Source organism: Bombyx mandarina, chromosome 22 (assembly GCF_030267445.1).
Source record: "Bombyx mandarina strain Sakado chromosome 22, ASM3026744v2".
Classification (NCBI taxonomy): Eukaryota; Metazoa; Arthropoda; class Insecta; order Lepidoptera; family Bombycidae; genus Bombyx; species Bombyx mandarina.
In genome coordinates this window covers 6,019,794-6,156,365 of record NC_143228.1, presented here as the reverse complement: position 1 = coordinate 6,156,365, position 136,572 = coordinate 6,019,794, and the positions used below count along the sequence as shown (strand labels likewise).

Sequence of the window (136,572 nt, the reverse complement as noted above, 5' to 3'; positions counted from 1 at the left end):
CGGATAAAAGTTAATATTAGGCTCTTCATATTCAATAATTATCTTTTTCCTGCTAAAGCTAATTTTATTTTGACCATTATTTAATCATTATATAATAGATTTGTCGTGAAACAAAATAAACGGTAATTGACAGCTCAACAAATCATTTAAACGCATGCGGGAAGTGATAGTGAAGTTTTGAAATACTGTTACCAGTCTCAATTCAATCATTTTTTGACATTCTCGCCCTAGTTCTTACAAGTAATTGTTATTAAAAGAGACCATTAATAATTAAGTGTTGCAAACTATTATAATTTAAAATATAAATGTATAAAAATTTTCATTATTATCGTCAAGCGTTAGAGCTGATTTTTTTTAAATTCCTCTGTATGCTGACTAGTATATGGCCAACCTGACGGTAAGTGGTTACCGTTGCCCATTGACTTCAGCAATGCCAGGGCAGAACCAAGCTGCTGCCTACAAATTCGTCCTTCATACGCCTGGGACACTCACATCGAGCAATGCGACACTGGAGCTTAAATCCCGTAGGCATGTTCCAGATTGAATAAATAGAATACGAGCTTAGCTCATGTTCTAGTTACTTATGACACATAACTTTTTCATCGTCAATATGATACCCATGAAGTTTGCCCTCAACTGCGATTTTAAAGAAAAATTTGACTACTTTCAGGTAATTAAAAAAAATATGTATATCATCCACGGCGAGTTATGAAGACATGTATTTTTTTTCTTTTTTTTGTTCCTTTCCTTTCCTGTGTAACTTTGGGAATTGGTAAGCTACAAATACAAAAGAAAAATTGACTAGATCATTTTTTGCAACTTTATTTTAAATTGTTTTGTGTTAATAATTACTAAAGACAGATCTGTTTTGCAAACAGATTGAGTTTATAAAATCGACACAAGCAATGCGATTGGTTAGATGATTCGGTCAAGTAAAATAAACACAAATATTCGATTAATTAGACTAGACAGTTTATTAACTATGATAATAACATAACAAAACCATAAGAGTGTGTGTTTTTGAGAGATATTTTTATTTTATTGCGTAGATGAGTGAACGAGCTCATGGTCCACCTAATTTTAAGTGGTTACCGGATCGTATAAACTTAACAACGCCAACGCCAATGCAATGAGGTCGAATTACCAATTGTATTTTATAACAGCTGCGGGTGTTCCATCCGTCAAACCGGAATGCACGATTGTTTTGCGGCATCCCTTAGGCCCGTAATACCAATCAGCAGCTTAAGCTAAAATCGAAGTTTCAAGCGGTCACTGACGATTAACTCGAAATTTCAATCATAGTTAAACTCCCCTTTGGAGTTTGAACTATCTCAAAGGTTAAGCGGTCATGAGGGAGCGATTAAACCTAAGATTGGGGAATTGTTCTTTTCAAAATGGCCACTCGAAATAAACAGCTGTTTTTTTGTGTCCAATTTAGTAAATAGACAAATCTGTAAACTCATGTCCAAAATTGCATTGTGCTTGGCTTAAGTAAATAAAAACAAACTATTGAATTCTTTGGCTAGCTTGAACCAAATTTTCTTCTTCATCGAATTATTTTCAATATCAGTTTGTTATTTATTATGGATTAAATTGTCATATAGGCTCTCTGAGCTTGCTAGCAATATCGTTTCTAGTTAAAAAAAAAAATATTTTTTTTTTTCATAAACGATTCACCATTTAAATAAAAGAATGGATGGAGCGAAAAATCTTAGTCGTAGTTAGCTCAGCTAAGCTGTGTTTTGTTTTCGTATTGATACTACGATCGAATTTTAATTTTGAATCAAATTGAACTAAGTTTTGTTAATCGTTGTTTTAAGCCACAACAGATATTACGGGCCTTAATCGTCTTTACGACACTCATGGTAAAGGTTAGGGTGGTTGCTATTCTAGGCCACAGCTAAGATAAAAACGTTTTTAATGATGGTAGTACTGTTGAACAGGCTCGGCATGCTTTGTCGGAGCAGTGTGCTTGACGACTGCGTTGAAACTGAAACAAAACAAATTCTATTTGAGAACCAACAGTAGTTGTAGTGTAACAACTTTGTAAATGAATTTACAAAAAAAAAAAAAATTACATGTTTTAAAATCTACAAAGGCTATGTAATAAATTTACAAGGTAGTGTTTGTTTCTTTTTTATGTTTTGTCTATCTCTATCGAAGTTTTTTTATTTATTGCTTAGATGGTTGGACGAGTTCACAGCCCACCTGGTGTTAAGTGGTTACTGGAGCCCATAGACATCTACAACGTAAATGCGCCACCCACCTTGAGATATATGGTTCTAAGGTCACAAATATAGTTACAAAATTGGTACCCGCCTGAGATTCGAACACCGGTGCATCGCTCAACACGAATGCACCGGACGTCTTATCCTTTAGGCCACGACAACGAGTATGGACAATAATAATTGTAAATGCAACAGTATTAATAGTATAACGGCAGAGTATATTGTCACCCTACGAGGGTAGATACCTTATATGTAGATATGTAAATCCGATCTGTAGGAAATGTTGTTAAGACACCGAACTTTATATATCAATGCTGAATGGTAGCAATTATATTGTCATAATATCTATGCATTTTACTGCCTACCGAATTTGATAAAAATACATATAGATTGAGTTTATTTTGTTTAATAAGTAGTTTTTATTAATAAATTAATGTAAAAAACCATTTGGTAACATACGTAGTTATGGTACGCGGAAAATTTAAAAAAATCCGCTAAATTTACTGGGTTGTAAACTTTAGGCATTTTAAACTTTAGTATTCGGATATTTTTTAAGTCCTCTTTTTCATAATTGACCAACGTTTACAGTTTTAACGCATTTTATCTTTTTTTTATTATCACAGACTAATTTAAAATTTAAAAAAAACTTACAAAACCAAAATGAACGTGTTCCGCCTACAAAATTGAATTGCAATGACACTAACAATTCAATAGAGTTTTTAGAAGGATACTCCATTTCTATAAAATAATACCAGATATTGTGTATTAAGATTTTCACTATCGTTTACTTCAAAAAATATAGTTCAGACTTGTATTAAGTTGTGTCTAGCTAGAGACTTCGGTCGCATTTGATGTTCGAATTTTGTTTTGTTAGTATAATAGAATTAATTACCCATTGTGCTTGTCGGCGGAGTATTCCACAACACGGATAGATCCATCAGCTTCATGCAGAGAGTAGTAGCCCTTCACGACATCACCGTCACGAGTCTCGTGCTGGCTCTTCAGGTCCCCAGTGTGAGGGTCTTCGATTTTGTATTCAAATGCATATTTGGGGTGCGCCTTGAAAAGCAGAGCAATAAGTAAATTAAGTTTTTATTTTTATTGCTTAGGTGGGTACGCGCTCACGGCTGTGGTTAATGAAGCACACAGACATCTACAACATAAATGCCGCCACCTACCTTGAGATCTCAGTTCTAAGCTCTCAGTTTTTAAAACGAAACGCATTACTGCTTCACGGCATAAATAGACAGGGTGATGGTACGTACCCGTGCGGTGTCAGTAATTACGCAAATTATAATTTTGCGTGATTGATTTTATTACACGATGTTTCATATTTTATTAAGTACGTACTTCATTAGCAAAATTGATACTTGCCTGCGGGATTCGAACATTGGTGCATCGCAAGATACGAATGCACCGGAAGTCATATCCCTTAGGCCACTACGAGACCTTTTAAAAGGGGGGGTGACGTCACAACGTGCTCGACTAGCAAAACGTACTTACATCATAATCTTCATGGTGAGGCTGGTCTCCATGATGTACTGGCGCGTGTTCATGGTGATGCACGAGCACGGGTGCAGCGTGTATAGTCGGAGCTCCATGATGCGCTGCTACTGGTACAACATGGTAGGATTGACCTTCATTCCCATGACTATGAGTCACATCGTGTCTAATAATAGACTGGGATGAAACAGCGTGATGGTGTTTATGGCCATGATTGTAGCCGTGATGCTCTTGGGTACTCACAACTGTCAGTACAAGTGTTAGCGAGAGAGTTAGGACGATGATCTGTTGGAAAAAAAAAAGATAGAACTTGTGTCTAATTAGTTATGAAACATATTTTTTCTATCTTTTACTACCATCGTAGATGCGCAATAGGGTTCGTGGCCCTTTTGTAAGTAAGCAATTAACCGGGGCGTTGAGAATACAGAGGCTAACTTCAGGCTAGAGCGAATGATGTCTTCGCGGCAAAAATAAGCCACGCTTGCCGTTTTTTATACTTCCGAAGTTAGATATTAGGGGGAGATCTAGGCAGAATAATATATACGATCAGGATACCGTTGCCGCGAAGAATAGAGCTGTAAGATGTGAAAGTAAGTCTTTAGGTGGCTGGCGACATTTACACGGTAATGACTCTATGGTCTTCGATAGCCATTTTACACCACCAGGCATTTAGCTCATTCATCCACAAAGAAAAAAAAATGCAAAGCAGTAAAGAAAATGAAAAATATTTAAAATCGGAACGCAAGACTGCTTTTTCGGTAAAAATAGGTAAAGTTGTGGTTACTTACCCGTGTGGGCTTACAACACACCCTATTACTAATAAACAGAATAATTTAAAAAATAGCTGAACATGCTATTGCCAGGAAGATTAGGTTCGCTCTTGGAAATAATTTACATGAGATGAATGGCATGAGTAATTAGAAATATTCTCATAAAATGCGCAATTAAAAAACAAAGGTACAATTAGAGTTAATGTTTTTTTTTTATAATTGAAAGATTACTGGTGGCCCGGAGGCCTTTCCAGTTTCACCAGGACAGGTGGGTGAGCAAAGGCTCAGCCAGGAGGGGTGGGATTTGCTAACAGCTACCCGAGCGCCTCCGAAGGAGACCTAACAGCTCAAGAGTAGCTGCTTCGCGAATGAATCTACTACCGGATCGGAATCGCGACCCGCTGAGAAGGTCCGGCGAGAAACTCAGCGAGCTGATCATGGGTTAGGTCGCACGGCGAACTCTTTGTCGAGTTCGACGAGTACGGTTACCGAGGTCCCTTAGCCTGATCCTAGTGTTAGAGCTGAAGGCGTCTAATGCAAAGGTTATTGGATTTGATGGATCTGTAAGGACGTGTCTAGGGCGTCGATGGTGACTGGCTCCTGCGTGATCAGGATTCGGGGAGTAGTCAGCGGCGGGGTAGAGTTAATGTATTAGTGAAATAACAGACTGTTTAATATTTTAATTTTAGCACAAGATGTGTTCAGTAGTTCAGTCATTCTGTCTGCCCGATATAATCAGAATCTCAAATCGGATGACTGTAGATGATAACTAAAAGAACCAATCAAAGTTACACTTATCATTGAAAGAGATAATACAGCACATAAGATAGTACCTACGACACCCAAAAAATAAATACGTTTATGAATATTTTTATACATTTTTGCTAACTTACTTTAGGGAACATTTTATTTGTATAAGTTCTTCTGCACGTTGCAATCGAATGATAATAATCCAAACTGTCGCATTCTTTTATACTATTTACATAAAATGAAAATTCTTTCATCGGTCGGTCAATGTTGTGTTACGCATTAAATTGAGCCACATGATTATTCCCTCGAATTTCAGGTTAAGCTTTAACAGGTTTTTTCATTAATTACACAATGTGCAGCGTGCACAAGCTTCTTTTGACCAACACTGTTACTTTAAATATTCTTTAAGTTAAATTAAACCAGAATGTAATTTTTTTTATGTGGTTATTCAAATAACAAAAAAAAAATGTAATAAATAATAATATAAAAATGAGACAGACTTCGTAGTGCCTCAATCGATAAATAAAAGACCTAAACTTTTGTATAAAATAAACATAAAACAAACAAAAGGAATTTTCATATTTGTCTACCTTTTAAACCTTCTCTGGACTTCCACAAATAATTCAAGACCAAAATTAGCCAAATCGGTCGGGCCTTTCTCGAGTTTTAGCGAGACTAACGAACTGCAATTCATTTTTAAGTATAGATTATAAAGCTGAAGAGTTTATTTGTTTGTTTGAACGCCCTAATCTCAGGAACTACTGGTCCGATTTGAAAAATTATTTCAGTGCTAGATAGCCCATTTATTGAGAAAGGCTATAGGTTATATAATATCATGGTAAGACCAATACAAGTTGAGCAACAATAAATAATGTTTCAAAATAGGGATTTAAATAGCTCCGTAGCATTCTATAATTCAAAAATATTTTCACTTTCGACGTAAATGAAGTGAATGGAAAAATTTAGCGTTATGCCAAAGTAACTGTATGCCACGCGGACGGAGACGCGGGCAAAATCTAGTATTCTAATCTATTATCCATTTTCAAATATATGTACACTACGTAATGGCACACCGCTTGCATTATCTGGTTTTTGTTTGTTTCTAAAAAAATAAAAAATATCAAATCGACATTGATGTTCGAACGAACATTTTAAGAAAACATAAAATATTTTTTTATATGAGAATATTATATTTCCTTTCAAACACCTTCCACAAGCCCCGCTGACATTATAATATATACTCGACAAGTCATAATTTTACAGATAACAACCTTAAAATCTACGTACAAAATATAATACAATAGTTATCAAACATTTTATATAAACAAAAGTTTCGGTTAAGTTTTTAATGAATGAAAATCGAATGGTCAGTCCTTTCCAGCGCGTCATGCCTTCCATCGCTTAAGCTAAGTTGCAAATAAATAGTCATCGTAGTATGTTGTAGTCTTGGTCTAGCCGAGGTAGTGTCCGTGAGCTGGGGCAGCCACCACGTGGGCTGCAGGATGACTGGCGTGCCCGTGTCTGCTTACAACCGCATTGAAGCTAGGGATAGGATTTATTTATGTTATTTAATTATTGTGAACATTGAAGTGGAAATACAATCATAATACTGGTGGTAGGACCTCTTGTGAGTCCGCGTGGGTAGGTACCACCACCCTGTCTATTTCTGCCGTGAAGCAGTAATGCGTTTCGGTTTGAAGGATGGGGCAGCCGTTGTAACTATACTTGAGACCTTAGAACTTATATCTCAAGGTGGGTGGCGTATTTACGTTATAGATGTCAATGGGCTCCAGTAACAGCTTACCACCAGGTGGGCTGTGAGGTCGTCCACCCAGAAAAGCATTAAAAAAAAATTGCATCTGTACTTGAACTAGGTGATAAAACCTGTATCTCAAGCAACAGTGCTCCTCGTACAAAGAATACAACAGCTTTACTTCAGATACAAAAAAATACAAAACTACATACTTGACAAAAATTTAACTGATATTTATGAATTGCATAAAAGTGACAATATGTGAGCTTAAAATATTACAATTAACAAAAAATATTGAAATGAGTGTATTAATGTACCCTCTGTGTGTAATGCGTCTGAGCATGAGTGTATTATAAGTTATTTAATGAAATTTCAGTATCCTTGTTATGTTGAATGTTAAGCCACCAATTAAATATAGGAGTGTCCATTTTTTGATTTTTAGGGGATATATATTAAGGTGTTTAAGGATAGTTTATTCAAATTATAATAAATGCATTAATATAATTTCGGCAACGCGTGAACTATTACAGACTATCTAAAATTGCATTACAGGTTTATTTTGTTGTGTGAAAAACAATTAGCTTAATGAAGAAAATGTGGTTGCTACTACATGTAGGCATTTCCAGTAAGATTCATTGAATTATTATGTTTAATTCGGTCACGCGTGCCGCGCTTATTCGGTTCGAGTATGATCGATCGAAAGCGATTGTTACTCTGAAACTCATTAATGTGAACTGTCATGTTTTTTCGCCTAATTTCACCGTCATAAAAAAAACAAATTTCAAATCTAATATTGTGCTATTTAAAATTTGAGATCTATATAATACTAACTGACCCGGAATTGGTAACTAACATTATGACACGAGAATATTATATATAAGATTTAGTATACAACATATACCACATATATATGTGGAAATCGTCTGGTACTTACCCGTTGTGGTCATCAGCAGAATAGTCGACAGTACGGACGGTGCCATCAGGCTCGACCAGAGAGTACTGTCCCTTCACGACGTCGCCATCACGCGCTTCCCACTGGCTCTTCTGATCGCCTGTGTGACCGTCGGTGACTCCATAGTTAAATTGGTAGCGGGGGTGGGACTGAAATGTATTGCAAGTTCATATTATGAATATAGGCCCCTTTGCTTTTGTTATCGACGAAGTCGGGTACACTTGTTTGAGATATGGTGCTGGAGGAAGATTATGCAAATTCTTTGGACGAAACACCGGACCAACGTATCAATCCTGGAAGAACTATGCGTCTCCTAAAGACTTTCCACCACTGAACTCCACCAGATTCCACTACTCATTACCGACAGAATGGAAGGAAAGAGGCCAAGGGAGCGCAAGACCATGCTGGTCCGGTCAAATTAGTGTCACTATCTCCTGCGCAGAGAACAGGAATGAATTGAGGAAGATAATCCGAATAAAAGTGCTCCGTAAAGGTCACAATCCACAGCTGAGGTAGCATTATGCAAGGAGGCTTTTGTTATGCGAGTCAGTTCTTTACAATACCATCTGGCTATTTGCAAAACCATTAAGAGGTTAAATGTTTAATAGAAAGGAATGTTAAATACTTGCTTTCTATTCTTTCTTCCATTTAGCCCACCTAAGTAGGTCAAGTAAAATATTTTAAGGGTGTAGCAGAATATCGTTACTCTTACCGGCGTGACGCATGTAACAATATGAATGTATTATGCTTTAGTATTTTTTGATAAGTTAAATTAATTCCATTTGAGGTAATCACCACAAAGTGAATGTTGTTTATGCTGAAGATGAACTATTTAAACATATTCTTTGAAATATTACAAATAGAATCTTTGTGTAAGAAATTTGGTATTAAGGTCAACATGTACTTTTTTCTTACATGTGTTTTCGATATTCATAACACAAAAAAAAGTATAATTAATTAAATACCGATTACTTTTTTTGTTTTATTTCCCTTATAGACAGACGAGCGTACGGCCCATCTGATGGTGACTGGTTACCGTCGCCTATGGACATCAGCAATGCCAGTGCCAAGCTTACCGTTAAGTAGTCTCCACAATCCTCGTTTGAAGAGGGACATGTCATAGCAAAAAAACAAAATTCTTACATAAATTTCAACAGGGGCGGCTGCGTGCGCCAGCGACGCCAAGGGCGCTCGCAGCACCGGCGCTGCGTGTGCAACGACCGCGCTGTGTCCTGTAAATTATAAATTTTATACACTACTAGCTGACCCGGCAGACTTCGTAGTGCCTCAATCTATAAATAAAATATCTAAGCTTTTGTATAAAATAAACTTCAAACAAACAAAAGGAATCCGTTCGACGGGGGACACATGACAAAGGAAAAACGAAATTGGTATTTTTATTTACTTCCGAGCATTTTCATATTTGCCTACATTTTAAACCTTCTCTGGACTTCCAAAAATAATTCAAGACCAAAATTAGCCAAATCGGTCCAGCCGTTCTCGAGTTTTAGCGAGACTAACGAACAGCAATTCATTTTTATTTATAAGAAGAAGAAGATTAATATTAAATTTATTCTTATAAGATTAGTTTTTTTTTATTGCTTAAATTGGTGGACAAGATCACAGCCCACCTGGTTGTTGAGTGGTTACTGGATCCCACAGACATCTAGAACGTAAATCCGCCACCCACCTTGAGATATAAGTTCTAAGGCCTCACTATAGTTACAACGGCTGCCCCATCCTTCAAACCAAAACGCATTACTGCTTCACGGCAGAAATAAGCATATAAATTCTTAATGATTTAGAGATAATTTCTATTTGTATGTTCCTAGTTGTTTGAAGGGTGGAACAAGTGTACAATAGTAACGAGACTTCGACATTTTTACTCAAGGTAGGCATTGTGGTATATTTGAAAACCACTCAATGTCAGGCGGGTAGGTATAGGGTCCCATCTACTGCTAGTACTATAGTTGTCTGGACTCTGGAGTTGGCAGGACTCAGCTACACCGAAGGTTTGTGATAATGTCCAATTGGTTGCAACTCTAGAACTTTTTAATCCCAGCGTCCGTCTGTTCTCGAGCAATTTCCCTGCCCACTATCGTTCCCACCGCACAATCTTCAGGCTATGTCGGTTATCATGGTTCTCTTACAAAAATCATTCCTAGCTCGATCCTGTAGAGAAACTCGGAGCATAGTCTCCAACGACTTTCAAACCTGATGTCTTATTTCGCATAGCAAACAACGACTAATAACGAACAGTTACCCTTTTCATACCTAAGCCGTAACCGTAAGCCGGGGCGGCAATGGCTGGGGCGGCATATCCGTGCGCAATAGCGGGCGTGCCTAGCACGATACTCTGCGATGACAAAGCCCCGTGTGGAGCTATCAATCCAGCACGAGCAACTGCGACTAGGACGCACAAAACCACCACCTGAAATTAAAATACCGTTTAATTTGTTATAATTTTTTTTTGTTTTTGTCATCCTTTAATAATCATATTAAAAGAAAGAAAGAAAAAAGAAATTTGAGTATCGTTATTATTTTGTTCATTTTCCAATCTAACGATTCGGATAGTCTACGCATACACCTTTTTCTTACAATTTTTAATGTACAGAAGAGATTGTTAAACTATCTTCTGAGGCTCGAAAAAACCAAATTACTATAATAAGAAAATAGTTGATTATATTAAAAATATTAGCCTTCTTGATAATAATTTTATAAATATACATAAACCTTGATAGAGTGAGACAATAAAAAAAAAGTAAAAACTGGGCTATAAACATTAAGTAGCTTTCGGTGATGAAAATAATATTAACATTGTTATTCTTATCATAATAATATGTATTCAACAAATGTGTTTGTCATTTTGTCATTCTTTGATACAAAAAACGAACAAAAGGTTTAATTCGTTTTTCAAAGAGATAGTTTATACACCACATAGTGACTTAGGCTATGAACCTGGAATTGCTGATGTCCATGGGCGATGGTGATCACTTACCATAAATTTATGACGCGTTGAATTGCAAATTTAATAGTAAGCATTCAAGAAAAGAGCATATTCTTATCTGAAGGGTAGGCAACGCACTGGCGCAAACGCTGGTGACCGTGGGCGGCGGTGAATCACTTACCATCAGGTGACCCATCTTGCTCGTTTGCCTCTTAGTTGTTATAAAAAAAAAAAAAAAAAAGAATAAAAGGCACACAACGTTACAAATTAATTTCTTAAACAATTAGTGATTTTTTTTACGCTTTAACTGTCCCATAATTTATAGCACTTTCAATAAATACCACATAATTATAATAAAACTAGCACTTTATACATTGCTGTGTATGAAGATTATTAAGACAGTTCAGCACTCGAAGGGCCCTGGCAATTATCCCATTCAAAAGAACTTTAACCACTGCGTAGAGCATTTTTAACACAAATCTTAGTAAATTACCTTTCCGAACATTTTCTCAGTGTAAAAACACTTAAGATTAAGATACAAAAGTAAAGTTATAGAACAGTACGTCTCTCTTAGAACTAGGGCTTGTTCTGTGCCTAAATGTGAGATACCTGAGCCTTTTATACAGGTTGCTATGTCCTATAGATAGCCAGCTAGTCCCTAGTGTGCCGTATGCGAACTAAAATACTATGTCACATATATCTAGTGGGCGTTACCGCAAGTAACATAGACAGCCGGAATATTGTAGATAATCTTGGTATTTTTTTTTTAACCAAAGAATTATAAATGCTAATTAATATTTACATCATAAACTTTAACTTAACTGTCGTAAGATATTCGTGGTCTTAGATAAATATGGGGTTAATCGTAGACATTTAAATGTTTTTTTAATTACCATCTAAAACCGCAAAGCATGCAAAAGTTTGGACAGAATTCAGTAAAAGTACGATTAAGCCATATGAGTAGTTTTCATTGCGTGTATCGTTAAATCCTAAGAAAATAATTAATCTATAAAATTAATAATTTAGTGTACGCTATAACTTGATATTACCAAATTTTAATATCAATCGTTTTTGCCCTAATGTTTTTAGGATTATACGATGAAAGTTCCGTTTATAATTAGTAAATAATGAATTGAAGTAATACTATGTTTATTAGAAATAACATAAAAAATTAAAGAAAACACAAAAATAAAAATAAAATAAGGATATCCACATTAGTCTGATATTTAGTTCAATCGAGAAACTGCATCAGGTGAACATGTAGATATTAACCGCCATATAATTTTATATGGTCTTGACAACATAAATTATTTACATTCAATTTTATGTTACCGGCTAAAGTTAAAACAACAGCAAATTTTATTACCGTATTGTATTTCGAACTGGCGGTTTGAATTAAAATTGTGTCAAGGACTGTAGGGTTTCTTACCGGTTAATTTAGTGGATAAAGCAACTTTCAATAACTCAGATATGTGTAATTATTACCTTTTTATTGTAATAGCTGTCTTGATTTGGACAAAATATAGATTTGTTGAACTGGGTCTCTTGATTTTTGGAATAATGTGCACTTAACATTAATTTTTCGTAATTAAAACTTGAAATTAACGAATTCCGATCGATCTAGTATCGATTTGTTCTTAATTACACAAAAATGGAAATTTACGAAAATGTAACCATTTATAGAATTCTCTTATTTTAATAAAGTCCCAGGGTCGGGGTCAGTCAACCTGAAGGATCGATCACAGATCCTGGAATAATCTGGAACGTCAATAAACTCAGTAAAATTATTATAATTTGTATGGGCCACTTGAGGACTGAAGCCGTTGCTAAAAATTAGACAGAGATAATAACTATAAAGAAATCTTCAAAATATGAGACTATGACAGCAGTTTGTAAACTACTTTTATATCAGTATCTATGAAATGTGTGTAGACTAATTACAAATTTATATCTACTTTAACAAGCAAGTTATTCAAAAAAGACGATGCGTGGAGTCCACAAAGAGTGGTCCAAAAACAAGATATTCTAACGTCATTAGGAAGCGGTCCATCGAAAGCGGCACATCAATTCGGCATCGTGGACAAGGCTTGCAAATTTGAAGTTAGGCTACTTTCAAAAGATCAGTGTCTCCATGCTTACAAAATTCAATTAACACAACAAATGAAACCTAATGACCATAAACACCGAGTCCGAGGAATGCTGATTTTTGTAGCAAAATCATCATAAGCGATGAAGCACATTTGCACTTTGATGGCGTTGTTAATCGCGAAAACTGCGGTATTTGGAGCTCGGACAAAAACTTTTTTTTTATTGCTTAGATGGGTGGACGAGCTCACAGCCCACCTGGTGTCAAGTGGTTACTGGAGCCCATAGACGTCCACAACGTAAATGCGCCACCCACCAATCACGTATAGTTACAACGGCTGCCCCACCCTTTAAACCGAAACGCGTTACTGCTTCACGGCAGAAATAGGCAGGGTGGTGGTACCCAACCGCGCGGACTCACAAGAGGTCCTACCACCAGTAAATATATTTCGAAAAACAAATGCACTCAGAACGTGTTACTGTTTGGTGCTTGGCTGGAGGCATTATTGGACTAGATGACACTGGTTAAGCAGTAACTGTGGTAGTAAATACCGCTACGTGATAACACAGTTCTTTCTGCCGAAACTCGACACTATTGATGTCACCAATTTGTAACTTCAACAAGACGGTGTCACGTTCCATACAGTTGGTGAAACAATTCAATTGCTTCAAGAGACATTTTTTGGTAATCTCTCATTTTGGTGATCAGAATAGACAGCCTACATCAGATGATTTAATGAATTCAATCCATACGTTACGTTTGGTACACACTTTATTATTGTAAATACTGTCATTTTTGTACGTATCATCATTCAGCCTCCATATTACCAAAAATAATAACAGTAATCTAAATATAGCATTAATAGAATTCAGTTGGCCATGGAATATAATTATATTTGACCGAAACCAGTGTGAATTCACTTAAGGTGCGACTTCACTATGATCTTTGACTATATCGCAAACAAAATAAGCGACATCCAAGCACATTTTCATTCAACGAATCGAATCGCCGCAGCGCAAATGATCACTAATTAAGGCGTGAACGTCTACCACGTTGTCTCAGATCGCAGATGTCAATTGCCTGCGTGACTCATCTCGTGTCATTAACCTCTGAAGTCTCCGAGCATGCCGCAGTCGAACATCGGACCTAGTATTTTGCCATATTATATATGTATATTTTGTGATGTGGCTGAATGGTTTTGTAAATTAGATAATAATATTTTATCGTTACGTAAATTTAATTGCTACTGTACGTTCACGAAATTACTATGAAATAAAAGACAAATCTCTACTTTCGCATTGACATTGAATACAATAATCAAACAGCATAATCATCTAGTTAGTAGACCGCATAGCAATTTTTCTATTACCTCATTTACCGTTAATATGGTAAGTGCTGTTGTTGTTATTGAAAACTAAATAAACTAAATTCTAGTACCGCTCATGCTTCCTTACGAAATGCTATTATTTCATATGTGGGCGCAGGATTCCACCTACGTAATCTTGTAACAAGATTACTCGAAAGGATAACATTGAGTTGTGCTTTGAACTCGTACATCAATAGAGTACCTATTATTTTGTTACTGTTTGTTAAATCCTTGACAAGATAATAATAGTTCGTAAGGGGTATATTCTACGCACCAAAACTTTTTTTGCTCATTAAAAGTTAAACAAACATGGATGTACTTAACATATATTATATGTAATTTATTGAAATTTTGAATGAGCTCCTATAAGGTATTTTTTGATTACTATTACATGTTTCCTCTAACAAGGTTTGTATTATAGTATAAAATTATGCAGAAAACCTTGGCATTGCCTTGCCTAGGGGCGGCATTCAAAAATAAGTAATTAATCTAAATATATAATTAACTTATTAAACGTCAAAACAAAATGATATAGCTACGGCCGCCACTGGCTTTATCCATTTAAACATGACATTCTAATTAGTTCTACTTAATCATTCAACGTGTCTAGTTTTAAATACGAATTTTGAATTTGTTTTATGTAAATTTTGCCTTAAATATTTTTTTCATATTTTTTTTTTTTTTTCAAATTGAATGTATTGGGAAAATTTGTAAACTTTTACAATAAATGATTTAAACATTCAATTCTTGATCAAAAGTTAAAAGTGCGAGCATGGCTTCCTCGAACTATTTGCTCACATAACCCTCTCTGCTGTCCGTAGTAGCAGTATTTCTTCATATTTTACTTTTTTACTATAATTATTAAATCCCTAGAAAGAAGGCTCTCGTAGGCACGAAGTGATCATGCTGTATAGATTTTATTTTCTGTCTAAGTAGGTATTAGTGGTAGTCAAATCTGTTGGCTTCGCTAGCCACCTGACATCAAGTATGACGTGACCTCATCTATCTAAAGTAAGCTTGCTCCCCAAAGAAATGTTTTTATAAAATTTGAATTCGTGAAGTCTGGTTAGGTTTTGCTGTGTTCATTATTAGTCCAAAAACGGAATATTTTTTCTAGAATAGTTCTATTTAGGGAAACAATTGAAATTATGTGAAATAAAAGCCTACGGCTTAAGTTAAAACCTACTCTAATGATTAACACTCTAATGTATTTGATAAATCAAATTACCAATAAAATGTGATTGATACACAGAATTGCTTCAAGCACGTGGTTCTAGTTAAATTTACATAGTGGTAATAATAAAAAATGCCTAATATTTTTTTCTGATTAATTTAAGTGAGGTGCTGAATTGATTTATGACAGCAGTAAAAGCCACTATCTAAAGAACGAAAACGTCATTAATAAAGCTGATTGATAGACATTAACATGAAAATTAACAAGATATAAAAATAAATCAAAATGACGCATTTTCTTTTTTATGGCCTTTAAAGCCAGACGAGTCACACGGCAAATTTTTTTGTGGTACATAAATTAGGTCTACTTTAATTATGTTTGAATGAATCAGTTTGAGAAAGAGGATTTAGAAATTAACTTAAAAGGATTAGGGAAACGTGGGCGCGAACAGGGAACGTAATAATATACAGGAAACGCTTAGATAAAAGTTTATTAACTCCTGACATTCCAAAGTAATTTAATTTAGATTTTATATATCAAGATAGTCAGTGGACCTATGTTTCGGAGCTTCTGAGATCCCAAAACTCCCAAAGCAAATGGTCCTTAGGTTCTTAAGTTCTTCAAATGGTTCTTCGAAGGTTTCTCACGGTTTTTAAGTTATTGAAGAAACATAGAGCCTTACAATTAAGACAGACGTAGAGGAAAATAATTCCTGTAATGAAAAATGACTAACAAAAATGCCCGCTTTAAACAAAATACTTTTTGTAGTAGTATCTTCTTCGATTTCCACGAGTTGTAGACCTATAATAAAAATACTTTTACGGTTTAATCTTTCAATTATTATATTTTCAATTTATTGTTTTCGGCACTTCCGATATCTTAAAGATTTCGTGTTCGCGATCATGGATGTAAGCGTGATTAAGTCGTAAAAGTGATTTTAATACTTTTTATCTTACTTTACGTTTATCTTTCACTGAACTTTTCAGTTTTCAAATGCTACTTTTCTGATAGAGTTAGTTCTTGAGGTAGTTCGAACGGATTTGAATGGGATACATAGCATAACAAAGAACAAAAGGTATGAAATAAATTTAGATTTAATGTTGTATTGCAACTGAAAAACAAAGTTGGTCTAAATTGGTTGATATATTAAGTCATTTCTTTCGGTTAGGCGAAACTCGCAAACTTCCGCTCACTTGTTGGGGGTAGGTCATGCATGTCGGAGGTGAATAAACTAAAACCCTACGTCGCTCAACATGCTGCGTTCGAGCCTCATATGAGACAGCATTCAACTATGGCTTGATGGTTGAATTAAGGTTGGATGTTTGACGATGCGTTTCACACGAAGTACATTTTACCTTAATCCCACGGAAAACCAAATCAATAATCGATCGACTATCCAGAATTCGCCTAAAGGGAGCTATCAATCAACTCAATATCAGCAGTAGTTTGCTTCAAGAAAAGCGGTCATCCGTCAATGGTTGCTTTTTCGCAATGCATTTGGTTAATGCATATTAACTGACCCGGTCCCAGCGGGAATTTTAACATTCATACGTATACTTAAATTAACTTTAGCTGTCATGAATCCAATAACATTAGATATATTCATGGTTAATTAAAATTTTACACTTCTCTCAAAAGAGAACCACACACATCACGACATGGTCACGCAAATTATCAACTATTCGTTTACGAAAGAGAAAAGGCTTAAAGAATGACTTTTGCGATATTGAGCGAGGTTTTTTGCAACATCAAATCTTCACTCATTGACATTAGTAATGCTAAGATCACAGCTAAGCTGCCCAAAACCAGTAGACCCTATACATACATGTAATAAAAGTAGTCGGTAGGCAGTAGATTCCAAGTAGTATAGTTATATATTTAAGTAAAAGTCGATATTTATGATGAAATGATTTTATTATTATTATATTCAAAGGTTTTTCTCGACCCTTAAAATCTAAGCTTGAGTAATTAGAGAATACCCGGGAGTGCTCACACTCCGTACTATTCATAATTAATTATGCGTGACATAATTATGTTCAAAATTACAATTAGATGCCATATCCAGAGCTTTTATTATAAAATTATATACTTTTTTTGTAGGTACTAAGTTCTTGTAACTGTCATACGATTTCGTATCCCACTCGACGTTAAATTCCATGAACTTATACCCAAAAACCCATTAACACCACAGCTTGTCCAGCAGTCCACCCTGAGACATGAGATCGAGTCTGAATTTCAATTGGAACCATCCATCTATCCTTTCGAAATAGAACCGATAACAGATTCGAGGAAGTTCTTTGTCCAGATTTTTTTTCCTTTATTGAACAAGCCTCATCAGTAAACGTTTTCTCTTCTCTTTAACTGTTATCAGATATAATCGCGAGCTTTCGTATAATTTAGAACCTCTTTTAAATGTATTTCCATAATTAAACATTCTGTATTCGATTGTATTGTAGATCTGCATGCGAGACATTGCGACAATGCAGGCGGTGTCATGGCCGCGCCCACCGGTGAATGTTCGTGGAATGCGTGTTCAATTGAACAAAATGTAATGATAACCGATGACTTTATTTTTCTATTCTTCTCGAAAGTTTCTGTGCAGTATCTTGAAGTCTAAATAAATAAATATCTATAAAATAGAAATATAATTAAATTATTAGGCTTATTCTGGTATATATTAAGCACTACATATAAAGGAGATGTGTAAGTATAGTAATACGTGTGATTTTTTTTTTTTTTTTTTATGATTGAAAGTTTACTGGTGGCCCGAAGGCCTTTCCAGTTTCACCAGGACAGGTGGGCGAGCAAAGGCTCAGCCAAGAGGGGTGGGATTTGCTAACAACTGCCCGAGCGCCTCCGAAGGAGACCTAACAACTCAAGAGCAATTGTTTCGCGAGTGAATCTACTACCGGATCGGAATCGCGACCCGCTGAGAAGATCCGGCGAGAAACTCAGCGGGCTGATGCATGGGTTAGGTTGCACGTCGACCTCTTTGTCGAGTTCGACGAGTACGGTTACCGGGGTCCCTAAGCCTGCCCCTAGTATTAGAGCTGAAGGCATCTAATGCAAAGGTTATTGGATCTGATGGATCCGTAAGGACGTGTCTAGGGCGTCGACGGTGACTGGCTCCTGCATGATCAGGATTCGGGGAGTAGTCAGCGGCGGCAACGATAAGGCGATTATTATGACGCATAGCCTTATCGAAGTATCGTTCCGACGCTGACTTCATGTATTTCCGAATTGATTCGAGGCCCAGGTCGTCGTGTAGGTCAACGTTCCTCACGAACCACGGAGCCCCGACAGCTAACCTGCAAAAGCGGGATTGTAGGGATTGGAGGGTGTCTATGTGTGTGCGGGCCGCGTGAGCGAACACCACACTCGCGTAAGTCATGACGGGCCTTATGCAAGTTTTGTAAAGTGTCACCTTGTTCCGAAGGGACATTTTACTCCGCTTACAGATCATGGGGTACCAGTCTACCGAGAATAAACGCGGCACGGTCACGGACTGATTTTATATACGGGCGGAATGTCATCGATGCATCCAGGGTAACGCCCAGGTACTTGACCTTCCTGGCCCAGGGTATGGGTTGTCTAAAGAGAGTAATCGGGGGTGTGAGATTCCTCCTCCTAATCCGGGAGGAAATCCGTGTGGAGCTTCCCCTCTGAAATAGCACCGCAGTACTTTTCGCTGGGTTGATGTCTATGCGCCATTTTCGGAACCACTGTCCTAGGGCTAGGGCTGCGCTCTGAAGCTTCTTCGCGATTAGGGACTTATTTCTACTAGAATAGTAGACAGTCGTGTCGTCGACGTGTGAATGTGAGTTACTTGTGTATAGCAAATCAGCGATGTATGTGATGCTAGCCTCCTCTAACTATTAGGTTCAATTGCTTCATCATGATTCATCTGTAATCAGTTCTATTTTCCAATCTTACTTCCGCTAGTTCTAGTAACTCTTATCTTAATTGCAAGTGGGACGACGAAATTATGAATCCCGTTACAAATTTTCTATTACTAACTGTCTAAGGCTATAATTTAGTGGGAAAGGCATTATTCGAATAAAATGTGCAACCTAATCCATAAACACAACTCATTGAGTTTTTCGCTGGATCTTCTGGGTGGTTCATGATTCCGATCCAGTGGTACATTCGGCGAAGGCGTGCTTTTACAGATGCTAGCAAATTCTTTCAGAATTACTCCGTGAGCTTGTCCACTAGTAAGGGTGTAGCCAGAATAGCTTTTCGAGTCTGCTAACGGTTAAGTAGGTAAAAAAAATATCCAGTAACATCTTACCTTCTAAAGGCCGTCTGGTGTAGTGGTAAGTGACATGGTCACTACATACGGGGGTCGTGGGTTCGAATCCCGCCAAGGGAAGATATTTGTATGATAAATATAAATGTCTTTTCCAGGGTTATGGATGTATATTAAATATATGTATGTGTATAATAAAAAATCTTACATTTATTTCCGTTATCCGATACTTGTAACACAAGTTCTTTACGAACTTATCACGGGACCAGTTAACGTGGCGTGATTGTTAGTAAATATTTATTATTATTATTATTATTACCTTATGTTTCAAAATTGGCACCGAAATTCAAGTTTTGATACTCAAAATGGACTTTTTCGGGGAAACAGATGGCAGGAAGTCGTGGGATTTTTTTTATGTTTTTTTTATTGCCCTTATACACAGACCAGCATACGGCCCACCTGACGGTAAGTGGTCACCTTCACCCATGGATTTCGGCAATGCCAGGGGCAGAGCCAAGCTGCTGTGGAAAAAGGGTGTTGGTGGTTGGTGGACAAGTTGATGGACGTAGCTTTTGGGACCCTTTCCTAAAAGTTCCAGTAAATAACCATCATTTTAGACATAATATATTTCATCCCATCTCATTTCGTTTAATTTAACTTTATCCCGATCAATTAAAGTCTCAAATTAATCAACTTCATCTCATTTTGCTTTATATCATTTTTTATGTCACAAAATGAGAAAAAATTAGACTTGGCTTAAATATCTCGTTGCCAGATCATAAAGCCTTCAACAACAAGAAGCCGCTTAATATCGGCCGGCATCTTAATAAAAAAAGTATCATACAAACTGGAGCGGAAAATAGTATACCAAGAACACGTAGTGGGCTCGCTATTACCATTAATAAGAATTCCAAGTTTGTTACATACTATTATATAATTTTTAATGTTAAAAGCCACTATCTAGTTTTTCCAAATGGATAACTTTTTAAAAAAATTAAAAAAATTATCAAAACGAATATACGGATGCTTGGAGCTGATTTTACGGCAATTAACTTGTCAAGGTAAAAACTGTACCATAAGAAAGTAACATAGTACTTAATAAACATTATATTGAAAACCTTCTTTCGTTAAAAATGAAAAAGTACAACCTTGCCAATGTAACCTTCATCGGGCCCTCAGTAAATTTACCCATGTTTATCTACACATCGATAACCCAATTAATTAATGAACTATCGGTACCGGTTGCGTGTTCACAAATATAACAAAACGTCCTTGCGGCGTAATACACTTGGACACTCCCACTCGCTCCAGTTTCGCTTTAGACTTTCACTATCATTGTGAGATCGTTTTGCGCAACCCGCACTGCATACATAATGACGGCTGTTTAATTTTTAAACGCAAAAATGTAATGGTTAAATATCTGGAGCTATATATTTCGCAAGGGATGTGGCAAAATCATTATTTGCTAACAATCGAAGTGAAGCTAATGACGAATCATTAATAAATAGTACGCCATTTTAAATATCTATTAGCTTGTCTTAAGGAACCTTGGAAACGTTTGCTGTGGTTTTTGCACCTAATGGTAAATCATTTCTGTAGTTCATGTCTCATGACAGAGGCCGCATTTAGCTAAGATAACTTTGCAAGCCTCACGACATACCCGGATACACTAATGAAGGAAGATTGTTCCAGAGACGGATTGTATTTAAGACCTCTTTACCACGCACGGTACAATGACTCTTTGAGGCTAAAAACACTATGAATAACGCAGTGCTTCTAGTACTGTGGGGAAATCCTACTGCGATCTCGGATTTTATAATTAAAAAAATATTAATGGATTACATCAAGCAGTATCAGATCACTTTCCATGGTAGATGAAAATTAATGAATTTATCGTATTTTAAAACTAATAAGTATATGGATAGTTCGTCATAACATAAGATGCATTTGGAATTATAAATTATTTATTCTATTTTCTAAAACATAATATAATAATTGTGTACACGTTAAAAAAAATGAGAATTTAGAATTGGGCTTTGGCGGTCATTAAAAATCATTGTTGAAGGATTACTGGCAAACACTATTTTTTCACTTAGGCAAATAGCTTATTTTTTTCTTCTAATTTAATAATTTGGAAAGTTATTTAAATGTCAAACACATCTAATAAATTAATAACCGGACGTCGTTTCTTCACGATTTTCCGAACTATTTCCGTTTGAGGTCCTCTCGGTGGATGCCGATGTCGATCGTCATGTATATCATCGAAACTGTTTCCACGGTGGGGCCGTTCGTAGTCATCTTCAGGTTCTGGTCTAAAATCGTGTGGCTCTACCAGCCTTGGGGGCTTATACTTCTTTTTTGGAACTAAGACATAGTCATCTAAATCATCACCAAAATGGGATTCTGGTATTTTGTGAGGCCTATGTTTCTTCTTGGGCCGCAACGGAATATCATCAGGATACATTTTTTCACTCGAATACGCTAAATCAGGAATAACAGGGCTCGTATATCTTGTCGAAAAAGAAGGTTTCAATGTTATTTCCTCGTATTTGTGGGGCCTGTAACTACTAAATGGCTTTAATTTTTCAAAGTCATAATTACTTGAAGAGTCAGGATGCTTATCACGAAAATAATCTGGAGAATATAAAGGATATTTCGGATTCGTCTCTAGATCTACCACATTGGAATATGAATTGGTATCATGGCTTCCTTTTTTTGGTTTGGTTTTGCAGTTCGGGTCGAAACTGTAACCGAAATGACTGTGGGCTTCGCTTTCTGAAGCTTCATCGCGAGGATGTTTAATGCTAATACTGTGTGTATATTCACTGGGTTCCAAATCAAAAGGGTACCTAGGTTTTTTGTTTTTAGAACGTTCTCTCTCTAAAGGACGTTTCGTTTTTTTCTTTTCGTAATATTCATCATCGGGGTCTTCAGGAAAATCATAATAGTTGCCATAGTCTCTCATAGTCTTGTCTTCGATAAGGCTTCTCCCGGTTTTCTTACTTTCAATTTCGTTTGTGGGAAGGAAACCATTTTCATTGCTAACTATTGCATTAAAACCAGAATTTGGACCTGCTGAGTATTCGACTGTTCTTGTTGAACCGTCTGCTTCTAAGACGCTGTATTGACCTGTAATAATAGATTAAAATGTTCAATTATAATAACCTCGAGAAAATCAATACGCATTATATATTTCCTATGTAGCTTTTCGAATCGAACCTTTGACAGTGTCACCTTCTTTGGCCTCCCACACTGCTTTCACGTCTCCAGTTCGAGCATCTGCCACGCCGTAGCTGAACGAATAACTCAGTTTTCCCTAGGACAAGAAAACGTTATTACCGATAAACATTAATCCATCAATCCAATTTTTTATTCAACCACTTATTATAGCTTAACGTTTTGTAAAATAATGAGACAACGTGTAATGTATGAAGCGATAGCTTGCGTGCAGTAATTTGGTATTTTATACATTGTGACAGTTCGTTGCATGCTTGTGCATTATATTTTACTATTCTGTATTAGTAACGAAGGTTTTAATAGTTTCCATAACATTGGTATGAAAGTAATTGCGGTCGGTTAAAGTGAGTGTATAAATGTCAGCCTGCCCGTCAAATGTAACGCGTGCTGAATTCACCAATCTCTATCACGACTAGTTGCTCAATGTTGTATCTAATAACTTACTGTCCGTAAACAAGACCATACAAATTAGTGAAACTGAATTGAATACAAACATTTGCTTACTCTGTTATCTTTGTTCAAGCAAACGTCTTATTCGAGCCGAGCTATTTAAAGTAATTTCACTCTAACAATTTAAATGATAAAAACAACTAACTATTATATTATATGCCAATTAGCTGATTATCAAGAGAAGAAGATTGTTAATCCTAAAATAATAAAACGACTCGAAAAATCGTACTCTATTTAGCAGATATTAGTAATGTTAATTACAATCACGACTGCACATAAACAGGAAAAATCAACATATCTACAAGCATTGCTATAACGTAACTTATTCTTTCAAGTTCAAGATGAGTAATAATGCACGAAGGAGCATCGCACTCTGCTTAATGTCAATGACAGATTCACTTTCGTTACGTTTCCGTTGCTGTATGCACATATCAAAATGTATATGACAAAAGTGAATGTGAAATTTTAATTTAAGCAATTCTTTTAAATGAATTTAACTTCAAAATATAATGTAATAAATAATATAACTAGCTTTTTGTACTATTGCTGCAAACCTGGATGATTATTTTCACAAGTGTATAAGAGTATGTTTATCATTTTGACCTTTTGGAACGAAGTTCCTTATGGGACGATTCAGAGGGGTACCCTAACCGGGAAAAAACGTCCGTAACGTAAGATTTTTATTAGTAATGCACACAGTGTACGACTTAACTTTGTAATAACATACAAAAAATAACATATTTTTATTATATATTTTTAATAAATCATTGTGAATAAAATAAAGTTGATAAATTTGTAAAGTAGTTCGTTTTTTATTTTATCAATAAAAAAAATCCTAATAAAAAATGTATACCCGAATAATTAATTTCTTTATACCTTGAATAGAACTTAAAATTAATATTTTTATAATAAGGAACTTCGTTCCTGTCCCACGAGACCACACATCTTTTTTTAAAGAAAAGTCAAAAAATGTCAGCTACGAATTAACATTGTCTAAGTTACTTTAAACTAAAAAAATATCGATTGGATTTTATTTCTTTTTATTATTTACGTTAAAAGATTGTCTGGTTACTATATTAACTTTGAAGCGAGACTAGTTGTTATGGAGCCAGTAATAGTGATCACGAAACAACAAAAAGTCGCAATCCCGAGAGCTTAATAACTGATTCGTATCAGCACCGTACGTTTTAAAATTACTTTAATTCGTATCGATTTCTCTATCTACGCTGTCATCTGGCGCAGTATGACTCGTGTTTTCAGTTGAATAGCAATTTACTTTCTAAACTTGCTTGAAGCTAGAAAATACTAAGCAATATATAAACCCAAAACATTGTTTGGAAGTTCATCTGTTCGTTACATTGTCTTAGGAGTTGCGAGTAAATCAGAGATTTATTTTTTAAAAAACATTTATGGAGTTATACGTCCCTTTGCAAAAGGACTTGTAATTTCCGCTTAGAGTATAAATATTCAATAAGTTGTAATTAGCATTTGAATGTTGAAGTCAAAGCGAGCAGCGGCTATAATGGTGGTATATGGGATTCGGGGACGCTCAGATAAGCCGTGAGCTTATCTGACCGTATATATGTTAATAATGTAAAACTTCAATTATCCTCATATCATTCAACTATTATTATCAAACTACATACTTTAGCTTTCCTTTAGTAATTGAACGTAACACTTACAGTACTTACTGTATTTAAAATTCGAATTAAAAAGATTGAACAAGTCGGTAATGAAGGTTTCAATTATAATTTCAACGCGGACAATTATTGAACGCGTCATTTCGCGTGCAATGCCACCGTTGATAGTGAAACTCGCGTGTTGTAGATTTATGTAAATACAAACTGGTTTCAATCCGACGTATATGGATGGATACATAAAATTAAATTTAACTAACCAAAAAAAAAAATGAAAATGACATGTTTTACAAAACAACATATGAAACCGTTTTTCTGCAATATTCGCAAAAAAATACAAACATACATACACATGGTGACAAGTTACAAATGATAAAAATATATTGTTTACAGTTTCATCGATAATTAGTACTGTAGGCATTTATTTAATTATGTTTTTCATTTGAACAAGTTTTTTAAATTAATGTATTACTCACGTCATCTTTTTGTTGATCTTCTGTTGATCCTTGAGCGGTTTCTTCTTGACAAAATATCGTTAAGAGGTTTGCAAACAGGATCTGAAAATTAAACAGTCCAAATACTTTTGTATAGTTTGTTATATAATTATTTTTTTAAGAATTAATCAAATTATTGATCTTTTTACGTTTAAAGGTTAAAAATAAATGTTTACTGCAAAATAAACTTTAATTGTGATCTGTGCACATTTAATTATCTATAAAGAACATACCAGCAAGATCAAATCCCGGGCCATGATCAAACAAACCCAGAGTCGGCACCATGCAATTGTACGGCCACTAATTAAAATCAAAACTCGAAAATCTTCATACAATTCTTAAATAGAAGTAAACTTGTACATATCCAAGGTCGGGATTGCGTAAAGACGGGAATATATAGCTGACAGTTGTCTATATATAAACAGTTGTACCCCCAGTTGCTATGTGAGGGGCGCTCACCTGTACATCATTCACGACGATCGCTTCACTAGGATGCGCACGCGTGAACATCACTGGATAATCTCACAATTATATTACGTAAGCTCTTCCTAAACAATTCATAGCTTAATTAAAACAAAAGACTACTTCCGTTTCAAAAAATATCATGAAGGATTCAAAATATTGGAATATGAAAAGATTTTCATTCAACGGTACAAAGATAAAATTATCTCTTGTGTTCCCAAAAAATTACATCCAGACTCGTAATAAAAGGCATCGTTGTAGATCGATTACTGTAAGCAATCGACAACCTAAGCTTATGTATTCTTCTTCCTATTCGTACACTCTTGACAGAGTGGTCGTGGTCATGCATCTGTCGGATCCTGCGATACCGATGCTCTCGCGATGCGACGCCATGTGGCACGATGTTTCGCAGAGTGAGAGCATACATTTATGTTGGAGTGAGTCACAGATTTTATGAGGTCGGCCCATCGTGTTAGAGATCGTCCGCGAGATCTTTTGCCCTCGACTTTCCCTTGCACCACCAATCGCTCAATGGAGTCATCATTACGAGTGATGTGCCCGAAGAACTTGAGGATTGGTATTTGGACTGTTGACGATAGTCTCTCCTTGATGTTGAGCTCTTTCAGGATCGAAATGTTGAAAGATTATCTATACTACGAAACAACAGCCTACAGTGTGTGGATTCTATAGTTACCATCAATATCATTCATACAATTTTTAGGTTTATTTTTAAAATACGTTTTTTTGTGACTGAAGGTTTACTCTTTTTTGGCTCAGAGGCCTTTTGAGTTTGATCAGGACAGGTGGGCGAGCAAAGCCTCAGCCGGGAGAGGTGGGATTTGGTAACACCTGCCCGAGCGTCTCCGAAGGAGGCCTAACAACTCAAGAGCAGCTGCTTCACGGATGAATCTACCGCCGGATCAGAATCGCGACCCGCTCAGAAGATCCGGCGAGAAACTCAGCGAGCTGATGCATGGGTTAGACTGCACCACAGACGGTGTCGTGACGTCGTCGGGATCGACTTATTAGATGGCATTGACCTCGAGTACACTTGGTGCTATCGCACTCAAGACATCAACTCCTCAAGTTTCATTACAATTTATCTCTCTTCTTTTCAACTCTAATTCTTATGAGGTTAAAGAGACTTAGAAATTTTTAGTACGTATTATTTTAATCTAATAGTCGTAACGAAAATGAGCAACGTATTAAAAATGCACGAACTACCATTATTGTTCCAGGTAATGGACTCTTGACAGGTATAAATATTCATAAAATCAATCGCGGAAGTTTGCCATCGAATAATGGACACAATAATAATATATCATAAAGATATTTAGACAGTCTCGTACGGATACCATTTCCTAGCGTTTCTGATCGACTATTTTTTATAATTCTGGTGTATCGTTTAGCAGTTTTACCATTCAAATTGGTCACTGTAAACCACAAAGGTGTTATGAAAATTAAACAATTTATTGATAAAAACCTTATCTTTGTCACAGAGCACAAGGAAGCAGCTTTATGAGGTCATTGAAGTTTAAATAATGAATGATCAGTACAGTATTTTTATGCGATGCTAGTATACCAGTCTAACCTATTACTTATTATAAAGGAAAAAGTAGTCTAAAAAAATTCGGTATAATTTATTGCCCAATGCTTGTCCCCACGTCTGCCTATTTCTTCGTCAAAGTAGCATAAAGTTTTACGTTTGAGGGAGGGATATACTTTATAGAATTAAATAGTCTTCATCCTCACGTCTCAAAGAAGGCTGCGACATGCACATTATAATGAGCTCCAGTCGCTAATAAATCCCTCACTTTGATTCAAACCCGATGCAATTGTAAGCCACTTTAATTGTACCGAATTATGAATTTAAATCAGTCAAAGCCTCTTCTTGTTAACTCCTGTTCTTAACTAACCAGTTAAACTCATAGTTTGTAAAATAAATCCGTTTTAGCTCTTCACATCGTCAATTTTGTTTTTCAATTAGTTTTCAAATAAACAATTATATATAAACAATAAATTTATCACCAATAAGAAATATAATAATATGTATGTACAAACATTGGCAAGATTACTTTCACGTCCTTACGGATCCATCAGATCCAATAACTTTTGCATTAGACGCCTTCAGCTCTAACACTAGGAGCAGGCTTAGGGACCTCGGTAACCGTACTCGTCGAACTCGACAAAGAGTTCGCCGTGCAACCTAACCCATGAATCAGCTCGCTGAGTTTCTCGCCGGATCTTCTCAGCGGGTCGCGATTCCGATCCGCTATTAGATTCATTCGCGAAGCAGCTACTCTTGAGCTGTTAGGTCTCCTTCGGAGGCGCTCGGGTAGCTGTTAGCAAATCCCACCCCTCCTGGCTGAGCCTTTGCTCGCCCACCTGTCCTGGTGAAACTGGAAAGGCCTCGGGGCCACCAGTAATCCTTCAATCATAAAAAAAAAAAAGCTATTACTTAACTTTTTTTTTATTGTTATTTCCAGGTATAATTAACTAAGGTTTTCCTGGAAATGAAGACCACTACAAAAAAAAAGTGAAATGAACGAATGTTTATTATCCGTATCCATCGTTGCAACACAATGTACAATGACACATACAAAGTAATTTACAACAATCAGATTATTTATATCCTCTATAACGTGATCAAAAAAATACGAGACTAATTCGTCTGAAGCATTCAATCTGATTTATTTACTTAAATAGAGCTACGGTGTAATTGAATTCTCGATTATGTAAATTTAAATACGCGGTCTTCATAGTTATTCGAAGAATATCCGTTTATTCATTTCTTTATTTATTAATGACCGATCAACAGTGCTTCATGCATGAAATCCTTTCATAACGATGATGTATTTCACTAGGAAAAGTGAGGAATTCCCATTTAACACTTTCCCAGTTTTAGAAATTAAAATCACTCGTCCAGTATAAAGCTTTATTTCTGTGTTTTTTTTTGTATCAAAACAACAATAACTAATTACGATTAGTTAAATAAGGGTCAAGATACAACACACATAAATTACATTTTAACATTCTATTATCGAAATATAAATATCACAGTTTGACACCGTCCTTTCAAATTAATAATTACTGGATGCAGTGTCATCTATCGTTCAGAGCTGTAACTATTTTATGATTTTTATTACAGCGCCATCTAGTGATAACCGTAGTAACCAGCTCCGTCGTAGTGTCCTCCGTAGACCTGGGGATGGTGAGCTTGACCAATGCGTTTTACGACTGCATTGAAGCCATTGTGTTTATCAGCAGTATATTCAACAATGCGAGTAGTGCCATCAGGCTCAGCAAGAGAATAAGCACCTGAGAAAATAAATAATTTTGTTTGTACGTATTAATAAACAAGTATTACGTGTGATATAAATTAGGATCATTGATCTGTACTGTTGAAAGTGAACTCCGTTTCAATTTTAAATATAATTTTATGCTATGTATTATCTAATCGACTGTTTGACTCGATCTAGACCTCCAGACAACTTTGTTTATTAATACATTGTTCAACTCTTTGATACATTAGAATTAACACAATTACAAATTTAAAACATAAAACTTTAACGTCCGATAACCTCATACAGTAATCGTTTGGACTACAGCAAAATGCTAGTTCATAGTACAATCATTTTACAATAGATGGCGCTGTTACAATGACGCTAGCTTTTATCATTTAACAGTTATTTAAAATCCACTTATTAACATAAAGCGAATTGCTAATTATCTCTAAGTCATTATTGATATCATGAGGCAACTATTGTGTTAAAGCCCTTTATTTAGTCTTATATACTACATACTGGTGGTAGGACCTCTTGTGAGTCCGCGCGGATAGGTACCACCGCCTTGCCTATTTCTGCCGTGAAGCTGTAATGCGTTTCGGTTTGAAGGGTGGGGCAGCCGTTGTAACTATAGTGGGATCTTAGAACTTATATCTCAAGGTGGGTGGCGCATTTACGTTGTAGATGCCCATGGGCTCCAGTAACCACTTAATACTAGGTGGGCTGTGAGCTCGTCCACCCATATAAAGCAATTAAAAAAAAACATAGTTGACCTATTAAGTACAGTAAAATAAAAATAACCTCTACCTTTTACAACGTCACCATCCCGGCTCTCCCATTGTGTTTTGTGATCGCCAGTATGAGGGTCATTCACTGAGTAATCAAAGGCATACTTGGGGTAGGCCTGTAAGAGCAAAAATACATCAAATATCGGCAAGCTAGAATCGATAACAGCGCGTTGATGTCTTTTATAGAGGTTTAATTCTAAAAGTCACGTGACAATGTTGTATGTTTCATTTTTATTATTTAATTTAACTATTTATTTTACTCTTAACGATATTCTAGTTTCAACGTTAGAATACGCAGTGCAGATGACATAGTTGTGAATATTTTTTTTTCGTTTATAATGATCTTAGGGTTATTAAAATACAGTTGAATACATAAATTTTGTAACAACATGCTTTGAGTAGATAGATGATTATTATGACAGCCTTATACCAGATGCCCTAAATCACGCTTTATACATATAAAATATACAGTAACTGGAATGTTTTTTATGCAACTGTAGTGTTTACTCAAAAACATAAACAGAATACTTACGTAATAGTCTCCGTGTTCTCCGCCATCGTATCCTCCGTAGCCACCGCTGTAGCCAGCGTTATAGCCACCCAGTCCTCCGCTGTACCCGGAGTAGCCACTGTACCCGGGAGCGATATACCCGGCGCTGGCTGCACCACACACCGCGACGAACATCACGACCTGATACACCGAAGTGTCAATGCTAGTTTAATATTTGTTTTACCCGATTTACCAATTTCGACTAGAATAAAGTGGTCTAAAAGGGGCTACAGCATTTTTACTGTATATTTTTTTCTTAGACAAGTGAACGATGTCTCGACCTAGCCGTTGTAAAGTGGCTGCCGGAGCCCATAGACATCAACAAGGTAATGCAGCTTCAAACATGAGTTCTAAATCTCAGTTCTATACTACAACGTCTGCCCCACCCTTCTAACCGAAACGCATTGCGGCAGAAATAGGCGGAGCTTTGATACCTACCCGTATGGACTCACAAGACACTAGTAAGTAATAAAATGAAATCCTTGATATTTACATATTTTCGTTGTGACTAAGTTCTCTAACACGCAGCGCCAGTCTATCTATTACGAGAGTGAAGTTTTGCAAGCAGCCGCTACACAGTAAAATAGGACTTGTAAGTACTTCATGTCTCACTCAAGGTGGGTAGTAACTTTGATGCTACAATATCTATGGAATCCGGAAACCTTTTAACAACAGGCTGTGAGGTCATCTACCAATCTAACACAATCAAAAATAATTATATATTAATAAAATAAAAAACAAAACGGTCTTCAGCCTTCATTATTTAGAATTTATCGAATTTTATTCATTATCCAGCTACACCTCTAATAAAAAAAATTCCTAACTTAACAACTAAGCTGGTAAGTTGGTCATAGATAGCTTGTTCTCTTCAAATTTATCTGGTGCTAGTAATATTGAATCTTACTAGAGATTCACAAAAGACTTAATATTCTTATTATATGTACATCACAACTTGCAAACGAAAGTCTAACTCATTTATCGTATACGTAAGGTCAGCATTATGAGTCATTCATCATAGCTTAGCTCATTTACAACGACAATCTAGAACGATAGCGGAGTCGATTCGTGTACCGTAAAATTAGTTAATTACTGTTTGCAAATTGTTTAGTTTCGGCTTAAGATAACATAGCATTTTCGATCCCTCGTCAAAATGATTCCCGCTCATCCGTATCCTCAATGAAAATCGACTACTTTTTTTACTTTTGATCCTGCAAACGGGTATAGTAACTCACTTCTTAACTGAAATAAAGTTGTTACTGAAGTTCATACTGTAAAAACTGAGACCTTCGAACTCATGTCTCGAGGTGGATGGCGGCATTTACGTTGTAGATCTCTATCGGCTCTGGTAACCATTTAACACCAGGTGGGCCGTGAGCTCGCGCACCCATCTAAGCAATAATTTTTTTTTATACAAAAACGTGAACATCGCCATCCACCTAGAAACACGAGATGGAAGCTTTATTTATGTATTGCTTAGACTGCTGAGCGAACGAACCCATAGATATCAACAACGTTAATGCATACTCGTAAATTTCACCTTGAGACATTTCTCAATTTGTATTGTATTAACGACTATTTTACCCTTCAATACGGAGCACATGATTGCTTCAGACTGGAATAGGCATATTGTTTTTCTACCACTATTTTAATCATATTTCAATATTGTGTGCGAATACAATATTTTCTGCCACGTTTAGTTAAATTTATTGACATTAGAATAAATAAATAAATGGATTTAAGATGTAATCTGAATTCTGAATAATAATTATAAAGTAAGTTCAAAGCGTTTTCAAACTTATCACGAATAAAATAGTATAGTACCCAATTTGAGTTTGCTCATCACCCATCCATGCAATAAGTAAGCAAACTTTTTCTGTACCCAAAAATTAGTAATAGTGGTCCTATAAGCTTAGTTTGTATAATAATATTTGTAACGGTATTTTTTTTATTTTATTGCCCTTGTAGGTAGACGAGCTTACGGCTCACCTGTTGGTGAGTGGTTGATATCGCCCATGGACTTCAGCAATGCCAGAGACAGAGCCAAGCCTCTGCCTACTGAGTTTAATTTTTAAAGAATATTCTTGTAATGCAAACATCTATGAATCTTTGTCATACCACATATTAATTAATAAAACTAAGATTTTTTCTAAGCTAATATAAAATAACATTCCGAAAAGCCCGCTGTATCTTTTACTTTGAACCATACACGTTTTCCCGGCAACGTACACACACGAGCCCAACAAACGTTTTCCGTGATTACGATGCATTTTGTTTTGCGACAATATTGATGGAGCAAGCCGGAAAGTACGCAAAACATTTTTATAATGACTCGTTTTGTAACGCAACGCTTCTTACTGCGACACATAATGACTTCCATTCATGGTAGTTGATTGTCTAATGACTATTATATTTCACGTAATACTATGTGTGTATGTATCAATATTTGTGTAATGTATTTTATTCAACTCGATTCACTCTGTCTTAATTTATATTATTTGTTAACGATTAGTGATAAAATTTTGTTGGGAATAAACTTTATTTGCTTTTATTTGTCGGTTTTTGTTTGTACAGGTATTGTTCGACCTTTCAGTTAGATTCTTGGCAAATAAGATTATTTCAAAATAAATGCGAAAGTTTGCAAGAATATATCGATGTAGGTTATTCGTTACTCTTTCACGTAAAAAATACAGAATGGATTTGGATGAAACTTTACAATAATATAGCTTAGACATCAGAATAACACATAGGCTATAATTTATAAAGATATATTGTTAATTACTCAAAATATAACGATAAGTGTCAAGTAAGTATGAAAAAATATGCCGTCTTATTTTCATAGTCAATTATAAAGTTAAATGTTCCCGAATCCCGTATTATCTACATATTAATACATGAAGCAAAAACTTTGTATCGGCTTTGTTTGTAGACGGAGGAGTATTTTCGAAACTTATAGAGAATATAGAGAAATGCAGAATGCTAATATTTTTTTTAATTATGCATAAAAAATACATTAATTCAATAAAAACATTACACACAATATACATGATATTGACATACACACGAATTTATATACTTTTTTGTTTATCATTTAATTTCTGTGATCATATTGAGAATAGATTAATATTGTTTACCTTTAATATCATTTGTCGTAATTTGTCTTGGCGTAATCTGTGATTATAGAAGTTTAATAGCCTTTGACAATAAAACCATAATAATGTTCAAACTTTTAGTTTCCATTAATTATAGTCGAATTTCGATTACTTTGGGACCACTAGTAGATATTGGCACAGCTACATATGACCGATATTCACTAACACGAAATTTCATAATTATCCAACATAAAGAGCAGATGGTAAATATTTGATTTCTTTTCAATCTGACGAAATTTTAAATTAACGATCGAAATGAATTGTAACTGATGATAGTATTGAAATAAAAAATTAGAATTCTGGTAAAAAATAACTTGTAATTGAAACTATCTTCTAAATAATTTCAATGTTTCAATAAAACAACAATAACACAATATTTTTTTTAAGAAATAAAATAAAAACTATATTCAAACTCGATCAGTTAATATTGTATAAGAATTGCATTTGTACGAAGTTACGTGAAGATCCTAATTATTTTAAGCGTAGACGTAATCACGAAAATTAACACGAACGCTAACAGCACTTACTTGGGAGGCACGCATTTTTCAAGAATTGGTTGGTCACTTTCGTCCTCTTCAGCTAAACCGACAGGAGCAGAACTGACACTGGTACATGGCCGACGTGCACCTCCGTATTTATAACTAGGCTTGCACCACCAGCTGCGAATGCTATTTTAGTTCACTCTCCTATGACATGTGAAGTCATGATAATTTTAATGTAACAAAATTTACAAATTCGATTAGTGATTTTGAGATTGATTCAAAAGTAAATTAGGCTTTTGCTAATTAATCGATAGATGTTCTGTGTGTACATATATTTTTCTGTTTTCTATCACTGACCCGTGATATGAAGATTATATTTCAATTGTGATACGCTAGTTTCTTATTTGATTTGTCCTTTGATTTTGACATAAACCAGGTTTTTGATAACTACATTAAGCATTGCCATTTTAATGTTTAGCTAATGGATGTTTTTCTTCTTTTCTTTTCTTATTATGCAAGAATTTCGTCCAATGACAATATTTCAGCCAAACTATGTATTTTTGATGTGTAACTACCCTTATATTCAAATTAGCGAAATAGGTTTAACAAAATAAATAGCAAGCACAACTAGAAAGACATTCTCCAAGACGATGACAATGGCCTTGAATTCCATTTTTACTGACCAAGCCGACAAGATCATGGCCGAACTTGTGTCACTCTGGATTGTTTATTCTAAATTAAAATAAATACATTTCCTAGTTTCAACCAGGCTCTTGTTATGATTAACATTGTAATTATCGTTTGTTACGTAAATAAGCCGGTTAATCGGAGTTGTTTAGGACTAGGGCATAATGCTACATCACACCTGTTTGTTATGAAATTCTTAGAAATTATGTAAACTGTTTAATGTTAGATTTTAGATCACCCCGACTCAGACAGGCAGGTAGGCAGGTAATGGATAACCGCGAAGTTTCTAGATTCCACACGTCTAACTTCTACAGAAGTAACAAAGCGTAATCGATGGATAGGATCGTTTATGCTTAGTATATTTTATCCATTTAATTTTCAATCTACTTCACTGAGTAGGTAATATAATGAAGGCCTAATTAAAATCTAGGTATAAAAGCGTTTATGTAAGTAATCAAATACCTACGTTAGTTTCTGGTTCCCATAGCATAGGAAATCCTAGTTTGAGACCATATGACCGTGTGTGATTTGTTCCTACGATTCTTAATGTCAACAAACACATAGAGATTAAACTTGCTTCATTATTTGAAACTTCAAAGTAGTTATATAAGAAAACCGCTGTTATGAATTTGTCGTTATGAACATGATGTTCTAAAAGTAGACAAGTACAGAGCTTTGCAAGTTTAAGGTCAAACAACAAAACTTCACACACCTGAGGTAAATTTTCTGCGAATCTCAAACATTAGGTAAATTTAATGGGTCTATTAAATCATTAGAGGGAATTTTAGAGCTTGATTTTCTCACGTTATATTTTATTGGTCTGCGTGTTAGATAATATTTCTAGTACAGTTGGAAGGAACCATAATGTTGCAAAAAAAGTATGAAACGGATAACTGCCCGTTTACAAAGTATACTCTGTATACAAAGACAATCAATAACGTTATAATTTGCAATATACATATTTAAAGGTGTCATATGATTGATATGTTATGAGATTAATATCTATAATACCGGATTATGGAGTACATACGTTCGATGTCATTAAGTAAAACTTTAGCCGACAGGAGCCAATAACATTTTATTGCTTTGTTTTTAAATGTCTACGTAATTAACGGCAATATAAAATCTATTAGGTTTCCTAATATTTCGACGGAAACAGAAAGGTATACAGACTAATTACTTCCAAAGACCACCAAATCAAGGCCCAAGTATGAGTCATTGGGCTTGATTGACTTTGTCTTTTCCTGCCCTTTTTTGTTAATTTAATCTTTATCTACAACGCAATTTGAATAATAACTATAACATAATATAAAAAAAAAACAAGATTTTGATATTGATAATTTCAATCAACAATCATCTTGAAGGATTTTTTAAAGGCTTCGTTTGTCGTAGACAAGAATGCAAGCATTTTGGGTTTCAGCTAATATTTAGTATTATTTATTTTACAAAATCCGGCTCTAATGAATATACAGTATTCTCGAGTATCGGAAAATTCATTAATTAAATATTGTTATTGTTTTATGGGATATTTGAGAAGAGCACGCTGCCGGAAAGCGATATGTCACTGGTGGTAGGACCTCTTGTGAGACCGCACGGGTAGGTTGGTACCTATATACCTATATGCCCTATAGGCAGGGCGATGCTCCGCCCTGCCTATTTCTGTCGTGAAGTAGTAATGCGTTTCGGTTTGAAGGGTGGGGCAGCCGTTGTAACTATACTGAGACCTTAGAACTTATATCTCAAGGTGGGTGGCGCATTTACAATGTAGATGTCTATGGGCTCCAGTAACCACTTAACACCAGGTGGACTGTGAGATCGTCCACCCATCTAAGCAATAAAAAAAAAATAAAAAAAAAATGTCAGTAGCGCAGCCCTTATACGATGCTTCGTTTGCTAGAGTTTGGCATTAACTATTCTTTAATTCGAAATTTAAAAAATCCGTGAATACGAAAGAGAGACCAAGTCAATACACGAACAACTTGACCCGAAAATTACTGATGCGCTACACTGCGTCAACTGACTGTCAATACTGGCCACTACTCATCGAGAAAAAAATCAGTCAGGGTTACGACTACTATTGAAGAGAATCTAGGTACTTAAAACAAAAATAAGAAATGTAGAATATTATTTACTCGTTTAGAGATACTAAAGGTCTATCCTTTCCATTTCTTTATCTTTACACTTTTTTCTATTCTATCCTCTTTTTTTCTTCTTCTTCGTCTTTTCTATCTTGCACATTTTAAAGGTTATAAAGCAATTACGCTATACATATAAATTAGGTATAAATAGTAAATCATCAGAGAATTGTCAAAACTATTAACTTCACACTATGTTTTCGGGAATTAAAACAGACAACTTAGCTTTTTTTTGGTCAGGAGGAAATCGCCGGACTTCCGCCCTCCTCCACTGTGGATGGAGGGTGGGGCATGTCGGAGTCGAACTGACTAAAACCTCCTGTCGCTCAACAACCCACGTCCGAACCTCGCATGAGACAGAACTCATGAAAAGGCAAAGGGGGAAAGCGAAGCGTTTAGTGCGGAGCACATCTCTCCCATCACCCTCCCCCCGGAACGACGGACCGGCGGTCGTCGGCGCCACGACCACCAGCCCTCTCGGTCGGCAGGTCGCCGATTTAGATGGCGCCGGTTATAATGGGTAGTCAGCTTAGCTATCAAAATCTGCATTAGTAGAATAGTAGTAGCTTATAAAATATTTGATTTAAAAACCCGAAAAAAGTTAATAATTTCAATTGGCAGCTTTAATTATTTGAAAAATGTTGATTAATGCTACAAGACAAAAATAAATATAATACTTTTATTCGTATGGTAAGTTTAGAATTGAACAGTAAAACAACAGCTATTCAAATTAAAATAAAATTATAGTTAAAACTTCATAAATGTATATGTACATATATGTAATTATAGTACATAATTCATCCTTTCGTACTAGAGCTTATCGAATATTACAAGGGTATTTATAAATTAAGAAAGACTTAAATATAGAGGAGATTCTTCAACAAAATTTTATTGCAAGGTACATATACGAAAAAATCCATATTGCGGAATTAGTTCAATACACGGTTATGTCCAACGTGCAACAAATAAGTTACGATGTATAACTAAGCCCCTCATTACAACAGCCGACGATTGAAACAAAGCTCTTAGTACTCGTTAATTTCTGGAGTAATGATTTGAATTGATAGATAATTCAGTATCAGGTGAAAATAATTTACGTATATATTTTATTATTATTATTGGATAGAAAAGTTTAGTATCTAAAACTTGGGCTTAAAACTGATTAACATGACTTCACGTTTTGATGTCTACGGACACTGTCAATCGCTAATTAGTTAAGCGTTGATTTCTCTACTCATGTAATGGCTTAAATGTTTATTTTATTTTATTTTATTAGGAAGACAAACAGTGAACTTAAACTATATAAACTCTAACCTTACAACTAAACACCATTTAAATGTCTCCGCATTTAAATAACTACAAACGATTGGGGCGTCGCATCGCCTAGAATTAAATAATTAAAGTAAAACGTAAAACAAAAACAAAAATAAAACAGTTTGAGAAAAAAAAAACAGAAAAACGTAGTAAATAGAAAATAATTAATTAAATATTTGCATTCAACCATCGACTGACTAATGTTCTCCTAATACTCTTAGTAGAAGTGTTGAAAATGTCCAGTTCAGGGAAGTCAGCTAGAGCATTGAAACTGTTAGCAGCTCTTATAAATATACGTATATAAATAAAATCATGGATGATTGTCGGTTTTAATCGTTGCATTGTTGTTATGCTACCGATTGATTTAGATGATCAGCGAATGATTTGGAAAAAAAAACGCTATTTTCGCCTCATTAACTATATTGAAATTACCGAAGTGATTGCGGAGTCAATATTCTTCTGAAAAAACCGTAGCGCGCTACGTGTCAGTTGGTCAAGGTGCTTTGATCTCGAATAGGCACGTATCAAACAAGGCTGCTTGGTAAAATACAGCTGAATCTGTGGTCAAAGTATTTTACGCCATTTTATAAAAAAAAATATACGGCAAGCCGAATCGTTTGTTCAGCACTTATGTTCCGTATGTGAAAAAAATTCCATCAAAAATAAGTTGAAACGAAAATATTTAAGTACTACGCTAACTTTATTTTATTATATATATACTAATATATAAATCTACAGTGGTTTTTGCGGATGTTCCATTATAACTACTGAACCATGCATCCGATTGACTTGAAATTTGGTATCCATGTAGAAAATACATGTACTTAATGGATAGGCTAGTTAGTCTTTTATATGAGTGTTGGAATCTCTACGTTGCGGGGGCGTTAACAATGAGAATCTTTGTGGGGGTGAGAAATAATAATGTTAATTTTAAATGGCCAGCGAAGCGGACGGGTACAGCCAGTCATGGGATAAATCTGGGTAAAGATTTGTAATTAAACTATTATTCTGATCAACCAGTACTTTAAATACTTGAAATTTTACCAGTTTGAAATTAAGGTAAAAAATGTGAATTAAAAAACAAAACAGGTTTCGCACTTTGAATTCCTTTTGAAAACTTAGTAAATTAATGATTTTATTCGCAATTTACTTATTCAAAAAGAAAACTTCAAATATAACAGATTCAATAAGACAGTTAGCCGATAGATATCTTAATTGGCCTCCATTATTATATTTTTAATATATAAGTTATGATGTTATTGATATGATGTTATATTATTCGTTGGAAGTCATTCATTAACATTTGTTAAGTACATATTTCATTACAAATAATTGGTACCTGCCTGCTTGATTAGGACACCGGCACAGTCGCAACGCTAGATAAAAATGCACTGGACGTCTTATCCCGCAGGCCACGACGACCTGAGATGAACCTATTTAGAATACTACTTATTAGCTATTCAAAGGTTCCGAAACATGCCTTCATTGTACTTACTGCATTGTCTTCTTGCTGACTTCCGAATTAAACAGACTTTCAAGATTTTTTACACACAATCAATTATAAATAAAGTCAATGAACGTTGACAGTTCCAGTAAACTTACGTTATACGCATTTTACGTATTACTTTTGGTACAACCAACGTAAGAGAAAAGTCTTAAGCTATGTATAAACAGTAAATTTCCAAAAAGTGAGCGACGGAACTCTAAATGGTTTTCATTGATAAATTAAAACTCGCTTGTAGTGTAACTGAGTGTTACGCTGTGACAAAATTCCTTTGTGCTCTGTTGATAGTAACACAATCAATACTATTATGTTCGTTTCTTATATCATTGTAATCAACGCGTGCGTAAGTCTGGTGTAGTGGTAAGCGACATGGTCACTACACAAGGGGGTCGCGGGTTCGAATCCCGCCAAGAGAAGATATTTGTATGATAAATATAAATGTCTTTTCCAGGGTTATGGATGTATATTAAATATATGTATGTGTATGTAATAAAAATCTTACATTTATTTCCGTTATCTGGTACCTGTAACACAAGTTCTTTACGAACTTATCACGGGATCACTTACCGTGGCGTAATTAGTTAGTAAATATTATAAAAATAAAATAAATAAGTTTTACGTGATATTTTCTTTAGAGGATGTACTTAACACATTTCCAATAACGTTTTCACTTTTCTCAGAGCAGGTTGTTCGTTTACTAAATCGATAGCGAGTACGTATTGGGCTATGATTGTGTGGTTTTTTCGTTGTTTCATTATAGTGACGTGCACAGTTCGGGTATTAAGTGATCACCGAAGCCAATAGACCACATGTAAAATATCGATTGTGTTGTATCAATTACTGTTATCCCACCATCATCGTACAACTCAAGGACTATAATTTTATTATATTTTTTTATTGCTTAGATGGGTAGACGAGCTCACAGCCCACCTGGTGTTAAGTAGTTGCTGGAGCCCATAGACATCCACAACGTAAATGCGCCACCCACCTTGAGATATAGGTAGTTTTCCAACTACAGCACAAGGGCGCATTATGCGGCATAATGCTCAACTAAGCTTCAGCATAATTCGGCATTGTGTGTCACTGGGTCGCATTATGCTCTGTAATTGGAAAACTACCTGTATGTACTTAATGGTATGCCGCATAATGCGCTCTTGTGCTGTAGTTGGAAAACTACCATAAGTTCTAAGGTCTCAAGTATAGTTACAACGGCTGCCCCACCCTTCAAGCCGAAACGCATTACTGCTTCACGGCAGAAATAGGCAGGGTGGTGGTACCCACCCGCGCGGGCTCACAAGAGGACCTACCACCTTATGGATGCTAACTTCCAATACGGCTAAATTAGTTCGAATATTCTTACTCTGTTTATAACTAACTAGATCAATGTTCGGTGATTGTTATAGTTGAATAAAAAAGTTAAAAAGGTAGTCATAGTTCACGCGGTGATCGAAATTCGACTATAATCACTAACACCTCAAGAATCAGATTCATTTTATGTATTATTATTTCCGTTTTTGTATTATCGACAGCTTTTCCTGTATTTTAGGAAAAACAAAGTCGAACTTCGACTATTGAAATAACTCTCAATAGCTCCGACTGGGTCCCCGCCCGGTCCGGGGTAGAGCGCCGGCTGTGAGCGGCAGGAGTTTTTAGTGAGGTTCGACTCCCACATACCCCACCTGCCGTGCGGGTGGGGATCCGGCGATTTTCTCCTGTGGAAAAAAAAAATAAAATAACTTCTTCGCATTTATATTTCTTATCTTTCTATTTGCACGCCGTACATTTACAGTACATGCTTTTCGAATACCCAATTCACAATACCGAGTATATTAAAAGATTTTCCGAACACTTACAAATGTGGTAGCGATAATAAATCATATTAAGAGTATTTCAGAGATTTTATGTTTTTTTATTTATTTCCAATCTTTGTGGAAATAAAATAAAAAAAAAACATAAAATTCACAGCCACGAGGAGAATAATTTTTCCACCAGCTGTCTTCGTTTCACGTAACAGGCTTACGAAAAATAACTCGATTTTGTATTTTCTCTCTAGTTTTCGCGAGTCGGACACGTAATGAGAATTTCTTAAACGACTTAATGTCGCATTTATTATTTTTACGTGACTAAATATAACAAATAGATATTTGTTAAATTTTGAATATTAAGTAACAATTCCGAGATTAAGTGGCATAAAGTTGTTGTAATTACTCATTATGACGACAAGTGTCTGAAATTAGTGGCTAAACAACATCAAATTTAATCACACCCTGTGTAGCGGACGCTTTGATCATAATCGTGAATTGTAAACGTTGAAAAATCCTAGATACCCTTAATCGAATTAAACACAAATTTTAATTAGATTTTTAATAATTAAAACAACAATTTTCCAATAACAATTGTTGTAGTTCACGGAGGACGCGACCGTGTAACAATGTGCAGCAGAGCATAGATCTAGTCTCTGTATAATAGACTACTCTATCGCACGAGAGATTACGGTGATGATAAAAAAAAATACTTTTAGTTTGATTTTTTTATTTATTACTTAAGTGGGTTGACGAGCTCACAGTCCACGTGGTGTTAAGTGGTTACTGGAGCCCATAGACATCTACGACGTAAATGCGCCACCCACCTTGAGATATAAGCTCTAAGGTCTCAAGTATAGCTACAACGGCTGCCCCACCCTTCAAACCGAAACGCATTACTGCTTCACGGTAGAAATAAGCAGGGCGGTGGTACCTACCCGCGCGGACTCACAAGAGATCCTACCACCAGTAAATGGTTAATGTTTCAATATTAGTTTTTTTGAAAAACTGCGGGTTATTACTAAATATAGATGCATTCAATTATCATCTATAAGCCTGTTGTTAATAAATTAGATTAAACTATATTTTACATTTAGATCTATTACGTGGTGCTACAAGAAATTATTGAAAGCATTGGCAGATTGCTAATTTACAAAATAAATATTTACCTTCCCTGATCTCCAAAGCCAGCCATATCATTATGCAGTATTGGACATGATCTGCTTCCAACAAGCATCACTGAGCTCGCCTTTTCGTTTTCAATAACTACCCATCCTATTCCAACTTATAAATCATAACCAATTTACATTTACGTTTCATAAAGAATATCACTATAACATAATCTATTACGAGTATAAGTGTCAGATACTTTTGAAATTGTAGTTTGGAAACTATAAAATTAGAATAATGTACACAAAATCTAATTAAAAGTGTTTGACTTCTTTTTGTGACTCACAAAATACTTAGAAGTATTATAATCTTATACCTTTAAACGAGCAATTCTTGTATATTAATATATATATATAATCTGAAACTCGGAAACGGCTCCAACGATTTTCATAAAATTTAGTATACAGGGGATTTCGGGTCCGATAAATCGATCTAGCTACGATTTATTTTCAGAAAATGTTGTTTTATTCGTATTTTCAATAATCAACTCTTCCCGACATCTATTGGCGAATAATAATACTATTTTTCTTAATTGAGGGCAACTAACCGCTTTAAAGACACAACCAGATGGCGTTATCAAAAAAAAACCGAGCAAAGCTCGGTCATCGTCTAGTAATATATTATTCATGTTTCCCATCACTAAGATTCCTTTGTAATGAAAAGGAAATATGAACGCATAGAAAAAAATAAGCATAAACGTTTCTGTTAGCTTGAGAGAACAAAATTTGCATACAGTAACATTTCCGCTCTTTAGAAATAACAAAAAATATAGTATAGACTGTTTTGTTTTGGCATCTCAAAAGTATGTACATATTATATGTACCTCTGTACCACCATTAGCTAATGAGATAAGCAGCTTATATGTATAAGGTACTAAATAGCTGCTAACTGCGGGTTCGCGTGCGTTGTTAAGGCGTTCAAGTGTCAGTGTAGTTTCCTATGGGAATGAAATGTTTTTTCGAGTTAAACGATATATGGTAGCCTATATCGTTCCCCTGGTCTAATACTAGCACTATAAAAAATCATGTCTATCCGTTGCTTCCTAAAAGAAGAACAAATGAACACACAAACAAACCAGCACACTGTTATATTTATATTATTAGTATGGACTTACATACATGATATCCATAAAGAATCCTTAAAATAAGTTTCTACAAAAATATATTTGAAGGTTTGCTCTGCTATAATCTGTAGGAAGTTAATATTTACTACATAGAACAACAGTCAAGCAGGTATATTATTTCTAATAGGAAAAATTAGTGAAAAAGCAATTTCAAAATATTAGTACTTGATGTTTGGGTAAAATAATAAAAAAAGATGTGTGGTATCGTGAGGCACCGGACAAGAACGAAGTTCATTATTATAAAAATATTAATTTTAAGTTCTATTCGAGATATAAAGAAAATAATTATTCGGGTAAACATTTTAATTACGATAAAAATAAAATAAAACTACTTTACAAAGTTATCAACTTTATTTTATTCATAATAATTTATAAAAAATATATAATAAAAATATGTTATTTTTTGTACGTTATTACAAAGTTAATTCGTACACTGTGTGCATTACTAATTTTTACGTTATTACAAAGTTAAGTCGTATACTGTGTGCATTACTAATAAAAATCTTACGTTACGGACGTTTTATCCCGGTTAGGGTACCCTTCCGCATCGTCCCATAAGGAACTTCGTTCCAAAAATCACAATTGCGCTTCCTGATATAATATGTAAAATTCATTCATTCGGTTGTTTTGTCAGATTTTTCAAATCATACTATTTTCGTATGTTATAAAGTATTTGTTTTGTACATGTTACAATTGCGTTACGTATTCGCAAGAAAATGCATGAGTCACTTACTCCCGTGGTTTTCAAGATCTTATTTGTTGCTCATCACAGTGCGCTAATTGAACTACGAAATTGAGAGTAGGACGAAGCACACTCAGCTCTCAGTTTTCTCACGGCCCGTTAACTGAAACGTAACCTTGTTACTATAATGATAATTGTAAGAAACTTACTTATTTGGTTTAGTAAGAGCAGCAATTCCCGCTTTTGGTAGATAATAATTTATTGCGACCCGCGCTGAGAGATTCACGGATCATTGAACCCTTTCCCCATGTATTAACCCTGAAAATATATGCTTAATTAATCAGTTTTCAATAGGCGACCAGGAGTTCAATGCCAAGTCTTGTAAGTTTATAGTCCGACTCACAGAACCGGTTTACGTAGTTGTATAAATTCTGTTTTTCCTTTAATATATGAACTAATGTACCTACTACATTCTTTTCGTCATAAAATTTTCGTTGAGTGGCATTAAATCATCCAGAGCAATTGTATTAAAATTCTTGAAGTGTAATAAATAATACAGCATAGGACTAACTAAATGCGTCTCGGTGCCTTTACTGACTTCCCATCTATCCGCATTAGAAGCTTATTGTTCTTGTAAATTGACCCTTCTCTGTACTCATTCGCTTCTTCGCTAATAACTCATTTTGTTCAGATTTCAACTTTGTTAATCAACGCCATCTAGTAGACGATTAGTGAACTTCGTCGTCATTGACTACGTTTTGTGAGTAGAATTTGCAGCTCTTTTAGTTAGTACAAATAAATAAATATAGATGACGCTAGCTTAAAATCGTAAAATATCGTTTTTTTTTTTCCTACCTAAGCTGGTAGCCTTGAGAGGCTATTCCAGCGTAACCCTAACGTTTGTAGGTGAGCTCGCGGGGCTCAAACCTGATGACGTTGCTAACACGAACCCTAGCAAGAGCCGTGCTTCGCAGAATCTACCACCGGATCGGAAACGCGACCCACTGAGAAGATTCGGCGAGAAACTCAGTGGGCTGTGTCTGAGAGTTAATTTACTCGTCGAGCCCTTCGTCGCAAGCGACGGGTTCGACGAGAACGGTGACCGGTGCTTGAAGTACCTAAAAGCACCGTTAGTGGATCGGGAGGATCCGAGATGACGTGTTTTGGGCGACGTGGACTGCTTTCCATTCTGTCCGCAGGATCGGGAATGTAGTTACCGGCGGCCACGATGAGAGGGTTCTCGTGTCGTGCCGCTTTATCGAAGTGGATATAGTTGTACTTACCGATATTATTATAACAAGCTTAATAAGATCAATATGATGATAGCTCGTCAACGCAAATAATAATATAATCAGATGTGTCTATAGATTTAAGAATAGTAATAGAAATAAAATGTCTGTTTGTCTGTTGACGCACGCACATCTTCGGAAGTTCTTAAAATTTTCATAGGCAGACAAGTGAATTTGAAAGCTCATACCCGATCCTGTAGACCGAATAGTAAACAGTCGACGTCGCCCAAAACACGTCATTACGGATCCTCCCGATCCATTAACGGTGCTTTTAGGTACCACAAACACCGGTCACCGTCCTCTAAGAACCGTCGCTTGCGACGAAGGACTCGACGAGCGAATCAACCCACAGACACAGCCCAATGAGTTTCTCGCCGGATCTTCTCAGTGGGCTTTTTCCATTAAACATTTTTGGACTTTTCTTTCATGCTATATTTTGTTAGAACTTACATAGCGATTATGAATATTGAATTAACACGAAAGTAACTTGTCTGTCTGTTAACTTTTTACGCCCAAACCACAATCAATTTTGACGAAATTCAATATGGAAATAGTTTTAACCCTCAATAATAATACAGGCATTCTTTCATCCAGTTAATATTGTGTAGTCCACGCAAGACGCAGACGACGCAGACGAAAATCTAGTCTAGTAATAACAGTGGCTTCGTGTAGTTATTATGTTTCATTAAAATCATATAATTAACAGCCTTAATATCATTGTTGTATTATCTGACATGAACCGGCTTGTATATAATTTATTAAAATATGATTTTACTAAGAAATATGAAGACTGTATCGTGTTCAATACCACTTCAGTATTACGTGGCGAAGAGTGATGACCGACCTTCAAATAATACTATCGTATAATAATAGGATATACAAAGTGCAAAAAGATTAACAAGTTTGTACTATGAAACATATTATTATCGCACCTTTAGAATTCTAGACTCAACTCAAAAAATGTGTTTTTTGGAAAACATCGATTATAGTTCTCAAACCGAAAAAACGTAGAGGAAGGGGACGGAGTGAAAGAGACCGATGGATAGCTTTGTCTCTTTATACGACGAAATTCAAAAATTTCGAAAAGGGTCTCTATAATTCTAAAGGTGCGATATACTTAGGACTCATGTTTGAAATTGGGTGGCGGCATTTACGGTGTCGCTGTCTGTGAGCTCCGGTAACCACTTAACACCAGACGGGTCATGAGCTCATTGTACACTAATAATAATAAACTTTATCTTTTTTCACTTAACTGAATGCATATTACTTATTTCATTTTGTTATGAACCTAAAACAAAAGTCAAATTTAAATCATGTTCGTCAGCCAAAATTTAATGCAATATTTGCGTTACATTATGTACTGTAAATAAAATACTATTAAAACATATTTTTCCACACACAAATATAGGTACACAAGATTTCAAGAACATTAGTTCCTAAAACAGGCATATAAGTTCTTCCCAAGGCTTGCTTGACAGTCGACACTAAGTGCCAATTAAGTGTTATCATGACCATATTCGTCTCATGTAGTTAATAAAAATAATTCAAAATATGATCGGTAATAAATCCTTTCGACCTACTAGCTAACACCTTCGTAGACAAACATAAAAATTGTTGTACCTCATTTCATCAATCAAAGTACCGTAATCATTTAGGCATGGCATCTAGATTTACTCCTACATAAGTTGGTTTTTTTTTTGCATACACTATTTGAATTGATAATAAGCAATTATCTGACCAATCGTAAAATTGAAATCGATTCAAAATTAGAATCGAATATGCAATTTCCTTGCTCCCCGAATCAACAATCGAGATAATTTGTAATGTTGAGAATATCCCGACTTTTCCATCGACACATAAGACGCGATGTAAGTAGGAGATGTTGCGATCGTGGTACGATCATTTCGCATGACCGACATAAACATCTCTGTATCGCTCATCTAAGTCGTTAACTTAACTTTGATAGTTCATTATTACCGGGAGCAAGCGAAATGCGAATGTGTAGCGGTTTTTGTTTTGTTTTCACGGACAAAAATCCATAAACAATGCCACCTCTTACTTGAATGTATCAATGTTAGAACTTACTTGTAACAATCAATATTAAAGGATGCAATAAGTGCATTGCATTTTGTACTTTATTGAACTCTATATGAAACTATACAATTAAACAATATAATTATATATACAATACTCGTAGTATACAATTCAAACTTAGACCTCATCTCTGAAGGTGGGTGGTAGCATTTTCGTAGAGATATCTATGAGCTCCGGTAACTGCTTAACACCAGATAGATCTTAAACTCGTTCATTCAACTAAACAATAAAAATAAAATGAATACCTTAGTCTCTATTGTCATTTTCATGGTAAAATTTCGTTTCGCGTAGTTTACAGTGATCTCTTTCAAAAAGATCTTTGATGTCATTTGTTTCACGGTCCTTAGAGATAATCCACTACACGATACAAAATTTAGCGTGAAACACACAACCGGATTAACCGTAAAAGTATTTGCTGACTGTAACATAATCCGTCTGATAATGTTTTGACAGAATATTCCTCTTTAGTAAAAACTGTTAGCTTGATATATTCGTGTACTAAAAAAAAACACTCTTCTAAATATTTGTTTCGTCTCAACTAATAACACTCAAGTGTTCGTATTATGATTTCGTTCTAAGTAATATTTAATAATTTAAATAAACCTGACATGAATCGATTAAGACTGGATTCAAGATAAATACATTTTAATTTAGATATTGGTCTGACATTCGATCGAGATTTGCTCCAATAAATTTTGAATTTAATCTTATTTACGCATGAAGTAGGTTAAATCTTGATGAGTGTTATATCACATTTGCCTTGAATTTAAGAAAACCTTCACAAGAGTTCTGAATTAGTCCATTCGATAGCTGCCTACAGAGACGGCTCGATAATTAACATCAATTTAATACCATAATTTTATTGATATTATTGTTTAAAACATGAAATTAAATTAAAACCGAACGGTAGTTAAAAAACTCGATTGTGCGACATTCATTTGCTTGTGGCTCAGATCAGTACAAAACAATTTTTATGGGTACTATATATTTTATAATAAGCACAAGCAATTTCTTGAATCAAAACTATTTAAACCTACATTATTATACATTACAGCGTCCCGCTGCCCGTTGGACTGATGACTTGTGGCGATATGCTGGGAGAGATTGGATGCGGAAGGCGGAGGATCGTTCATTGTGGCGGACTATGGGAGAGGCCTACATCCAGCAGTGGAGAGATACAGGCTGATGATGATGATGATGATGAAACCTACATGTTTACTGTATAGTAAAGGTAAAAACAAGTGAAATATATTAATAGAAGTGATATGAGGAAAAAAAGCTATTAGTAGAAAAAAGTAAGCGTGTAATGTCGCGGCAGACTATATCAAATTAAACTAGTAATAATTTGGCTGGTACTATTCTTGGAACTGTCAGAGGTCCCACGTAATTAGGTACTGTCCATATAAATAACATCATATGTAGGTACATTGCTAACTTGCTGTGAACCTTAAGTACTCGTGAATATATTTTATAATGCGGTGGCATAGTCGTCGTGGCCTAAAGGATAAGACGTCCAGTGCATTCATGTGTAGCGATGCACCGGTGTTCGAATTCCGCAGGCGGGTACCATTTTTTCTAATGAGATACGTACTTGACGAATGTTCACGATTGACTTCTACGAAGAAGGAATAATATCGTGTAATAAAAATCAAACCCGCAAAATTATAATTTGCGTAATTACTGGTGGTAGGACCTCTTGTGAGTCTGCACGGGTAGGTACCACCACCGTGCCTATCTCTGCCGTGAAGCAGCTTTGGTTTGAATGGTGGGGCTGCCGTTGTTACTGTAAAAACGGAGATCTTATGCCCCGAGGTGGGTGGCGGCACTTACACTGTAGATGTCTATGGGCTCCGGTAACCACTTAACACCTGGTGGCCGTGAGCTCGTCCACCCATTTAAGCAAGAGAAAAAAAAAACTACCCACGTAGGCTTACAATATACCATTTAGCAATTACCAATTAATTACTAACTATAATTATGCAAAAAAAATTTTTTTATTGTTTTTTTACCTACACAATTATTATTTTCCCTTATCCCTTATCGCGAAAGTCGCATGTGTTAAGAACATCTTTATTTAAAACAAATTGAGCACCCTCATAAGAATACGCCGGACTTTATTTTTTAGGCCACGACGACTTACTTATAAATATTTTTCCTTTTTTTATTTATTATACTTAAACGTAAATTAATTATTGAATATTAACAGTAATAAAAATCTCATGTTTCAATGAAATCTGCCGTAAATGGATGCAGGAAATATATGGCAATTTACAAAACATGTTGCATCAGCTGAACACGGCGAAGCTGAACTCCTTGAGTTCCTCGATTAAGACGAAGAGTTTGACGAGCGAAATAGCCCATAGACACAACCCACTGAGTTTCTCGCCTGATCTTCTCGGTGGGTCGCAATTCCAATCCGGTGGTAGATTCTGCAAGCACTGCTCTTGTTAGAGCTAGTGTAAGCAAATACTCTCAAGTTGACCACGTTAGCTCAAACACCCGTATGCACGTATCTTCTTTTTTTTTTATTGCTTAGTTTGGTGGACGAGCTCACAGCCCACCTGGTGTTAAGTGGTTACTGGAGCCCAAAGACATCCATAACGTAAATGCGCCACCCACCTTGAGATATAAGTTCTAAGGTCTCAAGTATAGTTACAACGGCTGCCCCACCCTTCAAACCGAAACGCATTACTGCTTCACGGCAGAAATCGGCAGGGTGGTGGTACCTACCCGCGCGGACTCACAAGAGATCCTACCACCAGTAAATAGTACCTGGAATAGTCCTTTACGCTACCAGCGAATGGGTAGGGGTAAGATTACATTCTCTATATACTCGGTAATTATTGAACCGATATTGAAGAAACTTTCAAGAAGTCCTCAGATTGTCCTATTAGGTGATTCTGTGCAGCTTGTAGCGATCGGATCGAAAATCAGTAGTATATCAAATTAGATTTAAAAATCTACTACTACTACTACTATTAATAAATCAATCGCATGTCAAAGCATAATATCGACGTTTTATACCGAAAATAAGCTCGTAGAAAGCCTTGGTAATAGCTTTTTATCACGGTAATTATCACGGTTAACCTACTGGGAATTAACCTGTGATTTTCATCTAAACACGTAGACTTTTTCGAAGATAACGCAAAGGCTCCTTTGATAGACTAAAAGTCGTTTCACAACGAGTGATAAAGCAAAACTTGATTGCTAAATAAAAGCTGTGTATGCACAATCTATTCCATTATAACTACGTACTAGTGGTCCCCCAGTAGTTGAATTTTGACTATTATCTATACTAATATTACTAATATTATAAAGAGGAAAGATTTATTTGTTTGTTTGTTTCGAATAGGCTCCGAAACTACTGGACCGATTTGAAAAATTCTTTTTCCATTAGAAGCCGACATTGTCCCGGATGAACATAGGCTACTTTTTTTAATTTTTATTTTATTTTATTTTTTTGGTTTCATGTGTGTTTTAATGTTTCCGAAGATAAGCGAGGGCGGGTCGCTAGTTAATTATAAGTTTGAACATTATTATGGTTCTATTGTTAAAGATTATTTACATTTATAACATTATACTATTTTAATCACGGATTTCGCTAAGACTACACTATAGACAAATATTATAAAAAACAAATAAAATTAATCTACTCTCAATTTGACCACAGACTTTAAACAATAACAAAAATTTTAACATAAACAAAGAGTATATATTATGTACATATTTGTTGTGTCAAATACACGATAGTGTGTGTAAAGGTTTTTTTTTAATTGATTTAATCTATTTTTTTCTCTATAAGTGTGGGAAATTTCATACTACTCCGTCCGTGCAATTTTTGTTAAAAGGGGGTACAAAGTTTTAGCTTCACGTATTACGAGTGATAAATAGATAAATAATATTTAAATTATGTATAATGCGGAAGGTGTTTTAAAATGTCTTATTTGAACGCAATCCATAATTCGATATATAATTGAATTTGTTATTAAGTATTTGCTTGGTAGCAAATTGTGGTTTTAAAATTTATTGCGCTAAAGGACTTGAACTCCATCGGACGATATTTCAAAATTACAAAACTGTAATTACGTAAAATTTACGATAGCGAAAGAGCATACAACAAAGTTTAATTTAGAGAATAATAAATGAACGAACGCTGAGGCTGTGAGGAAACTATCCACAATTGATTGTATTTTATGAAGTAAAAGGTATACTACCTTGGATTATGTGTAAGTAATGCTGATCAATATTTAAACAGATTTCACGTGAACGTAGAATTTCTAGAAGAGCAAATTTATCTTTAACGAAAAAATATAAATATTTTTAAATTGATGTAATATTTTATTAAAGGAGTGAAATTACCTCTGCGAATACTGTCGATATGCTTTGTCGTGAAAAAGGCTTTAGCAAAGAATTATGAGACAATGAAAAAGAGAATACGGTAAGGCAGCAGTAACTTGATTGATTGTAAAACTATTAAATAAAATTATTTCATAGTTAAATTATAAATAGCTATATATATTTTATATTTTTTTAGAAAGTATAATTATGCGTCATGTCTGATAGCTGTTTGATATAGTTTGTCAGTTTTACTTAATATTTGGTTGTTCATTTTTTAACAGTACTAATCTAAATAAAGCAGTAGGTAATGCTTGCTTAGTATTCGAATAAAATAATCTTAATTTATGGCACATATTAAAGGCAAATTTGAATAAAGCGTATACTTAATAAATACCAAATAAATATGATCAGAATTCAAAGTACTTTTAAGGCTCAATCTCGCGTTTTTTCTTGAAAGTCGGAAATAATATAAGAACAATATAGAACGTGAGATAAATCGTGAAAATAGATTTAATTATATCGATAAATAGCGAAAACCTGAGAAAATACAACGACTGTCAATATATAAAACTACAATAGAAACAAGTCAAATACAAAATAATACGGCATATCTAGATAATCACGATCGTTGGTATATTTCCATCAAGATGCTCGCTTAGTTTAAGCACTCGCAGGCATGTCGGTACCGTCTTTCAATACTGCATTACAAAATTACTAGCATCACGGCAGATCCAAACTGATAACGTTTTACGTTGCAACTGAGAAATCACCTTTACATACAAATATGCTCACATTCGACAATTACTTTGATTTATCCAACAATACTAACACCATAGAAGCCTTTATGGTCTATTTAAAACAGTGATATAAGTCGTTTTGAATCACATTAATACCCATATGGCTAGTTCTGATATTAAATAGCAATGAAAATTAGTTGAGAACTCGCCAAAATTGGTCCGCGAATATAAATGGGTACATTGATATTTTCAAAATGAATTTGTTGTTCAATATAATCTAGTACCTAGTTGAATTTTGCTTGCCTTGTTGAGAGCGTAACAATATTACGTTGTATATTTTTCTAATTTATACATTATATTACGAAAATAATAATAATAACATATGCGTGGACAAGCTCCCGGCTCACCTAGTATTAAGTGATTACTTGAGCCAACGAATATTACAAGCTGTATGGTGTCAGCAACCTTGAGACTATCCCATCCTTCAAGCCGAAACGCATTATTACTTCACGACAGAAGCAGGCGAGGTGGTGATACTTTTTTTTGTATCGATGGGGAATCCCAGTCTGTACTGATACCCTGCCAACGGGGGTCGAACTGGGTTATGTCGGACTCTGCGCCTCCAGTGGAAAAAGAGGGAGAGTTCACGAACTGATACCTACCCGTGCGGACCCAAAAGACGCCCGAAAACCACTGGATATGGGAAATACAATATAATAGAGATTGATTTCACATCTAAGTAAACAATCACTTAACACCAAGTAGGTAGGTAGTTCATATACACATCTTTAAAGTTACTTCTGGGTGGGTTTTTATCTTCTTCTTTTTCCTACCTAAGCTCATAGCCTTGAGAGGCTATGTCAGTGTAACCGGGCGAGTAGGTGAGCTCATGAGGCTCAAACCGGAAGTGTTGCTATTACTGGCCCTAGCAAGAGCAATGCTTCGCAGAATCTACCACCGGATCGGAAACGCAACCCACTGAGAAGATCCGGCGAGAAACTCAGTGGGCTGTGTGTGTGGGTTAATTTGCACGCCGAGCCCTTCGTCGCAAGCGACCGGTTCGACGAGCACGGTGACCGGTGCTTGTGGTACCTAAAAGCACCGTTAATGGATCGAGAGGATCCGCAATGACGTGTTTTGGGCGACGTCGACTTTTTACCATTCGGTCTACAGGATCGGGTATGAGTTTTTAGCGATAAAGTTGTAGTACTATACGGCTTCAGTACGTCATGACGTCTACTCTACCCTTAAACTAGAAGGCTTGATTGCTACGACGGTGCTTTGCGGCAGAAATTTCCAAAGCTCACAAAACTTTAGCAAGCTCAGAATAGGTAATTATGCTGTCGTAACTAAGTGCTTGATGTTAATTATTTTTAATGGAAGTCATTTCTGAATATGTGATAGGTACAGGTAGGCTAATGTCAGACGTCAGTTTGAGATTTTATTGAAAATACAGAAATACGAATAAAAACGGTTTTTTTTTCCTTTCGGCAAATGAAAATGTAACTTTAAATGTTTAAATGTTTACACTAATAAAATGGAAATCTTAGACCCAAAAAAGAATGAAGTAAAAGAAAGATAAAAAAAGAAACAGAAGAAGTCCCTTCCTGTGGCACGTTTGCAATGGACTACTAGAGATATAATCCAATGAGGGTCGATTAGGCAGGCGGTCGATTGTACAACTCATGCCAAATCCCCATGCAGCATGATAAGAGGATACGCCAACCTCGCGTAATGACAGATAAAGGCATGAAGAGGAAAAAAAAGGTGGCATTACTTCATAGCACAGAAATTTCTATTTTAAAGCAAGTAATAATATATGTGGTTTCTAAGTAATTAGTGGATTACATTTCAGCTGTACACAAAACTTGACCAATGCAAAAATGACGTAAAAAACTTTCTATGCTAACTAAACATCATTAACTTTCAACATTCAGACGCAGAATAATTATGTGCATTATTTCTTTAGAACCAATCAACCGTTGACACACAGAAATACCACTAGCGTTTTGTCTTCGGATTGATTCATTGAAAGAAGTACTTTAGTTCGCAATTCTTGTAATTAAACTTTATCGTATGTAACGGTTGCAAAGTTTTCAATTTTAGCTATAGACTATGACTTCAGTCAAAAATGTATAGTCACAGGATCTTACGTGATCTGGTTGTTGATTTTTATTTGTATAATATACTAGCGACCCGCCCTCGCTTCGCTTCGGAAACATTAAAACACACATGAAACCAAAAAAAATAATAAAAAAAAATTAAAAAAAGTAGCCTATGTTCATCAGGGACAATGTCGGCTTCTAATGGAAAAAGAATTTTTCAAATCGGTCCAGTAGTTTCGGAGCCTATTCGAAACAAACAAACAAACAAATCTTTCCTCTTTATAATATTAGTATAGATTACTAGCGACCCGCCCTCGCTTTGCTTCGGAAACATTAAAACACACATGAAATAAAAAAAAATAAAAAAAAAAAATAAATAAAAACAGTAGCCTATGTTCATCAGGGACAATGTCGGCTTCTAATGGAAAAAGAATTTTTCAAATCGGTCCAGTAGTTTCGGAGCCTATTCGAAACAAACAAACAAACAAATATTTCCTCTTTATAATATTAGTATAGAAGTATAGATCATGCTGTTATTACTTTTTTATTTTAAATGTTACAGTCAGTCACTGTTATGTTTTTATTCTTTTAAATACATTCGGTAGTATCATAGAAAGTGCTACACAAGCCACACGTTTTTCATTTTTAATATCAAGCCATTCAAAACAAAACTTTATCGCCTTAGCGCTGGTAAGGATGACGCATATTTAGATATGCGATTACACCTTCAGATACTTAAACAATTACAGTTTGCAGCTTTTTTTTCTTACATATTCTAATGACCTCGAGGGGTCAGATTCGCCGGGCGAGTAGCTGAGCTCACGGGGCACTAATCTGACGATTTGCAGTAGTATGTCCTATTTAATTTTATACTATTCCACTTAATTTCTAAGTTGAGTAGGTAGGGGTGGTGCGTATTGTGAGTAGAGTGGCTGGTAGACAATCGTATACATTACTGCCGCGAAGTAATGGTGTTCTCCAGTCTGGGATGTAAGAAAATCATATTGAAATATTACTGGAGTTTTTTCTTTCAAGGTATACAGCAACGCATCCATTTTATGATGTTTGTAGGCTCCAATAGCTAATTAACTCTCAATCTACTGTACTCAAAAAGAACTTGAGACCTTAGAACCTTAGACTTTAGAACTCATATCTCAAGTTAGGTCATTTACGTTGTAGATGTCTATGTGCTCCGGTAACCACTTAACATCAGGTGGGCCGTGAGGACTTCCACCCATGTAAGCAAAAAAAAAGAGCTAATTTCCAAGCTCAGCTGATTTTTTTCTCATTTAAATCCATAGATATCCACTACATATCGTTTGGGTAATAAGGCACTATATCCAAATACATTTTTATTTATTTATGAAAAATACATAAATTGTCAACGCAACAACAACATTCTCCGTTTCGATAAGTTTTGCAATTACGTGCCAAAATAAAAGATTATTTTATTCTCGGAGATTTTTAAGTCATAATATTCAATTGTCACGAAACATTATATTATTGTATGAGGTATTTTTTAATGTAATGTCGCCTTGACCATAATACGATGCTTCTTTAATGAGAAGTTGATAGCAAGTAATGGTATGTATTTACACGTTGGTTTGCCCTTGTATTAATTACAGGGATTACAAAATTGCATGCTCAATTAAGAATAGAAATAGACGTCGTTTTAAAATAATTATGAGAATTTAATTTATAATACACGTTGTTATATATAATAACTCGATTGTAAATTATATTTGTGTATATTACAATTTACCAAGAAAATTAACATTTATAATATTATAACTTTACATTTATACATTAAGAATATAATTTATAAAATTAATGAGAAAAAAATCCACCAATTATCTTTTTTTAATGTTTGATTTTTATAAAACCGTTTCACTATAGAGTTCAGGGAATTCGTTTTTCTTTATTCATTCATCGTTTGACTCAGTAGTGAACACGTGTTAAGTATGACCTTCAAAAAAATTGGTACTTACCTCTGAAATTAAAACATAATAATATGCATATTTTTTATATATGCAATAATATGCATATATATAATAATATGCATAATGCCATGATTTTTTCCCCTACCTATTCGTTAGTAGCCTAAGAAGCTATTCCAGCTACGCCCGGACGGGTGGGTGAGCTCACGGGCTCAACCTGAGAATGACTTGAGAAATACGACAATAACTTCAAAAGGTGTATTAAAGGTTATTTGAACCTTTAGACTTTTCAAAGAATTAGTAGTTGCTACAGGGAAGGAGCTAGGTTTAATAGCATCCTGGCCATGATATTCTCGAGATTAAATGGACCTTTTCTCAATAATTGTAGAGAGGTCCACAAAATGTGCTCGTAATGGTAAACTACATTTTTTAATTCTAATTGTATATATGTATGTATGTTGTTCTTTTTTTTTTACTACGTACTTACCAACATATTTTTTAGAAATTACTGTGACTAATATTAAGATGGATCAATATTTTGTCTGAAATAAATAAATTTAATACTAATAACATTGCCTCATACTTTAAGACGTGAAGTCAAATGTAAATATAGCAGAACTTACTATCCTACTCTTCAAATTGGAACGATGACTGCTTCGCAAAGGAAACAGAGTGGTAGTACCTACATACCTGTGCGGACTACCGTAAAGGTAAAACAATCAATGGAAATGAATTCGTACGAGCATTGCCAACGATATTCTTATCAGATTTCATCAAAGTTTAACTCCGACGCTCACATCCGCCAAGTAATCTTACTACATAATATTATACTGACGTAATATATTTGAGCAAACAAATGTAAATATTCCCCTCAGCTGTCATTTGTTTAGCGCGGGGATGTTATTTATAGATATTTGTATTGTAATTACGATAAAAGAAGATTTGTAGGTATGACCTCGCCTCCGACGTCTCGTGAAAGAATCTCGGTGAATGCTCTTTGGCTGCTTGGGAATATTTTTGTGTACCTTTGGAATGTGAAGTCTGACATATAACATATCACGATATTGGAAGTATTAAGTCGAATATCCTTTAGCTATTCAAAAGTTAGCATTTTTTTAAATTAGTTCTAATTTAATATGATTTTGGTCTTGCAATTTTTTTTAGTATTAACAGATTGTCAGTAATCTAAAATTGTGATCGAGACAAAATAAAGACAAAAAAACAAACGTGTGGCACTCGGGAACTGCCGCGGTAAAGCTATTGCATAGCATTTTTTATCAACTTATGCAATTGTAATTAGACAATGATAACTTAATATTACAATTACAATAATAAAACAAGACCACGCTATATTAAACATTAATAAAAGCAAAACATTAACTGTCCCTTTCAAACTCATAAGCTAGACCGCACGAGAGAGAGATGGGCAGACTTTTCATGATGCGCATGCAGTGTGACGTCACGCCACGCGCTTATTCACAAATACTACACAAGCGCAACGTTAGAATGTGTTGAACGCGAGCTACATAGTAGGCGTAGTGGGGGTTTCAGGTTATTTTCGTTACGGAATTTCTTGATTCAGTCGCGGCGCTCAAAGCCCGCGATAAAATATATGCAATAGCTTAAAAATAGGCTGCTTTTTGAAATAATAATGAAAAAATGAGTTCTACTACCGATGTTGAACATGTAAATTAGTTTGTTTTTTTATTGAGTTTAGAATTCTAATTGATAGTTCTGTAGCGATGTTGAAGTATTAATTTATCCGTTGAGATCAAAGGTCTTAAAGATGAGCACAATAAATATTCCGCCTTAGACATTGTTTATGTTCGTAACAATATAATTAAGTGTTCGTTAAATATCGCAAAGTTAACTTAATATAAGTTTTTTTTTTTATAAATTCAAATTTTTTTTAAAATAAAGTTCTACAAATAGAAACAACAACTGCAATAAGCAATTACACAGTTGTAATTATGAATGCCAAATTCATTTAACAAAATGCAATGGTCAATCATACGTAACATACAATATAATGAAAACTCTCTCGGTGCGTGGTGCCTCCTTAGAGACAATAAAAACCTGTGTCCGAAGTGGAGAACTCTCTGCGGCGAGTCTCCGAGTGGGGTTGAAGTTGAACCCGTTGAGGACAGAAGTTTGCGCGTTCACTGAGAGAAAGGACCCTCTGTCTGCCTACAAGGGTAAAAAAAAAACGAAAGTCCTTGAATTATATTTCTAGCTAGAAATCTTCTTTACAATCGAACCCCTTAGCATTTAAAGCAGACATTACCAATTTGTCTTGAACCACCTGCGTCCGAAAAATTTCCTTATTAGTGTTACTTAATTTTTATTTATTTCAGTTTCCCAACTAGTATACTCGATACGAAAATTATAAAAAGTAATAAACGGTTTTGGGTTTGCTCAATCCCTCTTTGTACGTTGAAACTAAAATAAGTTACCCCTACGGTGTTTCCAGGGACTACAACATATTGTTTTTCGGCCGAGGCTAATGGAGATTAATTTATGGCACGCAGCGGCTCGGGCGGCAGTGACCTCATTCCATAAAGCGCATACTCGTCTGCCCACTGAGATAATATAAAAATGAATTTCTTAAGACTTAAAAAACAAATATATTTTCATTTTACAAGCTTTACACGTGCTACGAATAATTTTGTTGTCTAAAATCATAATCCACGCAATATTAAGTAGCCAGATCAACGTTATGCAACTACTGAATACGGAATCAGTTTTAATTCTGTCATTCTGAATTCAGTTCGGTTAGACAATGTTATCATTAGAATCTTGGTCTACCTTTCAAGTATAACCAGAACCTTTTTAGAGGTCACAATTAAGGATTACAAGCAAAAACCTTTTGTAATGATTTCGTTAAATCGTGTTTCGAGGTTTTTTTTTATATTGCTTAGATGGGTGGTTGAGCTCACAGCCCACCTGGTGTTAAGTGGTTACTGGAGCCCATAGACATCTACGACGTAAATGCGCCACCTACCTTGAGATATAAGTTCTAAGGTCTCAGGTATAGTTACAACGGCTGCCCCACCCTTGAAACCGAAACGCATTACTGCTTCACTACAGAAATAAGTAGGGTGGTGGTACCTATCCGCGCGGACTCACAGGAGGTCCTACCACCAGTAAAAGAGAGTAATTAACGGTAGACAGCGGCTGGGCTCTAGTCTTGGCATTATTGAGGTCCATGGGCGATGATAATCACTCAATACGAAGTGAGCAGTATGCGTTTGCCGACAAGAGCAATAAAAATCTACTATAAGTCGATGTATATCTGTTTATTGGACTGTCTATATTGCGAGACTATATTCGACGATAAGCAAATGTATTAAAAATCAAATTGGTCAACCACCTCACCAACCATTCGATGCTCAGGGTTATCGGATCCCATAAGGATAACAGCGTTAATGCTGTCAATCACCTACATGACGTCAAAAACTCAATTGAATTATCTAACTGATACCCCGCTCTTCAAACCAGAACGTATGACTGTTCACGCGCAGAAATTAGCAGGATTGTCCTCATGCGTCGTCCAGGAACGAATTAACCCATCGACACAGCCCACTAGCCCAGCCCACTGAGTTTCTCGCCGGATCTTCTCAGTGGGTCGTGTTTCCGATCCGGTGGTAGATTCTGCGAAGCACTGCTTTTGCTAGGGCCAGTGTTAGCAACACTTCCGGCTTGAGACCCGTGAGCTCACCTACATGTTAGGCTCACCTACATATTTTTTACTGGTGGTAGGACCTCTTGTGAGTTCGCGCGGGTAGGTACCACCATCCTACTTATTTCTGCCCTGAAACAGTAATGCGTTTCGGCTTGAAGATGAGACCTTAGAATGATGAGACCTTAGAATTTATATCTCAAGGTGGGTGGCGCATTTACGTTGTAAATGTCTAAGGGCTCCAGTAACCACTTAACACCAGGTGCGCTGTGAGCCCATCCACCCACCTAAGCAACAAAAAAAAAGCTGAAATAGCTTCTCAAGGCTATCAACATAGGTAGAAAAAAATAATCAGGATAATGTCGAACCGACATTGTGCTCTACCACCAGGAATACATATAAACAAAGAAGGCATCGATGAAACCGGATAGTTGATAACCCTAGAAATACAATATCGCGGCTCGCGGGCCATCAGCTGCCTTTTATGATGTCCTCTCATGCAAGTAACGAACCTTGTACTCTTTTCTATTGTACACGAGACGGCTCGAGCAAAACTCGTTTTTCGTGACGATCAACGATTAAGTGCCCGTGTTAATACCAGGAGCTTATTATGGTTTTAAATGATATCATTGTAATGCATAAATGCCAGATTTTTATTTACATTTATTTGATAGCTATCTTATTGTGCAGTTAAATGTGATAATATGCAGACAAGGAATTGCGGTTCAAGTCTTCTCAAGGGTACTCGTATTACTAAGAATGGTAAGTTACTACCGTTCGTAAGAGTGGTAGTATTTGTGGTAACATTTTTATTTCATAAATGTGCTTCTGGCCTGCACGGTGTTAAGTGGTTACCGAAACCCATGCATGACAACGTAGATGCGACCATACACCTTGAAACATGAGGCTATGCGTGGATAGTGGAAGCTTCTAATAACTGATCATACATTTTAGAATTGCTAAATGTTAGTTAGCGATCGCCGTACGTTAGTATAATACTCACAAAATGCTGTTACTGGTGAATACGTTTGACGATATCCACGGAAAGTAACTCCAGACAGCAAGAGAAAATGATGAGCTGGAAAGTGCTATCCCAGGATGTTTAATTTATACCGACCTTATTATATAATATACCGTGAGCTCTTTCACTCATCTACGCCATAAAAAATAGCCTAAAAATGTGTCGATCCATTACTGCTTTGAACAAACAAAAAATTTGTCGTCCAAAATAGGCTGACGCAATTTATTAACACAAAGCAACAAAGCAAGAAAGTATGTATGTAGGTAACGCGGCTATTCGTTTCGCTTTTGCTTTCATCGCCATCACAGCGACGCATCATGAAAGTGCTCCCGACAGAATCGTCATGAATCGTCATCCTATCGGGCAGGTCAGTGTCACTTGCACTTTCATTGAAAGTGAACTTGCTTTTCAGCGTTCGTAGCGTCGAAGTCGTGTGACATCAATGGTTTGTCACTTGCTAGTACGAGTATTAGCAAAATAAAAAAGACACCGGATAGGAACGAAGTTCCTTATTATAAAAATAATAATTATAAGTTCTATACGAGGTACAAAGAAAATAATTATTCGGGTATACATTTTTTAATATGATTTTTTTATTGATAAAAAAAAACTACTTTACAAAGTTATCAACTTTATTTTATTCACAATGATTTATAAAAAATATATAATAATAATAATATACAAAGAAACAGCTATTTATAAGAATAATAATAATAACCGTCATCATGTAGATTATACTTATACATTAGACACTGTATAGCCACCATACTAAGACTATACATAAATAATAAAAATCTTACGTCACGGACGTTTTTTCCCGGTTACCCGGGTACCCCTTCGCATCGTCCCATAAGGAACTTCATTCCAAAAACAGGAAAATATTCAACATCGATAAAATATAACTTAATTAATAAAATATTTTATATATTTCATTTGCGTTCTTAGCCTTTTTTGGGTCAGGAGAATATCGGCGGACTTCCGCCTGTGCGTTTAGAGTTTTAGGCGGGGCATGTCGGAGTTGAACTAACTAAAATATCTATCGCTCAACAAACCGCGTCCGAGCCTCGGATGAGACAGAATTGCAAGCAGTAGAGGCACCCTACCCCCGTTGAGTCAACGATTACCGACGCCACGACTGCCAGGCCTTTTGGTCAGTGTATTGTCTGGCCTAAATGCTATTACCTTATTATGGCACTGGGTTAGCTGGTTCTTAGCTTAATGAATAAGACCTCGTATATTCATATTGATTGATACAATCGTGCCCTCTTTAGTTCCGAGGATAGCTAACTAAATTTTAAGTAAATACAAACTTATCACATTGGCGAACGCGTCACGCTCAAAATATTGTATTGTGTGATAATAAATCGAAGACCGCATAATTAATAAATTTGCGTCAAAACTGAAGGTATGGCGCATTGTGGGCCTGTACGCTGCGTATTTCCGACAAGAGGCAGTCATGCGATTCGCTTTGAAGGGTAGGTCAGCCGTATTTCAAAATAATTAGAATACGAATAGAATAAAATTTTAAATAATTAATTAAGAAATAAATTTTATTATTTTAAATTTGGATTGGACTGCGATATTTGATCTCCGGCATAGTCCGATTCATTTGAAACAAGTACACCGGATATCAAATTTTTAAGCCACGAGAACCTGAAAACTTCTAGAACTTCTGTTATAAATTTAGTAACGTCAGTATAAGGGTACTTCAACCACATAACAGTTTAATGTACAATGTTTATTTGCTTATTGAACATTTGAATTGCTTTTTTTTCTAATGTTTTAGAAAATTCTTTAGATATTAAAGAACTTTGAATTTTATAATACATATTGTACAACTTTGTTGTGTACAAGATATGAGAGCTCTTAATGGAAAATGTAGGCCAATTAAGAACTCAACCACAAAGATGTATTGAAGTGTAATAAGCTGCATCAAGTGAGCTGTTTCGAATAACAAGAATGCTGCTAATAAGCTTAGAATTCTTGTGGGGCTGTAATATTCGATCGTTATCTTAACGACTTGAGACAAATGGGTGCATAAAAGTTTATTATTAGGAGAACCTACTAAATTTTTTTAAGCTCTAGGTGTTTTGAGAATTTTCTTGGGTCAAACACTTTTAACTATTGAAATAAAATCTGACAAATTATACAGTCTATTCGGGAATTATAACATAAGATATGTAGAATTATGAACACACGTATACGTATGAAGAGTATGAATACGTCCTTAATGTCTTTTACCCGCTCATTTCTGTAAAGAAAATCTGCGTGACTAAATAAATTAATATCATACAATCCATTGACTTTTTAATCCTACATTCAATGTTTTTAAATTGAAAGGGGGAAATATGCAAGAGAAGGGTATTGGTGCAGAGAGGTTTACTGGTGGTAGGACCTCTTGTGAGTCCGCACGAGTAGGTACCACCACCCCGCCTATTTCTGCCGTGAAGCAGTAATGCGTTTCGGTTCGAAGGGTGGGGCAGCCGTTGTAACTATACTGAGACCTTAGAACTTATATCTCAAGGTGGGTGGCGCATTTACATTGTAGATGTCTATGGGCTCCAGTAACCACTTAACACCAGGTGGGCTATGAGCTCCTCCACCCATCTAAGCAATAAAAAAAAAATAAAAAAAATATGAAGTATCACAGGTCGAAATGTAAAAAGAGGACACGTTGCGCCGAGCCTACATAGTGAGGTAAGGGCAAGTACAAGAAGATACATATGTTTAAATTAAATAATTACTTAAATATTGCATAAATACAAATGATTTTAAACGAATAAAGGATCAAAGAAAATCTTCTGAAATGCTATTAACTATTTAATTTACAAATTAATTTTCGATCTATAATAATTTAATACAGACTCATCTCTTCCCGAGTATGTCTTAAAGGGCAACATAAAAATTTATCAGAGACTGTGCAAGAGTGTTCTTTGAGTATAATACTAACCAGTGATCACCATGGGAGAGATACTGATGATATGATACTATAAGCTCGCATGGGTAGGAACTACCATCCTGCTAGAAATACTAGCGTCACTAGAACAGTCATGCGTTCCAGTTTGAATGATGGGACAGACGAAATACAATACAATTGAGAGTTTAACCCCATGTATTCACGCTACAATTAGCTTTGATAACCACGTCATAACACGTAGTTTCACTAATCTAGATATTAAAAAAGAAGAAATCCTTAAACTATGCTTTAATAGACGTAAATAGGCAAGCATTTACACAGCAATCTTTATGTATGTATAAGCACATAGTACATTACCAGTTCGCTTTAAAACGTAAGGAATGATATACAAGGGACTTTCAAACATCTAAACCTGTTATTACTGCGTAATGTATACTTAATTATGAAAATAGCGCTGTCTTAACGATGTTTCTGTTTGACGAATGTTGGCTGGAAGAGTTGACTCGGGAAAATAATCGGTTACCGAACGAAAACTTGTTACTGGAGGTAGGACCTCTTAAGTCCGCACGGGTAGGTACCACCGCCCTGCCTATATCTGCCGTGAAGCAGTAATGCGTTTCGGTTTGAAGGGTGGGGCAGTTGCTGTGACTATACTAAGAACTTAGAACTTATATCTCAAGGTGCATCTAAGCAATAAAAAAAATAAAAAATAAAAAGTGTATAAGTCACGCCGGCGAGTCGTTGTTTATATGATAAATTGAAAAGTAATTATTTCGTGTTTTTTTTAAGTTATACTTCTTGAGGTGTGTTATAAAAATTGATGAGAGTGAAATTTTACAATGAGCACGCACCGTGACACAAAATTAACAGAATGAAGTTGCCCACTAAATCGCTCATTACAATGCGACCGACGTAACTTGGCGAGTCTGAATATAGCCGCAGGTGAACTTTCCGAACCCTACCGAGAATTACCGAATTTATACGATGTCAAGAAAAGGGATGTCCAATATGCGTGTTTGCGGATGTTGATTAATCGATTTTATTTCAAATTGATTAAAATTTAAATAAAAAAAAAAAAAGAAATTTAATAAAAATAAATTATCACTTCTTACGCGCGTACATAAATACACGCACCCTTTTTTTTTTGCTTAGATGGGTGGACGAGCTCACAGCCCGCCTGGTGTTAAGTGGTTACTGGAGCCCATAGACATCTACAACGTAAATGCGCCACCCACCTTGAGATATAAGTTCTAAGGTCTCAAGTATAGTTACAACGGTTGCCCCACCCTTCAAACCGAAACGCATTACTGCTTCACGGCAGAAATAGGCAGGGTGGTGGTACCTACACGTGCGGACTCACGAGAGGTCCTACCACCAGTACACATGTCTTAACTATAAAACTATGGTAACTGTATCAAAAGTGTTAACATTGAGAATGCTTATAATAACAATGCGGTGTCTGGATGACCCAAACTATTTATCAGCCTGTTTTTTCGATCATTCTCATCCAAATTCTGATCAAACTTTGTGTTTGCAGAATTAAAAGGAACATGTATTTTATCTAATAAAGTAGTGACAGGGATTTTCTATGGAGTCTTTTAATCATTTGTCACGGGTAAGCGACTAAAAATCAAGGCCTTATTTACACTAGTGGTCCAGCAATAGTCGAAATTCGACTATAATTAATTGAAATTTTATGTTTAAACATTATTTTGGTTCTATTGTCATATTTATACTTCTTTATTATAATCACAGATTTCGCCAAAACTACATTATAGATAAATAATCTGAAAAACAAATAATATTGATCTATTCTCAGTTTGACCACAAACAATAACAAAAGTTTGACCATTGACATTAAACAAATAGTATATTTATATGTATGTGTTGTATCAAATACATGGCAATGTGTGTTATGTTTCTTTTTATTGAAATAATGTATCTTTTATGCATTATTTAAAAAAATATTAGCATTGTGCACTTTTCTATATTCTCCATAAGCGTGGAAAATTTCATACTCCGCCGTCCGCGCAATTTTCGTAAAAAGGGATGCAAAGTTTTAATTCACGTATTAATTTATAGATTTCATAGTTTAGACAACTAACTAAACTAAGATTGACAATGGAATATTTAACTGGCAAAGTACCATTTGATAATATGTAGAAGCAAGTCGGAGAGGTTAAGCAAGGGTGCCGTTTCAACACGCCTTTCAACATTCATTGTGAAGATGCGGCCAACTTTGATTTTATCTCCATCAAATTGAGAACACTCAAACTTATTTTGTAAACGCTATTGTGAATTTTTCTTTTAAACCTTTTGTCCCCTTTCTACATTCAGTTGCAAACTTTATCTGTTATCAGAAGTGAATAAAGATTGAACATAAATAACAAATTAATGTCAATCGTAATTACTTATAAAAACTTATACTTAAAACTTAACTCATAAAAAACATACTCATAGAAAACGAAATAAATGATTTTGTAGGAAAGGCATAATATACAAAGTGGAGGTTGAATCTTGAATTTAAAAAAAAAGCCTATAAAAAGCGTCATATAAATAAAGTATTGTCTAAAGCTTAATTAAAAGCTTAGATACAAAGTTCTACAACGAGTTAATTTTATGTTTTTTTTCTCGATAATATAAATACGATATATTTGTTGAGTTAAGCTCGCCATTTTTTATATCTTACGCAATTATTGTAATATTAACTGTGTGTACAATAAAGAATACCTATATCGTAGGGATGAAGACTCATTCACCACCGCATGGAGAGCTTATGAATGTAATTGAAAGTTTTTTGTTCACTACGGTATCGTAAAATGAAAAACTATTTTTTTATTTAGAAGAATTTATTTTCACATTTTTTCGTTTACAAAGTAAAATTACTTGTCTTCACCTTATTCTTATTTAATCTCAAAAATTTTTGAGCAACAAATTGACGACGATCTAGAATCAGTATCAATTGGTATCTATCTGTAGACTGCGTCGGAACATTACTCCGAAAAAGCAGCGCGACACCTCTTGTCGTGACCGCTGCAAACTACATACCCGAATAGCTTATAGATGTTAGCAAAATCTCCAAAGCAGGAATCCGTGAGCGTCCTACACATCTTATGAAGCTAGCATAACCCTTTGAGGTTATTAGCAATAGATAGGCAAAAAAGACCAACAAATGGTAAAAGAAAAATCTTTGAAAAATAATATCCATTTATTTTACATATTTACAAGCGTAATTAAAACTACGGGACATACATACAAAAACGTTTGATTCGTCAAAGAATATTATTAAAAATATAAACAAAAACTTAACGACGTGAAAAATCACAAACATAAAATCGTTTCTGTAGGGAATAAAATATATACATACACCTATAACTGAACCAAATATCTGTTTTATTTTTGCTGACGAAAATCTAAAAATAGTTTATACAATGGTGTAATAAAACTTCGTCTCGCCATTGTGAACACAAAACAAATGATATTATTATATGTTCCAGATTTTTTTTTTGTGAAAATAGTCATCATAATTGTCTTTCTCGTTTCTATTTCGCAGTGGTTGAGCGACAAAATGTATCTGTCGTTACATATCATACATGCTTGCGAATGAAACAATATGTATTATATAATGACATCATTAGGTACCGTAATATTTTTGACAATAATGGAACGCCTCTACTAATTTGGATTCACCAAATTTTCCAACCTAATCCATTCCTGGTTCAAATTTTTACCATACTTCCACTTCATAATAAATGTAGTATAGCAAAACATTAAACGTCAGTTTTATAGTTTGAATGCCAAGGAGCTGCCATCAGAAAACTATTAAAACCAACATAAATAACTGAAATCACACAATCGTGAGCTGTAAATCAGAAATTTGAATGTGATTTTCACAGCTTTATATTTAACCTTGAAGACGAATTAATCATATTTTGATATGCATTCGAAAGGGTACCTTCCACGCATTACCATGTATTAAATATAAATCAATTTGCCATGACAATCCGTGAAGGACAGTTTTTGTAATACCAAATGCACATACTTATTCATTGTGCATTTAATTTCATAAGACTTCACATAGTTTTTTTTTATATATTATACACTGTCAGACGCAATTTTTATGCAATTATGTATACGATTATTTTAAATTCTGGCACTTTTATCTTAATCTTACTTAAACACTAACTACTTATGACATCGCAAGTTCATTTTGAAATTACCTGTAATACCTTATTTTCAAAATAAGAAGAAAACGAGTTTCTATTAAATACATTTCTTGATCCATATTGTTTAAAAAAGTTTTTGCACAATATGATCAGTTGCGATGTCTGTTAATTAATAAAATGTTGTTAAAATCTTAACGGTGTCGAGGAATAATATATATTGGCCATTGGTAGATGGGGAATGTTTCAACCTGTAACAAAAGAATTTAAACTTAAAACTTGTACGTATTCAAATATTTGCCACAAAATAAACACATGTAATAAGTAGACTAGTATGCTAACAAACCTTAAAATGGAGTTACAAATACTAGACATGAATTTCAAAATAAATAGTTTGAATGTTGTTTCAGATTTAATGTTCTTATATTAAAGATATTCAATAAAAATCCCTTATAATAATAACGTTGTAATTTTCCAAGAACATGCTCTACATGTCAGTGTTAACCAATTTTATTTTATATTAATGATAAACCTATTTCTTTTATGTTCATCAATTTTGTGATAAGCTAAACTCCAGTTCTGATAAAAATAGTTGATTACCTCTTGCGTGTTTCTTGTAGTTCTCTTTGCGGCTTCCTTCTCATATTTCCACTGAGAATCACTGGCAGAGTATTTACTAGTCTCATCGACTTGATCGGTTTCAATACGATTTAGTTTCGAATCATCCTGTTTACTTTTTTCTATTTTTTGCTCATTGAGATATAAAGGAACAAAATATCTCAGACCAACACCTGGTAAGCTTTGAGAACTTAAGAATTGGGCTGGTGTGAAATAGTTTTGGGTGGGTTCTGCCTGTATTGGCTGAACTGTTCGTCGGTTTGGTATGTAGGAGTTGACGAATTTTTGAGCATTGGTTAGAGATAGAGGAGGAGCAGTTGGAACGTTGTATACGATATGCGTGTATCGAGGTTGAGATTTGAAGGGCTGGGGTCTCCTGTGAACAATATGAATTAGTTATTAACAAACTAATATATCCATATAAAGATGTGTATTCCAATTAATTGTTTTATTTGTTGGACCGTTTAAGTTTTCGTGGCCTAAAGGCTTAGATGCCTGGTGCATTCATATCTAGCGATGAAATGGTGTTCGAATCCCGCAGGCGGGTACCAATTTTTTAAATGAAATGCGTACTTAAAAATGTTCATATTGACTTCCAAGGTGAAGGAATAACATCGTGTAATAAAAATCAAACCTGCAAAATTATAATTTTCGTAATTACTGGTGGTGGGACCTCTTGTCAGTCCGTACGGGTAGGTACCACCACTCTGCCTATTTTCGCCATGAAGAAGTAATGCGTTTCGGTTTGAAGGGTAGGGCAGCCGTTGTAACCATACTGAGACATATATCTCAAGGTAGGTGGCGCATTTACATTGTAGATGTCTATGGGCTCCAGTAACCACTTAACACCAGATGGGCTGTGAGCTCGTCCACCCACCTAAGCAATAAAAATAAGGCATTTTTATTGTCAAATTAATTTGTTAATTATTTGTTTGCGTATTTTTATTTATTGACATTACCATTGAGCGTTGGGGTCTGGTGCGTCATTAGACCTTTCTTCCCAAACCGGTGCGGGAGCTCGATACGGCTGCGGTGGAGGCAGCGACGGCTCAGGGACCGGTGGCTCGATGGGCCCACCCTTCGTGCCGAACTTCACCATGATGCCGTGTACACTGGACGCGTACACCATCAGGCACGTCAGCAACTGTAAATCGGTGACGTTAATAACGATTCATGTAACAGTTTAATTATCAAACATAGCGTATACAGTTTAATGGTCCAACAAGTTAGACCTCAAAACAACAATTCTAAAGAGCCCTCACTGTCGTGTCTCAAGTTGGGTAACCACATTCACGTTGTGATTTCTACTTAATATCAAATATGCCGTGAGTTCATTCACTCATCTAGACAATAAAAAACAATTAATGTTGTTTTTTTTTGTAATAATGTTCACTTGATGCCTCAGTTTCCATTAAAGAATTTAATATGTATTAATAAATCTATAGAATCTAACTCATCAACTAACATTAATTTGTAGTCTCATAATATCGTTTTAAAAAATAATAATTACAAAGTACACTGTTAAAGTTTTACGGCCATAAATTAAATAGATTATGGTTGTAGTTGCAGTAAAAATGTGAGAAAGAAATGTCTTAGTTTTATTACCAATTAAATTTAATTACAATATAGTAGACTAGATCTCAAAAGCCTTGATTCAATTTCCCACACTAACATCTTCCCCCTTCGTTGTGTAAACAAGTACGTACGGGTTTTTGCACAAATTTTTATCTATTAGTCTTTGGATTGCGTATCTCTTTATGTTAGTGGACGCCATTGTTAACGTAGTTAGCACATAAACTTTTGTAACCTTCTGAATTACCAAAGTGGTATTAAAATACGCGTACACGCTTTATCATTGAATCTATACTATTTTATTAACTTGTGTATCTAACCAGCTCGAAATCGTTGCGGTTAAATTAATGATCCGCGGCTTTGTGTAGTAACAAGCAAAAAGTGTCATTCAATATTAAATCTTCATGGACGTAAGATTATGATTATGTTTTCCCACTTCTGATTTTGTCTTAATTATATTAAACAACTTTGCTTTATGCTAACCTCGGATTCAATTGAATAATTCTAATAATGAAACAAGTAGCACTGTTCAGGACAAAAGTAGCATATACTAAAGATACATCTAAATAATATAATACTTTTCGAAACTCAAATTTCCAGAAATACTTACAGTCAAGAATTTATCTAATCCACTGGCATAAATAAAATTATTACATTTCAAAAATAAATTTTTAGCTAATGAAGTGTTTTTTTTTCTTAATTATTAAGACGAGTGAACCAGCTCACAGCCGACCTGGTGTTAAGTCGCTTTTAGAGACCATGGACATCGACAACGTAAATGCCAAACTATCTTGAGATATGAGTTATAAGTCTCAGTTATACCTACAGTGCAATTAGCTTATAAGGTTTATTAACAATCACAGCCCACTGAGTTTCTCGTCGAATCTTCTCAGTGGACCGCGATTCCGATCCGGTGGTAGGTTCAGCGAAGAAATGCCCTTGCTAGTGCTAGAAAAGAGGCCAGGCTGAGCCCGTGAGCTGGTATACACGTCCGATGAAGCTAGGATAACCCCTCGAGGTTACTAGTATAGGTGGGTAAAAAAAATAACAAACCTGTAATCTCGTAGTCGATGTCATGTTTTTTCTAACTGAAGCTCTCTACTTTCGCATACGTTTAAGCCTGCAACAAATATTTAAGCTCTTGAATAATATTGATACCTCGCTTACAGATAAAGTTAGTATTAAGAAAAGTGACATACGGTGGCGGTTTACTTTAAAAATTATTGAGATTTTATCTCCTGACGTAATCAGCACTGACAAAATTATTATTGGTTTTCATAAATGGTTCCGAATAGTCTGTTTTGTTTTCTTACTTTTTCGTTATTTATTTATCCTATTGTATCATTTCATTATTTTTATTTACATCTATGGATACATTACCATTAATTCGTAAGTATAATTTAATCATTTATCATTTTTTGTCTTTTTTTGAACGTTGGTGAACTGATAAACAATGTTCTTGTTGTAGAAATTTATAATGAAGTAGTTTATTTTACTTTAAGGCTTGTGGATCTTAAGAAACTATAGATTTTCAGCCAATCGTAATTTTATGGTCAAATAGATTTACAAAAATTTGTCTATCACAAAATCCTGCCGACTGGACCCGTACTCGTCCACCTGCCCTGATGAACCTGGAAAGACCTTGTCCACCAATAATAATTCCAAGCTAAAAAAAAGTTTAATGCAAAAAAAAAAATCATTCAATTACTGGAGGAGTATAGTATAATTTCTTGATGTGAACTCAACACAAAATTGTAGCCATTAGTGTTAGAAAATTTAAAGTAATTTTTGTAACAACTTCCGTATTGCCTTCATTTCGGGGTGGTTGTTATTTTAACAATAGAGAAGAATTTTGAAGAATCCAGGTCAAATTCGATGAACCGTTTCTATGATATAAAGCGAGTGAGTTACACATTATGAAATGCTTAGAAGAAGATATGTGAACTGGTTCTTGGTATCTTTAACACGCATCACAATACTGGGGAAATAGAGCCTCGCATTTTGTTACGGTTCACGTATGATTAGTTGATAACATAGCTCGTTCTTGTTTTGTAATACAGACACGACAGGGATGCGAAGTAGTGTGAAATTGGAACAATGTCACACATTGTTCTGTGACTTTCTTACATACGTACTTGAAACAATACTAAAAATAAATAAATACTGTTGATTCTAATAAATTCGTTGTCCGTTTCAGCTGATTTTATTATTATAAAATTAATGTCTCGTCGAAAGGAATCTGTCTCATCGGGGAAATCGAAGAACTTATCAATTTCCGTACAAAAAAATAAGATATTTTTTATTTATTGCTTAGATGGGTGGACGAGCTCACAGCCCACCTGGTGTTAAGTGGTTATTGGAGCCCATAGACATCCACAACGTAAATGCGCCACCCACCTTGAGATATAAGTTCTAAGGTCTCACGTATAGTTACAACGGCTGCCCCACCCTTCAAGCCGAAACGCATTACTGCTTCACGGCAGAAATAGGCAGGGTGGTGGTACCCACCCGCGCGGACTCACAAGAGGTCCTACAACCAGTAAATTTCGGAGAATCTAATAAATCTGATAAATTTCGGAGAAAGATTTTTTTCATAGACTATCAACCTTTAACAGAACCAAAACGGATATTCAATAAGATTACTGCCATTTGATATAACAAATATCGATAATCAAAGTCCACTCTTAGAAACAATGCTTCAATGCCAACAATTCTACCAGAATGTTCCATGATTTGCCAATCATCTTATTTACTTTCAATATTGCTTTGATATTAACTTGCTCTTAGTAATTAAAGTTAATGGCCCTACTAAAATGAGGCTCTAAAGCTGTAGCTTTTGAATTGTTCGAAATACAAAACGTCACCTCCTGGAAAAGCATTATAATTTCCTCTACATCAAATATTTGCAAACTTTGCTAAGAGATTCAAGGCTTGTTTTTTTTATAACAAGGTACTAACGTCCTTAGCAGACCTCTTTTAAAATGAGACGTTAATGTAGTACATAACTATATCAAAATGTATTCAGTTATACATTAAAAAGCACAAAACATAAAAAAGCATTATTATGAACTTTGAATGAGAATCTAACACAGTAACTGTACGAAGCTTACGAAACATAATATGCTAATAATATATTAATGTATCGCAACAGAACATTAAAAGAACGAGTGCCAAAGTACGTATTTTGGCACACGGCTTGACACACATACGCGTTAAGAATAAATAAGTCGATTTCTCGATTACATTTGCCGTATTTAAGACTGCCCCCGAAGTAATCTTTGATTAATGTTCACTGTATTTTAATGTTATAAAGATGCCATGTTTTATACATTACCTCGTTATATCAAACTATAAAAGGAGAACCAGGTGACATTAATATCTCAAAGGTTAAAAGGTGTCATGTCAGATGAAAAATTACGATCTCATCGTATTAATTAGTCTGACTCCTTTTGTGAAATGTTGATAACATTATTACCTGCTTTCTTTAATTAAAAATGAAAACGCGATTTATTTAAATTATACAGGCATTTAAACATCGACAATTATTTATTTGACAAGAACGACAAATGTCACGTTCCGTACGCAGTTCAGAAATAACTTAGCGTTTTTCGAAAATTAAGGAGAAATTGAAATCAGGTTCATTGGAAAGGGCAATAACTATTTATACGCTGCAGTACAAACGAACTATATGAAATAAAATTCAAGTAAGACAATCACTGTGTGAACTGTCTATTTTGGTATGATTGTTGAAACTCCTCACAACATGCCCGCGTGCTGGATATGAGGGACTGCGGAAGCCACCCATTATTATAATCCCCTGTGTTCTCACTCGTAAGTCCAATCCCCGCCCTTGAAAGAAGAGGTAGGACGGGTCAACGCAGATAATACTGCAACTAGACATAAGGCTCATCCCAAGGACGCCTGATCGATGGAGTCGTGGGCGAAAACGATTTGACATAGCCGATCACACTGAGCAGCTAATCAGGCCACCCAGATGGTACAGTCGGTGTTCCGAGATACATCGCTGTTCTAGAACCAGCTCGCCAGATAGTTATGAGGTATACCGCTAACAGATCGGTCTTTACGTAAGCTTTGTACGCACGGCCAAACCGTCTTTAGCCGCCCTTAGCTTGGTCTTGGAAACAGCTACCAATATTCCAATTGCTTATGTAAATGACCAGATGAGCATTTTTCCCAGGCTCTCCGAATTGATTCTCATTTAATCAATCTCAAAAATATTCCGACACCAGTTACCTATTCCACCCACAAAACGTGCATAACTGCTTCATGAACGAAATGATAACAGATATATAATAGACAAAGTAACAGTAGTAGATATCAAAACATTTTACTGAAGATTTCGCACTAATTTGCATAATTATGTCATAAAATTGATTGACTTGATAGTGCCGTAATCAGTCCTCTAATTGCTGGACTGAGGGTCGTAGGTTCGATTCCCAAATCGGATAAACGTTCGAGCAGGGTTATATCTACTTAAATGTATATCAGTTTCTGACACCCGCAGGAAATCCTACTTTGGAGCCAGATGACCGTGTTATTCGCCTTTATTAATATTTCAAATTATTTTTATAATAAAATGAATTTTCAATGTTTTAGTTTATGGTAAGTAAGACTTAAACGCAGAAGAAAGTCATCCTACATTATATTTACGCTAAATTATTTTGATTACGGCTTTAATAGTAAGATTGTTGTTGTTCTAATGCCTTTGAGATTTCGACATGATCGTTGACAGTAGTATTCATCTTCAGTACTGGTAACTAAATCTGTTATATTTTACAATTTATATTCCGACGCGACCGTTTGTGCTTTGCTTTATTGCTTGAAAAATGCTTTTACAAAACACAATTCCGTGTTTTTTGAAAGTAATATTTTTGTATTACTTCTATTACATCACAAAATTATAGGTATTTATACATCATATAACATTAGTTTTATCAAATATTTTTGATATTAAATTAATGATAAAATAAACAAACTATTCCTTTTTTAAATATTTTCAATCAAATACTAAATAGAAAGGAAAGTGAATTTAAACAGAAAAAGACACTAGTGCTTAGTAAATACGATTTAAAATTAAGATATTAAATTAAATTTCCATAAAATTTTTAAGTAACAACATTTTTACGACTTTTTTTGTAGCGTTCCCATGAAATTATAAAGTTTATTGGAACTTAAGTTATTTACGGAAATATCTGTCTGGCTTCGCAATCAACTTGTAAGCATCACTTTTTAGGCAATTTTAATACATAATTCATTTAGTTTGATTTAAGAGATTTGAAGAATTAATAGAACGTTGTTGATGAAGCGTATACTGCTAAGCTTAACACATTTCATAGAAGGAAATATGATAATATACAGTCACTAGTCCAAGTATTGAAAAAAACAAGATCGGTATTGAGTATTAGGTCATTTTAATTCAATCAGTATAGATAGGGCAGTTGAAATCAAAGTCCATCTGGTGTTAAGCGGCAAGAGTTGCCTATAAAAAACATTAACACCGCTTGCTGACTCTAGATAAAAGATGTAAGTCGTTTGAAGGATTTGGTTAATCACTTTACTCCTGCTGTAATTGATTGACCCTGAGCTGAAACTTAGTTTACGGGCACTTTTTGCTGGTGGTAGAACGTCTTCTGACTCGGAACGGGTAGGTACCACCACCCTGCCAATGTCTGTCGTGAAGCAGTAATACGTCTGGGCTTGAAGGGTGAGGCACCCGTTTTATTTTCAAAACTGAGACCTTAAAACTCTTATCTCCAGGTGGGTATTTACGTTGTAGATGTCTATGGGCCAGGGTATCTACTTAACACTAAGTGGGCCGTGAACTCTTCCACCCGCCTAAGTAACAAAAAGAAAACAAAATAAAAATCATAGTATGAGGATAATGCTTGTGAATATTTTTGAATGAGCTTGATTTTTGGACACACATATTTTGTAACAAAAAGCGTTTTATTCCTGTGAAGCTTTGCCTTCATTTAAATACTAACAGTCTTTAGGTAATTACTATAATTATCTGTCTAAACAGATAGCGATTTATTGAAATGCCATAAATAAAAAATAAAAAGTAATAAACCTTACAATTAGCCCCCTTATCGCTTAGAGGGGCCTTACTGTCAAATATTTCATTCAAATGTACATAAGAAAAGCGACTATTTAATATAGTGGACGTTTGGTTCATTATAAAAGTAGCTATTCACAAAATTTAATTAATTTTTATTATTATTAAACAATTAATAGCTGTGACTATACTGAGACCTTAGAACTATATCTCAAGGTGTGTGGTGCATTTACGTTGTAGATGTCTATGGGCTCCAGTAACCACTTAACACGAGGTGGGCTGTGAGCTCGTCCACACATCTAAGCAATAAAAAAAAAAGAAATATTATTTATATTTATTTATTTATTATTAAACAAATATATTAAAGCGGCGCAGCTTCGGATACTGTATCACAAAACGAAACGGTTTTTGAAAATTACTCAAACGAATGCCATAATCAAAGTCCAAGAATATCAACAGGTGTGTTTGGTGTAATCGCCCTTACAATCATAATAATTATCCGAAATAATTTCCGTCTTTCAAGTACACTGTGCCTTGTATTGTACAATGCATTCATTTATAGTTTAGAAGCTTGAGTATTTTAACAAAATTATGACGATTACTTCATTTCTGCTTGCCAAATACTTAACAAAGCAATGAATGTATTGCCATGTATTGTATGTACATTTATGATTATTTGTTCTGACAGACTGATTTATTAACGCAGAGCCTAAGCTGCACTAAGACTATAAAGCAAAAGCAAAATACATCATTTATTTAACAATTTATTATTAAGTAATTCACGCCGGCAATCCGTTTTCGTAACGCGGTGTTACTTTAATTTAATTGCGGTGACTGAACTTTAACCTGAATTAAATGCTTACTAAAATTAGCAAATAATTGACAACGACAGATTAAATCAAATATTAAGTTAAAGTGGTAGTAGGACCTCTTGTGAGTCCGCACGGGTAGGTACCACCGCCCCGCCTATTTCTGCCGTGAAGCAGTAATGCGTTTCGGTTTGAAGGGTGGGGCAGCCCTTGTGACTATACTGAGACCTTAGAACTATATCTCAAGGTGTGTGGCGCATTTACGTTGTAGATGTCTATGGGCTCTAGTAACCACTTAACACCAGGTGGGCTGTGAGCTCGTTCACTTTTCTACGCTATAAAAAATCATTTTCGATATTAATTTAATGTGTACATCGTTTATTTACATCACCTTAATGATGCTTAAAAACAAATGTAGTTCTAGTATATAATAAATTTATGATAAACTTAAAAGATTTTTAGTGGCAATACGGCTAAGTGCCCGAAAATATAGTTTCGACAAGATAGTAGTCGGTAAGCGAGCTTGACAAAAATTAGAAAATGGCGCCTTGTTCTAGGAACATCAATTTTGGTATTCAGATGTAGATATCACGAGGGGACATTTTAATTTTAAGACAGCAATTGTATTGATTCGTAATTTATTAACTTTATTTTTGTATTACACACACCATTCTTTAAAGGTTTTTTACCACGACTTTCTCATTTAATGAGTTCCCTACCCTATTTATTGCTTTAGTTTTCACTACATCAGTCACACGTTCTTTATCAATATGTTCTTAACGCGTTATGTCCATTAATAGCTCCCGCAATGAAGGAATAACAACACTTCACTGTCATCACCATCATGACCACTGTCAAACCATATGTGTCATTATAAAATAATAAGAAACAAATGAGTAGGTAGCATTACCCTGCCCATTTAAAGGGCATGTTGGGGAGTTTCTTACACTAGGTGTAATAACATCGAACCGTAGGGCTACTTCAGTTAAGTTATACGGGGGAGAATTTATTTTTTGACAAATTTAATTTGCTGTCTTAAAATTAAAATGTCCCCTCGTGATATCTACATCTGAATACCAAAATTGATGTTCCTAGAACAAGGCGCCATTTTCTAATTTTTGTCAAGCTCGCTTACCAACTACTATCTTGTCGAAACTATATTTTCGGGCACTTAGCCGTATTGCCACTAAAAATCTTTTAAGTTTATCATAAATTTATTATATACAAGAACTACATTTGTTTTTAAGCATCATTAAGGTGATGTAAATAAACGATGTACACATTAAATTAATATCGAAAATGATTTTTTATAGCGTAGAAGAGTGAACGAGCTTACGGGTGGTGTAAAGCAGCTACTGGAACCCAGAAACATTAAGACGTTAACGTCACTTCCTTGCTAGGTGATGTTCCAATCTCAACTGTATTGTATAACAGCCGTCCCACCCTCAAAACCGAAATGAATGACTGCTTCGCGAAAGATAATTGGCGGATGGAGAGATAAGAACGGGCTTACTATACACCCCACCATTGCCATTTGGAAATCCCGGTATGATACTCAGAGATCACCGTAGTCCATTTGCGAGCTAATCCTTTACTGACCTTTTACGACACTCAGGAAAAATATTGGGCGGTACTGTTCACACATCCAAACATTCATATTATACCTAGTCAGGTTATAAATTCTGTCACATGTTTAATGTAAAATAATTGAAACATGTTTATTCATTATGTAACCATTCATATACCAAAATGAACTTAACAAAACATAGATTCTTATGACACTAAAGTTTATTCAAAATGACCTCCGTGATTTTGAATACAGGCCTTCAATCTGCGCGGCCAGTCGTCTATCGCAGCACGAACGAGGTCCATGTCAATATCGGCGGCTGCCTTAATCAAGGATGTCTTGAGTGACTCTAAATTGGGATGAGGCTTTGAGCACGCCTTTTCCTCCAAGTGTTGCCATATCTTGTAATCTAACGGATTCAAATCTGGACTGGAGGAGGACCAGTCTTCGTGCCGGATGAAGTCGATTTCACGCGCCGCCAGCCAGTCTTGTGTGCTCTTCGCTCTATGAGCTGGCGCCGAATCTTGTTGGGATACCCAGTGCCTGTTATTGAACATGGTATGAGAAACAGGTTCCACAAGGTTCGTCAGGACTGTATTTTGATACACAACTGCATTCGTTTTTACACCTTTCTCACAAAAATGTACCTCTGTTAAGCCCCAATAAGAAACTCCCAACCATACCATGAGCGAGGATGGAAAATGACCTCGTTGGACACGCGGAATATGGTTGCTCGCTTCTTCACTACTGTGTGCGTACACCTTATCATTTTGTTTGTTGTAGCTCTCTTCTAAGGTAAAAATTTTTTCATCCGAAAAAAGAATTTCCCGATATTTTTTTCCCGCGTACCGCTTCAACAAAGCGCGGCATCTCTTCAGTCTCAGGTCCATTAGACGAGCATTCAAACGATGTCCTGTTTTTCTTCGATATGCCCGAAGCCCTAAGTCTTCATTTAACACCCTTTTCACCTTGGTTCTGCTTAACCCCATCTGAAGGGCCAATAGTTTCTGCTTACGTTTGGGATTTCTTTGAATTCGCGCCTTTACAGCTTTTATCACTGCTGGAGTCCTAACAGACCGAGGGCGACCCCTTCTTGACCTGTCATCTACACTAGAGTCTTCATTGTATCGTTTGATGGTACGATAAACGAATCTTTTGGTTATATTCAAATTTTTCAGTATGTTAAAAATTTAAATTGGCGCGTAACCGCAACGATGCAACGCAATAACTGCAACACGGTCTTCTTTAAGCGTCCACTCCATATTTAAAAATGAGTAAAATTCTAAAAGTATACATTTTTATTTTCATGAACAATTCGAAATTCGAATTCAATAAACTTTTTTGTGGCCAGCATTCTAAAAGAAAAGTTTTTACTGTGTGACAATACTTATGACCTGACTAATTATATATACTAGGCTACACTAAAAGTATCGGGAATGGAATATTTCCACTGTTCCTGTCATATTAAAATCTTTTTAATTGAAAACTCCTTGGTTTTAAAAATCGAATACCATTTATTTATTTAAAAAAAGATTCTCGGTCTTGTCATGAGGTTTTGTCAAACGTGTTTAGTCGTTGAGAAAATGGAATTGACTCGAGAAAATTCAAGAGCGATGATTTCATTCTTCAAACCGAAACGCATTACTGCTTCACGGCAGAAATACCTACCTACCCGTGCGGACTCACAAGAGGTCCTACCACCAGTCAGATATTTAATCGCGTCACTCCAAATCACACAAGCTATTAATCTTTAACATCCATTACGCCTTATTATAAGAATTTATGGATGTCAGAAGTATGTTTACATCTCTGGTTCGGGATATTATTAATGGAATAACACTAGGATATCCTCTATTCTCTAAAAGCTATCATAGGTCAGTTCCTGTTGACAAAAAGGGTAAAAATATATAAGTATTATTGTGTATCTGTATATTCATCTTCTACTGTTAGATGATAAGCATTTTATTAAGTATAAATTTTGTGAATTGACTTGTTATTGACTTAATTTAAAAATTGGTGAAAGTTGAGTACTTTGTTTGTGTAGTTAATGATTAAGTAAACAGACAAACTTAGGTAAGTAATTTACTTATGTTTGTTGAGACTGCAAGACTAGATCCCGCGCATTCTTTAATTTTTTTTTTTTTTTTTCCTACCTATGCTGATAGCCTTGAGAGGCTATTTCAGCTTCGCCCTAACGTTAGTAGGTGAGCTCGCGGGGCTCAACTGGAGAGTTGCTAACACTGACCCTAGCAAGAGCAGTGCTTCGCAGAATCTACCACCGGATCGGAATCGCGACCCACTGAGAAGATCCGGCGAGAAACTCAGTGGGCTGTGTCTATGGGTTAGTTCGCTCGTCGAACCCTTCGTCGCAAGCGACGGGTTCGACGAGGACGGTGACCGGTGCTTGTGGTGCCTAAAAGCACCGTTAATGGATCAGGAGGATCCGTAATGACGTGCTTTGGGCGACGTCGACGGTTTACCATTCGGTCTACTGGGTCGGGTATGTAATTTCCAGCGGCTACGATGAGAGGGTTCTCATGTCGTGCCGCCTTCTCAAAATGGCGCAGCGATGCCGACTGTAGATACTTACTAAAAGAGTCGAGCTCCAGGTCGTCGTGGAGATCCACATTCCTAAGGAACCAAGGCGCTCCGACGGCTATCCTGCAGAATCGTGATTGAATAACCTGAAGGGATTTCAAGTTGGTGCGGGCTGCGTGAGCGAACACTACGCTTGCATACGTCATGACGGGGCGTATACAAGTTTTGTAGAGAGTTACCTTATTACGGAGGGACAGTTTGCTTCGACTACAAAGCATTGGATAGAGTCGTCCTAGAATAAACGCGGCGCGGTCGCGTACCGTTTTTATATGGGGACGGAATGTCATCCCTCTGTCGAGGGTGACGCCTAGATATTTGACCTTCGAGACCCACGGAATGGGCTGGCCAAAGAGAGTGATGGGACTAACGGCGGAGGTGTTTGCGCGCCTACTACGGAGTGGGATGCTCGAAGTGATGTTCGGAGGGCGACCCCTTTTGAAGAGCACCGCTGCGCTTTTCGTGGGGTTGATGTCTATTCGCCACTTCCGGAACCACTGTCCCAGGGTGGCTACTGCGATCTGGAGTCGCCGATGAAGCAGCGACATCTTCCTACACGAGTAGTAGATAGCCGTGTCATCGGCGAAGAGCGCTAGATGGGTCTCCGGCGACCGGGGTATATCATTGATATACAAACTAAATAATAACGGGGAGAGCGCGGAGCCTTGCGGGACTCCGGCGGTCAGTTGACGGGGACGAGAACGAGTTCCCTCTACTCGATATCGAAACGAACGGTTCGACAAGAAGTCTCGTATGATGAGCACGAGTCTGTCTGGCACTCCCATGTTGTACAGTTTATAAATTAAACCGTTGTGCCAGACTTTGTCGAACGCCTTCGCGATGTCGAAGAAGAGGGCGCCGGTCGGGATTTGTTTACGCCTATTTAGTCCTATCAGAATGTGCTCCGTGAGGCGGTGCACTTGTTGTACGCACGAGTGTTTTGAGCGGAATCCGAACTGTTCGTCAATGAGAATTTTGTTCGCGGTAACAAAATCCCAGAGGCGTTTCCTAAGGAGCCGTTCGTAAATTTTTCCTATCGTCGAGAGGAGACTAATCGGACGGTAACTAGAAGTTTCGTTTGTCGGTTTGCCCGGCTTATGTATACCGATAACGTCCGCTTCTTTCCACACCGCGGGAAAGATGCAGTGCTTCATAGCGGCATTTAAAATTGTAGCCAACATTGCTATCAGTTGGACTGGCAAAAATTTTAGCGCGCGGTTGTGGATGCCGTCGGAGCCGGGTGCCTTCCTAGGTTGGAGGTTGTGGATCGCGTCTCTAACTTCGTCAGTGGTAATGGGGGGTAACGCGTCCGAGGGCGGCAGGGAAGCTCTGCGCTCGACCTGCCTGTCGACTAACTCGGTGTGTTCGGGGTCCGCGTGTTGAGTGCTGGTGGTGCACTGCTCTTGCAGTGCATCGGCCAGCAGCTCAGCCTTGTCATCGTCATCGAATGCCGGTGGTTGGCCTGAAGGGCGTACGAGGGGAGGCATAGTAGCGGTAGTTTCGGATTTGAGAGTCCTAGCTAGTCGCCAGTATGCTTGGTGGGAGGGCGCGAGTTGTTCTAAATAACTATGCCAATTATCGTTACGCGCGTCGCTTAAGCGGGAGTGGACTTCGCGTTGTAGACGACGCATCCGAATCCGGTTTGAATGCGTGGGAAGACGATCGTAGGCCCGGATTGCCGCGTTCCTAACTCTTAAGAGATTCCTAAGATCGGGGGACAGTCTGATGCGGTGGAAGCTGTCCTCCACATCGACTTCTTTAGAAGATCTAATGATCGCGGAAGATAAGTGATCGGTAATGATGTTTATGGATTCGACGGTGTTCTCGGGGGATAGATTCGAATCCGGGCCGTAAGGGAGGATTGGCGGAGCGGTGTCGGCTAGGCACGTGCCCAGCTTATTCCAATCCACCATGGTCCTCGTAACAGTGACTGGGTTGTGGGGGCGACCGAGCTGCATAACGACAGGTCGGTGGTCTGAGTCGAGCTCTGACATTGCTTCGATGGAACGCAAGCGCAGAGTTACGTTCCTAAGCAATGCCAGGTCTATAGTGCTCGGACGGAGCGCGATGTTATACGGATAACATGTTGGAGTTGGGGGACCGACTATTTCAAAGGTGAGGTCGTCTATAAACGCGTCGAGACGCCTACCGTTAACGTTAGTACGATGGCAGTTCCACCTAGTGTGGTGGCAATTTAAATCGCCTGCCAGGATGACGGAGTCTCCCATGCCGAACAGTGACTCGATGTCACTGCTCAGAAGGGGCTTGTCCGGGGGGAGATAAACGGATGCGCATTCTTTAACTAATCGTGTTACCATATTATATGTTTTTCTCTATAAACAGTAGTAAAAATAAAAATTTAGAACGTTTTATTTTTGTCATCATCGCACACAAAATGCTTTATTTTCTAAGAACGGTTTCGATACCAGCGGCATTGTTACGAATGCTACGTATTACAAAATAAAAACTGTAGTATTTGTTTATTGGCAGTTAAAACTCATGAGTGTACGTTATAGGGAGCCGACAGTTATGGGCATCAACTTTGCTGTAGGCACAACCAAATCAAGCATTACGAACAGATTAAATTCACGCATTACAAAACGTTCTGATGCTAAACGTCGTGATATCGAACCTAATGTTATAAATTAAATAATTACTGTCGGTCGGCTCGTTCTAAACTTGGACGTCTATGCCTTAAATGTATTGAAAAATTTGTTACTGCGATTACCAGATACGTCTGATCGCGGCTTCTCTATGCAATAAATAAAACTGTCAGTAGAGGAATGCAATTTTCTCGAATTAGCCTTATGCAAAAAGAAAATGTTTGCATGCCAGGAATATTTTGGATAGATTATTATTACCTTAAATTAAATTCAATATATTTTTTTTCTATTTCAAAGTACGCGTTAGTAATCTGAAAGTGGCCATATAGGGGTATATTGTTTTAGTTTTAATTTAGAAAATGAAAGAAGTAATTATTGCACACTTGTACGACTACGTATTTTTGGGTAAAATTAACATAAAAGCACGGACAATAAAAAAAAAGTTACATACACAAGTAAAAACAATAGCCATTTTTACGTTTGTTTTAAATTGCTTATATGGTTGGACGAGCTCACCGCCCACCTGGTGTTAAGTGGCTACTGGAGCCCATAGACATCTACAACGTAAATGCGCCACCCACCTTGAGATATAAGTTCTAAGGTCTCAGTTTAGTTACAACGGCTACCCCACCCTTCAGAGCGAAACGCATTATTGCTTCACGGCAGAAATAGGCGGGGTGGTGGTACCTACCCGTGCGGACTCGCAAGAGGTCCGTTTACGGCTTACGTTGTAGATGTCTATGGGCTCGGCCTGTGAGCTCGTCCACCCATATAAGCAATTAAAAAAAGACTAACAAACAGCAATTCATTTTTATATATAAGTATTTAAGCATTTTTTCAAAGATATTCTATTGCAAAGAAAAAGCCGCAGTCTAACTCGTAAGCTGTCACAGTTTGATTGTGAAATTAGCTGGAATCTCGATGGTTAATTTACTACCGTGTACCCAACATTCGACGTCACTCATTTACAATGCGAAGCGGCACAACCTGCTTTGTGATGGGTATTTGTAATTATTTCACAAATCGTTGCGTACTAACGTCTACTATCCCAGAATTACAAACATGATCTCTATTTTCTTAATTCTATATTTATTGCTTAGATTTTTCGATTAACGTTTTGTATTGGAAAAAATAGTTGGTTATGCTAGTATAAAAACATATACTACTACCAGATAATTATAAGCTCATAGCCAATATCAGTAAATGAATCACGCCAAGCATAATTTCAAGAAATCTTGTAAATGTATACTGATACAAACTCCAAACATTGGTATTCTGTCCATTGCGTTGGTATAAACTAAACTCTTTCACGTCATTTAAAGAAAACCATCAGTCCTTTCTAATGGTTGTAGCTTAATTTTGAAACCACAACGAACCTAATGAACAAACTATTAAAAATATGAAATTTAAAACAACATATTTTTAAATCAACACACAAAACACCAAACTGGAGATTAGGTACTATGGAGCCAAAGTTTTAAATTCTATAAAACTAAAAAAAGAAATCACATTCACCTTGAAATCATAAAGAGTAAATATTGCATCGAGAACATCAATTATTGTGAATTATGTAAATTGTATCAAGTTATCAATAGGCGTCAATTATAACCAGTAACTAAACAGATTTGTATGCGAATATAAACAATGTTTTCTCTGAGACATTCCTATGCTATAACTTCATATTTGAATTCAAGAAATTTGCGCTTATGATAATTTTGCTATAAAAATTAAGTTACATAAAATTCATAGCCATAAGTTTTTTTTTATTGCCGTATAGGCAGACGAGCACACGGCCCACCTGATGATGAGTGGTTACCGTCGCTCATGGACGTCAGCAATGCCAGGGGTAGAGCCAAGCCGCTGCCTACCGTTTAATAGTCTCCACAAGCTTCGTTTGAAGAAGGACATGTCATAGCGCTCGGGAAACACCGTGAAGGGGAGCTCATTCCATAGCCGGGTGGTATTAATAAAGTGCCTTTTAGTATTAAGTACCGTATCATAAAAGAGTTCTTTTATAACATAAATATTTATTACGAATTTTCCTTTACCAATTATTGGTTTTTAAACTATTATTTGAAACAAATTTTAATTAAATTTACACGTGTCCTCTGACGCATATTTGATTTGCTTTACCAATACGGATTTCCTAGTTGAAGTACCCGTCTGCTTTAATTATATGCACACTTTCTTTACGCCATATTTATTTTGACGTTGACATAATCTCGCTTCAGTTTTTCTTCCTCATTCTCAATAAATTTCCGAGCAAATGTTGTTTAACATGAAGTAAATTACTAAAATATGTAATGAAAATGAGATACGTTTGTTTTCGGATAAAACTCATAAAGAAAACCGATAAATTAAAAATTACATTCCGATCGTTGTTCTAAAAACCGTATCTCATTAACAACAAAACCACTGGAGCACGATTCAGCGGGGCCCAAATATTAGAAATAGTTTATCTTCGCATATCGGCTTGGCATGCCTTGACAGTGTGTCAAACAACAATGAAATTATATTAGTCAGAACAGGTAATGCAAATTCATCTCGCCCACTCTATCAAGATACAACCTAATGTATTGTTACTAGAATTATGTATGCGTGCCGCTACAATCTTCTAATTAATGGCTTGAAATGTTATTATTTAACTTTTTTAAAAGTATAATATTTCAATTTCGTTTTTAATGCAGAAGGAAGCCGTATTTATTTAGCTATACTATAGCTATAATTATAAGTACTACTAACAAGAAAAACTGATGAAAATAAACAACAAATTTAAAAGTGCAACCCAAAGAAGAAAAACTATACAACACTAAAGGGAAAGGTAAAATACATCTTAAAATAAATTGAAATAAAAAAGAGATAAAAACATTCACATAATGAATCAGCAATCAACGGCTCTTATGTTATTGAGAAGCCCAGTTGAACGTTGATATTTTGTTGATACCAATCAAGCTTACATCGAAAGACCGTAGGAGCTGACAAAATAATTATTATACGAGTATGAGCTTAAACATGACCTTAGTGTCAAAAGTCTTAAATTTGACTTGTAAATTATAGTACGCAGTAAAGATTCTTTCAAATTAATTCCCGAAATGCTTTTTTCAAATAAACTTGCAACCATAATGGTAAGTAATTAAAAAATCATTAAAAAGGTTATTCATTAAACTTATTCTTTATTTTAAACTGGCAGGTAATTTTTGTTTTTTTAAATTACCGTCGCTTGACACTGAAACAGGCTTATCGTGAATTTACTTTTTATTGCTCAGATGGGTGGACGAGCTCCTGGCCCGCCTGGTGTTAAGTAGTTACCGGAGCCCATAGACATCTACAACGTAAATGCCGCTACCCACCTCGAGGCATGAGTACTAAGGTCTCAAATTTTACAGTACAACAGCTGCCCCACCCATCAAACCGAAACGTATTACTGCTTCACGTCAGAAATAGGGTGGTGGTACTTACCAGTGCTCACTCGACTCACAAGACGTCCTACCACCAGTAATTACGCAAATTATAATTTTGCAGGTTTTGTTTTTATTACACGATGTTATTCCTTCACTGTGGAAGTCAATTGTGAACATTTGTTGAGTACGTAATTCATTAGAAAAATTGGTAACCGCCTGCGAAATTCGAACACCGTTGCATCGCTAGATACTAATGCAGTGGGCGTCTCATCCTTCAGACCACAACTACTTACCGGACCAAAGATAGGAACTACGTGAAGATAAATAGGAGGATAGTACTTACTAATAGTACCGATCTGTGTTAATTTGCACCCTACCACCAGTATTATATGAGTGTTACTCTATTCTACGGCTACTCTACCTTTAAAGCCCAAACGCAAGATTTCATCATAACCGAAATATTGAAAACTATGAATATGTATCCGTATTTATGAGCTGTGTAGGTTATTTTTTTACGCAATATTACTCCTTTGACTTAAAAATCGTTCATAAATATGTAGTTACAAGTAAAACAGACGATCTCACCCGATCAAGCCATGAAGATTTCTTAAAATATATTTTGTTTTGTTTGAAAAATAAAAAAAATTATTAAGATCAACCGTGTTTGACACATTAAATTTTGCAATCTTACCGATTTCATTGAGAAATATATAGTTTGCATTGAAACTTCTTTATCTATTATTTAAGAGTAACAAATGTTCACGATACAGGTTATCCTAGTGTGAGCTCCATATAGGTTCAAAATGTACTGTAATTTTGATAGAAACTTATTTGGTATTATACCTACCCACCGACCTATCGGACAGGTTGTGACAAGGAAGGGCAGACATGTCTATTCGATACGCCCTTTCTCTGTTCTCATTTCATAATTTACTCTTGCATGACAGCTACTAGTAAAAGTGACATGGATATAACATATACTCAGTGTCATGTTCCATTGCAAATAGTTGGTACAGTTTAACCTGTCACTCAAAGTACCAACATGGTCATCAACAAGGATTTTTATTACTGGTGGTAGGACCTCTTGTGAGTCCGCGCGGGTAGGTACCACCGCCCTGCCTATTTCTGCCGTGAAGCAGTAATGCGTTTCGGTTTGAAGGGTGGAGCAGCCGTTGTAACTATACTGAGATCATAGAACTTATATCTCAAGGTGGGTGGCGCATTTACGTTATAGATGTCCATGGGCTCCAGTAACCACTTAACATCAGGTGGGCTGTGAGCTCGTCCACCCACCTAAACAATAAAAAAAAATTATGTATCGTCATTGATGAACAACTATTTATTTATTTATCAAGAGCTCGCATTGTTCATATGTAAAGTAAGACGGCGTTTTGCTTGTAGATTCTTAATGTTAAAATAAAATACTTTTCTAATATGAATATTTGATTTTCTTGTTTATTCAATTTAATCGTTCATTTTCCAGTAGCGTATTACCCACACCTCTGCCAAGCCCAAGTTCATCAGAGGCCAGGTTAATTTGAAATAAATCTTAGTACTGAAATGTCAATTTTAAGGTAGGGTTAACGAAAATGTCGTTTGTCACCGTCTTTAATGTATTCATATACAAAGCGATACGTAACTTAAATAAATGATCAGTTGCAAAGTTTAGAGAAAGGTAGCTCCAAGGATAAAAAAAATTGATTTTTATTCTTGAGATATCCACCCAGAAGTACATTTATGTCATGTAATTATTAACTAGAGGTCCCGCAGTAGTCGAAATTCGACTATAATTAATTGGAATTGTAAGTTTGTACACTATTATGATTGTATTTTATACTTCTATAATCACAAATTTCGTCAAGACTACACTATAAAAAATATTAACAAAGACAAACAATATTTAATCTATTCTCAATTTGACAATAGACGTCAAGAGCAAAAGTTTGACAATAAATAGTATGCATGTGTGTGTGCGTTAAATACATGGTATGTAGTGTGTGTAATGTTTTCTTTATTGATTGAATGTATCTTTTATGCATTATTTTAAGAAAATATTAGCATGGTGCACTTCTTCTCTATATTCTCTATAAGTGTGGAAAATTTCATACTCCTCCGTCCGCGCAATTTTCGTAAAAAGGGATACAAAGTTTTTGCTTCACGTATTAATATATAGATGTACAAAATATCTAAAATATCAATGGCTAAATCATCTCACACTACAAATCAATAAGAAAATTCAAGTAACTTAAAGAAAAATAAATTTAATATGAATGAATGATTGAAATATTCTACTCAAAAGTGACAAAGGGAAAACTAATTAATCATATGTTTTATTACGAATAACCCATGTTTTAACTATAAGCTAAGATAATCCAAGGCACTGCCCTTCTTGTTACTGGTGGTAGGACCTCTTGTGAGTCCGCTCGGGTAGGTACCATCGCCCTGCCTATTTCTACCGTGAAGCAGTAATGCGTTTCGGTCTGAAGAGTAGGGCAGCCGTTGTAACTATACTGAGTTCATAGAACTTATATCTCAAGGTCGGTGGCGCATTTACATTGTAGATGTCTATGGGCTCCAGTAACCACTTAACACTAGGTGGGCTGTGAGCTCGTCCACCAATCTAAGCATTAAATATATATATATATATATATATATACTGAATACATTAAAATAGCTACGAAACATAAAACGAACAAACTCATTAAAGCATCTGCATCTCGCTAGCCGTAATAAATGTAAATAGTTCGTCAATTTGTCAAATGACATCATAAACTGGGGACAAGGTTAGTTCCAATACAAGTTGGTTCATTTAAAATCAGTTTATTCCGTATAACACTCGAGTCATTGAATTTTAATAGCAAAACACAGACGGCTTTGATAGACAGAAGTAGGACAGAAGACCAGATAGTCAGCAATCATTAAAGACTAGGAATTTGATGATAAAAAATTCTAATTTTATTCTAGGCTTCGTTTGTTTAAGGATGTTGTAAATAGCTCTGAATACCAAATAAATAATGCACTAACAAGTTTTCCAGCGTTAACAAAAATTGTTTAAAATAACAACATCAGTCGAACATGCAACATTTTTATTCGTTAATTAAAGACATTCGTGGCACTGAATTAAAGTACCAACCTTGAATAAATATGTATTACCATTATTAATTATAGTAACAAATGATTTCATCATCAATTCTTAATTAATGCTGTTAAAATTTCAAACTTATTTTGATTCTTTGAAATCATCATAGTTATAAACAACAACAAAAAACCAGGAAGATAACACATTGCACTGCAAAAACATTTTTGATCGAAGATAAAAACAGTTTAGTGATGAATAAAAACATAGTTAAAACAATTTTTAAAGTGTAATCTATTGTTTATTATGTAAATTTCATTATTTCCAATATTTCTAATACAATAATACTGTCTGTATTCGTGTTCACGGATGCCTTAGGTGTTATTTATTTAGACATTTGAAAATTGTACTCTCGTTTCATTCAGTAGAAATTACATACGTAATTCGAGAAAAATAAAATAAAAATTATTTTTAATAATTATTGTGATTAGCCAAAGACGAATATTTAAAGATTTTGTACAAAATTTTCTTTACAAAAAAAAAACTTTGCATCTAAATTTTCATTATAACTAAAGTCAATTTATAACAAGTTTCTTTAGAGTATTTATTTATCAACTTACTTACTTTTTACTTGTTTGACTGCATCATTAATGTTATAGTTAAAATAAGATACTAATGCAAATAAATCGAAATCGGACTGGACATCGTCTCTCAAATCAGTAAGTTTCTAACAGCTTAATAGATGTATATAATTAACATTTCACGTAACCTCAACCTAGAATTTCTTACAAGTACAACAGGCGTCGATTTAAAATTAATATTTTTCTGTACTTAAACTTACCGTTTTCATAATAAAAGAAAATATTGTAGACTAGCTGACCCGGCAGACTACGTAGTGCCTCAATCGATAAATAAAAGACCTAAGCTTTTGTATAAAATAAACTTAAAACAAGCAAAAGGAATCCGTACGACGGGGGGACACATCAAAGGAAAAACAAAATTGTTATTTTTATTTAATTCCCAGCATTTTCATATTTATTTACCTTTTAAATCCTCTCTGAACTTCCACAAATAATTCAAGACCAAAATTAGCCAAATCGGTTCAGCCGTTCTCGAGTTTTAGCGAGACTAACGAACAGCAATTCATTTTTATATATAGAGATGTTGTATAATATTAAACAATCTTTTGATAAATGTAAATCGAATGTTTTAATAGAAATTGTAACTCATGCTTTAACCTTGTCCGATATGTATTTATACATATTGAAATATTATTGTTTACTCACAAGCTGCTGTTGAAATATTAAAAATTCTGCAGAACTCGTATTGATCTTATAAACAATTCTAGTAATCAGAGCTAAAAGGTCGACAGCTCGGATTGGCTTTCAAAGAAACATGGCCTTTACTAGGACAATACTAAAGCACATATCTGCCTGTTTACACGATGGCCACTTTCGATGTTATGTTTGTTATTTCGAGAATCTAAGCTATTTTTGGATTGAAAATGCGGTGGTTTGTTGACTATTTTATCATACATTATTTTCAATATCAAATGTGATATGGTGTGTTCGTTTAATTAATTACGTATTATATTAAGACTAAAGTATCAAATCGTATCAATCGTATCATTGATATAGTGACAAAATTGAAGGCAATATCTTCAATGGTCTCTGACTTCACTATTCGTAAATTAAATAATCCATCCTTTACATATAGAGCATACTTTAATATGTTTAGCAAGTTGAGCGATTACAGAAGACTCATTCAAACTAAAATTCATAAATTACATACGACTAAATACCAAATGTATTGAAATAACGCTTATATCATCATTGAAAGCTGCTATTGCGTTAGAAATAGGCAGGGGACGAGAGACAAGGCGAAAGGCAAGGCAAAAATTCTATAATTTCGGCTTAAACATGTTAATGCTCATTGAATCATATTAATGCGTTAATAAAAGCTAATCATTGCGAGATTATTATGGTCGTTTCATTCAAGGTCAAAGACATCCCACTTATGTCATGATAATTAAATCTTCATAAATTTTTAACGAATACACCATTGTTATTATACCATACCATTGTTTCATGGGTTCGTGATTAAAGCAAAAACCAAGGAAGTAATTTAAAAAACTCGATGTGATTAAATCTTCAAGAAGAGACGCAGGAAACTGTAATTACTCTGTTCGTTTTTTTGTTGACTTCTATTGCGTCGTTTGAAGTATGTTTGGTAAATAATTATTTGAGAAGCCAAAAAGTTGTTTGTTATGATTAACTTGTGCTTGTTTTGTGTAATTCACTAGCATCTTATAAAAAATTTGGGCGCGAATTATTCTTGCGTTTTGTTTAGCACTTAATGAAACGACGGGCTCACGAACAACTTGATGTTAAGTGGTCACCAAAGTCTACAGATACGACAACGTTACAACCGTCACCTACTTAAGTTATGTGGTTGAAGTCTCAATACATTGTCTATCTCGCTCTTCAAACCGAAATAAATGACTTCTCATAGCCCACCTGGTGTTAAGTGGTTACTGGAGCCCATAGACAACTACAACGTAAATGCGCCACCCACCTTGAGATATAAGTTCTAAGGTCTCAGTATAGTTACAACGGCTGCCCCACCCTTCAAACAGAAACGCATTAGTGCTTGAAATAGGCAGGGCGGTAGTACCTACCCGTGCGGACTCTCAAGAGGTCCTACCACCAGTAATTTCGCTGAGCAGGCTCACAATATGCGCTAGTATCATCAAATATATGATTTATTTTATCATACCATATCATACCATACCCTAAAGATAAGTTACCCTACGTACTTTTATCGAGCGATACTAACATGCCTGTCCTCAAATTCCATAGGCAGGTACCGATTTCTCTAATGAAATACGTACTTAACACAAGTTAACAAATGGCTACCATGATTAAGGGATTATACCGTGTAATATTAATTAATTCCCGCCTATTTAAAGGGTGGGGCAGCCATTGTACTGTACTGTCAAAACTGAGACCTTGAAACTCATATCTCAACGGAGGTGACGGTATTTACGTTGTAGATATCTTTGGGCTCCGGTGATCACTTAACAGCAGGTGGGCCATGAGATCGACCACGCACCTCAGCTTTAAAAAATTTAAACTTATAATTTGCATAATTACTGTTATAAGGATGTGTTGACTATTCGCTATTGACCTAAATAAATAAAATAAGTTAATTTCGCTATTTAATTTAGTCTAAAGATTGCGCACACTATTCTATGCTAGGCTTATATTTTCAATCATTAACGTGTGTGTACATCATATTATGTGTACCGTCCCAATTTTTCTTTATTTCAATGCAACATTGTTTTTTATGTTTGAGAGATTACTGGTAGCCCGAAGGCCTGTCCAGTTTTACCAGGACAGGTGGGCGAGCAAGGGCTCAGCCAGAAGAGATGGGATTTGCTAACAGCTACCCGAGCCCTAACAACTCAAGAGTAGCTGTTTCGCGAATGAATCTACTACCAGATCGGAATCGTAACCTGCTGAGAAGATCCGGCGAGAAACTCAGCGGCTTGATGTACGTCGAACTCGTTGCCGAGTTCAAAGAGTACGGTTACCGGGGTCCCCACTCCTGCTAGGGCTAAAGGCGTCTAATGCAAGGGTTATTGGATCTGATGGATCCGCAAGGACGTGCCTAGGGCGTCGACGGTGACTGACTCCTGCGTGATCAGGAGTCGGGGAGTAGTCAGAGGCGGCAAGGATAAGGCGATTATCATGACGCACGCACTGTTGTATTTCAGTTTGTAGACACCAAGAGAGTGCGACTAATATGAAAAGAAATGAAAAATTGTGTAACACACTCTCTGTTTTATCCATTTGTGCGTAGGTGATTAATCGTGCATAGATTTTTAGGTTCGATTTAAAAGTAAATAACAGAAGATTAAATTTCATTATTTCAAAATATCAGTGATGCTATTCTAAATATGATAACATAATACTTAAACTAATATCAATTTACACACTATTTGTTTTAGTAAAATCTTTTCGATATTCACATGTTCCATCTTATTAGATTAGTGCTTAACTTAATTAAGTGTAAAAACGCTAACGAAATAAGATTAATAGGTAGTCATTTATAATGTTTCAAAATAAGCCTTTACTCATTTCAAGTTGAATTCTATCAAACAATAACCACTTAATAAAATGTTTTAAGTAGCGAACTAGTACAATCATAACGAGGTGTTTATTCATAATTTTCTATGTTGATATAATAATAAATTTATCGAATAAGAACTATTTTCAAAAAACTCTATTTTGGTCTATTTTATGTTCGACTCCAAAACACAGCCCACGGTCGTGTATAAATACAAATTGAACCTTAACATTGGGAATTTAAAATAAATATACATACATACGTGCCATTCGTCTATTATAAAATTTAGACCGAGAACTTTGATGCTTCGATTATTTGATACTCTGATCCTGATTACACAGTAAGAATAAAAGTAAGGACATGTTGTTACTGCTATACACTCAAGCCTGCCACTCACCAACCTGCAGTACATCACCCCTCCCTCGATAGGCAGGGAGTCACAAGCCCCGAAAGGGGACGCGACGACCCGATAGTACTGCTATACAACTGATATTTAGACACATTTATCAGAAAGGTGGCAATACTAACGAATCTCTGTTGTCCTGATAAGCGCTTAACAATTATTGTCTTGAGATTACCTACAGACCTGTATTTCATTCTACAGACGTCCACTTCTAGATATACGACTCCGTCAATCCACGCCACAACACCGGTCCTGTCCTGCCTACATCCAGCGGATTCCCGTGACTTTCAACAAGTCTTCGTTCCACTTTGTGTGACGCCTAACCACTCCAAGTCTTCCGGTACGTGGTTGCGACTCGAGAACCTTCGTGTTAGCTATCATCTATTATACGAGCAATGTGTCCTACCCATAGTGGGTACTTCAACCTCTACACTTCAACCTCTAAATGTGTCGAACATTACTTGTCGAATGACTTAGCTGTACCCCTTGCATTGTGGACGTCCATAAGCGCCGGTAGCCACTTAACGTCAGGTGAACCGTATGCTCGTCTATCTACAAAGGCAATTAAAAAATATTACAGGGAAACTCTGGACATAGACCTCTCCAATACACTTTGAGTGACTTTGAGCGTCTGATGAGGCCTATTGTTTGCGACCACGTCTTACTGCCATATTATGTCATCACTGACAAAACTTTGGTCAAAGACTTTCATCTTAAGATATTTGGTGTTTTATGATAAATTTGGGTAAAAAAGAAATAAGATACATCAGACATTTTACCTACTATTAACAAACTTAATTACATATACATACTAATTAGCAACTGTTTGTTTTCATACAATAGCAGGAAGGCTTCACTTATACAACCGCTAATTATTGGCTGGTAACAAGCGTTGGGGTCACGGCCAAAGTTAACTAATGTTTTCTGCACTGAATACAATCTGATACATATATCAAGTGGACTTTTTTTTACAAAAAACGGCGAGAAACGTCGGATATACTCGTAATATATGACGAGATATGACAATATAAAAACAACAACCCGAAATTAAACCATAAAACCAGCTTAAATTATGTTTACGACTCGCTAAAAACGATGAAAACAAATAAAAAATTATAGTTCGAAATTTACCGGACAATGTATAAAAGTAATACTGAATAGAGAACCCTTTATTTTGTTTTTTTTTTTAAATACTAGAATATTTAAGTTGATAAATCTCTGTGATCTGATTAACATGGGATGGGTTGGTAAAGTAAGAATAGGTATCACAGAAAAAATTAATGACATAGGTATTTATTAGGATAACAGATTAGGCAACGAACGTTCTGCATTCGTCTTCAAAAATAAATATCTTTCGTTTCCTCGTGGTATGATTTTTCATTAGAAAAAGGAATTACTTGTTGCCTTATTTATAAGTAAATAGTATATGTAGTAAAATTATCGATATTATTCTGAATATAATGAAATTACGATAGTTGAAAAATTACTCGCGTATACTATGTAGTATACGCAAGTAATTTTATGTGTATAAACTGTAACGTACGTAAGTTTATATGTACTAGAGGTCCCACAGTAGTCGAAATTCGACTATAATTAATTGGAATTGTAAGTTAAGTATGTACACATACTATAATCACAAATTTCGCCAAGGCAACACTATAAAATAATAATAATAAAGACAAACAATATTTAATCTATTCTCAATTTAACCACAGACGTCAAGAACAAAAGTTTGACAATAAATAGTATGCATGCGTGTGTGCGTCAAATACATGGTGTGTAATGTTTTCTTTATTGATTTAATGTATCTTTTATGCATTATTTTTAAAAAAATATTAGCACTGTGCACTTCTTCTCTATACTCTCTATAAGTGACGAAAATCTCATACTCCTCCGTCCGCGCAATTTTCGTAAAAAGGGATACAAAGTTTTTGCTTCACGTATTATAGATAAACTACATACATACGTGATATATTTTCTGTCCTTAAATAATTAACCATGACATTTAATCGATTTAAAAAACAACAATCAATTACTTACGCTATCAAAATTCAACGAAATCTGAATAAATATTTTGACTTTAAAATGTTAACATAACAGAATAACTAAATACTAAACGAACTAGTCAGTGAGCTAGTCTTACAAAATATTCCTTTTATATTTTTCATCACTCTTCTTGATAGAGTTAATCGCTCCGTAACTTCCTTGAACTGCTTTTAAGGTTTACGAGGCGTTATTAGAACATTTTAAATTTGTAATTTTTTTTTATTGCTTGGGTGGGTGGACGAGCTCACAGCCCTCCTGGTGTTAAGTGGTTACTGGAGCCCATAGACATCCACAACGTAAATGCGCCACCCACCTTGAGATATAAGTTCTAAGGTCTCAAGTATAGTTACAACGGCTGCCCCACCCGTCAAACCGAAACGCATTACTGCTTCACGGCAGAAATAGGCAAGGTGGTGGTACCCACCCGCGCGGACTCTCAAGAGGTCCTACCACCAGTAACATTTATTTGAATTATTACCAGTAATTACGCAAATTATAATTTTGCGGGTTTCATTTTTATTACACGATGTTATTCCTTCACCGTGGAAATCAATCGTGAACATTTGTTGAGTAAGTATTTCATTAGAAAAATTGGTAGGTGCATCGCTCAACACGAATGCACTGGACGTCTTATCCGTTAGGTCACGACGACTTCAAACAAACAAACCGGTAAAACTCAAACAGCGGTATTCAAATTCGATAGCGTCACAAAATTAATAAAAATGCTAAGTTCGATCAGATTGGTTAAAAATGCCTTATTAGAAATAACTTAAAGCACGTTTAACTCAAGAAATTCTTCCTTTGACATATCGCGTATTTATTGCATAATCTTCGAATGGAGGTCAGAGAATAATGGATACATATTGTCGTCACGAACGTTAATGTATTTGATAAATGAGACACGAAACATCTGCACAATACCTAATTACTGTTTGTCGTTCATTTGCTCACTAAGACGTATGTAATGTTAGCTAAAAAAATTTACGCATTATTAGGCAACGGTTTTACGTAATACTCCTTGCTATTTGTACGCATTACTATTTAATGATTCCTTATTCATATAAAACAGTGAGATTACTGTTGTAATATGGTCGTTTGAAATTCATTAAAACATTGCGGTAGGCTGCGGTAGGCAGCAGCTTGGCTCTGCCCCTGGCATTGCTGAAGTCCATGGGCGACGGTAACCACTCACCATCAGGTGGGCCGTATGCTTGTCTACCTACAAGGGCAATAAAAAAAAATACTTTTAATTAATTTATTTTTAAGTGGTAGTAGGACCTCTTGTGAATCCGCGCGGGTAGGTACCACCGCCCTGCCTATTTCTGCCGTGAAGCAGTAATGCCTTTCGGTTGAAGGGTGGGGCAGCCGTTGTAACTATACTTGAGACCCTAAAACTTATATCTATGTAGATGTCTATGGGCTCCAGTAACCACTTAACAACAGGTGGGCTGTGAGCTCGTCCACCCATCTAAGCAATAAAAAAAAAAAAAAAAAAAAAAAAAAAAAAAAAAAAAAAAAAAAAAAAAAAAAAAAAAAAAACCGAGTACCGGCGTGATTGAAAAGAAAACAAAATCAGTACATGCGATATTAGCGAAACTAAAACACGAATTTCGTAATCGTTACAATAAAACTAGGAAATCAAATTATTTATTTTGAATAAGTAAGAAACCGCAACTCATCGTGAAATTATGAAAATTGTACACGCAGTCATTGTACGTGCTAGCCCACTGTTCGTAATAATTGCATCATGGGCGAGTATTGAACTTTCACCCGAACGCTCGAACTTATGGGATCGTTTATCTTACGTGTCGACAGCTTTACAGTAAGTGTGTGATTGCAAATAAATTGTCGTGTAGGCGCAGTTGCGTGGCTGCGACTTCTATTCTTATAACAAATGCACGAAAATAAATAAATTAAGAGCATTTTTTTGAGCAGTCTTTTTGAGAACAAAATTTTGTAAGAACGCTTTTTGTCACTTTTAAAGTTCCACATTTATTTTGTATACGTGGAAATCTTATAACGATTATTATGAAACAATGTACATTCTAGTTATTTACAAAAAAAATTACAATTATCGGAAGATAAGAATATGGTTTTGCAGTTTTAATCTCACATTTCTTTTCATTTTGTTATTTTCAAGTTTACGAATATTCAAAGGTTTTGTGGTCACTGACAAGTAACGTGTTATTTTGAATATTGTTCTAAATACCCTCAAATTTTAAAATTAAAATCCACATTTCGGTTTCTTTGTCGACAAAAATAACTGACAGTAAACACAGAGGTAACGGTAACGGTAGGCAGCGACTTGGTAATTACTGGTGGTAGGATCTAGTCCGCACGGGTAGGTACCACCGCCCTGCCTATATCTGCCGCGAAGTCAGGAAGTAGTTGTGGCTCTGATAGCACATGCATTAAAAATACATACAAAGCATTAATAAGGCAAAAAAATTACTATGGCTCTGTTATTTATGACTCTGCATCTTCCAATATTTAAAAAACCCTAGAAAGTATACACAACACTAGCTTAAGATTAAGTCTAGGAGCCTTCAGAACAAGCCCAACAAATAGCATTCTAGTTGAGGCAGAGGAAATGCCACTAGCTTTTAGGAGAAAAGAGGTTTTTTTTTTATTGCTTAGATGGGTCGACGAGCTCACAGCCCACCTGATGATAAGTGGTTACTAGAGCCCATAGACATCCACAACGTAAATGCGCCACCCACCTTGAGATATAAGTTCTAAGGTCGCCCCACCCAACGGCTGCCCCACCCTTCAAACCGAAACGCATTACTGCTTCACAGCAGAAATAGGCAGGGTGGTGGTACCCACCCGCGCGGACTCACAAGAGGTCCTACCACCAGTTATACCTATCATATGCTACTAACCATATAACAAACCTCGCAGAAATAAATTTTCATTTTCCCCCGGTTTTTCCACATAAACACCACTATTATCCCCCGTGGCACCCATCAAATTTCACAATAAATATGGGAATAGCTCAAAATAATCCCCGAGACACCACCTCAGATTATACAAGGATCTTTTCTACGAAATTAAAAATAATCACTCAGACTTCAAGATGTACTACACGGACGGCTCAGTCTGTGAAGGTAGATCTGGTTGCGCTATTGTATCAGAAAATTATATTTGCAAGAATAGACTCCAAGACTATACCTCTATATTCACATGCGAAGCAGTTGCTATACTGGAATGCTTAAACATTATTAAGACAAACACAAATCACAAAAAAATTATAGTTTCACTGATTCAATGTCTACCCTCATGGCCCTTTCAAATAATCACAACAAAAATCACCTTATTATTCTGATCAAGGAAATTGTAACCGGGCTTATAGATAACAATTACATAATAAAGCTAATCTGGATTCCTAGTCACCAAGGCATATCTGGAAATGAAAGAGCTGACACAGAAGCTAAGAGAGCCACAAAGCTAGCCCAATGTAATTACCTTATTTTTAATATACAGGATCTTAAAAAACACATTAAATGGAAGACTTAAACACTCTGGAACAGCTATTAGGTAAAAGATAATAGAAGTGCTTTATATGATATAGGAAAATCAGTTGCGGAAAGAAGGAAATTTCAGATTAATATTAGAAAAGATCAAGTAGTTTTAAATAGGTTAAGAATAGGTCACTGTAACATTACTCACATCCATCTTATTACAAATGAAGAAATAAAGAAATGTAGTCGATGTGATAGCAAAATATCTATTAACCATTTACTAATTGAGTGCCCAATGTTTAATGCAGAGAGACATACTGCTGCCTTGCCTATGTGTTTGTTTGACTGTTTAAATAATAATGTAAAATGTACTTTAAAATTCCTAAAAATTATAGATTACCATAGATTAATTTAATTATAAGATTACAGTGGTCGTTAATGACCATTGCTGTTGAAAAACGACCTTAAATAAATAAATAAATAAAATACCGGTACAAAAAACTTCGAGTTAAGCATCTTTTTTTTTTTAATTTTTTCAAATTAAATCTCAAAACTAATGATAGAAGTACCATCAACAGTGTTCGGATTTTAGCTTGACACCAAAATAACACAATTCGCATTTCTCTACCTCAAACAATAATCTTTGCAATCTTTTTCTCAAACAAAAAATCGATGATAATGAATAATTTCTAAGTGATGCTAGCACGTCAACTTTAATTATGATCGTATCACCGATTACCTACATATGTCAGTGTACAATATGTCTTACACGCATCAATGTGTATTGTAATATTTTATGTAATAATTCCCTTTGTTTTATAAGAAAGGCCGTACATCTTTGTTTCAATAGTAAAGTAAGAGACATTTGTAACGCCCCATTCATGTTTAAATTTTGAATGAAAACGATAACTCTCATTATGTAAGTTAATAATAGACATTAAGAATTGTTAAAAATAATTCGAAGATCATTCGAAAAGTTTTGAAACTCATTTTAAGGAACCTAGACAACGGTTACGCAAACTTAAAAAACGGGCTAAACACAATTTATTACGTGTGACGGATTTGGGGCCAGAACGAATGTACTGCCAGCTAAACATAGAAAAGACTAAACATAACGCACTTATGCACAAAATATTTGAGGCCTAAGAATACTGCCTCATCGTCTAATCTTGTCTAAAGATTTCGGTAGCTTTTCAATATCAGATAGGCCGTGAGCGTATATCGTAAAAATATATGTAGTTTAATAATAAAATTAGCTAAATCAACTATCGAGAATAATGATTAATAGCTTGTACCAGAAGTAAAATTATTAGTACCATAAAAATATTCTCTGGTTTATTCGAGTTTTAAATTTTCAAAAATTAAGTCATTCATTTAAGAAGTTCATTGTTTAGTTTAAACTCCACCAAATTTATTTTTTTGTCAAAGGTTTCGGATCGGGAGTAGTAGTCCAATCTCGCCTTTATTTTATAAGTTTATAATTTTCAGGAAGCTTCAAATATTTGACATTCTTCGAGATTAAATCGTAAAACTGGTATGAAATAATATTTATGAAAAAATATTTACTTTAAAAAATATATTTCTAATCGTTAATAAAATTTAGATTATTTATATTAAATGAATATAAATAGAATAGAAACTAAAAAGCCCTTCAGAAATGTGTCAAGTTTACAAGTACTCAGTACTCATTAGACTGATCACGAATATCCCGAGGCTGTAATGCGGTGAAATTATTGTTAATAATATTGTTAATATACAACGTGTTACAAAATACCCCGTAAAAAATATAATTAATAATCAAAGCCTAAAATTTTTTCAACCCTAGTAAGCTGTCATGTCAGGGAACCAGATTATTTAACAGAAAGGCCTGCGTACCTATTTTACCTAAGAATTGTTTTAATGGTTTTTCTATTTTTCATTCATAAATGTTTGATACCTCAATACAAGCATGTCATTATACTCAGGTACTGGCTTAAAAAAATGTCAAGTTGGAATAAAAATATGTATTGTCCATTTCAAATCTTCAAATCGATATCCTAAAACTCCTTCGAGTAGAAATGTAGGTACATTCTGCGTAGTTTACTCTTTAATTTTACTGAAATAGGGCTTACACATCAGTGAAAATAATTATTATTTATATTTTTTGGTGTATGTTACACAGCGTTACTACGGTTTTTAAATATTGTGAATGGACTCGTTATAAGGCCCCATTTAACCTCCTTTCGGCTTTGCGGGTAGTTTTGTAACACCCTGTACATATATAAATTCATGGGACTTGAGGACTGCCGAAGATTTAGACATGTGGAAAGGATGCACAACGGATGGTGAGAGAACAGTCATCAAACCAGACATGACCTTCAGAAATGATAGTTCCAACTCAGAATAAGAAGAAACTACGTAAAAGCAACAAAACCAATAAATAACAGATAGTATATTATCGATACTGCCACTTAAGGAACAGGTTTAATCTTGGGTCCATAGAAATATCAATGTAAATGATGATTAAGTTAATTTCGTGTAATTGTAAGTGTTAACTTGTAGATTTCATTATTTAATTGTGAGTTGAACCGCTTTGAAGACGTCAGCTAACGAACCCAATGAAATTGTAATGCAGCTTAAATTTATATAATTACAATGAAACTATTAGATGCAATCGTAATATTTATTTATAAGTTATGTAGATGTTTACATTTATTTAAACTATGAAATCCTTAGTTTTAGACGAGAGTATTTCCAGTTTACTGGCAATAATAGTACAAGTATCGTGTAGTCTATTTAATTATTATGGGTATCCAGAATCATTTATGGTTGGCAGCTTCTGGAGCAATGGAAGATTTCTATTGAAGTTCCACGCAGAGACTCAATATCCAAACAGGTCACCATAGAATAATATTATATGAACATGAATGTTTCAAAATTCATAAAGGATGTGTGTTAATATAAAAAAATACAAATCACTTCTAAAAGAATAATATTTGACCCCTCTGTGCATTCCACAAATACAATTCCAAGAACTTCAGAGACTATGTTCTTGAGTGTTTCCAAAAGTAAATTTGCTTATTTCGTAAGAAATATTAAGCCATATTTTAAACTAAAACACAATAATTGAGGGGTCACTGACAACGCCACCTCTAATCGCGAAATCACTACAATTCTGTGCCACTCACAATTTACAAATTTTACGTAACGCTCTTCGCATATTTTGAACTTTTAAATTAAACCGACTTGCTCTAGTAAAAACACTCAGTGATATTTAAAAAAAACGAATGTTAAATATACATCCATAGTTTTTTAACTAAACATTTGACAGTTCTTGAGTTATTATTTGCTTTATGTACTGACCCTCGCATCGTAAGCAAATAGCTCATATACATAAATAGAAGATAAAACACAAAGTTGGCTTGTAATTTTGTACTCGTTGGATTACAATAGAAACATTTTCAAACGACTTCGTTATATATTCTATTACCAAAGCAATTATATGATAATGAAATAGTCAGAGGGCTTTCATGGCCATCTTGTTTTTTTTTTGTTTTTTTATCGTTAAATTAAAAACATTTTCATTGTAAGTAGATCAACTACTTACATGTAATATATTATAGGCACAAAGATTATAGTATCAAAGGCTAAGCTATAAGGAAATGGAATATAATCTTTTTTTATAATAAAACAAACGACTTCTCAAAGACACCTAGTATGTATTGATTACATTAATTTTACTACTGGCATGTGACCAATTAAGCCGCCGTATGTATTATGAGTGTTTTTTATTGAATATAATTGGAATTCAGAAGTTGTTAAACAAATTAATGTTTTTTTAACTAGAACTTAATTAACAAGTAGAGCAAAACCGAACTAGGTGTCGCGGTGACCTCAAGACGCGGGTAAACGCAATTAATGTTACGTAATTCGATACTTGAAAAGTTAACATGAAATAAAGAACATTAGAAGGTCGGTTCTCTTTGAAAATGACCGATATCTGATGACAGATTTAATAAAACACAAGAAACTCAGTATCATGTTCGTGCTTACGAAACGTTAGAGACATTTTGTTCGGACGGCCTGGGAAGAGACTGTGGCGAAACCGATTTGGGTGTAAGATCACAGGCTCTGTAAGTAACTTAAAATTAGATGAAGCAACCCAGTCCAGTTAAAGAGCAACACTAGAAGAATGGCGCATACCGCTACGCCGCTCCTAATAAATAGCCACAACTGATTTACGCACTACTAAAGATAGTAAGAACATTTATGTATGCAAAATATATCAATATACATTGGCCGCTTTTTAAGATAGCTTTTTGGCGTATAAAAGCAATAGGCGTCACATATCTTATCTAATGTTACATCACGCCTTATCTAATGTTAAGTTGGATCATGTAGATACTAAAACGGAATGACACTACCCGTCTTGATATATGATCTCGAAATTTCAATTTGAAAAAATGTCTGTCCAACACTTCACAGTAGAAAAGTTGATGCTTTGTAACCTATACATGCCAAACAGTAGTACAGGTCCGACAGACTCCAAACGTACAGTTATTGAGTTCTGAAATTAAAAAATTAGCTAGGTTTATTTCAATCAAATATTTAATACATTCAACTTTTAATTTGTTTTAATAGTGGTATTTTTATTTCCGAAAATGATGATAGTACAGATGCAATTGCAGAGTAGATCATGAATGGTTTGATAGTATTTTATTTTAAGCAGAATCTAACTCGGGTCTGTGTGGAGACCCAAAATTTTGAATAATGAAGTAAAATCTGATTCGAAAATTTAAATATCAGTCTTTGCTTTGTCACATCGTACTAGTCATATAACAAAGGCCTTTATTAATATTTGCATACATATTATAATGTTATCAATACTAATTACAGCACCTCTATCGAACGGGTATCAAATTTAAAAATATTTTATCCGGTATTAAATTTAATAACTAGTAATTTAATATATGCAATGGTTTTAACAACGTTCCGTTGAAAAGCAAATATTAATTAACTTAACGAAACTTAGTTAATTTTAAATTTCTTTTGGCATGTGATTAATGTGATTAGCGTAATAATTGTATTTCAATTTGTACTTCTAGCATATTATTATTTTACTTTTAGTGTAGCTCCTTTAAACCACTGAACCACATATTATTATATTAAATGTAGCATGTTAAAATACAGATTCTGCATAATAATATTCATTTTAAAACTTTAAACAACTGCAAAAGTGTAATGTAATGGATTATTATAGGCAAAGTTTGGATCTCGTCTCCTCTCTCCTCTCGTGTTCATAGAAATTCGACCTCTAAAGACATGAAACTTCACAGACGGTCACTAGTAATGAAATTCGTATAGTCCACGTTCTAGCACAACCTTTAATATTAAATAAGATGACATTTTAATATTACCAAAAAAAAATATTATATAACACCGTGAAAGTCTACATAAGTCCATTACCCACTCTAACCGGCGCCATTTAGGTGGGCTTTGGACAGCCTGCCGACCGAGAGGGCTGGTGGTCGTGGCGCCGACGGTACGACGTCCCGAGGGGGAGAGTGATGGCAGAGATGTGCTCCGCACTAAACACTTCACTATCCCCCTTTGCCTTTTCATGAGTAACATAAGTCCATTAATAGTATTTTCTTCGGAGGTCGAAAGTCGTGGACATGATTAAGACTACTTTTGGGATTTAGTCTCGCAGTTTTTATTGTCATTAATACATTATTTGCGAAGATACGAATACTTTACAACCTTCGTGGTCACGGACTACTAATGTGTTGTTTGTCGACATTTGAATATTACGCTAACTAGTTTAATTTTGCTCAGATGAAATAACACGTAAAGAAAACGTATAATAAAAGTCTAGTAATTATCTGTGATGAAATGTTCGATTTAATTATTATTTTAAACTGGTACGCGTGCAACTTTGTATACGTGAAAGAAGTCGAAGTTCTTTAGCGATGTGGTTTACTTCATTTTTCATCCTTAAATCAAAGCTCTCTGTAATAAGAAATGCTGTATATAAGAGAAACGATCTAGTTCGTTTTGTCCATTCCCTCTTTTCACGGTCGATTGGTTCGCGAGACGCTGTCTATTTTCTCACTCTCGCTCTTCCTAAATTATATCTTCTCTCTCTCTCTCTCTGTCTCTCTAGCCGTAACTAATCTGCCATGAATTAAATTTTGCTCTCAACTCTTTTGAAGTGAAACTTCTTTAGGCGCATGAGGGTACAATTTTTACAGATGTAACGTCACGCAGGTATGCAACGGAAGTGTCGAAAATTTTTAATACAGCGCTATCTATGAGATTTTTAATACTAACGTGCGTAAGAAACCTCTTGTAGTGAATTTCAATTTAGGATTATACGTGACGTTAAAATATCGATTCACAGAGGTCGCTACCTCATACTATAAAAGATGATTTACAATTATTTAGACAAAATTTTACATATACTTAGACAATTAGGATAATTGTATTTTAATTTTTGAAGGTTTCACTTCTAACACGTGTGAATTGCACACATGTTTCTTTTTTGTGAGTTCATTACTGTTACTATTTATTTTGTGACGGAAACAGATTCTCAAATACATCGGAATCAGGAAATAGTCTGCTACACAGCGTACTAAATTTACATGAACAAGGACAGCAAACCTCAAATAATTGTGCTAACAAGCGTATAACAGCCAAGTGAAATGCTTTCGAAGCCTTAAATAGCTACAGGAAGTGATTCTAGTTCACGATAACCGTCTGATTCTAGATATCCCGACAAAGGATTTCGCTTTAACAAATCGCGAACTCAGAATGTTGAACTTAAGTAACGGTGGCATTAACTGTATTTTGAGACATACCGGCGTTTTGACAACTATGTGTAATCGTTTGCTGGGTTATTAGTATATGAATTGCATATTGTTTATACACACGTAAAACATTTAAATAAATATTTTATCCAAATTTTTTTAGTGTCTTTGTAGGCAGACGAGCGTACGGCCCACCTGATGGTGAGTGGTTACCGTCGCCCATGGACTTCAGCAATGCCAGGGGCAGAGCCAAACCACTGCCTACAGATTTTTACAATTTTTACTTTAAAATAACGTAGTATCAGCCTATTTTGTTTCATAAACGTTGATATGAGATAGTAGGAAGAGTGATATTGAGAATGGAACGGTAAATAAATATATTTAAAACCTTGTTCGATGAGAGATTTTTAGATTAGATCGATATATCCTAGAGATATATCGCATGTCTATGTTTAATAAATTATATTTGCTATCAGTTTTTTTTTTAGAAGAAAATTATTAATTTTATTATGTGATCATTTGAAAACAATGAAACCACGGCATTAATGCGATACTGTATTACTCGTACTCAGTTTTAAGAACGATAGTCGAACTTTCAATTATAGCGTCACAATAACGGCTGAAGTACTTTTCAACTGAAAAACTCTTTTGCGGCAAAAATTAGCAAAAAGGTGAGCATTTGTCAATGCGAGTTCATTTAGTTAGTTTTGCTAAACAAAGGATCCACCTACTTTTAATAATATATGATAAGCGATATTGTCAACTTGTAGGAAACCGGCCGCCTTGAATAAAAAATACTCTCGCATTATTGCGGAATGAACGCAAATAATACAGATCTTTGAAAATAAACTAGAAAATACTACGTGTTTCAGGATTTTCAATTTCACAATTAATTTGGATAGTACGGAATGTACCTATCGAAGAATGTTGAAATTATATATTATAGGAGTTAACCTTCGACCTTTTTCTTATTCTAAGTCTCATTTTCTCGGATTTGAATGCAGAAAATAAATAAATATAAATATTTACTAAAAATCACGCCACGTTAACTGGTCCCGTGATAAGTTCGTAAAGAACTTGTGTTACAAGTACCAGATAACGGATATAAATGTAAGATTTTCATTATACACAAACATATATTTAATATACATCCATAATCCTGGAAAAGACATTTATATTTATCATACAAATATCTTCCCTTGGCGGGATTCGAACCCGCGACCCCCTTGTGTAGTGACTATGTCACTTACCACTACACCAGACGGCCGTTAAAACTTTTAAGGAGTAAAAGATACAAAAATATAGAGATCTGTGCTCTACATTTATTAATTAATTTATGATTTGACTGATGTTAGCGAAATTAAATGGACGTTAAGAGCGCATTCTCGTCTGTCATTATTGTAGTGTACGAACCACCGACATACCCGTAGCATTTTTAAAGCCTTGATTTAAATGTCAAAATACACGCTTTAGACAGCTTTAGATTCACTAAATGTGAACGAGTACTCAGAAAAAAATGTTGTTCAAGTGGAAAAATTATACAAATATGATTATGCAAATTAGATAAGAAATCGGTTATTTTCATTTTAGGTACTACTCTATTGTTATGGCATTTTCGTTAGTAGATTAAATATTCACGACTATATACCTATTTGTTTCAGTTGTGGTTGTGTACATAGTGTACATTGTGTACACGATTACATTGTGTACATAAAAATTAGTAAAGATAAAAAGAAAAAAGACCTCTTCTTCTCTGTTTTTCAACAGATTTTTTTACGTTACGCGCTTTAGTGTTGTGAATAGAAACAATTTGGATTTTTTTTTGTAAGAAAATGATAAAATAACTTTTATTACATAAAATAAGCAAACAATATACGGAAGATCGAATTCTAGCCAGGATATTAGGGCAAGATAAAGGTATTATTGTATATACTGTATTCGATAAGTGTTTATATCATAGACAAATACAGGACAGGCGAATAAAATCATCATAATGAATTTAAATCTTAAGCTGTCAGTGGCTACAGCTTAATTTCGACAACTGTGCGAACATAATAGGTACTTAACTTTATGGCAAATATTTCCAAGAGTAACACTAATTGCAAAATTATAACTTAAATCAATCAATAAACTTGCTAGTCAACTCTTCATATCGTTTTATGATGAGAACTTTTATGTGTGTATTAAATTTTACCAGTAACTGAAGATAGCAAGTGAATAAAATTTCACATGAAACTGATATATCGACTTGAAAATATGTTGAGATTACTGAAATTTGAAAAAACGAATTTTGTTTTTGGCTACGTAACAATAAATTAATATATTTATAATATATTTATTTTACTACAAACAATAGCGTATTGTCTGCTATAGTTTTTTTTTACTTATTTAGCTTATTCTTCGTGTATCAATGACATTAATGAGCTAAAATTTCTTCACTCTAAAAACACACTCAGTGTTCTAATATGTAACAGTGCAGGTTTTATACTATACATTGATTTATTGATATTACAGTAGTGAAATAGTATAACAATTCATCGATTCTAATAATTTATTAACATCGCTTTTATATTGTATTACAATATGAACGGCGAATATAAAATTGAATTAAATAAAAGTATTTGAGCATTTTTATTGTGTAATAAATCAATAAATTACTAATGTGTAATACGGGTAGTGCGAAACGTATCTATTTAAGGCTTATGTAAATAATTAACTTTCTATTTAATCCAAAAATGGTTCGTCAAGAGCTATCGAACTCATTAATTACGTCCAACGACGCCTGTATGTCGCATCGTGACTTCACACACACACATCAGGAAGGACTCTTACGTTTTATAGGTTACTGTGTTCTAAAGGGTCTTAGCATCGTGTGAAACTTAATAGTTATCTTCTATATATCTTCTATATATATAAAAATGAATTGCTGTTCGTTAGTCCCGTTAAAACTCGAGAACGCCTGGACTGATTTGGCTAATTTTGGTCTTGAACTATTTGTGGAAGTCCAGGGAAGGTTTAAAAGGTAGATATATATGAAAACGCTCGGAATTAAATAAAAAAAACAATTTTGTTTTTCCTTTGATATGTCACCCGTAGGATGGATTCCTTTTGTTTGTTTTAAGTTTATTTTATACAAAAGTTTAGGTATTTTATTCGATTGAGGCACTACGAAGTCTGCCAGGTCAACTAGTTTAATATACAAATACTATGGTAAACTGAGTTTGATTTTTTTCTTCGAGATAGGCAGTCTTTGTATTGGGACACTAAGTAAAAAATCAGTTACTTTATCGTTATGGGGGCTACAGCAGCAGGTTTTAAATTGTAAAATGTTTAATCATACTCTTTCTTACAGTTGTACAGCTAGTTAAATTATAAATCCCTTTGTTATATGAAGTCGTGGCGTCACCTAAAGGCGTCACCACGCCCGGTCTACTCGCATCGGGCGACGCGACTAACTTGGTGCTTAGAATACACAGGCAAGTACCAAATTTACGTAGCCAGAGGCGAGCCGTGAGCTAATTCACCCATTAATGCAATAAAATAAAGGCTTAAAAAAACTAACAGTAGCTTCAAGAATATTTTTGATAAAAATATCTTGCTTCTATTTTTCATTGGATATCTTTTGGATCATTTGATCTGTGAATGGCATATTCCGTTTAAAATCACATTCAAATGATATTTCATTTCCGTGCTGCGAAGTTATATTAGTTATATATCGGCCCTAAGAATATTGTGCCTGCCTATATTAGGTAGAGAAGCTTAGTACCGAGTTGAAAAAATTTATATGTGTACGTATGATTTTTAATTGTACAGGTTGCTATTTCGGGTAATTAATTCTACTCATACTTCTACTGCTATTAAAAAAACGTACAATAAGCACCCTGTCCTAATATTTTTAAATACAGCTTATTAAAATGCATTTGCGTGTGATTATGTGTTAGCATGATGACGGCGGACATGGAATTATGCTTCGTCGCACACAGATTTGCATCCACACCATAATATAACTAATATTTTTGTCTATCTTTACATATTAGATTCAAGTAAAGTAAAATAAAACACTTTTGTTTTTTTCTATAGACTAAAGATTATATAGGCAATCGACTTATTCATTTCTTCAAGACTAAAGCGTCAATTATTTTTTCCATTATTAGCTAAAAATTTGTGGCCAAACAATAATAGCTGTTATATTTGGTTTTTATATATAATATTTCTTGATATACCTATTTTTTTATTATTTTGTTTATGCGTAACAGAAGAACAAATAGTTTAACGTTTGTGCCATTAACGATTTCAATAAATCACTTAGAGCTGCCATGCCATGTGCACTCTTGAACACCCTTGAACTTACGTATATTGTGCTTAACAGACCTCATAGTGATCGCAACGCGAATGTCGCTACTTACCTTGAGACATGGGGTCGATGTCTCAATCGCGTTGACTCAATCGCAATGACAATTGTATTTATCGGTGCCGACTTTAAAATTTTACTTCACGAGTTAAACGACTAGTACAAAATTAGTATTGCTTTTGGATATCACGTATATTATTATTATCAATATACTTTCAAACTATTATTCCTATTTATTCTTAATAAAATTAAATGGTAAAGTTTTAATAAACACAAACAATTTCTCTTACAACTTCCGAATTTTTTTGTTGATTTCTTCTTTTATATCCTTTGAACATAATCATGAATATTAATGTTCGATCATTAAAATTTACAGCTTTTTCAATCGTCTTTGAAATCTATTCGTCGTATTTAATATTACATTAAATAATACATTTGATTACCAATTACCCGAAATAATAGTGGTCATCTAACTATTTTAATAACTATCAGTCTTTTAATAGTAGTCATCTAGCCGTTTCAATAACAATTCACGGTTATTTATAGAAACTGATATTCTAAAATAGATAGTTTTTAATAGGAAATAAATATTTACGTCCGACTTTATAATCTATATTAATGACTAATAAAATTGCTCCAAGTATTATCTAACATTTTTGAAATAATTTTAAAAGTTGTTGATAATTCAAAGATTCCCTTTTTGTTTTGTTTTTTTTTTTTAATATATTCATATCATACATATAACAAATATAAATAAAGTTTGTGCAAAAAAGTTCTTTTGTTTTACATAAGATTAGCATAAAATATAAAGAATGAGAGGTCGTTCGTCATTTACATTTCTTTAATAATAAGTCTTTTTATGGGTTTAATTTTATTATTATTTAATTTCGTACCTAAGCTATTAGTTAACCTTAGCGGTTTATGCCAGCGTCTTAGTACCATTATGAACATTAAGCCGTCGACTTTACTACATGCTTTTAGTAGTGTTGTGATGTACCGCATAAAATTCGTCACGGGCAGCGATTTGACATTCGTTTTAATTCACATTTGGTAATGCAGAGAAAGCTTATCATAACCCTCTCGTAATTTCGTCTTACGTAATAACTTAGAAACTCTTTATTACATTTAGCATATAATTAAAAATGACGGACCTATTTTATGGTTGCGGGTGTATCATGAACATTGAACGTATGATTGTATTTGCGGTTGACCTTCTCTTGCCAAACGTGTTTGGCGCATCATAAAAACATAGAACCTCTTTAAGTTTTGATTTTTAAGCAATAGCTTCCTCGGTTCTTTATTTAAATTAATTAACAAATATTTTAGGTTATTTATCATTAGAATAAACTAAAAAAAATAATAATAATAAGAAAATTAAAATTAAAAAAAAACGCACCCTTTATTTCGTTCACAGGTCACGTCAAAGTTACGATAATCAAATTCACTCGGTCGTTTTCTTGAACACAGTAAATCACTAGCACAGACTAGCGGATGTGTCTTCCTCACGGCGCGCGAACATCAACTGTTTGTTGTCTGTCCGTCGGTCGGCGGAGCACGCGCGCGTCCAAGCACCGCTTGATAAAAACCGAACACATACCACGTATAAGCTCGGGTATATGTAGGTACGATAAAAAATTGCGAGACAATAAGATTTTTCATTCTGTAAAATCCATACGAAATACTGCTATTACGTAATTACGTAGATGCAACTTTTATATCGCTACGGGGCTGCTTCTTCCGCGATGCATCATTAGTTTTCATTTTAATGTTCAGTTACATATCCGTAGCTTATTGTTTTAGCTGCGGATTTAAATTAAACGGTTTCATATGAGAACTCCGTTTATTACGTACCTAAACAAATCATTATTTTCTATGGTTACTTATAGCCGTGAAATTTTAATGTTAAGATTAAAAGAGCCGTAGTGGAGCTCTTCCTCATCAAACCAAGACTTCTAATTTTCAACTATACATCCAGTGATGATCCAACCACTTATTCTAGATTCACCACCCTGCTTCGGTTTGAAGGGTGGAGCAGCCGTTGTAACTATACTTGAGACCTCAGAACTTATATCTCAAGGTGGGTGGCGCATTTACGTCGTAGATGTCTATGGGCTCCAGTAACCACTTAGCTCTAGGTGGGCTGTGAGCTCGTCCACCCAACTAGGCAATTAAAAAAAAAGATGAAATACAGGGGGCTACAAAAATCGCACTATGTATTTAAGACTCTTCACCTTCCATAATAAAGCATTAAGTCTAAACTACCATGTACTTTAGTCTTGAAAATTCAAATTGATGTTGTTCGATAAGTCGCCGAGAACAATATTAAATGACAGGATAATATTAAATACAAGTTTTATGAGAGGCAGAATAGATAGTACCCGAGGAGTTCGTCAGCTTGTTTAACTTGAGATCTTTGTTTCATTTAATTACGTTGCTATTTATAAAAACGAGATAAACAATAACTCGTATTTTTGCAACAATGTTGTCAATTTTATTTCTTCATAAAAAAACTCAATATCGCGATCAAGTCTACTTTTACTAGCATGATTGATATAATATGTCGTTCTAGAAGAATTTTACAAAAATATAAATTTTAAAAGGTTATGTTGTCGTTATACTCAAGACATGGGTGGATGGATGCCTGCTAATATAATACGCTGTCGACTTGTAAAATTGTTTGTTAGCATATAATTAAAGTAATTAATAATTAAATGGTAGAACACTATTTATATATATTAGATAAAAAAAAATATTGGCATATCCTAAACCGTCCTTATGTGTACCTACATAGAATCATTGAATATATTTAAAATTACGAAAAATATATATGATTAAAACTAATGATCAGTGGAAAACATTTAAATATTCCATTCAAAAGATACTTATTTAGAATAAACCACTATTATTATTATTTTTATTTAGTCTGCAAGTGAACCATGGTACAAATGGTTCAAATACTGACAGTCTGTCTGCTAATGCATTCAGAATGCTGCTATAATTATTGTTATTACTATTATTCAACAATTTTATTCAAAATAATAGCGTATTGCCCAAAAATAATGGTGATCGCTTTTAATCTATAATAATTACTTCCACATCACATTAAATAAGTTGCATTTTAAGTTGCGGATTCTGAATGTTTCTGCGCGTGCTTGAAACAATATTTATGATTTATTGCCTAATCATAATTCCTTTAAAACGCGTTGAACACCTGCTTGCTTAGTTAATAACAAAATTATTAAACTTAAATAAACTATCAATAACTGATAATTTGTCGTCAGACCTTTTTTAATAATCAATAAGACACAATACTTGATGAGGTGGGCCGTGAGCTCGTTTGTAAGTTTAAATAAAAAAAAGTCAAAACACCCAACGTAGACGACCTTATCGCTTTACCGGTTTCTTTCTGTCCCAAGTACAAATACTTATTTACCATCCATGAAGAGACGAAATCAAAAAGGAACGCGTACTGTAAACTTACTCGATACAGTAAACGTCACCGATCCTAACAAATCAGTTGCGGCTATGTGTTCCGGTTTTAAGGGCAGAGCCGGTTTTCCACTCGCGAGTTTGTGGTAATTATTTCTAAAAGAATAACCTTTTTTTTTTGGGAAAGAAGAACTACTATATCTCCAAGGCCCTCCCAGTTTTACTAGGATAAATGAGAGAGCACGGGCTTAGCCAGGAGAGATGGGTTTCGCAAACAACTGTCCGAGCGCTATCGAAAGGAATCTAACAGGTCAAGAGGAGCTGCTGCAAGAATGCGTCTACTACTGAATCATAATCGTGACCTGCTGAGAAGATGCGGCGAGAAACTCAGCGGGCTGATGTATGGATTAGGTTTCACGTTGAACTATTTGGCGAGTTCGACGAATACGGTTACCAGGGTCCCTAAGCCTGCTGCTAGTGCTATGGTTAATAACGAATAGATCCATAAGAAAATATTTAGAGCATCCACGGTGACTGGCTCCGGCGAAAACGAGAGTCGGGAAGCACTCAACGGCGGCTACGATGAGGCGCATATCATGAAACATGGCCTTATCTAAATACCACTACGACGCTGACTTCAGGCGTTTTTTGATGGATGATGATGGATAATGGACTTGAGACCCAGATCGTCATGAAGATCGAGGTTAGGTGGTCCAATTGCTTTCCTTTAAAAAATAGATTGAAAGGCCGATGTGTGTGCGGGCACACGAAACTCTAGGCCACTAACATTAGGCCATACGCAAGTTTTCTAAAATGTAATTTTTATGCGAAACGAAATTTTACTCCGCGTGCAGATCTTGAGATGAAATTTGCCCAGAAAGCGGCGAGGTCATTCATGTGTAGGTGAAACGTCATGGTTCAGGATGACACTCCGATACCTGACCTTCGTGGCCCAGGATATCAGTGGGCCGAGAACGATGACCGGAGGAGTAAGATTACGACATCTAATGCGGGATGAGTTTCGAACCAAAATTATCCTTCTGAAGAGTACAGCTTGGTTTTCAAGGGGTTGAACTTTATTCGCTAAGTACGGAACTGGTATCCAAAAAAAAATGTATCCTTAACTGATATTATTTTTTAAATTTACGAACTACAGGTTGGGGTGATCGATTCAATAAAAAATCCTGTAATAATAACTGTTAATAATCTTAAATTTTATTATTTTTCCTCACACCTGCACATGAGATGTTAAAATTGACTTAATTTATGTACATTTAAAATACATTAACGATAAACGAGAACGTTAAAAGAAGCTTATGTAATTTGGTAACCTGAAATCTACCACTACTACAATAACTTTCAACTGTCACTGAATTAACCAACAGAACATGTCATTAAACGAAATATTTTTTTTATTTTACTTACTAGCTGACCCGGCAGACTTCCTAGTGCCTGAATCGATAAATAAATAACCTAAACTTTTGTATGAAATAAACTTAAAAATTGTTAAGTTTATTTAATTCCGAGCATTTTCATATTTATCGAAACCTTTTAAGCCTTCCCTGAACTTCCACAAATAATTCAAGACCAAAATTAGCCAAATCGGTCCAGCCGCTCTCGAGTTTTAGCGAGACTAACGAACAGCAATTCATTTTTATATATAGAGAATATAGATAGATTAGAACAACTTGGCGTCGCGTCGCTCGGTGAAGCAGGAGCTAGACGTCTTCGGCATGACGTGGGAGGAGCTAGAACAGGCTGCCGAAGACCGATGTAAATGAAAGGATTTGATTCGAGCCCTACACCCCAGCAGAGGATAATAGGAAAGAATTAGAATCTTGAATATAAAAAATTGATGAATTTCTACTATTTTTATTGATCGCCATAATCACGCAGTTCACGCCGCCACTCAAAACCTGGATTCGTACCCCAAGCTTCAAATAAGACACTGTAGTATCTTCGAAAATTTCAGATTTGTAATTTACACTTGGAACTAACTTACTAAGCTATGCTAAATGAACAAACAGTAATTTAAATTAACCAGATAACGTTTCCGTAGTAAAGACATGAAAATTCAAATTCAGATTTCGTAACTTTTTGGATAATCACGTTGTGAGAACTACACAGTTTAGGTCATGAATATTTATATATATAGATTTTTTGCATAAAAAAGTGTTAAGTTGAATTGCGAAAACTAATAACTTCAGAACTCAGAATTCGAATACACATTCTTTCTTTTAGATTTTAACATATTGGTCCTGAAAGCTTACATAAGAATCAAATTTTTCAGTCAATCAGTTTTGTAACCCAATAAAATTACAATAAATCCAACGACAAACTATATTCAGGTGAGCTGCCAACTCATTCAAGAAATTAAGATTCACTTCAAGAAATGCTCACTATTATTATTGTTTATATTATGTATTATTATTATTTCTTTTTATTGCTTAGGTGGGTGGACGAGCTCAGGGTCCACCTGGTGTTAAGTGATTACTGGAGCCCATAAACATCTACAACGTAAATGCGCCACCCACCTTGAGATATAAGTTCTAAGGTCTCAACAACTCTTACAACGGCTGCCCCACTCTTCAAACCGAAACGCATTACTGCTTCACGGCAGAAATAGGCAGGGCGGTGGTGCCTACCCGTGCGGACTCACAAGAGGTCCTGCCACCAGTAACATTTATTTGAATTATCGAAGTTAATACTTATGAACTGGTTATATCGATTTAATGAATATTACATCGCTTACATCTATTAATAACATCACTATTTAAAGCAATCGTTCACTAGAACAGATGACAGCATCAAATTATACACTAGTGAATTGTAACCGATTATTAAAATACTGAGCTCGTTTCTATCACTTCCTCTAGTTCTAGTTTAGTTGTTTGCACTTTCTGAACCGATAAGCAATGGTTGAAATAAAAGAGAAAAATTAAAAAACTATGACAAAAAATAATAGTAATGATTAGTTTTGATAGAAAATAAAGGCGGTATTTCTATTATTATAATATAATAATAATATAACATTCAAATTTCAAAATATAGGACATAGTCGTCTGTGACCATGAAAAATAATACTTTATCTAAACATCCGAAATAATATAATTATTATACAATAAAAAACGTGCGAGTAAGCCGTTAAACTAATTTTAATTGTATAAAAAATAAACCGTAATTTAGGTTATTATTTTGGTTTTTGAAAACGAAATTTTCTTCGACAGAGTATTTTGTGACTTGTTCCGGATAGCTTAAGGTGTCGATTCTTATACTTACTAGGCTCATTGGACTCTTGTAATCCTTGATGCATTATTTCTGCTCTACTATTTTTCTTAATATAGATTAATTAATAAATTTCCGAAGCAGTCATACGTTTAGATTTGAAGGATGGAAATACCGTTTTATAATAACTAGTCAGGTCATAAGTATTGTCACACAGTAAAAACTTTTCTTTTAGAATGCTGGCCACAAAAAAGTTTATTGAATTCGAATTTCGAATTGTTCATGACAATAAAAATGTATACTTTTAGAATTTTACTCATTTAATAAATATGGAGTGGACGCTTAAAGAAGACCGTGTTGCAGTTATTGCGTTGCATCGTTGCGGTTACGCGCCAATTCAAATTTTTTACATACTGAAAAATTTGAATATAACCAAAAGATTCGTTTATCGTACCATCAAACGATACAATGAAGACTCTAGTGTAGATGACAGGTCAAGAAGTGGTCGCTCTCGGTCTGTTAGGACTCCAGCAGTGATAAAAGCTGTGAAGGCGCGAATTCAAAGAAATCCCAAACGTAAGCAGAAACTGTTGGCCCTTCAGATGGGGTTAAGCAGAACCACGGTGAAAAGGGTGTTAAATGAAGACTTAGGGCTTCGGGCATATCGAACAAAAACAGGACATCGTTTGAATGCTCGTCTAATGGACCTGAGACTGAAGAGATGCCGCGCTTTGTTGAAGCGGTACGCGGGAAAAAAATATCGGGAAATTCTTTTTTCGGATGAAAAATTTTTTACCGTAGAAGAGAGCTACAACAAACAAAATGATAAGGTGTACGCACACAGTAGTGAAGAAGCGAGCAACCGTATTCCGCGTGTCCAACGAGGTCATTTTCCATCCTCGCTCATGGTATGGTTGGGAGTTTCTTATTGGGGCTTAACAGAGGTACATTTTTGTGAGAAAGGTGTAAAAACGAATGCAGTTGTGTATCAAAATACAGTCCTGACGAACCTTGTGAAACCTGTTTCTCATACCATGTTCAATAACAGGCACTGGGTATTCCAACAAGATTCGGCGCCAGCTCATAGAGCGAAGAGCACACAAGACTGGCTGGCGGCGCGTGAAATCGACTTCATCCGGCACGAAGACTGGCCCTCCTCCAGTCCAGATTTGAATCCGTTAGATTACAAGATATGGCAACACTTGGAGGAAAAGTCGTGCTCAAAGCCTCATCCCAATTTGGAGTCACTCAAGACATCCTTGATTAAAGCAGCCGCCGATATTGACATGGACCTCGTTCGTGCTGCGATAGACGACTGGCCGCGCAGATTGAAGGCCTGTATTCAAAATTACGGAGGTCGTTTTGAATAAACTTTACTGTCATAAGAATCTACGTTTTGTTAATTTCATTTTGGTATATGAATGGTTACATAATGAATAAACTTGTTTCAATAATTTTACATTAAACATGTGACAGAATTTATGACCTGACGGTATGTACATAGGCGGCACTGAAAATTTCGGGAATTAACGAAGTGACACAACATTACTATTTAAAAATGTATTTATTGCTTTTCGAAGTATTCTCCGCGAAATTTGACACATTTTTCCATACGATGGAACCAATCATTGAAGCAACCATTCCATTCGGAAGTTGGGGTCTCCAAAATGGCCGTTTTGTAGGCGTCCACAGCTTCTTCAGGTGATGAAAATCTCTGTCCACGCAATTTATTCTTTATTTTAGGGAAAGTATAGAAATCATTAGGGCTTAGGTCGGGGCTGTACGGCGGATGGTCTAATAATTCTATGTTTTCTTGCTCTAAAAACTCTTTTGTTCTGTGCGCGGTGTGAGAACTCGCATTGTCGTGATGAAGGATGATGCGGCGGTTGCAGTTCTCTTTACGGAGTTCAGAAACGACCTGTGGCAAACAAATGCTAGCATACTATTCTGCATGAACCGTTCTTTGTCCCTCAAGAGGAATAGTCGTAACATGGCCGGTTTTGGAGACAAACGTGGCCACCATTTTTTTTGCAACACTCCGTGAACGAACAATTTTTGTTGGCTTTAACTCATTTTCGAACACCCAAACTCGTGACTGGTTTTTTGTTTCGGGTTCGTACACGTATATCCAGGATTCGTCACCTGATACAATGTTGTATACAGCATTTGAGGATACTGCGTGGAATCTTTCAAGAGTTCTGACGCACCAAGTAACGCGAGCCGCTTTTTGCTCTTCACAGAGCGAATGCGGTATCCATCGGGAAAACAACTTTTTTACACCTAATTGTTCATGCAAGATTATTTGTATTTGACTCATGCTAATGTCTAAAGTTGCCTGAATTTTGCGGTATGTCACATGTCGATCTTCCTCAATCAGCTTACGCACAGCATCAACGTTTTCTTGGGTGACTGCAGTTTTTGGACGACCTTGACGGGGATCAGCACTGAGCTTGACACGTCCACGTTGAAACTCAGCAAACTAGTGATAAATTGTGGTTTTGGATGGGGCTTCATCACCAAATGCAGAAATCATCCGGTCAACACACTGTTTTTGTGTTAAACCACTTCGAAAGTCATAATAAATCATCGCTCTTGAATTTTCTCGAGTCAATTCCATTTTCTCAACGACTAAATAAGTTTGACAAAACCTCGTCACAAGACCGAGAATATTTTTTTAAATAAATAAATGGTATTCGATTTTTAAAACCAAGGAATTTCAATTAAAAAGATTTTAATATGACAGGAACAGTGGAAATATTCCATTCCCGATACTTTTGCTCGTACAACTTAGACTACGATCGTATGCCTCTGAGTGGGTGGTTCCATCAACGGTGTGATGTAGTAAATTAACCCATACACACAGCCCACTGAGTTTCTCACCGGATCTTCTCAGTGGGTCGCGTTTTCGATCCATGCGGGTTAGGTTGCACGTCGACCTCTTTGTCGAGTTTAACGAGTACTGTTACCGGGATCCCTAAGCCTGCTCCTAGTGTTAGACCTGAAGACGTCTAATGTAAAGAATATTGGATCTGATGGATCCGTAAGAACGTGTCTAGGGCGTCGACGGTAACTGGCTCCTGCTTGATCAGGATGTTTGGATGTAAGAATAATATTATGTATATATATAAATATCAATAGTAATAATATCAACTATAGATATATATTTATTGAATATATATTTTTTTTGTAATTTTTAACACACAATTGTCTTAGGAAACTTCTCATTATTTCCGTTTTGTTTTGTATTGAACTATTTCTATGTTATATATTTTAACTAAAACGTAAATTCAAAATGACTATTACATTTTTCAGAACAACAACTTTAAAAATCTTATATCGTTATTCGTCGTTATAAAGCGTTATAACGAACTTATAAATGTCAAATGAAGTCTTAAATAAACATAAAAAATTGAACAACGTCGACGTTCTGCTTTTTTTATAAATACCACAGAAAATAAAGCAATTAAAAGGTTACCTTTTAAAAACAAATTCAAAAATCGTTAATCATTTTACTATCAAGAAAATGTCATTGTTTTTAACACTTAAATAAATAAATAAGCGAACGGCAAACCCGTTCCACTTCGTGCTCTGGTTTGTGTTTTTGTTTCAATTCTACTTCCTAGTTTATCTCTGTGTTGACGAACTACCCGTCTTGCTGAACACATAGACGTAATACACTTTACTGGGTGTACTAAACATAGTAAGCTACAAAAAAATACTAAACATGAAAGTAAGTTATAATCACAAATGTATTTAAAGTATTGAAATATTTATTTAGTTTGTTTGTTAAATATTTAGTTTGTTTGTTTGTAGGTTTAAGGTCTTATGGACCCCAAGTGGGTCAGAGAGCTTCAGCAGTATTTCACCATCGCGATCTAGGCTATGCGCTTTACTTCGGGCCAGGTTAGCCCGATTGTCTTCATCTCCGATACGACAGTATGTCACCAGGTCTACTTGGGACGACTTACTTTTCTATTTTAAATATACTAGCTTTTGCCCGCTACTTCGTCCGCGTGGAATAGCTATTTTGGCATAACGCTAAATTTTACCCGTGACTTCGTTTACGTAGAAAGTGATAATATTTTTTAATAATAGAATCTTAAGGAGCTATTTAAAGTACCTAAATCTCGCTTTTAACCGAATTCAAAAGAAGAGGTTATCAATTCGACGACAATTTTTTTATCTATGTATGTTCACCGATTTCTTGACCGAGAATGCTTGAACCGATTCTGGTAATTCTTTTTTCTTTTTTTTTGTTCGAAAGGATAGACTTCTCGAATGGTCCTGTAATCATCAAGATCTAATGATAGGACCCTGAAGAAATCCAGAAATATCTATAATTTTCAAGCCTATCTTGAAGTTTTTTGGGTATTTTTTATTATTCTTCTTATTAATTGCCGCCTCGCACCGGCCAGCCGGCGCCTTGTACATCAATATTACGCCTTGGTCGTTATTTCGCTGCGATGTTATTTTAAAACTGCGATATCTTCTCATACTCATTAAAATACTCATAGCGAAATACTCATTAAAATCAAGTGAGGGGAAATTTCTGTAAAATTAAATACTTGTAATGAATAACGTATTTATTAGGATAAGAATTAATATCATCTTTATAAAAAACCTTCACAAATTTTAATAATGCTTCATTTTAGAACAAATGTGGTTAGCATAAGAAACGTTATACTGAGTCATCCGTAAAATATAGACATGCTGCCGCGAACCTTTTTTTAAATCTTTTAAAGGGAAACAATTGTAAAACGAATGTCATACATTATTTTAACGAAAATTTAACCGCTTCCGCAGCGCAGCGGAAGCTCTCAAAAGGGGAAATACCCCCGATTTCGAAAACATTCTTTATTGGTGCTCCGCTTGTGTTGGTCTTAGCGTGATGTTATATAGCCTATAGCCTTCCTCAATAAATGGGCTATCTAACACTGAAATAATTTTTCAATTCGAAGCGGTAGTTCCTGAGATTAGCGCGTTCAAACAAACAAACAAACAAACAAACTCTTCAACTTTATAATATTAGTATAGATAACAGTATAATTAATACCGATATACATCTTAATATATTTCCTTAAAAGTTTGAAGTGTGTAAACATAACGAAGTGTACCTAGATTTATGCTACCTCAAGGCACTATTCGCATTATTAATTGCATTCGGCAATTAAAAATTACTCTACTGTCTACTCTCAGTTACCTCTTTTTTTAACATGCTTCGTCAAAAAGTACAATACTTACTTTCAGCTGCAAGCGTCGTCATAAGTAACATATAGGTCCACGCTAACAGCAATGCGCGCGTAAGCATCGGCTAGTCAAACAAGTTACCTCTTTTACTTGTATAATACAATATGAGTCTAGTTAGAAAGTTTTTTTAAATTTCTCAAAATTAAAATTCGAGGGCATGAATAAACGTATACCTGGTTTTATATGTAACGTCCATGAGTAAACACTATAAATGGAGGCAAACGCATAAGTAAGGTCGTGTCTGCACGCCAGTTTTTGTTGCGATGAAATCGCTATGAAATCTCTTCTTATCACAATTAACCGTGTATCATTTTGCGATCTCACGAACCTTTTACGTAACATGTGTTATTACAACAAATTCAATTTTCTTTTTCTTCTGTAAAATCAAATAAGCGTTACTCCTTATTCGTACACTCATTTCATTGAGGAATTATAAATTTACAAGATTAACTAGAAATTCTAGTTAAATTATTAAGTACACTTTCGTTTTTAACAAAAGTTTTAAATCGGTTTCTAAAATTGATGCATACTTTTCCTATAATAAAATATGAAATGCCGGTGTCACCCAGAATCATATACGGATATCTACGTTCAAGCCTGTCCGACTATTTAAAAATTATGGTAGAATAAAGGGTTACATTTACATATATGAATCCTGAAGACATTACTTTCCTTTTTCAGACAGACGTGTGAATAATCTTAAGCGCGTACGTGTGTCTACAAAATGTCCGCTAGTATCGTTATCAACCATATGTAGGGACCTTAATAATCCCAAAACCGGTTTACATATTACATCGATGAACTAAAAACTTGATGCGAAGAACGTGTTGATAATCAAGGTCAATGTTAAGTAATAAATCGTTAAGCGTATCTATTTATTTCCTTGCTTCGAAGGCTTAGGAAAAGCGTGAACATCATTGACGATTAACTCTCATAAGGAAAGGCTAATGACCGTAGTTCTTTTGTTCTTGAAAATATAAATAAACTGAGAATTGAAAGGGAAATATTTATTAAAACAATTTATTTTATTGGAAATGATCTTATATGTGAACATTGTAAATAATAAAAAATAAAAATACGGTGATCGGCCTCTTTTGGTGGCTCTTTTGTATTAAGCTTTCATTTTATTAGTTGGCTAATAAGTACCACCATTCTTCCTCTTTCAGTCACTCTGTCGTTCTGAATTCATGCGTCAAAGTCAGTGATGGCATTCACGTTGTCATGTCACTTTGGAACCCCGAAAACTACTTTACAACACGTGAACCGTGAGCTAGTTCACCTGTCTAAGCAATAAAAAAGTCTCAAGTTCAATGACGTCATTCACGCTGACGCCTATCATCTCTGCCTACCGCTAAAAGCATGAGTTCGGAGACACATTTAGATCAAACAAGAATACATCATTTTTTACTCTTGCATTCTACATAGATATAACCATCAAGTCTTTTTTTTTTTTTTTTTTTTTATTGCTTGGATGTGTGGACGAGCTCACAGCCCACCTGGTGTTAAGTGGTTACTGGAGCCCATAGACATCTACAACGTAAATGCGCCACACACCTTGAGATATAGTTCTAAGGTCTCAGTATAGTCACAACGGCTACCCCACCCTTCAAACCGAAACGCATTACTGCTTCACGGCAGAAATAGGCGGGGCGGTGGTACCTACCCGTGCGGACTCACAAGAGGTCCTACCACCAGTAATTACGCAAATTATAATTTTGCGGGTTTGATTTTTATTGCGCGATGTTATTCCTTCACCGTGGAAGTCAATCGTGAACATTTTTTGAGTACGTATTTCATTAGAAAAATTGGTACCCGCCAGCGGGATTCGAACACCGGTGCATCGCTCAACACGAATGCACTGGACGTCTTATCCTTTAGGCCACGACGACTTCAAAATCACACATTAAAGTCACAATTAATCTCAACGCGGGCGAGATCTAAACTGCTTAAGATACTAACCACAGACTTACCACACTCGATTAGGTGTGTTTGTAGTTGTTTTTCAGTTTTTTTTTTTCTTCAAATGTAGCTCAGAGTAAGCGAAAAAAGTGTGGTTTGATGACATGATTTACAAGCGTTGAGAATCGTTTTTTTTTTCAAAGCGTCCCTGTATGTTAGTGAGTAATAGAACAACGGAACTGAAGTCATATAACAAAACTTCAACTTCCTGTAATGAAAAACAGCGCTATTTTTCCAGTAATGGTAAAACTAATGATTCGTAAAGCTTAATGAAGTGTAATTTTAAAAATTAATAATTATTACTCTCATAAATCTTGCTATTATATACGTACATTTTGACTTCCCTGTTATTATTTAACATTTTTACGAGTATAAAGTTGCTAACACTAATGAATCGTTTCAAATCTGATGAATTCACTACAAGAAGAATACGCAACTGTATTCAAGAGAAATAATATTGCATAATTTATTGAAATCAATCAAGCCGTATACATAAATCAGTTCGTATGGTTCATTCAAATACAAAGCCGTTACTTTTCTAGCACTAAACTAAGAAAAATTAGTTCTTCATAAAAAAATTAATATTTTAATAGTTTTTGAAATTTTGACAATAATTTCATGAGATTTGGCTTATTCTAAAAGAAAAATCTCCGAGGATGTCGGAATTTTGTCCCCCAGACGAAACATATTTCTATTTTTTAGGAAAACCAAACAAATAGTACTAGTAGAGCTTATAAATATGCCTAAAAACCATACAATAAAAAGAAATTAATATTACGATCTCTTGAACGAACTTACCAATAAGGGAAACGTGGTTAGTTTTTATGCTTATATGTTGAATCAAGAGCGAGAGTTATACCAGCTAAATCTCTCTATAACCTACTAAAAGACTAAGGCTAGTCAAGAACTTCCGTAAATTCTATACTTAAACAAACATCTTAAGCAGCACTAATATATTCTTATAAAATATAGCTAGGCAGAGAGAGGAATGTGGAGAATGGAGGTAAGTGTAATGCGCATAGATAGTGGCCCCTAAAATCTACAGCAGCATTGGAAATTCCTCGCTCTGCAACACAATGGGCCCGGCACCTGCGTGGTGAATTCGTGTACTGCTAAAAAATTCGTCTCATCCACTAAAAAAACCAGATTGAATTTGTCTATAGTACGCGTGGCTAATGATAAAATTGTAAGTGCTAATAAAATCCAATCCAATGACTGAGAATGAATGAAACTTTCCGAAGTCACGAATTAAATACATCCCAATATTTTTAATTTCTGTAGAAAAGAAGAATCTTAAGTCATTTAAAATAAAGCCTGTTAACTATAAGACTCTTACATCCCAAGCACTCTAGAGAAGTGATGTTGTTTTTATAGACCGCAATAATGCTCTAACAATAGTTAGTTCGAGGTTTATTCCTGCCTTCGAAGGCGACCAGTTTACGACCCTCCTAGTGGTGAATGATGATCATTTTTTTTGCTTATATTGCTTAGATGGATGGACGAGCTCACAGCCCACTGCCCAAAATCTACTCAGTTGAGCTGCCAACTCGTTCAAGAAATTAAGATTCACTTCAAGAAATGCTCACTATTATTATTGTTTATACTAGGTATTATTATTATTTCTTTTTATTGCTTAGGTGGGGGGACGAGCTCACGGTCCACCTGGTGTTAAGTGGTTACTGGAGCCCATAGACATATACAACGTTAATACGCCACCCACCATGAGATATAAGTTCTAAGGTCTCAAGTATAGTTACAACGGCTGTCCCATCCTTCAAACCGAAACGTATTACTGCTTCACGGCAAAAATAGGCAGGGTGGTGGTACCTACCCGCGTGGATTCACAATAGGTCCTACCACTTAGTAGACAGTAGTATTAACGGATATGAGAAATGACAGAGCCACAGCCAAAACACTACCAAGGACTCTTTTCAAATTGGTTACGTCTGACGTCTGACGAATCTACGACAGTTAGCAGCATGAAATTTCCAATGCTCCTGCAACATTAGTTTGACATTTTTTTAATTGAATCAAATCTTAATGGAACTTCGATATTCGTTCAGTTTCCAATATTTAAAAGCAAGTTAACATACCTATATATCAGGACTGTTCTTAGGTGACACAATTAAAAAAAAATCTAAAAGTTGAATACATTTGAAATCTTAATCTACTTTAAAACCAATTAGTAAGTTTATTGACTTGAGTAAATCAGTAATTTCAAATGTTTTCGGTTTCCGATACGATGTCATGTCGTTGCGTCACTTATTAATATTTGATTTTGATTGCAGAATTTTATGTTATTTTAAAAGTTAACTATCACATAAATCAATCTAATACGTTTTACAACTTTATTGTCTGTACAATAGCTTCTACTACGCAATCCACATTAAATCGGTACGTTTATAATCCCGGGACAGAGTTCAATTTCGAAGCTATTATATCGTAATGTGGATATATAAAGTAACTTAAGTAGCGGTAGGCAGCGACTTGGCTCTGCCCCTGGCATTGCCGAAGTCCATGGGCGACGGTGCCCACTCATCATCAGGTGGGCTGTATGCCAACAAGGGCAATAAAATTTTTTTTTAGTTATATAGCTTAGAAATAAACAGGGGAACGGTGCCCAAAACTAAAGATGAAATAAATCATGCCCAAGGCCTAAAATAGAAACGGACTGGACATGTAAGTTAAAAAAAAGTTAATATAGCGCATGCAAAAAGGTGATGACCAAAGATCGTAACAGTATGGAAAGGAGCTGCAAAATACACAGCATTCCTCCATCACCAGATTGGCTATGGACTCCCTTAACCATTTAACACTAGATTAGACATCAACTTGTTTATCCATTTATGCAATAAAAAGCGCCTGAGATCCAGATTACATTTAACATTATTTCACTCCTAACATCTAAATTTATCCATCGACGTGGATATAATTATATTTCGTCTTTCCTGACATAAATATTCATACATCAGTATCAGATCTTCAATTCAATGAACATGTCGTAACTGATCTAATATTAAAAGCCATGGTCAAATGCCATCAAGATTGTTTTCAAATGTATTATTTTATCAGACAAATAACATTAAAAACGTTTGTTACGGATCACGGAGTAACTATAAAACAAGGATACAGGATGTATCGTACGCATAGCTCGAATTGATTTTTTTTTATATAGTTTAATGTTATGTTTTAAAAGGATTTGAAGAAATGGATAGGCTTTCTATGAATACAATTATTGGATTAGATTGTCTTAATTGACTGGCAGAATTTGCGCCGCATTCTAACTTTAACTCTAGTATCTATATATTAATACGTGAAGCAAAAACTTTGTATCCCTTTTTACGAAAATTGCGCGGACGGAGGAGTATGAAATTTTCCACAGTTATAGAGAATATAGAGAAGAAGCGCACAATGCTAATTTTTTTTTTTTTATAATGCATAAAAGATACATTAAATCAATAAAGAAAACATTACACACACTACATACTATGTATTTGACGCACACACGCATGCATACTATTTATTGTCAAACTTTTGTTCTTGACGTCTGTTGTCAAATTGAGTATAGAATAAGGTTTGTCTTTGTTAATATTTTTTATAGTGTAGTCTTGGCGAAATTTGTGATTATAGAAGTATAAAATACAATCATAATAGTGTACAAACTTACAATTCCAATTAATATAGTCGAACTTCGACTATTGCGGGACCTCTAGTTCCTAAAAATAGCTAGAAATATTCATAACCATATCGTTAATTTTCATAATAAGTATTGGAAATTGTTGTTCGTTTGCTAATTTATTTGCTTTCAAAGCTATGTGCTGGAAAGAAAAGATATTATTACATTCGAAGCACCTTATTTCATTAAGTTATGTTTATTTAAAAAAACACACCATTGAAGTAAAATAAATTATACTAGGCCGATTACCTAGCCGTTGGTGTGATCAAGTAACCGCTCTAACTGGGTTGCCAGTCGCAACCGCCATTCGAGCAGCTGAGGACCGGACGAGATGGAAACAGCTCACGAGACGGGCAACGGTCAAGTTTCAGGGACACGACCTTCAGCAATGAAGAAAGCGACGAAGAAGAAGAAGAAGTAAAATAAAATATTAGAAAATTACACAACTATTTTCTCAAAATATCGAAAGACTACAATTGATAATATTATAATCGATTGTGATAAAGCTATATAAAAAACGTAATACTAAACAATTATACAAATATATCAGAAATATTAATCGGATTTCTGACAACTTAACTAGGCGTTACTTTATAATTACATGGTGCTTGATAATTATGTCATTTATAACATGATCATTTCTTCAACATTGCACGTTAATTTAACTATAGTACTTGAAAGTTGAAATCAAGACATATATTTTTTTTTTTTTTTTATTGCCTTTGTAGGCAGACGAGCGTACGGCCCACCTGATGGTAAGTGGTTACCGTCGCCCATGGACTTCAGCAATGCCAGGAGCAGAGCCAAGCCGCTGCCTACTGCTTAATACTCTCCACAAGCCTCGTTTGAAGAAGGACATGTCATAGCGTTCGGGAAACACCGTGGAGGGGAGCTCATTCCATAGCCGGATGGTACGTGGAAAAAAAGACCTCTGGAAACGCACTGTGGATGACCGCAGTGGCTCCAGGTAGTATGGATGAACTCTACTCCGGTGGCGGGCGGTGCGATGGTAAAAACGAGACGTTGGTATCATCTCGAACAATTCCTCAGAGCACTCCCCATGGAACATTCGGTACAAAATACAGAGGGACCCGAAGTCCCTCCGCAGACCCAGAGGCTCCAAGCGATCCGAACGGCTCTCTTCTGTATGGAGTCAAATGGAAGAAGCTGGTATTTGGGAGCCCCGGCCCAGAGATGGTTTTATACTGATTCTATTAAAATTTACATTATGTGCTACAAAAAAATTGTGTTAACGTTTCATTACAAACGGCAGTTAGTGGACATTCGGCACTCCCAATGATTTACTTCATCAATTCGAATGCTTGTTTCGATTATAAGTCTTACTAATCGTATTGTATGATAATATGACAAATCATAATGGCTGTCAAATAGCCTCCGCTCTCCGCTTGCTAGCGAACAAGTATTTGACAATGACAATGATATGACGCCCACTGTATCATTCCTCGCTGCTGTTTTGAATGGGGACATTATTAAATTCAAATCGTTTGCTCCTAGTGCCCTTTAGCGTCCGCTACTATTTAATCAGATTGCGTCATAGCTATTTTTTACGCTGTCAAACATTATATATTTCTAGAATGTTAATCCAATAGAGATAAGATAATAAACCCGATATTATATAAGAAATTCTGAAAAAGTGCCCGTAGCAGAGTTTTTGCTATATTATACAGAGGAGTAAGCGAGCTCACAATTCACCTGGTCTTAAGTGGTTCCCGGATCCAATAGAAATCACAACACGAATGCCGCCACCCTCTTTAGACTTGAAGTCCTTCGTAAACATGGGATAAGTACGTAATTCATAAATAATTAGTACATAAGCCACGATGATTTCAGCCAGTTATCTGGTCTCATCGACGTTTATGGTCATACCCAGCATCATCAGAGCAGAAACAGTTCTCTTATTATTATTTTTATTCTAAGCTAATTTAGCTAGCTATAGCTAATTTATATGCTTAGATTTTAAACTATCAAAGCTGAGACTTATACTTAACTTAAAATTATACTAGATTTGTTTCATAAAAAGCCGCATCCACGAATCCACCGAAAAAATTACACATATTTTTATTTATTTTGAATTACGAAAGATCACTTAACGCCTTACTAATTCTGTTCGTGTTCTGAACCAAGTTGTTACTTATAAGGAATAAAAAGATTTGTGGTGGACGAAAAACGTGGCACTTACCGATTGCAAACAAGATTATCGAGTCAAAACACGTACCATCTGAATCATGGTTCAAATGCGAATCGATTGTGTCACATATAACAAAAATTGTTTCAATGTTTTGACTTAGATAATGCGCCTAATATGAATAAATAAAAGCTCCCAGTGAATCCTCTGGGCATTGTAGCAAGTGAGAACCATAGACAGTGTGGCTGCGTGCTGTTCGAAAAAGTAATCGATTGGGTGGAAATAACAGACTAGAACAAGATACACAGCTATAATATATTTAATGTCAAAGTACCAGCGACAAAAAAAAATAAAATTATTAACATTAACTTTTAGTAACAAACGAACTGTTTTTCGGCATCACCATTTTTTTCGACTTAGCCTGCACACTAAAAACTATTTTAGGTGAACAGAATACACTGACGTCTAAAAAAGTATACCCAATCACGTAGTTTTTTTCCCTTATCTGCCCGCAGATAGCCTAAGGGCCAACAAGGGTGAACAACTTAAAACTTGATAATAATAAACAAAGAACAATACGCCTTAACAACACACAAATTACAATCCAACGCTTGCACTTAAACAGTCGACGTCGCCCAAAACACGTCATTACGGATCCTCCCGATCCATTAACGGTGCTTTTAGGTACCACAAGCACCGGTCACCGTTCTCGACGAACCCGTCGCTTGCGACGAGGGGCTCGACGAGCGAATCAACCCACAGACATATCCCACTGAGTTTCGATTCTGCGAAGCACTGCTCTTGCTAGGGCCAGTGCTAGCAACACTCCGGTTTGAGCCCCGTGAGCTCACCTACATGTTAAGACAAAGCTGATATAGCCTCTCAAGGCTATTAGCATAGGTAGGGAAAAAACGGTTCGATAACATGAGTATTTTCAAAACTTTTACACTTTAAAAACTACTTGAGTATGCATCCTTATTCTATAGTTTCAAATCTAAAATAAATCAAATTTCTCATAATTTTCTATGCACGATTTTAATTTGTTCGCATCGAGTAGCGGTTTTGGAAACATGAGCCGCTGATTTAACATCAGGCGAGGCTTGCGGAGAGTCAGGCTGCATGCTCATCTGCCTAAAGGAGCAACAAAATACAAAAGCTTTTAACTACCCCTGGTAGAGCCTCTTGTAAGTCCACACGGGTAGGTACCACCACCCTGCCCATTTCTGTTGTGAAGCAGAAATGCGTTTCGGTTTGAAGGGTGGGGCAGCCGTTGTAACTACACTGAGACCTTAGAACATATCTCAAGGTGGGCGGCGGCATTTACGTTGTAGATGTCCATGGGCTCTGGTAACCACTTAACACCGGGTGGGCTGTGAGTTCATCCACCCATCTATGCAATAAAAAAAAAACTTTTTCTTATTACACTAAAATTCCATTATATGTTTCTCTATTAAACGCATTCCTTTGGAGTATATTGTGTATAGTAATTAGATCACTTTGCAGTAAGCAGTAACTTGGCTTTGCCTGTCATTGCTAATGTTCGTGTGCGACGGTGACTATTTACCAACAAGCGGGCCGTATACTCATCTGCTTATAATAGCAACAAAAAAAACTTCCCGTACAACGTACTTAACGATGATACTAGATTTTGAAAAATTAACAAAACATATTAGACTAATCCACTTTCTGATTTGCTTGTAAGGATTTTACGGCGCGTTTCCGTATTATTATTCAATACACTACAGTATTATTAGTTTCACAGACTTAATGCCGTAAAACAGTAAATATTGACACCCATAAATCTTAATTACAACATCACAAGCACTCAGTCTTAGTCTTACTTAGTCACAGTTTCGAGAGCAACAGACCAACAGACAACCTATTATTTCTATCGGGCCTACCGTAATATGCATACTCTAGACATTACAACAAAAAATACGGTACAGTTAAATTTAATTTCTATGTATTTAAAAATAATGTATAAAATTAAATTACTGATCCAGTGATTTTTGCAATATTGATCTACTTTACAAACACAATATTGAAAAGTTATTTTGACATGGTGTGAGCATTCATTAGCACCCATAGACACAGCCCACTGAGTTTCTCGCCGCATCTACTCAGTATGTCGCGTTTCCGATCCGGTGGTAGGTTCTGCGAAGCACTGCTCTTGCTAGGGCCAGTGTTAGCAACACACCCGGTTTGAGCCGCGTGAGCTCACCTATACATCCTTGCTGATAGCCTTGAGAGTTTATCCTCTCAAGGATATCAGCATAGGTAGGGAAAAAAAGCATTCGTTATTGAATATTAAAACTAGCGATCACCTGCTAACATCGACTACAGAAGTTTAATTGACATGGACAAGAATCGGATTACAGTTACGCAAGCCTGTCACAACATACAATCAACTAACATGAAACGGATTGTTACAAGCAATCTTTTGCTTTAAACACCTTCGTTATAATCAATACCAAGCTGATAATCGCGGCCGAAAGATCAACCAGTTCTTACGCATTGCGGAACAAATGGAAGGAATTACATACTGATTGTGAGATTGTTTCAATGAGACTTACGCAAATCAAAATACTTAGAATTCTTTAATTTAGTAGCACTTCACTGCTTCATTCACGCCGTCTGTTGTTGTAGTACTTAGGTACTTGCTTGTACCCTGCGTGGTAGACGCCGCGCAGCGCCTCGCGCGCCTTTCTCAAGGCGTAGTCTCCCGGTAGGAATTGGAAGAAGAGGAGGACTTTGGTCTTCCTCTTCTCCCTCTTCTTCTCTGGAGGCGCCGGAGTCCGACATAACCCGGTCTATTACCCCTCTCGACCGGGTATCCGTAAATGGATTCCCCAGCGTTAAAAAAAAAAAAAGGTACTTGCTTGTATTTAAATTGTAACGTTTTTTTCTTGTAAATACAACTTTTGCCCTGTACAGCGAATTATCTCATAAAATAAAAAATTTGAGTTTAAAAAAAACTTTAATACATTAAAACTACTTTTATGGTTTTATCTCTCGTTTCTCATTATCATTATATATTTTTCCAGATAATTTAGTTTCATTAATTTACAGTTAAAATGTATTCCAACTATTCCAAAATAAAACATAATATTTTATTATTGTAGACACAGCATTAATTAGTTAACGCAGCTTACCTACCACAGCAGCATTAACCTACCTATATTTATACGCAATATTGAAATCTGTATTCTATTAAATAATGGTTGCCGTATCCTTTGAAAATACAGACATGACTGCTTCTCAGCAAAATTAGGATGTTGCTACTCGTGCGAACTCACAACACGGATTAAAACACAATTCTGTAGAAAATACAAATCGTTTACCGCAAGCTAATCTCAATAGCTAACCAAGTCATTACTCACATTTAAATACCTTTAACCTAGATGCGAGGTGAAGTTAGTAAATCGAACAGTAATTACCACACACGTGGAACCCAGTTTGACCCCGGTCCCTGTGCAAACGATAAACGCTTTTTAATGAACCATATCATTTGCCGTATCGAGGAGAATTCCCTCAATTAGACTGCGGTTAAAGGGTCATGTATTTCGAAAGGAAGACTCTCCTGAGATCAGCTTATTTCACCACAACACCTATCTTAGGGCTATACAACACGCGCACGAAACAAACGTATCTCCGATTCACATTATTTCAAAATCTGTATAGTGACTATCTGGTAGCTCTGTTCCAAACCAGTAAATAGTATTTTCTTGTATTTTTTTATGCGAACATGATGAAAACGAGGTTGTGTTGGTGTAAAAATAATTTTAGCTTTGCAATTTGAAATAAATGTCTGATATAAAATGAATTGCCGTTCGTTAGTCTCACTAAAACTCGAGAACGGCTTGACCGATTTGGCTAATAAAATTTTGGTCTTGAATTATTTGTGGAAGTCCAGAGAAGGTTTAAAAGGTAGATAAATATGAAAATGCTCGAAATTAAATAAAAATAACAATTTTGTTTTCCCTTTAATATGTCCCCCGTCAGACGGATTCCTTTTGTTTGTTTTTAATTTATTTCATATAAAAGTTTAGGTATTTTATTTATCATTTGAGGCACTACGAAGTCTGAGGGGTCAGCTAGTTTGAAATAAATATCTGGGCACGGTATTATGTTTATCGTATAATCTTATAGTGTCGACAGTTGTAATCTGCCCGGGCAGTGGAGAAAACTGTCAGGATGCACGAAAACCCAACGATTCTACTGACTCTAGTAACCAACAGTAAACAGTAATTGATTTTAACAATACCAGGGGTACAGTTTAAAAAAAAATCGAAATTGCTCCGATTTCCATTACGTCTATTATTATTGGCACAAATTTCGGTCAAATCGTAAAATTAAAATAACCAATTAAAGATCATATTTTGACTTGTCAA

General features: G+C 35.3%; 5 protein-coding genes across 5 annotated transcripts; all 5 read right to left on the bottom strand.

The window, feature by feature from the left end:
* Positions 1 to 950: 950 nt before the first annotated feature.
* Positions 951 to 5,471, bottom strand: CPR124 (cuticular protein RR-2 motif 124). Its single transcript, XM_028174397.2, has 4 exons — positions 5,395 to 5,471; positions 3,732 to 4,016; positions 3,121 to 3,287; positions 951 to 1,990 (listed from the first exon to the last, which is right to left on the bottom strand). The coding sequence occupies exons 1-4, from the start codon at positions 5,404 to 5,406 to the stop codon at positions 1,918 to 1,920; spliced, it is 537 nt and encodes a 178-aa protein (XP_028030198.2). The 5' UTR covers positions 5,407 to 5,471; the 3' UTR covers positions 951 to 1,917.
* Positions 5,472 to 6,418: 947 nt separating this feature from the next.
* LOC114243033 (cuticle protein 19) lies at positions 6,419 to 11,482 on the bottom strand. Its single transcript, XM_028174396.2, has 5 exons — positions 11,397 to 11,482; positions 10,231 to 10,387; positions 9,100 to 9,188; positions 7,939 to 8,105; positions 6,419 to 6,793 (listed from the first exon to the last, which is right to left on the bottom strand). The coding sequence occupies exons 1-5, from the start codon at positions 11,406 to 11,408 to the stop codon at positions 6,703 to 6,705; spliced, it is 516 nt and encodes a 171-aa protein (XP_028030197.2). The 5' UTR covers positions 11,409 to 11,482; the 3' UTR covers positions 6,419 to 6,702.
* A 10,264-nt stretch (positions 11,483 to 21,746) lies between these two features.
* Positions 21,747 to 25,963, bottom strand: CPR125 (cuticular protein RR-2 motif 125). The gene is made up of 4 exons (XM_028174393.2): positions 25,830 to 25,963; positions 25,579 to 25,659; positions 22,998 to 23,094; positions 21,747 to 22,907 (listed from the first exon to the last, which is right to left on the bottom strand). Exons 1-4 carry the CDS (start codon positions 25,851 to 25,853, stop codon positions 21,922 to 21,924), a joined length of 1,188 nt encoding a protein of 395 aa, XP_028030194.2. The 5' UTR covers positions 25,854 to 25,963; the 3' UTR covers positions 21,747 to 21,921.
* Positions 25,964 to 28,979: 3,016 nt separating this feature from the next.
* Positions 28,980 to 34,483, bottom strand: CPR126 (cuticular protein RR-2 motif 126). The gene is made up of 4 exons (XM_028174399.2): positions 34,357 to 34,483; positions 30,663 to 30,821; positions 30,150 to 30,246; positions 28,980 to 29,376 (listed from the first exon to the last, which is right to left on the bottom strand). The coding sequence occupies exons 1-4, from the start codon at positions 34,369 to 34,371 to the stop codon at positions 29,213 to 29,215; spliced, it is 435 nt and encodes a 144-aa protein (XP_028030200.2). The 5' UTR covers positions 34,372 to 34,483; the 3' UTR covers positions 28,980 to 29,212.
* Positions 34,484 to 68,034: 33,551 nt separating this feature from the next.
* GV1 (nuclear protein GV1) lies at positions 68,035 to 114,081 on the bottom strand. Its single transcript, XM_028174559.2, has 5 exons — positions 113,896 to 114,081; positions 72,252 to 72,318; positions 70,586 to 70,770; positions 69,609 to 70,002; positions 68,035 to 69,259 (listed from the first exon to the last, which is right to left on the bottom strand). Exons 2-5 carry the CDS (start codon positions 72,273 to 72,275, stop codon positions 69,203 to 69,205), a joined length of 660 nt encoding a protein of 219 aa, XP_028030360.1. The 5' UTR covers positions 72,276 to 72,318; positions 113,896 to 114,081; the 3' UTR covers positions 68,035 to 69,202.
* Positions 114,082 to 136,572: the final 22,491 nt, after the last annotated feature.

What these genes read in the sequence shown, in the direction of transcription:
- CPR124 (XM_028174397.2), bottom strand. An exon ending in CTCACCATGAAGATTATGAT is followed by an intron (nt 3,288 to 3,731) that starts GTAAGTACGTTT and finishes CTGCTTTTCAAG; the next exon opens with GCGCACCCCAAATATGCATT. An exon ending in TCCGCCGACAAGCACAATGG is followed by an intron (nt 1,991 to 3,120) that starts GTAATTAATTCT and finishes GTTTTGTTTCAG; the next exon opens with TTTCAACGCAGTCGTCAAGC.
- LOC114243033 (XM_028174396.2), bottom strand. An exon ending in CCGCCCCTGTTGAAATTTAT is followed by an intron (nt 8,106 to 9,099) that starts GTAAGAATTTTG and finishes AATACATTTCAG; the next exon opens with TCCCACCCCCGCTACCAATT. An exon ending in TCTGCTGATGACCACAACGG is followed by an intron (nt 6,794 to 7,938) that starts GTAAGTACCAGA and finishes TCCTATCCCTAG; the next exon opens with CTTCAATGCGGTTGTAAGCA.
- CPR125 (XM_028174393.2), bottom strand. Translation starts at nt 25,853, where the DNA reads ATGGCCCGGGATTTGATCTTGCTG. An exon ending in CCCGGGATTTGATCTTGCTG is followed by an intron (nt 25,660 to 25,829) that starts GTATGTTCTTTA and finishes TTTAATTTTCAG; the next exon opens with ATCCTGTTTGCAAACCTCTT. An exon ending in AAGATCAACAAAAAGATGAC is followed by an intron (nt 23,095 to 25,578) that starts GTGAGTAATACA and finishes TTCTTGTCCTAG; the next exon opens with GGAAAACTGAGTTATTCGTT.
- CPR126 (XM_028174399.2), bottom strand. An exon ending in GAGAACACGGAGACTATTAC is followed by an intron (nt 30,247 to 30,662) that starts GTAAGTATTCTG and finishes TTGCTCTTACAG; the next exon opens with GCCTACCCCAAGTATGCCTT. An exon ending in GGATGGTGACGTTGTAAAAG is followed by an intron (nt 29,377 to 30,149) that starts GTAGAGGTTATT and finishes TTATTTTCTCAG; the next exon opens with GTGCTTATTCTCTTGCTGAG.
- GV1 (XM_028174559.2), bottom strand. Translation starts at nt 72,275, where the DNA reads ATGACATCGACTACGAGATTACAG. An exon ending in CATCGACTACGAGATTACAG is followed by an intron (nt 70,771 to 72,251) that starts GTTTGTTATTTT and finishes ACCGATTTACAG; the next exon opens with TTGCTGACGTGCCTGATGGT. An exon ending in CCAGACCCCAACGCTCAATG is followed by an intron (nt 70,003 to 70,585) that starts GTAATGTCAATA and finishes TATTGTTCACAG; the next exon opens with GAGACCCCAGCCCTTCAAAT.